This window comes from Phaethon aethereus (assembly GCF_964289735.1).
Source record: "Phaethon aethereus genome assembly, chromosome: 3".
Classification (NCBI taxonomy): Eukaryota; Metazoa; Chordata; class Aves; order Phaethontiformes; family Phaethontidae; genus Phaethon; species Phaethon aethereus.
In genome coordinates, this window is record NC_138576.1 from 774,225 (window position 1) to 915,169 (window position 140,945).

The window sequence follows — 140,945 nt, forward strand, 5'->3', positions numbered from 1 at the left end:
TCAGACATCCTTGCGGTTAACCGAGTCCCAGCAGCGCCCGCTCCCCGGCACCAGGGATTATCCCCTCATTAATTAATCAGGGTATTTGCTGCCATACGTTATCCCCTCATTAATTAATCAGGGTGTTTGCTGCCATACACAGGGCTGCCTGGTGCAAAGTCCTCTGTCTCCAGGAGGAGTTTTTTGGGGGGACAGTCCCCTCTCCATGGGCCCAGCCCCACCGCGGGATGAGGCCAGAGTGATGGAGGGCATGGAGGGGCTGGGGGTGCAGCAGGGAGTGGGGTGGGGGGACGAAGCGGGGTGGGGAGATGACGGAGAGGGTGGAGGGGCCGATGGGGGAATCGAGGGGGAACAGAGGAGAGAGGGAGGGGGTGATGGAGGGATGGAGGGGGGGATGGGGGGATGGAGAGGGTAGAGAATGGAGGGAGGGGATGATGGGGGGGCTATGGAGGGGGTGGCTGCTGGGTCCTGGGCTGCCCTGATCCCGGTCGGTCCCGGTGCTGGAGGATGAGGACACGGCACAGCAGGACTAGGGTTTACCCCGCAGCAGGCTGCAGAGTTGGGCTGGGCAGCACCGTGCCCCACGTTTGTGTCTGGGGGGTCCCACCAGGCTGTGATGCCACTTCTCCCCATGGGCACTCGGGGCACCCGTGCCCCTGGCTCCGCGCTCCCCCCTCGCCTCGGCTTCCGTCCGCAGCCAGCACTGCCCTACGGCACCGCCCCATGGCACCGCCGCAGCCTCCAGGACGATGTAGGGCAGGATGGGGCTCTGCACCAGGGCCACCTCCCCTCTCCTGCCTCTCCCAGAGATGGGTCTGTCCACGGGGCCCTGCAGAGGCCCCACGCCGTGGGCACGGCCGTTGGGCAGGGGTCAGCCCCTCCATGGGGTCCTGCTGCAGCCCCCACGTCCTTGCTCCCTCCCGAATCCCCGTGCCCCGGGGCAGGGACCCCGGTGCTGCCCAGCTCTGCCTGCACTGGCACAGCATCCCCAAGGCGAATGGGTTCAAGGTCACCATAGCCCCGCTCCCCCGGCAGCCCCCGGCGGCGGTGCCCCTGCCCCAGGCCCCCCGCAGGAGCGGGCTGCGGTGACGGGCAGGGGTGACGCGTAGGAAGGGGTTGATATTTAGGCAGGGCATGACGCAAGGGCAAAGTGACAGAGGGACAGTGTGACATGTCAGGAGGGGGTGACATGTAGGGACACGGTGACACAGGGATGCAGTGACATGGAGGGCAGAATGACAGGGAGGGACACGGCGCGGTGCAGGGCAGGGTGACATGCAGGGCAGGGTGCCATGTAGGGACGGCCCCTTGCCCACAGGTGTCAGCACCGGACCGGGGCCTGCTGCTGGTGGCCAGTGGCCTCTGGCCTGGCCTCAGGGCTCACCTTTAGGTCAGCCCAGGGCTGTCCTCGGTGGGGGAGCCGGGGAGGTCAGCAGACCCTCATTGTGCCCCTCCTGGGCCAGCCCACCTGCCCCACAGCAGCCCCCAAAGCAGCCATGGCAGAGCCCTGAGCCTCCCTCGGCCCCCCGCCCCGTGCTCCATGGGGGGATACAGTGCATTCGGGGGCCACACCGTGGGCCCAGGGGACGTCTGTCACTGGCTTTATCCCTTCCATCTGCAGGGAGGGGTCATGGGTTGGGGGACCCCTGGGCAGCCCTGGCCGGGAGCAGGACCCGGCATGGCCGCGGGTGCGGGACAGGGTGCGCGGGTGGCTGGGCGCCGGAGGGGGTGGATTGCCGGGCCCTGAGTCATGGGGTGGGGTGCAGGGTGAGTCTCAGGAGGGAGCCCTGTGGTGACCCATGGCCCCGCTGGCCCCCCTGTAGGGTCCCCGAGAGGGGCAAGGGGGGCACCACCCCACTCCCACCCAGACCCCAGGGTTTGAGGGTCTCTATGGCCCCCCAGGGATGCTGCCCCGGCCCCCGCTCGCTGCGGGTACTGCACTGGTGTCAGTGCCATGGCCAAAGTGGAGCCAAGCACCCCGGGGTGACACTGGGCTGGCTGGGACAGGGGACACGGTCGGGTGTCACATGGGGTGGAGTGCCATTCAAGGCCTAACTGTGGGCCTGGGTAAGTCCCAAAACAGTCCCCATGTCCCACGGCCACGCTGGGACATCGCAGCCATCCCTCGGGCATCGTGGCTGCTGTTGGGACAACACAGACACCCCTGAGAGGCTGTATCCATCCCTTGGAAGTCTGGGTTGCTTTGGGTACCACAGCCACCCCTGGAACGTCACAGCCATCTCTGGGACACCATGGCCACCCCTGAGACACCACTGCCAGCACCATGGTCACCCCTGGGCTACCAAGGCTGTCCCTGGTACGGCATAGTCACCTCTGGGACACTGCTCCCACCCTGGGGACACTGTGGCTGACCCTGGGACACTGTGGCCATCTTTGGGACACCACAGCTATCTCTGGGACACCTTGGCACCCTTGGGACACTGTGGCCACCCCTGGGACACCATACCATCCCTGGCCATCACTCGCCTTGCCCCATTCTGGCTGCCAGTTGTCCCTGGCCCCCTGGGGTGCTCAGTGGAGGAGTGCTGGGGGCAGGTCCCCCTTGGGTTTCTTCCCACCTCACTACTTACAGGCCCCCCCCGGCCCTGCCCATGCCAAGCCCCCGGTGCTGCTTTGGGGCAAGGCGGGGGCTGCCCATGTGGCAGGGACCCCAGCATGGGCGGCTGCTGCCCTGGCCGAGCCAAGGGGCCGTGCTGGCAGTTGGCACAGGATGGGGTGGGAAGGGGCTATGGGCTCCTGGAGCCCCCCACACTCCCATGGAAACACAGCCAAGCGCTCCAGGGAGACACTCTGTGCTGGAAAAAATGCTGGAAAATGCCAAATGAGCCAATTCCCAGCCCTTGGTGGGTGGCCCGAGGCGGGGAGCCGGGAGGAGGCTGTGGCCCCATATCCCCCCCAGCCGTTGGGACACCCAACACCTTCTGTCCTGGGGCACCCCCTGGTGTGAGGCATCTCCTGGGGCTGGGGGCTCTGGGGCTGCCCAGTCTTGGCAAAGCCATGGGCAGGAGCCGTTAAGGAATTAATGGGAGGAGGAAAGGGAAGCTCTGCCCAGTTGGGCAGGTTTCCGGCAGTGGCTCCAGCCAAATCATGCCAGCACCACTCGTAGTGCGGCCGAAGGCTGTGCCGATGAGGGTGGCAGTGATGGAGAGACCTCCAGCTCAACATCCATGGTGTGGTGACAGCGGGGCAGCAAGGATGGATGGGCAGCCGGGCCCTGCCTGCACCGGGTGCTGGCAGCGGGCCAGCAAGGAGACCTTGTGATGCCCTTCCCATGGTCTGCCCCGGCTTCTTGGGTTTCCCTGGCTGCCTGGCCCAGGCAGCAGCCTCAGCCAGAGCCCAGAGACATGGGAGGGAAGGGACGCCTGGTGCCGGCACTGGCAGTGATGCTTTGCCACCCGTGGGACAACGGTCTCCATGCCGGCAGCATTGGGTTGGCATTCCTTAGGCTTTTTCTTGAGGTTTGACTAACTGGTATTGGTGTTGTCCAGCCAGCCCTGGAGAAAAGCCCATCCTCCTTGCTGGGGAAAGGATACGTCCCTGTGTGCTGCTCTCCCCAGCTTGGGCAGCAGCTGAGGCTGGATCCTCTCGCTTGCCCCGCATCGATGGCCCTTCTCACTCTCAGCTTTCTTCTCTGGGCTTCTACAGGGGGAAAGGGACCCTGTGGGTCCAGCAGACATTTGGCTGCTTTCCCTCAAAACCTGCTCACCAGCATTCCCAGAGATCCAGCAGACTGATTTCTCCATTTCCCTCCTCTGCAGCAGTTTTGCAGTTCGGCCATATCGCTGTCTGCTTGTGGCATACCTCGTCAGCCACACGCTCCCGGCTTCCCTCGTGCCATCCCTGTTTCGATGTGCTGGGTCACTGGCGGGGGAGCTTGTGAAGCAGCAGAGTCTCTCTGGCTGCTCCTCTCTTCCCAGCACTGCCCGGGTCCGTGGAGGCTGCCCGAGGAGCTGCCCATCCCAAATCTGGGGTGAGCTGCCTCCCGGCGTCCCTGGCTGGGCCCCATCCTGCAGCCAAGCTGCCGGAGCTGGGGGGAGCTCGGCCGTTTGCCCAAGAGCTGCCTGATGCTTGGACCAGCTGATGTTTGCCCAGTCTTTTCCCCTCAGGACCTGGAGCTGCTCTGGCCGCCCACTGCAGCCCCTCCAAGAGCAAAGGCCACCCGCACAGGGATCCCCCTGCTGCCACCCCCAGCATGTCTCCCCTCTCGGCATGGGGCACCTTTCTATTTCTCTGTGACTTGAGAGATGTGTCCTACCACGCCGCTTCTGCAAAAGGTATCTGAGAATGAGGCTCCAGCTTCTGCTAAATCCTCCCGACCCACGCTGCAAACGCCGCCTCCTCTCCCCAGGCACCCCATACCCAGCAAGCCAGGTCCCCTGTAGAGGCCTTGGAGGAAGAAATGGCTCCTGGCTGTCCCCTCTGGATGCTGCAGGCAGGACCAGGCTGCCTCCACCTCCCGGCCACGACACCTACGGAAAGAGGCAGCGCAAGCAGCAAGGTCAGCGCAGGATGGGCTGGGGGAGCCAGGAGCAGGGGAAGGCCAGCTCTGCTGATGGAGACCGCAGGTGGCTGCCACGAGCATCCCTGGTGCTGACCAGCCGTGACTCCTTGGGCTGAGATCAGAGGTTTTCTGGCTTTTTTGGACTGCAACCTGAGCATTTGTAGAACAGCAGAGACCGCCTGGGTGTGGCACAGGAAGGCAGGGAAAGGGGAGCTCCCACAGCCAGCCAGGAAGGCAGCAAGGGAATCGCTCTGGTGCAAGATTCACCCCATATCGAAAGCGGGGGGAGCTGGAGGGGCAAGCGCAGCTCATACTAAGCCTGGATTTAGGATGGATCAGTTTGCCGGCAGCTGACTCCTCTATAATTAGATGGCAGCGGTGGTACGGGAGCCAGCACAGGGCACAGAGCTCTAACACCTTCCCATTCACAGGCGTGTCGTTAAAGGAAACTGCCTATTTTCCAAATGACCCCCAGACTCTTAAAACAGCCGGGTGAGTGATGAGCTACATCTCCTGATGAACGGGAGACGAGGAATAAAAGCTACTGCAAAGTGCTGCCTTTCCTGCAGGCCCTTAGGGCTGCCCTTGAGGAGACGACCCACTGACGCGGCCCCAGAAGATGAATCCTGTTGGGATGTGGGGCTGGATGGCTTGGCGGTATCTTGTGCCACTTCGCTGATCACTGACCCCCCCCCAATGGGGGGCTGAAAGGAGCTGCAGCCCTGCCCGGCTTCGGGGGCTGCAGGCTGGGAACCTACATGTGCCCGATGCCTCTTGGCTGTGGCCCCCACGCCGCGTCCCGGCTCTGCCCCAACTCCTGCATCACTTGGGGGAACTCTGCAGCCACTTGCCGAGGTCCCGCAGCCCCGGGCTGTGCCCCACCATCCCTCTTCCCATCTCTGCCGTTGTCCTACAGGAGCTGAGAGAGGGGGAAAAGGGGTGGCTGGCAACCATGTGGGAGGCTCCCGGCTTTTATCTTGGATCTGGGTTTTCAACAGATGTGGTGTGAGCAATGTCTGTAAGGCAACTAGATCAGCATCATTGCTCAGAGATTAAAGGATTTAATAATCTGCTGGCAAGATGTAATTGAAAGAGGCAGAGCGCTGGTTGTAGAGTGCTCAACAAATGCACTGAGGCATTCCCACGCTCCCGCTGAGATCCCTCCAAACCTTCCTCTAAGCAGAATAAATCCCCAGTGTGCATGGGGCGAGCCCTTTTCTACACGGATCCAGGGACCAATGCTTCGTCTTCCTTTTAGGCAACTACTTATTTATTGTTAACATGCTTCTACAGAGCCCTTCATCCAGTGACCTCTGTGCCAGGTACACAGCGAGTCCCTGGGCACCGGGGGGAAAGCGGTGCTGCCTCTTGCCGGAGGTCAAAGCATCATTCAGCAGCAGAGGCGAGCCGGCAATTATCGCTTCTCAGTCCCTTGTTCTAATCGCTGCTCTGCTCCCTGGTGAAAAACCTTAGAAAACAAGGCAGTGACTGGCTCTGCAAAGCACTGACGACAACAATGCGGATCCTTCTTCCCCTGCTCGCCAGCGGTGTGGGATCATGACCCAGAATAAGCAAGTGACGCTACAACTGGAGGGCAGAAACTTTTGGCAGCAGAACCTCTTGGAGGGGGGAGCTGTCCTGGGAGGGGGCAGAAGCATGGGAAGACCGAGGTCCTTAAGCATTAAATTTGGGGAAGGGGCCCCTGCGAGCGCATGGCTGAGGTCTGCCCCGTCACATGGCATGGGGCCAGACCGGGCAGCGGCAAGGGCAGAAAGCTCTTCAGACACGTCCAAGCGCGCTGCCCGCCGCTGGGCAGAGCCCTGCTGAGCTACCCGTGCTGGCACTGCCTCGCCAGAAGCCAAGCCGAGGTGACTGTGCAGAAATAAGAGACGTGCCCGGCACACCAAGCATTCTGCCAAAGGCGCTGGGCTCTGCGTGACCTTTGCATCCTCCCTGCTGCCTGGAAGTGCTGACCACGTACTTCTGCTCTCGACAGGGTGGTGCCAGCTGGAACAGAAAACAGGGAGAGGGTCCCTGTTTCAGGGACGTGGGGCTGACTTTCTTATTCCTCTTATTCTCTGGCTGTCCACTACAGCCCTGCCTGGGAGACAGATGGGAGGGATGTGGGATTCAAGGTGGTAAAAGTTCAGCGCCGCCAGCAGCGGTAGTAGGAGCTGCTCCAAACACCTGCCCATGGCCTTTTCAGAAGCTGCTCGGCCTGGCTGTGCGGATCAGCTGGAGCAGGAGGGTGGCTGGGAAGCATGGTGAGACCCAGTACCACATACACAAGCATCTGCAAAAAGAAAAGCAGTGCAGGGGACCCTCCTTGCATCACTTTTACTTTCCCTCCTCAGGAATTCATCTTTCTGACGAAGCTTATTTCTTACATTGGGTTCTCCACTTCTTCTCAAAAAATTCACACAGCTCCTGGGTATAGTTTGGTATTTATTTATCTAGAGTTCCCTGCCTTGATGACAACAGCAAAATCAAAAAGGCAGCTTGGTGCTGCATGTACCCACAGCCGGAGGGGTGGCTGGAGTTCAGAGTTGGAGAAAGCAAAGCTGCTTATTTGCTGCGATGGTGAGGCTGCTGGTGCCTCCTGGGTGACAAAGATCTCTTCCATCCCTGTGTACACCGAGGGCTGGGCCCTGCTTTGTGAGAGGATCTGAGTAACCAGAAAGCCTAGCATGTTGCCGCTCTCCTCAAGCAAACGTCCCCAAACTTAAATACTGTTGCACAACTCGCTTGTGATTCACTTTTCCCCTCCCCATGGCGAGATCTGGAGGGCATGCATGTGCGGCGCGGTGTTGCAACCCCAGCTGCTCAGCTGTTCCTGGCAAGCAGGCTCTGACAGCCGGGAAGAGGCTGCCGGGTGCTGCTGGCTCTCCCCTTCCACCGCATTCCTCCTAATTTGGTAATTACCCCTCATCACATCAGATCAAAGCCCTCTTGAGAACAGGACAGAAGATCCTTATGAAGATGTGGTGAGGAGAGCTGGGAGAACCATCCTGCCTCTTGCTGGACATCCCCAAATCTACTAGCTCTGCAGCGATGGTCTCCTGACCAGGACCCACGGAGCAACAAAGAGCAAGGGTGGCCTTGTCCTTGGTGGGGTGTCTCCCGCAGGACCGGCTCCCTCCACGGGTAACATTTAACATCAGGGCTAGTCTTAGATATCAGATGGAAAATACTTTGTCTTGTTTGCAGTGGGATATGCAAGACTTTGTATTGCTTCCTCTCTAGGATCCTACAAGATAAACTTCTTTGAAGTCCATTTAGAAACTCTCCAGGACAAAAGGTTATTGTAAACGTTGGTGCAAATATCTAGCGATGCGCTTCCGCTGATAAACCTTTGGGGACTGACTGGGTGTTGCCAGCCTGTGGGTCCCCAGTCGGTACCTGTGGCAGTGCCTTCACTGTGGAGCCCTCCATGAATACTGGCGTTTTCCTCCTTATCTGCTCGGTTGTAGGCAGGCAGCGTTTCATACGGTGTCCTTAAACTCATCTAGCAAAGCACTAAAAATAAACCTTCCTTGCGAAGCCGCAAACTGCTGCCCTATCTGCTGTGTCAGCTCCTGGAGATAACCTGCTGTGAGAGTTCAAAGTTTCTTGAGACAGACGCTTGTACCCCACTCGCCGCAGGCGAAGCGTGCCTGCAAGTGGGAGCCGTGCAGGCTGAGAAATCAAAATACAAAGGAAAGAAACCGGAGTGCCTGTCTTCAGAGCTGTACTTTGGGAGGGGCTGGGTGGGAGGGATACGACTCGTATTAAATCTTTTGAGGCAACTCATCCTTCAAACAGCGGGAAATTACTGATGGCAGAATACTTAATAATTAAGGCAGTGAATTGCAGTTGGCAGCGTGCTGGATGGCATGGTGAGGCAGCTTGGGTTTGAATGTGTGCGAGTGCTCACTTGTTTGGAAAGGGCTGCTCCTCCCCACGCTGAAGCGATGGGGTCTCTAGCAGCCCCTCGCGATGGTGACTCTGCAGCTTGGCTCTTACAGGAGGGTTTGCTCTCCAGTCTGGTAAGAGGGGGAGCTGTGATTGAATGCCCCGACTGCCCAGGTAGCAGCTACCAGGAATTATCTTCACTTCTGCTGATGGTTTGACCCAGTGCCTGCCATGGAGCCGCCTGGATCCACTGCAAACACACTGCGTGCAGGAGGCCCCTGGGCTCCCTGCGGAGGCCAAGTCCCTGAGTCCCCCCTTTCCAGCCCATCGGTTTGTCTGGTTTTCACTCCCCATTTCTGGCAGAGCCTGTACGAGGCTGCCCGGGACGTCCTGCGGCGCAGGGCCCAGCTCCCGGGAGCTGCCTGGCTGTTTGTGCTCAGGGCCCTGGCACGGCCTTCGTCCCCCGGCAGCGATGCCACGGCGGTGCCCGTCCCCAGCCAGTGCCGAGCTCAGACCGGCTCTCGGCAGGCGGGCAGCCGCTGTGGGGCTGGGCTTACCGCCCCTCGCCTTCCCCGGGAGGAGGAGCGGGGGGTCCAGGGCCCAGGCCCCGTGTGCTGGGCCCGGTGGCAGTGGCTCAAGCTGCAGGCGGCGCCAGCTGCAGGTGGCCTGGTGAGGCTCGGCTGGGGCAGGCGGGGCCCAGGCCAGGGAGGCCGCCGGCTGCAGCGGCGGGTCCCTGAGGGGGCTGGCAGGGCCCGGGAACACCGCGGTAGGGCTACCGGGCCCAGGGCCTGTCTCGGGGCAGAGGGGGGAGCACCGGAGCCGGGACGGGGTGCCCGTGAGGAACCGGCACCACCTCAACCCGCCCGCCGCCAGGGGGCGGCCTCCGCCCCGCCGCCCCCCGCCGAGGGTCGCGCTCGAGCCCTGCGCACCCCCCGCCCCCGTGATGTCACCCCGGGGGAGGAGGCGAGACTGGCAGGCGAGCGTCACCCAATGGGAGGCTCGGCGAGCAAGGCGGGGAGGCGGGACTTCCGCCGCCGGCCGGCCGGCGCAAGGGTGGGAAGGCGGGTCCGCCACCGCCCCCCTCAGGCCCCGCCCTGGCGCGCGGCCGGGAGCGCGGGTGGCGTCACCACGCCGGGGTTCTGCGGCGGGCCGCGGGCGCGCGCGCCGTCTGCCCTCCCTTGCAGCCCCGTTGCCGCCAGGGGCGCGCGCGCTGACGTCAAGGGCGTGCGCGCCCCCGCCTGGAGGCCTGCGCGGTTACCGAGCGGCGCGCGCAGCCTCGGCAGCGCCTGTGAAGGAGCCGCCGCCGTCCCGGAGAGCCGCGCCGGGCCGGGCCGGGCCGGGCCGAGCCGAGCCGAGCCGAGCTGAACCGCATCGTGGGGTTATGAGGCCGGGCGCCGCCGCCTCCCCGTGAGGAGCAGCGGGCCCGTGGCGGCGCGGGGAGCGCGCGAGGCGCCGGGGCCGCCCCGCGACAGGAAGCCATTTTGTGGGCCCCCTCCTCCTCACTCTCCACCTCCTTCGCCGCCGCCCTCGCGAGCGGCGCGGCCGGTGCTGCCGGCCGGGGTGGGCGGGCGGACCCGCGGCGGGGGCGCCCGGTGACCGAGGGCGGCGGCGGGGGGGGCGAGCAGGGGGCCAGAGCGGGCGGCGGCGGCCGCCGCGCCTCCCCATGGCGAAGAAAACCTACGACCTGCTCTTCAAGCTGCTCCTCATCGGGGACTCGGGCGTCGGCAAGACCTGCGTGCTCTTCCGCTTCTCCGACGATGCCTTCAACACCACCTTCATCTCCACCATCGGTCAGTGCCTGTCCCGCGGGTCCGGGCCCGCTCCGGCGGCTCCTGCAGCCCTCCCCGGGGGCTGCACCCCGGCTCTCTGCCTTGCCTCTCGCAGCTTTTGGTCGTGTTTGCTGCTCTTGTGTCAGCACCCGCCTCCCAGCGTCCCCGGGGACCCCCGCCTGTGTCCCCCACCCTGTGTCCCCCACCCTGCCGCCTCCTCGCTGTCGAGATGAAATCCGGGGAGAGCCGGCCGCCCTGGTCACACCCGGCACCCGCTTCGCCTCTGCTGCAGGTTTGGGAAACCAAACCATGGTTTGGTTTCTCTCTGCAGTTGATCGCGGCCGTTTTCTCCGCTGTCGGTGACTCTGAGCGACCCACTCTTTCCCTCCCTTGGGGCTTGTTGGCAGTTTGACCCCCACACCCTCTGCCAGCCACAGCGAGAGCCCACCCAGCTCTTTCCCTTGCTGCTTCGTCTCTCGCCCCTGCACAGGCGAGGAGGGTTGCCATCCCTGCACAGTATCTTCACCGCTATTGATGTGGCTTAGCAGGAATGATGACACTTGTGGGTGGGGTCTGTTTTCTCACCCAACAAAGCTGTCCTTCCCTGTCTGTGAGTGAGCCGCCGGGCCTCTGGCAAAGCTGACTTTAGCTCTTCGTTGGTGTGCAGCTCCTGACTAAGGTAGTTTCTTTGACGTCGTGAAGGAAGGCCATGTATTTTTCTAGGTTTTCCTTTCTCCATTTAATCTGTGCTGTGAGACTGGCCTTGTACCTAACATTCTTTCTCCCTAGCTCTGTCATAGTGGTTCGTTTGTCTTCTTCTGAAGATGGTCTTCTTCTGCAGATGAAGAGGTCAGGTCAGCAGCTTCAAACTTAGGTGACTGACTCTGGCAATTTAAGAGAATTCATGCTTCCATTCTTTCTTGCAGTACCCACTGGTGTAACGTGCAGATAACTTATCAAACATCTGGAAAAAAGAAGATACGGGGGGGGGGCTTTGAATTGGATCTGTCTCTGTGCTTGATATAAAACCCTTAAATGATTGGCCATACAGCTGTTCTCTGAGGGTAGGAGAACAGAGTATCAGTGTAAATCTTAGTACTAGGTGTAAGTATACTCCTGTATATTTCCTCATTGATGTCGAAACTTCACCCTAAAAATTTCAGCTCAGACTACAGATGTAAAAAGATGCTCTTAAGCAAGCCTTGGGTAATTTGAAGTGAAAGAAAGTATATTTGGGACAACTAAGTGTCAAGACACAGTTGTTGCCTAAAGGCTCTTTGGGCCTCAACTTGGGGTTTTGCTTAATTGTTTGGGGGGAGGGGTGCATGACAGTTGTTTAATCTTGTCTCTTAACATTGCATACCTTGACTATGGAAGGCAGTATTTATTTTGCTGCCGTGGCCATAGCGTAATTCTGTGCCACTTGGCAAATCCTCGCCTGGATCACATGGTGTTTGTTGCTTTCTGAGTTTGCTGGGAAGGTTTACTTCAATTCTCAAAGTTAAAAATAGTCAATGTCTTAGTTAAGAAGTCAGCGGATATATGGTGGCTCTTGCTCCAGAGAGCTTGTGCATTTAGTGATTAGAGATTTTAGTAATTAGTTCTTGGTCTGTATGACTGCAGTTTTTGAGCATTCAAGCAGAATACCAGCCGGTTTAGTAGCGAGTGTGCACGTGCAGAGTTTGGAAGCATTTCTCAATGGTCAAACCAATTTAGTAGGTATTTATTTCTGGAGTACATAAAAGAAACTGTTTGTAGTGCATGTACACCACAGAATCACTAGGTTGGAAAGGACCTTTAAGATCATCAAGTCCAACCATTAATCCAGAACCACCATGTCCCCTAAACCATGTCCTGAAGGCAAACAAGTTTTATTTCCTAAATTCTGATCTGATTGTCTAGTTATGGTAGCTGTGAACACCACTTGATGACTGGTTGGTGTGTCAGAGTGTGTCAGACCTGTGTCTTCATGGTGGGATTTATCAGACTTTGGGGGTACAAATAGGTTTTCCATGTGGTGCTGAATTCCAGGCGCTTAACTGTCCAAAGATGGCTTAAATGTATTGTTTCCTTAGTTCTTCTGTAAGTAATTGGTTAATGAGGAAACCTGGTGGGAAAGTGTCCTGTGCAAGCAGTGTCAGTTGAAAGGAAAACTACGTTAGTGCCTTTAAAAAGCAGCCCCTTCAGAAACATGAAGGAAAAAATCTTGAACTGGGTTAAAACACCTGTCTGCTTAGTTGTTCTCCGCATTATTACAACAAAGCAGTTGAGTAACCTGTCTGAAAATATTATCCCAAATTACCACTGGTAACTATGGTTTTTAGACTTTCTCAGGTTTTCCTCTGCCGCAGCAGTGACAGTAACAATGGCAATCCAGCGATGTAACACAGAGCCTGAAAAGGTGCTTTGCCTGGCGGTCCCTGCTGTGATAAATTCTGCCACAGTAGCAGCACAACTTGGTCTGGTTTTGCAGCTGGAAGAGGAGAGTTTCAGGAAAAACCTCAGATGGAGTCTTTGACCTGTAGCAACAAGGAAATACTATTTCCAAAGCACTTGTGTACACAGTAGATGACATTGAATGTGACTGGCTTATTGGCTGAATCTCTCCTTATATTTAAAAAAAATAGTAATACTTGGTAACTTGTTAGCTCTGATTCATGCTTTTGTGTTTACACTGAGCTCCACCAAGAACCTGAGGTAGTCAAGCCTCTAAAATGTACAGTAGTACTGTTGGCTGTAAGCAGGGACTGGTTCGGTCTCTCTAGTCTTTATAGGAAAAGATGGATCTCAAAGAATATTGAAACTAGCCCATGTATATAGCATACGAGGGGTGGGAAGTGTTTTAATTCTGTAAAACCAAAGGCTTGTCTACATATGTAAGTAGGTGAAGATACAATAATAATGTATTTCTACTTCACATTAGTAACTTACATTTGCTTACTTTCATCTTTACACATTTTAAGGACTGATTAAGTGTGATCTGTGATGGCAATTTGGATATCATTTACTAGAAGTGTAATTTGGTATACTCTCTTTAACGTTTGACTTTGAATCACTTCAATCTAATATTTCAAGCTAAAACAGCGGTTAAGCTTTTGGATGTGATGAGGTGCATGTGTGAATGATTTCATTACCCTGTCTAGAGGTACTATAAATAATCCAGATTGCTCTTCTGCAAGAATCCCTAAGTCACCGTAACCTCCCCAGAGAGAGCAGAGGCCTTGTCCTCAAATGCTGTGTTGCTGTTTTGAGGTAGAAAGGGAGTAAATTCTAGGAGACTTAATCTATCACAAACCATCCCTGTTTTTTAATAGCTCTTCAGTAATTCTGTGGCGCAAAAATCATTTTAATGGTATTTCTCTCTTTTTTTTGGGGGGGGGGTTTGGTTTTTTTGTTTTGTTTTAGAAATTTCAGTTGTGCCCTATGGATGCTCTACAGTTGGGTCAGGTCTGTCAGTGGTAGCTGTTCTGGGCAGTGGTGTTGCTCCCTGGTGCTCCTAAGCACTGAGTACTGGAGGCTTCTCTTAGACTGCTACCTGGTCTCCCCTCTCCCCAAATGTGACTCATTTTAGTGTTTTTTCTGCTGCCACTCATGCTACCGGCAGATTTCTTTATTTTTAATGTTAAAAATGTTAGTGTAAGTAACTTCAGTCAATGTGTACTTGAGATCTTAATTTTCTTTAGTAATTTTTTTATTGGCATTCAACGTGTCAAGCTGATGACAGTTTGACATGAAGCGTTGAAAAATGATCTGTTGGAGCTCTGCGGGCAGGCTTTGTGAAGCTGTTCGGGGTCAGCAGGTAAAGCGCTGGCCTTCGCTGCCTGGGCATAAGCGGGCGGAGAGGGCTGTTCTTGCAAGGATGGCTGTCTAAAATTTTGAATGTCGAAACTGAACTCAAGCATATAATTGCTATTGTTTGACTAAGTAAAATGCAAATTAAGATGAGTCACAAAAAATGTTTTCCCATGGAATCTGACTACCTCTAGTAATGTGCTCAAGAGAACAAAAGCGTGTGTGATCGTTGTGAGGTTCCCTCCAAATGCCACTGATGTAGGGAAAGCTTCCGTGGACTTAACTCATACTGAAGATGCAGTTGTGTTCTGTGTTTCTGGTCTTTACTTGTGCTGACTGCAACTTCACAAATCCAAAGGGGGGGGGGGAAAAAGCAGTATGATTTTTGAGGTTTGATCACCCCATATTTTATTCTGAACGCAGCAAGGTCTTGATGCCAAAGCTGTGCTAGGAGTGTGCAAAACGATATTCTTTTAAATGCAGAGGTATATGAAAACTACTTTCTGATGAAATCCTTTTTTTCCTCAGTTTTTTTATTTCTTTGGCCTTTATTGGAGGTGATCTTGAGTTGGTGAGCACTTGCTTTGGAATCATTGCTTATTGGTACATTTAAGCAGTGAAATATTTTTAAAAATATGTCCTCAGATATCAAAATTAGTAAATATAACAAGTTTCTTCATACCTCTCATGAAATTTTGTTTGCCCATGATTGTGATATATTAATATTGGGAAGGAAGGAGTCCCAGGAGAGAATGGGGAAAAATTTGGTCGATTGTGGGAAAACAAACTAGACGGAAATTATGTTTTGAATTGTGAAAATGCTTTCAAACGTATGGTGGTTGCAATGAAGCTGGAAAAACAAGTAGTTTCTGGGATCCAAAGAAAAAGTATTACTACAGCAGTTGAAAGTACTGGCTTGCTTTTTCCTGATATTCCTTTTTCTGTCTCATATCTATAGCTTGTTGGTGCAGCAAGCAACTTTGAATTTTGTTTATATTGTGCCCAGGCTGTGGGTTCAGTCTGTATCTGACTCCTGGCATGGAGCACGTGAATTAGAAAGAAAACAAAAACCCTAAAGAACAACAAATCACCCCCCTAACAAAAACGCCACCCCAGCTCCTGTTCAGTCATTTCCATGACATGGAAATCATCAGGCAGCAAGAGATGAAAAACCATTTCTACCTAGAGGTAATTGAGCTGTAAAACTTGCTGTCATGGGAAATTTTGGAGGGGAAAGTGCAGAATCACAGCAGGGTTTGGGTGGGAAGGGGCTGTTAGAGGCCATCTAGTCCCACCCCTGCAGTGAGCAGGGACATCTTCACCCAGAGCAGGTTGCTCAGAGCCCCGTCCAGCCTGACCTGGGCTGTTTCCAGGGATGGGGCATCCACCACCTCTCTGGGCAACCTGGGCCAGGGCTTCACCACCCTCGTTGCCAAAAATTTCTTCCTTAGATCTGGTCTAAATCTCCCCTCTTTTAGTTCAAAACTGTTACCCATATAAATGGGTTCAGAATGAAAGTAGAAAATTGAGGTGGATCCATCAGTGGCTGTGGGACGTGATGCTCCAGATACAGTCTTGAGCTTGGGAATCCCCTCAGCTCTTGGTTGCTGAAGGCTGAACAGATTCTCTTTGGCCTGGAGAGAGTGGTTCTCCTCATCTCTGCTGGGATGCCCAGGAGAAGGGTTACAGAGCAAATTGGACTTACGGTGTGATACAGTATGATTGAGGGTGTTTTGGTTTTTGTTAATCTAGGGCCATGGATAATGAGCAGCTGTTTTGCTTGTGTGTGCCTCATGGCGCTGGTGAGAAGCGTGTGGATGGTGAAGAGCTGAGGAACTGAGCTGGCTGGAAACTTTTTTTTTAACATAGCTATTTTTTCAGCTGAGCTGGATCAGTTGCCTGATCTGTCGTCTTATGTTACCGTATAAATCTGTACTGGCAGAGTGCATAGGGCATCTGGGGACATGGAAACACCGGAATAGGTGGCACTCGTACTGAAAATTCACTTTTAGGGTTGCAGTTCCATGGTACAAAGCGCTTGGCAGCAGCCCCTCCCTGCCCCCAGTATGAAACAAACCCTAAACTGGGCTTGCTCCTCTCCCTGTGCTGCTGCTGTCACTGCCTCAGGGCAAAACCGGTTAGTGAAGGGTGAGAATGCTCCTGAGCTCCCTCTCCAGGCACATACCTGTGCGGTGGCAGCACAGGACACGTAGCCCTGCTGCTCCTTTTTCTGTGTGTCCTTGCACTGACATGCTATTTATGTTCAACTGAAACTAATAGGCAGCTGTTGGCTGAATGTGCTAAGTATGATCAGAAGACATGGAGACGAATGGGAAGGAGTGTGTGGAGGTTGGCTGCTCCAGTTAAGCCAGTGCTGTGTCTGGGAGGAGACTGAACTGTCGCTTCAACAGTAAGTGGCAAAGATAAAGAGTGGATGAAGTTGCTAATGTTTTCTAGGGTAAAGTGTGTTTTGGATTCGGTGCATAGGTGCAGCCTTCATTTTAGGAAACCAAGGACTGGTTTTTAGTGCCTTGTTGAGTGATAAGCACAACTGGGCATGCAGAGAAGTGTTTTCATCTTGACTTCTTGATTTACCTCTTTCAAAAGAAAAATCTGTTACTCCTCTCTCATTATCCTGAGAAAATGCTTAACCTTTTCTACCTATCAGTAAAGTTAATACTGATATTTAAATAGAGAATCTGTTGATGAGAGTCTATTGGTAAATACTTCATCAGGGGATTGGAAAAAAAAATAATCCTAACTCAAAGGTGTTTTTTTAGGTTGTGTTGCAGATGTTGCTGCCTGTAGTCCAGCGGTGCTGCATGCGTGGGGTTTTGTCTTGGCAGGCCACGCTGACTGTACCTGCTCCTGGCAGCCCTCGGGAGCAGGGTGTGGGCTGCTTCCACCGTTCGGATGGCAACAGCTTGCTCTTGTCCTCCTCCTTTCTGGAGCTGAGGAAGGGCAGCATGTTCTTGCTTGTTAGCGGCGGCATGGAGGGAAGAGCAGGAGAATCTCGGGAAGGATGACAGCTGGGAGCGGGCTGCTCCTGCCAGGGAACTTCATCCCACCTGGGGATGAGAAATGCCTGGGAAAGATGTTGGATGAGAGCTGGTTGCACGGATTCTCCTGGCAGCGGCAGCCGGTGCCCGTTTTGCTACATGACCTTCTGATGACACGGGGAGAAGGATTTTGGGTAACCCTGGTGAGGAGGTAAGGTACTTCAGAAACGCTTTGTGAAGAATGGGCTTGTCACATTCCCAGTCCTTTGGGAATTCCGTGTCTGGCCCTGGGGAAATGAGAAGGGGACCAGAGCTGCTGCTGCAAGTCTTCTTGAATGTTTAGTGTTTTGGTACAGCTTAACTGTGTGGGTTTTTCTTTTCTGCGTAGGTTTAACTAGAAGTCTTGTGTGGGTTTAACTAGAAGTCTCTGCATGTTTTTCTTCTTTTCTGTAGCTAAAACAACTCGAGGCTTTCTTTCCCACTGGGATTGTGACTGTTTTATAATGCGTAACCTGGAGAAGTACCCATTTGTGTCTTGCATTTCCAAAATCTGACTTAATGCTCCCTGAGAGAGGCCTGCTTGTTTGATTGCCATTAAGCATGGAATACCTACACTGGCATACAGACCTGTACAGCTTTTTCCTCACGGATGCTTTTCAAACTGGTGTTCTTTCATATTCAGACTGATGATTAGCTCTACAGATAGCAGATACGCTGAAGCAGCTGTTGGACTGGGGGGAGTGCTGGCAACAGTCTCTTCCCGATAATGTGGGTCTGGTGTTGACGTACTGCTTTATGTACTGGGAGTCCCTTTAGTACCACAATCCGACAGGGCTGTGATCAGCATCATCCTCAGTGGGAGGCCATCTTGGCCCAAGATCTGAGCTTCAGAACCCTTAAAAGACGTGGTTATGAAGATGGGTAGTACTGTGATAACTTCATCTGTTTACCGTTTTATGTCAGGGTACGGTACTGCTTCCTTGCCTGTCCTTTGATTTATGAGGCTATCAGAAGGTTTGTTAAAGCTGGTCTTGTCAAGTTGTGTCATCTGTGGCTTATGAGATCAAACTCTTGTGACTGTTTTGTGGCAACATTCATGTCATCCCGAATAAAAAGTTATTCTGCCCTCTGAAATGGTTACGTCTTAACTTGGTCTCACCAGCATTTCAGTCTTCTAGAGTAAAGGTGATTTTACATTTTACTTCAGAAGTTCAGTTATTAACTTCAGGCATATGAATTTAACCTGTTGATACCTCATGTATTGATGGGCTAAGTGTCGTCTTGCCTGCCCTTCTAATTGTAGGCATGTTGCCTGGTCTTCCTCACCACCAAATCTCATGGGCAGCTGGCTTCCATGTAGGTAACCAACTTCATTGCGCTTCTTAAACTATTTTGCTATTGCAGATTTATAGTAAATGTCTAAACTGTGATAATTAAATATTGGTAGCAGTATCTAGATGCTACCAGTTCCTTAGGTAGCAATCTTAATTTCACACCTTCCAAAGGCTTGCTGCAGCCTGCCTCTTTCCTCTTCCCTTCTTTTCTGAAATGGGATTCCTCTAGCATAACTAGCTCGTTAAAAGCTGAACTGTCAGCATGGGCTAGCTATCTAGGCTCCTTCTGTAATTGGGGCGAAGGAAAATAAGAAACTCCATCTGTCTGAACATGGCAGTCCGTACGCGTGCTTCTCTGTCACTTTAGAAGAAGCCTAGATGTGTGGCTCAAATATAGCTGTCTAATTGTTGGTTAAATGAATCCCACTGACGCTTCTGCTTCATTAAATATGCTGTGAAATGCTTTCATCTCAACATAACTTTTTGATCTTGCCAGTAAACAACAAAATGATTTTTTTTTTCCCTAGCTACTCGAGTTTCTGGCAAAAAAATAGATACTTCTGGCTAGTTCTTTGGGTTTTGTACTTAATGATGGTATGTTTAGGACAGCTGGGACCAGAAATGTAAGTTCTCTGGAAAATCTGGTGCTTCTTATTCCTGCTTCAGTGAGCAGAAATGCTGGTGGTTTGCATGAAGGAGGCTCAGAAACTCCACCTGCGAGTGTTAGACTGCTAGTGTCTGCTCAGTCGTGGTGGCCATGTGCCACAGGGCATGTGCCCTGGCGTGCTTTAGACCTTGACCCAGCTGGAGAACCAGGAGGATGCAGCTGCCCAGGTTTGGGTCCCAGGCCTGAGGCCACTGCTGAGGGCAAGAAGCAGTGGACACAAGTGTCAACAGGGAAAATTCAACCTAGGTATTAGGAATCACAGAATCACTAGGTTGGAAAGGACCTTCAAGATCACCAAGTCCAACCATTAATCCAGCGCCACCATGTCCCCTAATCCATGTCCTGAAGCGCCACATCCACACGTTTTTTGAACACTTCCAGAGATGGTGATTCCACCACCTCCCTGGGCAGCCTGTTCCAATGCCTGACCAACCTCTCAGTGAAGAAATTTTTCCTAATATCCAATCTAAACCTCCCCTGGCGCAGCTTGAGGCCATTTCCTCTTGTCCTATCACTAGTTACTTGGGAGAAGAGACCGACACCCTCATCGCCACAACCCCCTTTCAGGTAGTTGTAGAGAGCAATAAGGTCTCCTCTCAGCCTCCTCTTCTTCAGACTAAACAGCCCCAGTTCCCTCAGCCGCTCCTCATAAGACTTGTGCTCCAGACCCCTCACCATCTTTGTTGCCCTTCTCTGGACACGCTCCAGCACCTCAACATCCTTCTTGTAGTGAGGGGCCCAAAACTGAACACAGTATTCAAGGTGTGGCCTCACCAGTGCCGAGTACAGGGGCACAATCACTTCCCTACTCCTGCTGGCCACACTATTCCTGATACAGGCCAGGAAAATATTGTCATGAGGGTGGTCTGTGACTGGACCAGAAATGCAGACAGCTAATGGGACTGCTGTCCTTGGGATAACGAAAATATTTCTAGAAGAGACCCCAAGCCAACGAGTTAGCATGGCCCTGCTGTGGCTCCATGCTCCATAGCCTGCCTTGGAATTATTGTTGGTCCTGGATGCCAGGACAGGACCTGCGTTGGGGATCTGAATTCCCCATGTCTGTTAGAGCCACTGCTGTATCAAAAGCACTACAGCCTGGAGAGATTCCTGCTGGAAGTCGTCTTTTGATCTTCAGAGCATTAGGTAATGGCCACCAGCTTTGTAAAGAGCTTCTAACAAAGTAGTTTCTTAAGAGGTAGAAGAAACAACTGATAAAGAAGGCATGTGATGTCTTGCTCAGAGCAAGTTCAGGTGCTCTTCATCTAGCTTGTGCAGGAGCTTCAGCAGTGCTGCCGAACGCGGAGCAGGTGACTCTCTGGTCAGAGTTGCTGTCAGCATTGTGGTTTCTCACCCTGCAGCACCGTAAAACTGTCCTTTAACCTCAGTTCTTTCCATGTAAATCCTGATGTCATTTTCTAGCACAGTCCCTTTCAAGAGCGTAGTTGGGTGCTTTGTTGCAGAATGGATGTGGGATACAGGGAGCTAGAGCAGGTCCTTTGCTGAGGCAGGATGGCTGACTGCGGCCGCTCCTGGCTCCCTTCAGTGCAAAGGGGAATGGGTTTATTCCATGAAAATTGAGACCGGCAGTCTCTGTTTGCCTTGCAAGTGAGCTTCTGTTCTCATCATCTTGAAGCACAGTGCCATTTCACTGGAGTTGAGAGCTGGCAAGCTGCTAGCTTGAGGCTTTTTCCCTCTTGTTGGGGGAAATGTATGCTAACCTTGTTGCAGCATACAGCAAACTAACGAATACAAACGAGTCGTATGGCCTCCGGTGCTGCCTTGGGAGAGGCCAATGTTTTGGGGTAGCAATAACTTTTGATTCTAGGTGTGTCGTGTGACATTCTTCCAGGTTTCTTCCACCCTTTCAAAAGTATGCAATTCCTATTTCTCAGGCTCTCTTTATGCATTCCATTTGAGTGTCACAGGATCAGTAACAGCTAAAAACTTGCTGACAAATGTGATGCTTCTGGGCAATATTGTAGCAATAGGCCTTTTTTTTTTTTACTTCATTTTTTTTACTTCAAACTTTTTTCCTGACAACACTGCCATTCATCTCACTGGCTGGAGAGCCTAGAGGTTGCGTGGAAACATCTGGGGTTACAATACTTGATCCCCTCCAAGAGCAGGGAGTTGGAGGAGCTTTCATCATCATGCTGTGCCGTATAGCTTGACGGGTGGCAGTTGTCTTACAGAGTCCTAGAATTTGGTTTAAACCAAGGATAAGTACCTGCTGCTGTGCTTTGACTCTGTGAAGTTTCTGTGCTGCTTGATGGTGAAGGGTTCATAAATTAAAACATTCTATGAAACTTGAGTATTGCAGTGTATGTGCAAGTTGATATTCAGTAACTGAAAACATCGTAAGTCATATGGCAACTGCTTCAGTTAAATACGTATTGAACTGTAGTGATGTAGTGCAAGCAATGGAGCTTCAAAGTTGAACATACTATATTTAACACGACACAATACCATCTTTTGGAGTCTGTGTAGGAAATAAGAGGTGTGTCCTTAACCAGCAATTCCGTATTGAAAACTTTACGCAGAAAGGGCTGGCTCACAGCTTATCTCCAACCCTCTTGTAAATGGGAATGTGCTTCCAGGCTGCAGTGCTCGGTGCATTAGTAGTGTCAGTGCATATCTAATGCTAACAATGCCAAAACTTCACTTGCGGCTGTAGTCTAGGTAGCTTGAGTTAGGGTACTTTCATAAATAAGGGTAATATTTTCTGTTTGTAAGGAAAGAAACTTGGTTTACCAGCAATAAGTAGTCACTGAAAAGCACGTGCCTTCTTTTCAGTGAGTTGGAAGAGGTGGCTGGTAGACTGTTTCACCAGAGAAAGCATTTAAAACTTCAAGTGCAGTAATTACCTGGGCCTCATGAAGCTGCACTGCCTTAAAATCTTTGAAAAACTTAAGATTTACTGTGAAGCACGTAAAGCATTACAAGCTTTCATTTCTCAAATACTGATAGTGCTGCATCATGGAAGCAAATGTCAAAATCTCTTTGGAAACGATTGGAGAATCACCGATTCCTCAGTTTTGCTGCTGTAAGTTTGAAATCCTTGTGTAGTACCTTTGGGGGTGTTTCAGTGTATTTTATCTTTCATCTGCTGGTGTGGCTGAAACTAATCAAATGTAGGTCAGTGGGTTCTGCTGAAAGTGCATGTTCCAGCAAGTTGTCTGGTTGGTGAATGTAAGTGATGGTCTCTCCTTGCTCTCTTCGGTAGTTATAGCAGTAAGGAGTTTTAATTCTTGAAACAAGAAGTAACTGGTCTGAGTTTCTGCACTGCAGTAAGTCGTAGTTACGGAAGTTGTGAAGGCTGAGAGGCTGCTGGGCACTTCTTGAGCTTCTAAGTATTTATAACAGGTTGACCGGCTGAATCTTTTTAATGACCTCCAAGACACTGTACCTGCCTCTTTGACAAAGCTAATGATTTTCCTGAATCAATCTACTTCCCTTTGCTTATGTATTATCTGTCTGGTCAATCTGATGGGTATAAATTAGCCAGGGTAAGTGTTAACTTGAATTTTATTTTTATATAACTTGAAGACAAAATTACTGTTACACCGAGTAGTGACAAATTTCTGTTTCATAGATAGAAGCCGTTTGTGTGGAAAGCAGATTCATGTACCATATTTATTTTCTAGCTAACAAATATAGCATAAGTAGGCTGACATGCATAAAAAATTATTTAATTGGCTGTGATTGAACTTGAACATACTTAGTGCGCATGCTTGGTGGTTTAGAGCAGAATTCCAATTAGTTGTGAATTTTTGCGTGGACTGTTGGCTTCCTGGAGTCCAGACCTTTCCCTGACATGATTTTGGGTATGGGACCTACCGAGCTACGCTGACAAAGGGGTTCACAGGGAGGTATGGCTGCTTCATGTGATGCCCTCTCTAAAAATACGTGCTGGTAAAGGTGGCTGGCAGAACTCTGCTACTTGGGCCAGAATTTTATTGAGTATATTAGAAAATGAAAGATGTAATGGCAGAGAATTAAATCATCCCTCAAACCTGGAATTAACCGACACTAAGCAGAGATTATTGCTGCATGGGAAGAACTCTGAAATGAGTACTGTTTCTTGCTTGAGCTTAATTTCCTTTTTTTTTTTTCCTTACTACCTTGTGAATAAAAACCTTATTGTCTCTTTTGTCTCTTGGTATGCATAAAACATCACTAAAATAGTTCCTTTGTTCATTTTCTTTTGTTTGTGGGAGCCTTGTGTAAGGTTTAGCGGCTGGAATAACAAAATGATAAAGTTTCTTTTTTCTGGAAGAAGTGACTGCTTGTGTTGAAACTGTATGTGGTCCCATAGACCTAAGTGGCAGTGTAGGTGGTGTCAACAGGAAGCTTTAGGTTTTTTTCTGAGCAGAGATTTTTTTTTTTTTACATGTGAATTTGAACTGTATTTTCACATAACTTCTGAAATTCCTTTCCTGGAAGGATATCTTGCTGGGAGGCTGTTACAGACCACCCAACCAGGACAAAGAGACAGATGAGACATTCTATAAGCGACTGGCGGAGGTCTCACATTTGCTGGCCCTTGTTCTTGTGAGGGACTTCAACCTACCGGACATCTGCTGGAAGTATAACACGGCAGAGAGGAAACAATCTGGGGGGTTTCTAGAGTGTGTGGAGGATAACTTCCTGACACAGCTGGTGAGTGAGCCCACCAGGGGAGGTGCCTTGCTGGACCTGCTGTTTACAAACAGAGAAGGACTGGTGAGAGATGTGGTGGTCGGAGGCCGTCTTGGGCTTAGCGACCACGACATGATAGAATTCTCAGTTGTGAGCGAAGTAAGGACAGGGGTCAGCAAAACTGCTATCATGGACTTCCGGAGGGCAGACTTTGGCCTGTTCAGGTCACTGGATGAGAGAGTCCCTTGGGAGACAGTCCTGAAAGACAAAGGGGTCCAGGAAGACTGGACAGTCTTCAAGAAGGAAATCTTAAAGGCGCAGGAGCAGGCGGTCCCCATGTGCCGTAAGAAGAGCTGGCGGGGAAGGCGACCGGCGTGGCTGAACAGGGAGATTTTGCTGGGACTCAGGGAAAAGAGGAGAGTTTATCACCTCTGGAAGAAGGGGCAGGCAACTCATGAAGAGTACAAGGATCTCGTTAGGGTCAAAAAAGCCCAGCTAGAGCTCAGTCTGGCTACAGTCATAAAGGATAATAAAAAATGCTTCTACAAATATATTAACAACAAAAAGAGAGGCAAGGAGAACCTCCATCCCCTACTGGATATGGCGGGGAACATTGTCTCCAAGGACGAGGACAAGGCTGAGGTACTTAATGCCGCCTTTGCCTCAGTCTTTAATAGCCAGTCCAGGTATCCACAGGGTTTTCAGCCCCCTGAGCTGGAAGATGGGGATGGACAGCACAAGAACACGCCCATAATCCAGGAGGAAGCAGTTAAGGACATGTTAAACCACCTGGACACACAGAAGTCTATGGGACCTGATGGGATCCACCCGAGAGTACTGAGGGAGCTGGCGGAGGAGCTTGCCAAGCCACTCTCCATCATTTACCAGCAGTCCTGGTTAAAAGGGGAGGTCCCAGAAGACTGCAGGCTTGCCAATGTGACGCCCGTCTACAAGAAAGGCCGGAAGGAGGATCCTGGGAACTACAGGCCTGACAGCCTGACCTCTGTACCAGGGAAGATCATGGAGCGGTTGGTCTTGAGAGTGCTCACAGGGCACGTGCAGGACAACCAAGGGATCAGGCCCAGCCAGCATGGGTTCATGAAAGGCAGGTCCTGCTTGACCAACCTGATCTCCTTCTATGACCAGGTGACCCGCCTAGTGGATGAGGGAAAGGCTGTGGACGTTGTCTACCTGGACTTCAGTAAAGCCTTTGACAGCATCTCCCACAGCATTCTCCTGGAGAAACTGGCGGCTCGTGGCTTAGACAGGTTTACTCTTCGCTGGGTGAGGAACTGGCTGGATGGCCGAGCCCAGAGAGTCGTGGTGAACGGCGTTAAATCCGGCTGGCGGCCAGTCACAAGCGGTGTTCCCCAGGGCTCGGTTCTGGGGCTGGTCTTGTTCAATATCTTTATTGATGATCTGGATGAGGGGATCGAGTGCTCTCTCAGTAAGTTTGCAGATGACACCAAGTTGGGTGGGAGTGTTGATCTGCTGGAGGGCAGGAGGGCTCTGCAGAAGGATCCAGACAGGCTGAATCGATGGGCTGAGGCCAACTGTATGAGGTTTAATAAGGCCAAGTGCCGGGTCCTGCACTTGAGTCACAACAACCCCACACAACGCTCCAGGCTTGTGGAGGAGTGGCTGGAGAGCTGCCCAGCGGAAAGGGACCTGGGGGTGCTGGTTGCCAGCCGGCTGAACATGAGCCGGCAGTGTGCCCAGGTGGCCAAGAAGGCCAACAGCGTCCTGGCTTGTATCAGGAATAGTGTGGTCAGCAGGAGCAGGGAAGTGATTGTGCCTCAGTGGTGAGGCTGCACCTTGAATCCTGTGTTCAGTGTTGGGCCCCTCACTACAGGAAGGACGTTGAGGTGCTGGAGCGTGTCCAGAGAAGGGCAACGGAGCTGGGGAGGGGTCTGGAGCACAAGTCTGATGAGCAGCGGCTGAGGGAACTGGGGTTGTTCAGTCTGGAGAAGAGGAGGCTGAGGGGAGCCCTCATCGCTCTCTACAACTGCCTGAAAGGGGGTTGTGGTGAGGTGGGGGTTGGTCTCTTCTCCCAAGTAACCAGCGATAGGACAAGAGGAAATGGCCTCAAGTTGCGCCAGGGGAGGTTTAGATTGGATATTAGGAAAAACTTCTTCACTGAGAGAGTGGTCAGGCATTGGCACAGGCTGCCCAGGGAGGTGGTGGAGTCACCATGCCTGGAGGTGTTCAAAAAACGTGTGGATGTGGCGCTTCAGGACATGGTTTGGTGATGATGGTGGCGCTGGATTAATGGTTGGACTTGATGATCTTGAAGGTCCTTTCCAACCTTAGTGATTCTGTGGTTCTGTGATATTGGTAAATGAAGAGAGATCCTGTGGGACCCTCACTGGTTGATGTGCCACACTGCTTTCTGTGGCCACCTCGGATCTTACCACACAGCGTGCTGCATCAAGGACTGTGTAACCCTGGGTGTTACAGGCTGTATATAGTTACACTTCACTAGACAAAAGTTGTATTAATGCTTATAAATGAGATGTAGGCAGCTCAGAAGGGGAGGAGAGGATGAGAAGGCTTTATAACTGGTTCTGGCCTGAGAAATGGCTTCTGTTCCTATTGTATGTGACAGGTTACTTGCACCAAAGTGAGACTCTGAACTTTTGTCGTTGTCTGGCATCTCCATTTTAGTCTACTTGGTGTGAATGTTGGACTCACTCCACCCAGAATTCATGGCAGCTGTGCTTTGAACACGTCTGCTGAATTGATGCTTAAGTTAAATGTGCCTGATTCTTAACTGTTGGAAATGGCTGTCACTTGATGTCCAGAACCTGGTGTCGCATCCATTTTATCAGGAAACGGTCCTTGCCCTTGTTATCTCCTGAACTTTGCCCAGGCCCTGATACGGAGAGTGCTGGCTCTGAAATCAAAACCATGAGATCAAAGCCGTGCCATGAATTCATAGCCCACTGGCTGACGTTCTGGTCCTGGGAGCTTCGCTTGCTGGCAGCTGACTTGCTGCTGGATGTGGCCATAGCGTGCTGCTCAGCCTTTAATACCCTGGAGGGTTCACGGGCATAGCTGCGGCAGTTCAAGCTCACCCGAAGTCCCCAACGCCATTGCTTTGGCAGAGGTAGAAAACCATGTTGTTCTTTTGTACTGCCTCAGCCATCTCTGTCAGTTTAAATCACCAGCGGTGCGTTTGTTAATCACCCAAAATTGTGGCTTGAATTGCTGAGGCATGAGTGCCTGTGCTGTTGTCAATCCCTTTGAACATGGAGGACATGATGCCTGAAGGAAAAGTTACTAGAAACCGGGTTGTTTTGAGCTGTTGTGGATTTAGCGTTAGTTCGCTAAGACACCTTTCCCAGCAGACCTCCGGTCAGGCACCGCTAGTGTTCTTAAGCTCACCTATCTTAGTTCCTCCCTGGGAGGAGTCATTATCTTCACTTTACAGAAAAGTTGTATTTTGTGCTAATCTTTGCAAATAAACTTTACTAGATTTTTGTTTGCAAGTTAGTATTTAAATGTATGCAGTAGATGGAGTAAGGGAGCTGGAACTTGAGAGATACATAAAATTCTTGGTAAGTCAGTGGCATGTCATTGTTGAATGAGGGGCAGTGTCGTTTTAAAATGCCTTCCGAGCAGGTACATGTGATGGGACCTCAACTACGTCTGTGTGCTGAATGGTAATGGTGCTTTTCTTTTGATTATTTGGGTTTGCTGTTTTAATTCCAGGTATGGGGATGAACAGCACTTCACATTGTAATGAGCTACTAAACATCTGAACGATGCCACTTGAGGAGAAGCAGCTTCATGGAATTCTTGACATGTTGATACCGTTTGCTTGCTTACAGCCTTGAGGCTTCTGAGACCTAACTGTGTGGACATAATCTGTATTAAAAAAAAAAAAAAGTCTTACTGCTCCAGCTAATATAAAGATTTACATCTGCAAGTATCCAGTGCATAATAGCAAGGTACTGGGCTTCTCTCTATTGGAGGGAGTAAAGTGGAGTGAAAGAGTTCTCAAGATTCGTTTCTGAAGATGATTAATTTTTTAAATATAGGTGATGAGTAGTGGAGGGGTGGAAGGTCACAGTTGCTATGTAGGTGCGGCAACCTGATATGTGAAGAACAGACAATTCACAACACCTCTGTCTCCTTGATTATTTGATTATTTTATTAATACTGTCCCCAAGTGCTCTTAAAGAATTTCTGGTAGCAATATTGAATTCTGTGATGATTTACTCCAGAATTAACATGTAGGTGTTGACTTGTGATTTTTAATATCAATCTCTGAAGAATGATCGTTGAGGAAGTTTCAAGTGAGGTTAGTAGTGAGAGAATTTTTGGTGCGCTAGGAGGCTGTGGTCTTGACCTAGATTTAATATGCATCCTTGAAATGAATTGATGAACAAAGGAAGCTTGCATGCTTACAACTTGTCTGCCGCTTTGAAGGGAAACAGGAACACTTCAAAAAGAATTTCAAGTTAGGAGAGTGTCCTTCACTCTTGTAGTTCTGAATCTTATGATTCTGAACATTGTTGTTCATCTCTGAACGGGCTGGTGGCTGTGGATGGAATATGAGGCAGGCTGCTCGGAGAGCTCAGGCAAGGTAACTGCGGATGGGGAGGCAGCAGTGCGGCATGAAGATCCCCGTTTCTGCAAACGGTGAAGATGTGCACGATTCACAGTATGTGGCCTTTCCCAACAAGAGGTCAGGCTGGATAACAATGGCCTTCTATTGTTCTGGGGGGATTAAGCCAGATATTTGGGAGGATATGAGCCAGAGTACTGGATTTGTCACCAAAATGAATATTCAGCTGAGTCCCCCATATCAGTTAGTCACTGTGGACTTGCCTAAATCTAATGTCCCTGCAACGCAGAGTGTTATTTGTTCGTGATGTGTGACAGCATTCGCCTGCATTTGTTGTGCTTTCATCTAGAATGGAAGAATGTAGGTCACACTAAGAAGCTGCCGTCTCACAGGACTGTCATCTGCTTCGTTAAGGATAGATTAGTTGGTAAGAGATGGTCTGGCAAGAGTGCTACTGTTCATGTCTCGCATTCTCCCTTAACATGACCAGCTCTGGAATTTATCTGTATTGATACAGTATTAGTGAAACTTGGCCTGTAAGGACAGTTTTATATGAAAAACTGAAGATTCAGAAAAGAGCCATGGGGATGGTTTGGAAGGACTGTTAGGACTTGGTCAGGCAATTGAAAAGGAAACACACTTTTTTTAAAAGAATCTCTAGTTTAATCTCTTGGGTTAAAAGCTAAAGGTAAGTTGATTTTAAGAATCTGCTGCATTCCTAAAAATAGATGCTATAAGGAAACAAGTGGGTTTTTAAGATACACACCGTCACACTAGCAGATATCACTGGTTAAGAATCTTTAACTTAACCACACCTCTGTCTCTGTAAAGTTATAATTACTTTTCTTGGTACTTGCTCTACAAAAACGTCACTTTTCAGGATACTTCAGGTACCGTACGTAGATCCCTAGCAGTCGAAGATACTCCCCTGGTAGTTTCTCTGCTTGTTACTGCGAATGCTCCTAAGGAGGAGAGTTCTGTGTAGCTGTTGCTACCAAGGTGGTGTGGATTGAGGCTGGTGACCTCAAGATAAAGGAGTGAATGTTTGCTCAAGTGATAGTTCATGAAGGTGCTAAAACAAAGTATGCAATGGGTTGTTCAGTGAATGGGTGACTATTAGAGCGCTTAGGAAAGGAGAGGCCTCTAGGGGATAGCCTCAGTCTGAGGGTGGGAGGACTGACACCAGTGACTGGATGTGTGGGAAAGGGCGGGGGGGGGGGGGGGGGAGTTAATACTAATCACGTCATCACAGAATCATTAAGGATGGAAAAAACCTTTAAGATCATCAAGTCCAACCATCAACCCAACACCACCACGCCCACTAAATCATGTCCCAAAGTGCCACGTCCACACGTTTTTTGAACACCTCCAGGCATGGTGACTCCACCACCTCCCTGGGCAGCCTGTGCCAATGCTTGACCACTCTCTCCGTAAAGAAATTTTTCCTGATATCCAGTCTAAACCTCCCCGGGCACCACTTGAGGCCATTTCCTCTCATTCTATTGCTGGTTACTTGGGAGAAGAGACCAACCCCCACCTCACCACAACCCCCTTTCAGGCAGTTGTAGAGAGCGATGAGGTCTCCCCTCAGCCTCCTCTTCTCCAGACTGAACAACCCCAGTTCCCTCAGCCGCTGCTCATCAGACTTGTGCTCCAGACCCCTCCCCAGCTCCGTTGCCCTTCTCTGGACATGCTCCAGCACCTCAATGTCCTTCTTGTCGTGAGGGGCCCAACACTGAACACAGGATTCGAGGTGCGGTCTCACCAGTGCCGAGTGCAGGGGCATCATTTGTGGCTGCTGGAATTAAAATAATTACATCACTTTTTTCTGTTACCATTGTTCTCCCATGCCCAGCTCAATCAAAACCAGGCTCTCAAACAGGACTCTTACTTTTGTGGATGTTTTATCTTGCCCAGTTGTGGAACTTTCTGGGACTACTAGAATTAACTAAGTGTACAGTCCCTAAGGTTTCATGTAAGGTATGTGTTACTTTATTTAGATGCAACTTCTGGTGCTCTGTGAATGCTGAATTGTCAGGACTTGAAACCTCGCAGAGCAGGAAGAGTGAGTTCTTGTTGCTGCTCTAGATTGCTCACTCTGCACTAGGAAAGGCTTTCTGCAAAGATAAAACTCTGAAATGCTTGAATCCATTGAATTTCTGGATTACTACTGCATAAATCCATAGTCTGCTCGTTTTTTGAGTACTTTGTTACACTCCTGGTCACTGAATGTCAAAAATCATGGAGTTAGAGGTTTAGAAGAGGACAGCAAAGACAACCAAGAAGCCATTTCAATGTCACCTGCTCTGTCATTCCTGATAACCCTCAGTGTTGGTCCTGGGGGGCTGCGGCTGGTTCTCCCTGTAGCCATCTCCACGGGGTGGCCCTGGGAGTCCTGCACTGCCTCGATTCCTTTTCTGGGGCCCCGTAGCTCCGACTGCTGAGGCTCTGCTCGCTGGTCCTGGCGCTGGGCTGCTGTGTCTGAACAAGTTCTGTAGGTGCTCCCTAGCCTGCAGTGGAATAGGAGTCCTGAGTCATTGTAACTTTGGAGGCTGCAAGGAAAGTCTCTTCATAAGTTTACATCATCATGAATGATTGCAGTGTTTTGGAGTTGGGTTGTTTGGTAAGTATTTATTTTAGGTCTGACCAATGCGATAGTAGCCACTAGTTAAAATGAATAGGAATCTGTACCATGGCCTAACGTAACTGCTAAGTGTTGTCTGTCATCTGTGTGCAATAGGTACCCCACGTTATTTATAACTTATTTTGTTTTGCAGCATTTTGCGTCGGGTTTCCTTAGGCTAACAGCAGCAATTGGGTTGCTTGGCTCCATGTACTCGGCTCAGTGCAAGAGATCTGTTTGCCGCCTCTGTTCTCCGTCCGCATCTGGCTGTGTTGCTTGATTACACTGCATAGCTTAAATTTTTGGAAAGCAACTTAAAAACTTCTTGCTGTGTTAGGATATACAATTTTGGTTTTGCAGAGGAACTAAAATTACCTTGAGGGCAGAACAATAACTCCATCGTTGACTGATGGTTGCTACCTGGTACAGTTTTCCTCTTTTGTCTTTCCATTCCCACCTCTTCCCCTCTGCTAACTAGAACAGGCAGGTTCAGAAACAGCTTGTTAGTTTTTGAAAAAAGTTCAACTAATAGATTAATTATTAAATTATTGTTTTCTTTTATATAGGTGCCTGTTTTTTTAATATAGGTGCCTTTTTGTTACAGCAGTGTTTGCTTGTAGTGGATGATGTCCCTTCAGCTTTTGGCGTTGCCTACAGTAATTGGTACACTTGCAGGTTTTAGTGTGAGGTCAAGAAAAACAAGACAAAAGGAAAAGTTTTGTTGGAGGGCGTAGCTTGTTCCAGGTGTCAGTCTCGAGCTGTTGTCTTAGCTGCTTTTATTGAAATGAAGATGATAGAATGGACTTGAGAGACGCAAGTAACTTGCTTTTGTAAGTAACCAGCTATTGTAAGGGGAGGAACTGCCGCTGGAGTTGTGGTTGTAACTACTGACCAGAACTTGTGTGTCTGTGTAGGGCTTTGCTTCTGGCCATGCAACTCCTTCCTTTCACCCCCCTCTTCCCCAGCTCCCCACCTGCAGGTGCAGAGCACAGCACGGGCAAGCACTGGGGTGAAACCTGAGGTACCTGGCTCCGAAATGAGGCACCTAATGGTAGTCCAGACCTGAGGCCTCCGTAGTCCCCGCGGGCTGGCTGACCTGATCTGCGTCCTGCAGTAGGTTAGCGTTGCAGTGGGTGATCCGTGACCGACTACAGCTCTGCAGGAGAGCTACCAAAGAGGTCGGCAGGGCTGGGACACTAAGGGGGCCCCAAAGACTTGTGTGATTCTGGCAGAACTTGCATTCAGTCATCGTGGTTTTCACCTTTCCAAAGGAAGAGGGGAGCTGTTTGTTTTACATGGAAGCTTGTGTTAAATCAGACTATTTTTTCAATTTCTTCAAAGAATTCATTGCCAGACGTAAGTGTAGGAAAGAGACATAGAAGTACGGATATACATATGAGTATGTATATATGGGAGGCTGGAAATACACCTGTGTTGATGTATGCATGTGTACACATACACAAAAGAAAATCAGCAGGTAAGCACGCATGTGCAGTGAGCTTCCTCCTGAAAGAGGAAGACTAGCTGTCTCATTTCCTTAGTTGCTATCATGTTTAGTAAGAGCTTAATGAAAACCACAACTCACATCTCTTGCCTGATATGCTTGTGTTGGACTTACTTGGGAAGGAGAAAGTATATATACATCCAAAGCTTTCTTACAAAATATATGATCTTATCTAATTCATTGATAACAAATGTTAATGTCTGCATATTCTTAGTAAATAATATGCTGAAGTATTAAAGCTTGTATGCAAGACTTGTGTGGACAACTAGAATTCTCAGTTGTGAGCAAAGTAAGGACAGGGGTCAGCAAAACTGCTATCATGTACTTCCGGAGGGCAGACTTTGGCCTGTTCAGGTCACTGGTTGAGAGAGTCCCTTGGGAGACAGTCCTGAAAGACAAAGGGGTCCAGGAAGGCTGGACAGTCTTCAAGAAGGAAATCTTAAAGGCGCAGGAGCAGGCGGTCCCTTATGTGCCATAAGAAGAGCTGGCGGGGAAGGCGACCGGCGTGGCTGAACAGGGAGATTTTGCTGGGACTCAGGGAAAAGAGGAGAGTTTATCATCTCTGGAAGAAGGGGCAGGCAACTCACGAAGAGTACAAGGATCTCGTTAGGTCAAGCAGGGACAAAATTAGAAAGGCAAAAGCCCAGCTAGAGCTCAGTCTGGCCACAGTCGTAAAGGATAATAAAAAATGTTTTTACAAATATATTAACAACAAAAAGAGAGGCAAGGAGAATCTCCATCCCCTACTGGATATGGCGGGGAACATTGTCTCCAAGGACGAAGACAAGGCTGAGGTACTTAATGCCGCCTTTGCCTCAGTCTTTAATAGCCAGTCCAGGTATCCACAGGGTATTCAGCCCCCTGAGCTGGAAGACGGGGATGGAGAGCACAATGTACTCCTCATAATCCAGGAGGAAGCAGTTAAGGACATGCTAAACCACCTGGACACCCACAAGTCTATGGGGCCTGATGGGATCCACCCAAGAGTACTGAGAGAGCTGGCGGAGGAGCTTGCCAAGCCACTCTCCATCATTTACCAGCAGTCCTGGTTAACAGGGGAGGTCCCAGAAGCCTGGAGGCTTGCCAATGTGACGCCCGTCTACAAGAAAGGCCGGAAGGAGGATCCTGGGAACTACAGGCCTGACAGCCTTACCTCTGTACCAGGGAAGATTATGGAGCAGTTGGTCTTGAGAGTGCCCACAGGGCACGTGCAGGACAACCAAGGGATCAGGCCCAGCCAGCATGGGTTCATGAAAGGCAGGTCCTGCTTGACCAACCTGATCGCCTTCTATGACCAGGTGACCCGCCTAGTGGATGAGGGAAAGACTGTGGACGTTGTCTACTTGGACTTTAGTAAAGCCTTTGACAGCGTCTCCCACAGCGTTCTCCTGGAGAAACTGGCGGCTCGTGGCTTAGACAGGTTTACTCATTGCTGGGTGAGGAACTGGCCGGATGGCCGAGCCCAGAGAGTCGTGGTGAACGGCGTTAAATCCGGCTGGCGGCCAGTCACAAGCGGTGTTCCCCAGGGCTCGGTTCTGGGGCCGGTCTTGTTCAATATCTTTATTGATGATCTGGATGAGGGGATCGAGTGCTCCCTCAGTAAGTTTGCAGATGACACCAAGTTGGGTGGGAGTGTTGATCTGCTGGAGGGCAGGAGGGCTCTGCAGAAGGATCCAGACAGGCTGGATCGATGGGCTGAGGCCAACTATATGACGTTTAATAAGGCCAAGTGCAGGGTCCTGCACTTTGGCCGCAACAACCCCAGGCAACGCTCCAGGCTTTTGGAGGAGTGGCTGGAGAGCAGCACGGCGGAAAGGGACCTGGGGGTGCTGGTTGACAGCCGGCTGAACATGAGCCGGCAGTGTGCCCAGGTGGCCAAGAAGGCCAACAGCGTCCTGGCCTGTATCAGGAATAGTGTGGCCAGCAGGAGTAGGGAAGTGATTGTGCCCCTGTACTCGGCACTGGTGAGGCTGCACCTTGAATCCTGTGTTCAGTGTTGGGCCACTCACTACAAGAAGGATGTTGAGGTGCTGGAGCGTGTCCAGAGAAGGGCAGCAGCGCTGGGGAGGGGTCTGGAGCACAAGTCTGATGAGGAGCGGCTGAGGGAACTGGGATTGTTTAGTCTGGAGAAGAGGAGGCTGAGAGGAGACCTCATCGCTCTCTACAACTGCCTGAAAGGGGGTTGTGGCGACGAGGGTGTCGGTCTCTTCTCCCAAGTAACTAGTGATAGGACAAGAGGAAATGGCCTCAAGTTGCGCCAGGGGAGGTTTAGATTGGATATTAGGAAAAACTTCTTCACTGAGAGAGTGGTCAGGCATTGGCACAGGCTGCCCAGGGAGGTGGTGGAGTCACCATCCCCTGGAAGTGTTCAAAAAACGTGTGGATGTGGCGCTTCAGGACATGGATTAGGGGACATGGTGGTGCTGGATTAATGGTTGGACTTGATGATCTTGAAGGTCCTTTCCAACCTAGTGATTCTGTGACTTTGTAGAGTTTGTAATTCTGGACTTGATAGGTTTGGAAAGATTACTGGGAGGGCTTAGAGGAATTACCTTTTTATTAGTGTTATGCTCTAGACATTAATAAACTTGATAAAACAGTATCTGGCTTAGGAGTTTTGGATTAAGATGTTAAAGTCTTACAATATTATAAATCTCTGTCAAGAATTGAGGGATCTCATAATCAGATAGTTGTATGAAAAGACTAGGCAAAGCTCTACAAAGGTCTGTAACAAAGTTAATTTTGTAATTTTAAAAGCTTCCAGGCCTAGTTACTGCTGTATTTTCCTGCTGCTGGTAAGTTTTCTTTTATTGCGTTTTTGCTTTTTTTTGACTGTTTATTGGGCCCTACTTTAAGCTGTAAACCCTTTTTCTCTGTGCTTCTGTGATGGTGTTCTTGTGCTACCTAGGTATGTTACAGTTTGTACTCTTTGTATGAATGTCATAAGTCATGAGGACATGTTCCTTCTTACTTTGTGAATTTGAAAGCTGTTAATTCAAAGAAAGATAGCAGATAGATTTCTTTCTGCCTGGTCAGTCTCTTTCTTCGCTTAGGCTGGAATTTCTAAAAAGTTAGGCAGTAAAGATTAGGTTTGTATCCTTTTGTGGCTATTAAAGCACTTGCAAGAGCTCCACCTTGCTTTGGTAGTTTGAAGTGGATCAGTGTGGGGCATGTTCAGGGGCACCTTTAAACCCTTGGAGGAAGTGCGGTGGCTCGGGCTGGGAACCTTACCTTCTGCGGGATTGCTGATGGCTGGGAGGGGTGCCGGCGACAGGGGCTATCCCGATGGCTCCCGGTGCTCATCAGAATATTTGAATGCGGCCCGAGTTCTGCTGTGTTAATTTGGGTGTCGATAGCTGTAGTTTAAGCGTGCTGTTAAGAAGAAACCTTGCTGCTGCCAGAGCCTGTAGCACAAAGGTGGGCAGCTTGGAGATACAAGACTTGAATACGAATTTGTGCACGTTTGCTTTTCTTTCCTGAGTTGAAAATACATAGTGCTGGTAAAGTATATTTGCAAAGCAATTACTGACAAGTGAATTACAAAATGCCCTTATTTATATGCTGCTTACGCTCTGCAGTTGACGGCAATTTGATGCGCAGGTTGACTGTCAGGCTCCTAGTGCGGCAGCATTGCCCCTCTCTTGCCCTACATTCCGCTTCCTACTGCCCAGCGTCCTCACTGAGCTGAATGGTGTCTTTGTTTGGAAAGAATGCAAACAAAATTCGTGCTGTCTGAAAAGGGCTAGCTCATCATTTGTAGCTCTGAAATGGACTGGAAAATAACTTTGTCTCCCTCCCTCTTGTACTGATGGCATTCTGTCTTTTGCTTTTTGAGAATAGTTGGTTTGTGATTCAGCGACAGAAGAATGATCTTTACAAAACCTTGGCAGGGGCTTGAGTAGCTGTAAAGTGATATATAACTGTTTGGACGCAGTGATAATGGATTTAAAACACACTGTTCCGCTGACACAAGTTCTGGGTCTTCGTTAAAGTCTTTCATCTGAGAGCGATGGAAATGCAAAACTGTTGAGCAAATTGTTCTGTAGGCACCAAGACATTCAGATATTTAAACTTACACAAATAAAACTGGAATGCTTTGTTGGGAGTCATTGGCGATAACCTCTGCTGACGTAGGGATGGAAGAGCTTGACTTCAGTGGCATGATGTACAAGTCTGACCTTCCAGCTTCTGAAACTCCTCTTGGTCTGCGTGTTTACAGTGACTAGGCAGAAGTGACTTTCAATATTTGTATAAGGGTAGGTCTTCCTTGCACATACCATGAGATGAACTAATGGTACTACTTGATACTCGAAGACCAGTAGCCTGAAGAACCCATAAATCGCTTCTGTCTTTTTTGAAGCCGTGAGTTTAGATTTTGGTCAGACCTGGGCCCATATATTGCTATAAACAACTGGTGGAAGACTTGAAATTGGAAGGAAACCCAGAAGTGAGCCAGAAACCTGGGATAATCTGCCTGTAAGGAGACTTATTAAACTGTGTGAGCTATACTGAAGAGTAATAAACACTTCCAAATTTTTAGTATATGGATAGTATACAGTATAGTATACTTTTAGTATAAGTGTTTAACAGGCTGGCAGTATACTTCCAGATTTTTTCCTGTGAATTCCAGTTTTCCCTGTTGAGGTTGATGAATATCTTGTTGACATTTAATGAGGGAGTAATTTCATGCTCATCTTTAATTCATTAGTTCTGTCATTATCCTCCTGTGATGGTAATACATCCATTCTGCATGCCATTCAATTTTTATACCCGTTACCCTCTTAAACTTCTTCCTGAACTTAATGTTACTGGAAACTCCCCATACCTGTAGTCTGTTCTCTCTGAAGCCTTTGTGTTTCTGCTAGTATAATGATGCCGGTGATTTCTTTGGAAAGACCTAGAACTGAATGGGCATTACAACGATGCAGAAGTTTAGTTTTTCCAGTCTGTTAAAACTACTTTGAAAGTATTCAGAGGCAAATAGTCATTGCTATTTATAACAGTCTTTCTGTTACGAAGGCTGAACTACTATTATATTGTAATTGTAGTGGAAGCTGAGTATAACATGGGATTAGAGATTTATTTTATCCCCAAATACTAGAGTTAGCTAAATCCCCCTCAGTGCAGAGAAGAGTTAATTTCCTTGGCTGGGTTAATAGCTTACTTTATCTTAACGCATAAAAAGAGGTTGTCAAACATCCTGCTTTATCTGGGCAGAACCTAAAAGTAAATGTCGCTGTATAAAATACTTTTATTTATGATCTTTTGGCAAATGCTGGGCTTATTTGTTCAATAGTGTTGCTGTGGAGCACTATATCGTAGCAAACAACTTGGGTTAAATGCTGCAAAACGTGGGGATAGTTACGTGTATTTGGGGCAGTTTTGTATGTTGGCTATTGATCATTCAGTGGGTTTATTTTTCAAACCACATACATATGCTGGCTCTGTTGATTAATAAATTTAACTTAACATGAATACTGCTTTGGCTAATTGGAAAAAAATGGAGCACTGACCTGAAACGGAGGTCTGAGGGTCCCAAGCTGGCATCCTAGAATTAGTGGACAACCTCAACCTTTAGTCACTGTACTGCTTTAAATCCTTAGAAATGGGGAATTTTGCCCCTGTTAACACTCTGGTTCGTGTTTGTGAAATACTTGGTAACGTAAGAGGCTCCCTGAGAAGCCACATTTGGTAGTCATTTAAGGGTTGTTCTCCATTTTCCTTTTTGGCTGCATATGAGGTAGGTGTCCATCTAGCAAGTGCCGTCCCCATTCCTGCCCCTGCACTACACAGGCCTGCGGGAAGGGGGGTTCTCATTCCGCCCCCCCCCCGCCTTTCCCCGAGGCTCTGGTATCCTGATTTTTATGTGAAAAGAATTTTAACACTGAAAAATTAAATTAGTAAAATAAGTAGTGTGTGCAGTGTATAGAGCTATAAAAGGAGCTGGACTTGGTGGAGTTTAAAGCAGGCTTCCCATGAAGATTTCTTACATAATAGTGTGTTTCATAAATTCTATTTAATCTTACTTGGTATAAAATGACCTTGTAGATTTAGGAGGGAAGTTTGTGATTGCAGCTGCTGCCTTTTAAAAAGTCTAAATATAAACAGATTTTTGGAAAGCATGAAAAATTATCAGCGGTCTTTCTCTGATCGGAATTGAAAGTCAGAACTCTGGCATCTAATTAGCGTCAGAGCATTTTGAGAAGATGGCCTGTAGTATTCCTGCTCTGATGAATGTAGTCTGTGCTAATAATTCTTGTAGGCAATTTTGGGAAGAGAAGGTTGAAACGACATGGTCCTCAAGTCTCTTCTGCTGTGAAGGAGCTGGCGGGAGGCATCCTCATCTTGGCTTGTCTTGCATGGCATCCATTTTGGTCTGAGCCCATCTCTTCTGGGGAAGAGTGGTTAGTTTGTACATGTTGCACAAATGAGGTTTCACCAAGGTCTTAAACAACGGTGTTCATATTTCCCTGCCTCGGATGGAAATTTCTCACCAGGCGCCTGCAAGACAGTATTTGCCTATTCTAGGGTTGCTTCTCCATTGGATTATAGTTACTCCGTGAAAGTAAAATGGTAATCTCGCAGTCTTCAGGCTTTCTTATTTGTCATGTGAAAACAGCTGCTGGTTCATGGAAGAAATTCTTAGGTAACAGGCATGTAATGTTGCATTTTGTACTGCTGACACCCATCCCTTGTTTTCATTCTGTCTTCACGTTTCTCAGTTTCTTATTTTAATTGGCCTATGTAGAGTCCTTCTCACTTCTATAAGCAGTAGACTTCAAATAGGACAATTTATTATACCAGAACTAATAATGGAAATATTAAATACTGGTTTCAGTACTGGTCTCAGCTAAGGATTTGTCTTCAGTTTGATAGTTTCTTCTTTCTGAAGTCTTCTCAGGATGGCTCTCCTTCATCTCCTCTTCAGTCAGTCCTTGCAAATCCTGTGGTTAACTAACTTCCTTGTGATACCATTTCAGCTTTGCCACAAATTAAGACACTAATTATTTTGTATTGGTTGGTATTAAGAGTAAAAACCTTACTCATGCTCTGTGACGATGGTCTCTACTTATTCTTGAGTTTTGAGAGTCGTGGTTACACACTTCTGTCAAGTCCCGACTTTGCTTGTACCATGTCGGAGGCTGGAGCAGGGATGGACCCTGGCAGAGAGATGTGATGGTTGGGTACCAACTTGCCTTTTATTGCTGGTTGAAAGCTTTGTGTTGCTTAATCCCTTCTGCTTATATTATTTAAGCTTGAGGCTGACTGTCTGTAAACCATGTATGTGTGTGTTTAGCTCAAGAGACAATTTAGGACTTCTGCCGCTTGTTTTCAGTGGTGTAAAAAGCAAGATGACTGTTTTTAATATTATGGAGTCTTGTTACATGCTCTGGTCTAGGCTCTCGCACAGACTGCTTTGAGTTATGTTTAATAGGTGACAAGCATTAGGATTTCTGTAGTTAATATTATTCTTACAGGTAGAGTACTTGAACAAGATTAATGGAAAGGAGAATCTTGGGGTGTAAAAGGCAGGGGTTTTTGAGCGGTTTCTGAAATTGTGGTATCACAAGGGTTAGGTACAAGTGTACCAAAAAAAAAAATCACCATAATATTTCACATAATTTTTCAGCATATGCAAAATATTGTGGTTTAATAATTTTGGGGGAAAGAACCTTTCTAAAAGAGAAGAAGAACCCTTGCTGTTTTGTTTAGGACGTTTAAATTTATACCCAAAGTCCCAAACAACTTCTTTTTGGAAATTCTCTAAAAAAATTGCAAAACCCTGATATTTTTCTTTCTTAAAAATAAGCAAGAAACTTAAAAGCTTTTTACAGGCTAGATCATCTTAATAATGTTAGCTGAAAGTGTTCATTGACTGATTCTAGACCCTTTGAGGACCTGTTTGCATTGGTCGGCACGCTCCTCTTGCATTGCAGCTTACTCAGACATCCTTGGTTTACCTGACAATTCGGTAAAAGAAGTAAAAAAAGCTGCTCTTCTGTCTGGAGCAGGTGTGAGTTGGTGTGCAATTGCTTTTTTTGTAAACAAAGACTAATTACTTATTTGTGTGTTTGTTTATTTTAGGGATAGACTTCAAGATTAAAACTGTTGAATTACAAGGAAAGAAGATCAAACTACAGATATGGTGAGTAATATACCCAAGAAGCTACATGATGGCATCCTTCTGCATGGCTTCTTGCAGAGGCAGGTTTTTGTGGGAAGAGTTTACTCTTTCTGAGATTACATTCAGGTTTCTAATTCTGTAACTACATTTTGTATTTTCAGTAGTGGTAAAGCTCCATGTGTATTCCCTTAAACACTTTTCAAGAAATGGGGAACAGATCTGTGTGTTGTGTTTATAACAACTGTTACTGACTGCTCCCTTGGACAGGCTGTTGGCAAATCTCCTGTTGGGGAGGACAGGATCCTCGCAGTCTGTGATTTAGTGGGAAGTGTTTTAAAACTGGAATTTTCAAATTAGGAGCTGCCTCGAATCTATGATTGCAAATTGACTAGTAGCCTTGTTTTGCATCAGCAAGAAAAGTATAATCCACGTCTGCACTTATTTTATGTTTTTCTGTAGTGAACTGTGGAGAGTTTCTCGGCTGACTGAAAACACAACTGCTTTTCTGTAGGAAAGTCTAACACGAGGCAAAACGTAAACTCTTTCCTTTTAGCTTGCTACACATGTCTAGAGATTTTTCTTCTGTTTTAATAGCCCTGTAACAAGTCAGGTCAGGAAAGCTAATGGCTTCTCCTAGCCCATTTTTGTTTAGACTCCCTCCTCAGCCATGTACACATATTGATGGTGCATTCTCCAGCTTTACTGAGAGTTTAGAGCTCGAATCTTTTCATTTTGTCCCCCACTAATAAAAATCTTACGGCTTGAGAATGTTGACATTTGTAGATGCAGGTGGGTGAGCTCCAGTTAGGAGGCACCCATCTTCCTCTGTCTGGGCAATTGTTCCAATGCTGTAGAACCGGCTGAATGATCATCCTTCCTAAGTAACGCCTTCCGAATCCTTCTTGTTACCACCACTCTGAGCGTGCACCTTGTCTCCCTTAGTTGTTTCTCATATCCCAGACCTGTGAGCACCTCCTTAGCATAAGTTGGCCAACTTAATTATTTTGTTTTGTGCCCTGCAAGGGAAAGAGTTGTTGAAGTTGATTTGTTGTATGAACTGCATAGTGGTTGATAAGGAAGCACTTGGATGATGAAGCAACTCAGCGTGCTGGAACGCTTCGGCAGGGAGCCACAAAGGGTAAACGTCTTTGTAAGAGCAGTGTTTTAGATGGAGCTGTCTGAGGAAGGATGGGTGTAGATCAGCTGGGAACCGAAAGCAGAACGGTGGGAAGGAAGGAACTGAGAGCATTAGCTAAAGAGGCATTCAGGTGTAATGCAGCTTCATTGATTGACTTGCTGGGCAGCTCTTGCTGCATGAGTTCACCAGACTGTCAACATTCAGATTTTCAACCCAGATCAAACCATAGCTTCTAACAGTCGTTATGTGTTGTATTTTTTGCCCCAACAGGGGAGGTGGGAATTACTGTGGGATAGAAAGGTAGAACAAAACATTGGAATGACTTGAAGTATTAGATTAAACTTAGGAAAAAGTCCCAATGAAATGTACAAACTGAACATACAGAGTACTGAGGACGTTTAATGTGCGTATAGACAAAGAAGCAAACCATGATGAAGCTGTACACATTGTGGGTTCTAGTGGCTTGAGGGAAATGAAGAGGGGGTTGGGTGAGCTGAGTTTTATGAAGTTGCAACTTTTAAACGTCACAAACTTGAGAGGTCATTGTCTGAAAGTGCTTCTTGTTCCTGCAGTTTAAAATTTCACATTTGAAATGAAACTTGGAAAGCAGAGAATGCAGTTCCTATGGCATGCACTGTTGATGGGGGTGGGGGAAATCTAGGCTTTGTCCTTTCCAACTTTTCCTGTACAAGGAGTTTTGCCCAGCAGTGATTTGGTGGCTAGAACAGTAGTGCCTTTTGGTGAAGATGTTTTGTGCATTGCATCTATATTTAACCACCGCTTCCTGTATCTAAACTCGCCCTGTACTTCTAGGAGTTGTGTAACATATTTCCAGAATTACACTTCACTCCCACTGCAGCAGTTTAGTAAGAAAGGGATGCATTTAGTGGAACATTTGCCTTGTAAACCTGAGGCTGTTCTCGTAGCTTTTCTTGCGTCCAGAGTATGGGTTGTGCTTTTATAACTGAAGTAAACGCACTGGAGCTACCATAGTTGAATCAACAAAACGTGTCCTCTGAGCTGTAGGTAGCACTTCCACTGGGACAGAGCTCCACACTTGATTAACCTGATCAGAAAATAATAAAAGACTGATGGTGAAGAGAAAACAGACTTTTGAGTTAAGGACAGGAGATAAAACCCTTGGCACTTGGGTGCTTTCAGTTAGTATTGCAGTGCAGGTGTGCTTGTATTTATGAAGCATATCCATGCTCAGAAGAGGAGGAATGACCGCTATTTCATTTGTGGGTTTGCCCCCTGATCTGAAACTATCATCCCATTTGTGAGATTGCCCCTCAGTTTGCTCTGATTCTTGTGCGCACGTCTGAGCTGCTTCTGGCTGCTTACAGAGGCAGGATACCGAGTGCAGTGACATCGGCCCAGTCCACGAGTGTTAAGTCCAGCCGTGGGTCTCCAAATCTTTGTCCAGCCTTTCATAATGCTGTTTTCTTGCTTCCTAACAGTCCCTTTTATTGTTAGCATCTTGGGAAGCAAAGGCAGTTTTGTCTTGTCATTGTTGCTGTTATCATCATCATCATCGTTGTTGTTGTAATTTATTTTTATTATTATTATTATTATTATTATTAGTGCTTATTCAGATTGAAACTGGCTTCCCCCCCCCCTTTGGAATAGTGACATTCAGCTGTTTGCAAAATGACAGATGGTGACAGAATTTTGTACCTTAAAGGACTCGGTATGTATTAGCCATTTCCCACATATGACGGAGTTTCTTTACATAGAGTTGCTCAATCTTTATGAAAGAGCTATGTTCAATGAGCCATCACTGCAAAAGTGATGGCTGAACAAACCTGTCACAGAAAAAGGTTTCTACATCAGTGGAAGTGATTAAGTATTTGATTATGTATCATATGTTATTTCTGTAGGTGAAAAGTGTATTTCTTTTCACATACAGAAAGCAATAGAAATAAACTGTCCCACAGTTTAAAATTAATGTATTGATGTGCCTCTTGCTGATCTGTATAATCCTCCATCACCCACATATTAAACCTTTCTCATGCTCTTGTCCTGGTATAGGAGCTGCTCTCTGCCTGCCTGCAAAGCTGTGTCACTGTGTCTGAGTGTGGCTAGTACTGGCTCTGGTACCCCTTGGGGTGGGGGTACGGTCTCAATGAGCAGTTAGTTTTACAGGAAACAGATAAAACCGGCATTTTCTAATACAGCTCTGCTCCTTCCTGCGCTGCAGGATAGCTACCTACCTCTCTTCCTGGATCAAGAGAATGGGCAGACGTGGCAGTATCCCAGTCATGCCTTGACCTCTAAAATGTATATATTTTTTCATATTGCTCCAAATGTAAATGTGCCTGTTGCAAAATGATGTTGAAATGAGGAGAGGAGAGGCTGGGACAAGAGAAAGTGGAGAATGGTGGGGCTGGGTAGCAAGTGGGAGAACGTCTGCACGCAGGGAGCTTCTGGAGAGCCTCAGCTAGGCTGGGCCAGCCCAGTGTGGTACATGGCCTGCAAGCAAGGAGGAGGATGGGATGCAGCTCTTGAGGCTGGCCTTCTGAAGGAATGAGCTTGTTCAGGGCAGATCCATCAGGAGGAGTACTGGTATGTCAAATTCTAGGTGGAGGCACGTAGAAGAATCAGTATCTTCTTGGTTAGGTTATTGTACTACTTGTCTGTTTAGAAAAATTGTTGATGTGATGGTATATGATATGATGCCATATGGAAAGTCACCGGTGGTGGGCTTAGTACAGGATTTTGGAGAAAGGAATTAGGGTAAAGATACGGGAGTAGAAGTACTTCTGAAGAGTGGGACCTGGGTAGGTTGACACTGATTAATGTCTTGAAAAATACTAATACAGTAATGCTTACAGTACAGAGAAGGGAGGGAGAATAAAAGAACCAAAATGAGAGATTACTGTTCCAGGAAAAGATGGTGTTATCATTGCGAAAGCAATTAAATGCTTTAGAGGAATAGAGTAGTAGAGCTAAAAATTCAGCCATGAAGAGTGCAATTTCATACGTGCCAGGAACTCAATAGAATTGCTTTGAAATGGAAACCGAAAGCCTTAGGCATCCTGCAATTCACTAAACTTATTGGCATAATGCAGCAATTGAAAAATTAAATGTGATTTTTGTGATACCGTGGGTGCGATCATTTCCGGTGGGCAGGGAAATGTCAGAATCTGACAAAATATATGATTTTGATTGGCATGGCCTAGAAAGAAAGCGGCAAGTAGGATGATCAGAGGGATGTAATAGCTATTTTAGGAAGAACAACTGGAAAGATTAGGATTCTTCAGGATGTCAGAGAAGTGACCAAAGCACATTTTTAAAATCAAGAGTATACCAGAAAAGGTAGGTACAGATTGATTTAATTCATTGCCTTTTCCAATACCAGTACATTAGTTCTAGTGTAAGGCTAGAAGGTGGCACATACAAAACACAAGGAAATGACGTCAAGCTGTGAAACTCATCACAAGATGTTGTGGTAGCTGCAGATGTGTGTGGGTTCACAAGGGAATTCACAAAGGAACAATGTGGTTTGGACTGTTAAATACACAGATGTGACCTCTGGCTCCAGAAGTCCTTGAATTACACAGAAGTGGAAGCTTGACCAGGTACAGCTCTTACATGCTTGTGAGAACGCACCGAAATCAGGTCTAGGTTTTTCATCCTTGTGAAGCAAAGGCTGAAAGGAAATACTACTGTCATCTAAAAAGTACATAGTGGTAGCAGACACAGAAGAAAAGGAAGGACTCTTAAGCTCAAGGACAGTGGAAGTCAAAGTTGCTGGAAATCCACCAGCAGGAGTAGGGGACTCTGGAAGAAGGTCTAGTTCAGTGTAATGGGGATGAAATAGAGAACGGGGAACGTGGAGGGAAAAAACCCCAAATTGGACAGGTATTTTGGAATAGAACTTGACAAATAAGAGGATCATGATGTATTCTGTTCTGCTATTGCAGAAGGACTTATGCCAGGAGCACTCTTCCCATTTACTCAAGAATATTCTGTGAAAATTGGGTGCAGAAAATACAACCGCTTTCTGGTCTCTCTGTTCAGACTCCACAGGCTGAGGAAACAACTAGGAACTCTAAGAGGTGACCCCAAAGGTGAATCTACAGGTGGTTGATACTGAGACAGTGAACCCAAGATGAAAAACCTTCAACACCCTGACACGGACTGTAGAATGCTGGAGGGATGGGGTAGGACAGAAAGCCGTTCAAGAAACAACGGCAGTATGTATGAATAGGTTTCTAGGGATTATGATCCCTAGAGTGGGGTTATGTGAACAGTGATTAGCCTTTTCAAGAGGCCTGTATTTGCTTTTCCAAGTCAGAGTAGTAAGTAATGCCAAGTATCCATAAACAGCCAGATGGTGTATACTATCTTAAACAGTCTTAAACTAGTCTTAAACTGATCTTAAGGAGTAACCAAAAATATATGGATAGAGTTGTATGAAGCGTTAGTTTTGCAGGGGTTCATGGGGACTAACAGTTGTTGATTCCTCACTTGTGGGGTTTCCATTTACCAGTTTTCATGCAGATTGCTTTCCTGGCAGCCTGTCAGTGGGCAGTGTGTATCATCAAGCCAGAACAAGGAACTCTGATAGACTGAGGTGAATGACAGTAGGTACAAGTTAGCAAAGTGCTTGATTCTTGCGCGCCTGGAACAGACTTGTTTGCAGAACTGCTGCCCCAGGAGCGTCTGTGCAGGCTGGTTGCAAGGCAGTGACTTGCATCACTAAGGCCAGAAAGTTGAGATCTAAAAGGCTAGAGCCTGAAGAGCTTCCAGAGCTGGGTAAGAGAAATGACCTGTTCCTCTTCAGTGGTGTATGAAACAATCACACTTGATAGTGTTGTATTAGTGTGGAAACAGTACGATGACAAAACTGCTTCGGTAGTAAACTGAAAAACAGTTAACTCATTCAAAGATAGCTAATTTTTTTTCTTTTTTTCCTACTTAGCTGCTACTCTGACCTCCTGTCTTTACATAAAATTTCTGTGTCAGCCTATTTTCCTACAGTTGTGTTGACTGATTCCAAATTTTAGAAACAAACTTTTTTTTTTTTTTAGTATGCAGGTCTTAACTGTGTAGAAGACCATAAAGTAACTTTTTTCTATCAGTGCATCTTTGCCGGGCACACTTTTACATGGCTGGGAAAGTGTCCTCGGAATTTTGTTTTTTCAGCAATGAGCTTGTTGCAAAAATAATCATCTGACCTGGAACACCTGTCCAGGTGAAAGAATTGTGCAGCAGCATAGCTATCTGAAATAGTTACATGTGTGGAAATTCCCTTTTATATGCAAGTTCTTGCATTTAGTAAGTATGGTGGTGTACAACCAAAGCTGCAGACAGCACCACTAACCAGGGTACGATCCGTCTCATTAATTTTTGCAATTACCCTAGGAATGTCTAAAGGTTAACTCTTGCTGCTGAGAGCTTTTGAGACCATTCACCATGTGCATGACTCAAGGTAGAATTTGGCATGTCAGTCTGACTTCCTATAAAACAATTAGATACCTCACTCATTATAGATTTTTTTTTTTTCTGGATGAATATTTGTTCAGAAAAGCTGAAATTTGCCAGTCATGAAGTATCTTACAGATGTTCCTTTGTGAAGGAAAGTCTTCGACCCAGTTGCTAAAGCTTCCAGACTGTGCCTGACAGCAGTACAGTTTCTTCAATGCAGTATTCTGCTTGCATAGTTTTAAAAATATTATAAGAAGAAACAGTAGGACAGTAATAAAATTCTTAGGATTATTTTGCTAGGAATTATTTGGTTTAATACATTGAAGACCTTTATTTTGAGCTATGTGGACTGGAAGGTTTGTCACAGATCATCAGATATAATCTCTTCTTGTTGCATCCGTATAAATCTTTCATAAACAAATCATAGTACATTTTAAGGTTTCATTAGTGTCTGCTAGGTCAACTGGAAAGCTGTCCCAGAAATTCCTTTCTCTGTTGGTTAAACCTCTAATATGATATAGCTTATGCATACTTTAATGTTGGCACGAGAATAATTTACATTTTTTTTTTTTCCCACTTTCCTTGTGCTTCTCCTTTCCCTAGTCTTACAGGACGACCTTCTTTGTCTTCATTTTGCAGCTAAACAAACCAAGTTCTCTCAGTTTTCTTTTATGCAGCAAGGTGTCATTTTCCTTGGCTATCTTCATAGTCCTTGTCTACATTTATTTTAGCTTGGAGAGCTAGCTAGCTTCCACAAATGTTTTTTGCCTACATCAAGGATTTATTGCACACCTGTAGCTTTGTAGCATATTCTCACATCCTAGAGGTTTGAACAAAAGCATAGAAAGCCAGGGCAGCAAATACGACATGCGGTCTCCAATTGTTTTGTGCCATTTGCTCAGGGTGGATTCATCAGTCGTAGGCAGTTTGAAAACCATAACTCATTTCCTCTGTTTGCTTCAGTCAGTTCCCTAATCTTGGACCCATTAAGAGTTATCTCTGAATAATGAATGCAGAATCCATTAAGAAGGGGAAAGGGCAAATATAGTACTTCTTTTAAAAAAAAAAAAAAAAAAAAAAAAAAAAAAAAAAAGGAGATATGCCAGGTTCTTTGCTTTTTCCTTCCCCAGCTTGCCTTTCATCCATTAGCTTAGCTTCAGTTGCCAGAAGAAACACTGGAGGAGTTAACTAAGCAAGTTAGCTGTAGGTACATAGGACGTGACAAGCAGTGAGTAACAACTAAGTGTTGCTAATGCCAAATTGTGTAAAATCAATCTAAATTCTTACTGTGGAGGCTACTGGCCTTGTCAGGAGGAGAGAAATTACAGATGAAGTATGTCTTGATGTCTTTGGTAAGGCTTTTCTGACACTGTCCTGCTTGATATGAACAAGTTAGGGGGAAATGACTTAGGTAAAGATGCTATCAAGTGGATACAAAACTCCTGGCGAGAGAAAATAAGTGATGTGTGAGTAAGTTCTGTTGAGATATTTTGCAGTAGTCTGTCCTGAGTTTCATGATAGGCAATGTTTTCTTTAATGGTTGGGATAAGGGAATAGAGAGCATGGTTACTGTATTTAAGCTAAGCAGGAAAAGATGAAGTTGCAAAGTATAAATTGTGTAGAGGACTAAATTATAATTCAGATTGGAAAGGGAGTGGGATGCATGAAGAGGCGTGCGCAAGGCTTCTGGAAAGTATTCTTGTATGAGGCTGGTAAGACTTCAGCTGGAGTAGTGTCCTGGTTTTTGCTTGGACATGGGCAAATTGGAGGGAGTCCAGAGACACTGATAGGTGAGGCAGCATATCTTAGACCTTTGGCCAGTGAGTAAGGTCTAAAGAACTTGAGGTGTCCTGAGAAAATTAAGGGCAGGTGCAAGAGCTGTGTTTATATATGTAAAAAATAATTGTAGAAAGAATGGAAATGGACTCCTCTTGTTATCTATGGAAAGTAAGGCAAGGATCGACAGCCTTAATTTGCACTAAGGAACACCCAAGTGTGCTATTAGGAGAGACTTCCAAATGGGACAGAAGGGGAATGAGAGAGGGGGATTCCAGCCAGCAGTCATCAGCGATCTCCAGGACCTCTGAGGAATAATGTGGGTATCTATCCCTCAACGCTTTGTAGGGCCAGGGAATGGACTAGATTGCCTCTCGAGGCTGCTGCCAGCGAGCCAGACCCCTGTGCAGCATGGCCTGTTAGAACACCTCTGAACAAAGTGGTGCTTGGGTTTAGGACCTGACCCTATTCCTCCTCCTCTGCTTTTTGCCCTCTTCCTGGTGTTTGTCATCTCCTAGGAGGAGGTAAAAGACTGGGAGTAATCAGCCTCTTGGGTGGCTATTCTGTGTGCTAAAACCTTAATCTGGGGTCCAAGTTGAACAGAGCCAATAAGACTCTTTGAGAAGAAACTTCGTAGAGCATTTCCCCTGCATCTCGCAAGCTTTTCCTCCATGGCGTTGTCAGATTTTGAGGCTTTTAATTTACTCCCTATTTACCAACTGATACTTGGCCAGAAATCTGACATGTGCTTAAATTGATTTGGCAGCTACAGTCAAGGCATTTGCTGTGACCTCAGGAATGGTTGAGAGGGGAATGAGTTGAGCTAGTTCAACTGCAGTCCATGATCTTTTCTGATCTGGTTTCTGAGCGAGGAAATGTAGGACTGTGGGCCAGGGAGGAACACTGTGCCTTTCTGAAGGCAGTTAGGGAATGTTTAATCTTGGTTTAGACCAGTTTAAATTTGGAGATGCCTTTGATTCTACCTTGTGTGAATAGTGTCACTGAAAACTGTCTGTAATCTGTTAAGTTTATGTCCTCTGAAAGGCACTTTAGAATATGCATATAGAATTCTCAACAGCATGTGAGTTTGTTTAACCAAATCTCGTGCATTCCACCAAAGATCTCAAAATGAGATGGGAAAATCCATGCCATCATTAATCTTGTATGATCAATTTTCAGCATCTTATAGGAGTCAATAATGTAATGTTACAGTTACAGTGCATCTTCTAGATTTACTTTTCATACACTTTGATCTAAAATTTCAGGAATATACATTAGTAAGATCAAGTTAAAGCTCTATAAAACTCATCTGAAAACAAAATTGTTCTCACTGTTAAGTCCGAGTTCCAGAAAATGTTGAGTGATTGTCTTTGGGACTGCTCAGCAGCTGCTGAAATGGCAAGGGATCTTCTCGGGCATCGTGGTGGTGTTGACCAGATAGCTGGGTCACGTCATTGCTGGTTGCAGTTCCAATCTCTCCTGCCTTTGACAGCAGCACTGCTAAACAACCTACACCACCTTGGGAACTTCGTACAGAAATTTGAGTACTGAGTCTGCTGGGTTTGTGCAGTGGCTAATTAGGCTGGCCAGTGGTTACAGTATTTAATTTAAAAATAATAGATGGGGGTTTAAAGTGGCTTATTTTTACATTCATTTGGGAAGAACTGGCCAGTAACAGAAGATAGTGTCTGGGACAACAATGTTTCTGGGGTAGTTTGGACAGTCCCGCTGCTGGAGCTCACAGTCCTGTCCAGGTGTTGGAAGAGCACTTTTTGAACTACTGGGTTCCACCAAGGCTCAGCAGTTTTTGAGACACTTCCCTGAGATGCGAGACTTGGCAATCAAAGTTTCTTCTTTTGGGTGCAAGTTTCAAGTTGCCAATAAAAATACAAAGTTCAAAATTAATAAATTTCTACCATGACTTGATACTGGTTTTATTTATTGTGGTAAGACGCTGGAAGACCTATTGCAGCTTACCGCTTTGCTGTTTAACAGATCGCTTCATCTTCTGCCGTCGTAGTCATTAAGTCCAGTTAAGCAGTCCAGTGTCTTTTGTCTCTGTCATAGTTGACTCTGAAACGTGTTTTTGGAAAAACAATCCCCTTCAAAGTAACATCCAAAAGATAAACTTCAAACCCTAAGTTTCTGTACCCTCGTGAGCCTGGCTTACTAAAGCTTGCCTTTTTTGTTCTCTGAGTGTTCAGCTCCGTCTGGGAGGGAATGGGCCTTCCTTGAAGCTGCTGCACGTTGGAGTGTGTCCGACCGCTCAAGACCATTGCACATCCCTCGGTAGTGGTGCCACAGAGCACGTACTGGGCCACGCACACTTGTCTAATAGAAACTGGGCTGGTTTCTTTAGAGCTTGCCTCTGATATGTACTCTTGTCTGTTTTCTGCAGGGACACAGCAGGGCAGGAACGATTTCACACCATCACCACCTCTTATTACAGAGGTGCCATGGGGATCATGCTAGTATATGACATCACCAATGCCAAGAGCTTTGAAAACATCAGCAAGTGGCTCAGAAACATAGATGAGGTGAGTAATGTCTGTAAGATCCCTGAATTGAGCTGTTTGTTGTGACCTGTAGAGCATGTGATCAGGCCCAGCAAACTCAGCTTCTGGATTGCAGTCTCTGCTTCTACCCTGGCAGAAGGTGTAGTGCATAAATTAACACAGGGGTTTGGGTGCTGTTCTTAGGCTGTCCTATGTTCCCTCCCTCAAATTCTCCCTTCAGCAGTGGCATGAAGAGTTGCAATACCACACAGGGGCCAGTGGGGTCCTTAAATGTCAAATTCATACATGAGCAAGCTTTGTTTCTGTGCTGGAGAATACTTACGGGTAAGGAATACATCTTTTAGTAACTGGGAGCTGCAGTTTTCGGGAGGAGCTGCCACCACAAGGTGGTGTGCAGAGGAGCAACACTAAGCCATAAGCTGTAGAGTAGCTATAGAACATGTCACTTCTAGTACTAACTTATTTTATAAGGACGACTATGCAAATCCTCAAAGATAATTAAGTACGATCACCTCCACTCCCTCAAAACTGATGTTGTGAAAGGCGTGCAAGTTTATTATGGCTGTTAGAGGTAGTATGGCAAACTGCTTGTTGCTGATTTTGTCCTCCTTAGAGGAGTGCACCAAACAAGGAGGTTGGTACAATTTCAAGTGAGGTCAAGTGAAGGAGAAGAAACTGATGTGGAAACATTCAGTGCCTGGACCCCAGGAGTTCATTCTCTGGAAGATCTGAGACGTTAGAGAACAGCACAACTGTTAGTTCATCCTTTTGTTACGCCGTTCCCAAATGGAACAAATGTTTGAATTTTTCCAACTTCATTATTTTCCTAGAAAGCATGAAGTTGGCCCTGTAGAGGTGAGCATCAGGCATTGCTAGTTGAAGCACTGAGGCTGGTGAAAGGTTCTTACAGAGCAAAAATGTAATATTGGGACTTTCCTAGCATGAGAAATGGGAGACTTATTCTGTTTATGGAAAGGTGTGTGTTCCGGTGGGTACAGAAGCGTGGGGGCGGGTAAGGCAGCACAGGAAGAGACTCAACAGCGAGTTGAATGTAAACTTGAAACCAAGGCCTTTAGATACTGCAGTTGCTTTGTTTAAAAAAAATTCAGTAGTATCCAGGAAGTTGAGTAATCTATGTCATTCATGCTATTGTGTCTGAGAAGCGAGTATTTTTGCTGACCTCATGTTTTCAAATCTGTGTCACACAAACCTCTGCAGCTGATTTCAGGTGCATGGTGAAGGCTGCACGGTTACTGCAGTTTTATGAGGGGTGTTTGACACCTTAGGAAGCTTTTTTTATTACGGAAGAAGCTCACTGATGGAGTGCATTTGCAGAAATGACGGGTGAAGTCATCCTCTGAGGTTCCAGATGCAGTGTTGAAGCTTCTCACTAAAATGTGTGGCAGGTGTTACCCACTCGTCTACAGGATTATTGCAAATGATAGTTGCGAATTAAGTAACTAAGTGCTTTGGTTTTACAAGGCATTAATATTGCCAAGGGTATCCTCTGAAGGAGGAGAGTTTTCAATAAGCAAGCTGCGGTTCTGAATTGCTATTCTGTGCAAGGAGCCTCTTCTACAGGATACATAAGCCTTAATTTAGAAATAGCCAGGAATCTTAGAGGTCTACACCTTCATCCTTGCCAAGTACTTAATTAAAGGTCACACATTCTGCAGATGTGTATTAGGATATGCACTTTTGCTTTGGGCTAGTAGGAATTAGTTGAGTTGCTCAAGTGCACAGTTTTATATGTTGGGGCTGGCTGTATTTGAAAGAAGTCTGTTGCTGTGTAAGCAGTTTTGTGCGTGTACATGAAAAGTTAACGTTTTTGGAGTCTTGTTCTACACGGTATCTTAGTCTGCCTTTGCAGTCTTGACTGCTCTTCTTCCTTGTGACCTGAAGGGAAAAAAACTGGGGGTGATTCTCCTGAGGAATGTGAAATGGTTTATTACTATAAGCGGGCGTACTGGGTACCTGGATCTCTTGTAAAGTAGTATTAAGACTGTTGGAGTGAAAGTAAATTCAGATTAGACTTTCCAAGAAGCTTCTCATGGGCAGGTTTCAAAGTACGTCCGTTATCCACTTAAGTGATGCTTTGTGCTGTGGCTGCTGGAACTCTTCCGCTAGTCTGGTGGATATCTTTGGCGTATTCTTTCCTTACTATGAAGGATATTGGCAGTACTTCAATAACTGAACAGCCAAGGAATTTTTGCTCAATCAGCATTCCTTGAGAAGCATTGGCACTCGCTTTTGACTTACAAAGATGATTCCCTGTGTATGTGGTCCAGCTTTTCTTTGGATCCTGAGCAGTAGCGTGGTGCTACCTGAAAGGGGGTTGTGGCAAGGTGAGTGTTGGTCTCTTCTCCCAAGTAACCAGCGATAGGACGAGAGGAAATGGCCTCAAGTTGTGCCAGGGGAGGTGTAGATTGGATATCAGGAAAAATTTCTTTACTGAGAAAGGTCAAGCTTTGGAACAGGTTGCCCAGGTTGGTGGTGGAGTCACCATCCCTGGAGGTGTTCAAAAAACATGTGGACGTGGCACTTTGGGATGTGGTTTAGTGGGCATGGGGGTGTTGGGTTGATTGTTGGACTTGATGATCTTAGAGGTTTTTTCCCACCTTAATGATTCTGTGCTCACTTCAGTTTTCCCTTTGCAGTGTCCTGGTTTATGTGCGCTTGGTATATAGTCCATGTGCTGTTTATCACTGCATGAGTTTTTCAACTTCTGTATGAAGTATTTAGCAGATAGAGCTAAAGCACAAAGCTGACATGCAGTCTTGCTCTGATGATTTTGACATCAGAAGAACAGCATGATGCTAGAGAGCTGTAATTTCCCTTTGTTAATCAACTCAGTAACTCCTTTAAAAATAAATTACAGGCAAAAGGGGTTTTTATTAACTTCCTGGTTATTTGGCTTTGTGGTGGTTGAAAGTGTGGTTGCAATTGTTAAGGAGACTTACCTGTCTACAATAAAACTATACAAAGGAACCCTTAAACACCAAAAAAGTACTAGTGTCAGCTGGTGCCATTCCAGCATGTGAAGCTTGATTTTTTGGGAGCTGTAGACTTGGGCTTGTTCTTGTCCCGTAATGTTTTATAGCATCATTTCTGTAATGTGCTTGTCTACTACACGTAAAACCTGACACCTCCAAGTGCCAGGCAGGAAGCTGATTCTTTTCCCCCACATCACTGGACGCAAACTGACAAAGATTTGGTACGCTGGTGTCATTAACTAGAAGGATCTGGGTTGCAGAACAGCACTTAGCTTTTTTCAGAAAGCAAGCCTTCATACTTAAACTATAAAAAAAGAAAGAAAGGGGGAAAATAACTAGCATTGGGATGATGACAGAGCTGTGTCAAACCTGTAGCCCTTTCCACTTCCAGGGTATATGAGCAATTTGGCCTAAAGGCACTGTCTGAAGAATGCTTTCAAGCTGTCTTTGTTGGGACTCAGGAAAGTGTAGGACACAGAGACCTGTAAACGTTAGCTTCAAACGGCCTGGAAATACAAAGGTGAAACAGATATTTACTGCTTGTTGGGCGAGATGTGTAAACTTGTCTCTTGTCTCATTTTAGCATGCCAATGAAGATGTGGAGAGAATGCTGTTAGGAAACAAGTGTGACATGGAAGATAAAAGAGTTGTCCCTAAAGCAAAAGGCGAACAGGTAAGTGTCGGACAAAAACTTGCTTATCAAAGTAAGCACATCAGTGCCAAGACTTCCTGCCATCTCCAGGTGGTTGAGGTGCCACAGCAGGATGTGCCAGGGAATGACCAAGGATACTGGATTTGCTGATGGTTTGTAAGTTTGTAAGGGAATGTTTTCTCAGAAGCTGCATTGCAGGCAGCTGCCATGAATGGAATGAGTTCAGCTGCAGTTTCTGCTTTCTGTGATAACTAAAAATTTTCAGACATCCTTTGTTACTTCCCACATGACAGGCTTGTATGGTATCTGTCATCTTATGCTCAGACATTGACTTGTGATTTAATACACTTTAATTGCTGTTTCTGGATCATTGAGTTCTGAATCTTCATTTGTGACACTTTGCCTACCTAGTACTTCTGATGCCTGCTACGGCTCAAATAATATTACATGCTTATAAATGCTGCTAATCCTGAAGTTATAGCAGCACCAGTTGAATAACTCCGAAGTAATGCTAACCACCTTCTTTCTTTTTTGGTTTAGATTGCTAGGGAGCATGGTATTAGGTTTTTCGAAACTAGTGCAAAAGCAAATATAAACATTGAGAAGGCATTCCTCACATTAGCAGAAGACATTCTTCGAAAGGTAGGTGCTTACAGGATTTGTTTGGGGCAAAAAAACCCCCTAAAATTTCAGCTCCTGTTGCTTTTGATGTTTACCTGAATTGTTGCAGCTCTCGACTTTGGCATGCTAAGAAAAACGAGTCCCTGAAGGAGGGCTGTTGTACATCTGAAGCTTCTAAAGCTTGTTTGATGTTTCATTATTGTAGGGGTACTAACTAGAGACAGTAGTATACATCAAAGAGCCATGGAATGTAAACTTATAGTTGTTGGGCCCTTAAACTTCTGGTTGTGTTGTGCATGGACTTGGAGTTAAAACATTTCAGTTGGCCTGGAAGAGAATTGTCCTTTCCCTGCAACCAGCTCCATCAATACGCAGTGTTGTCCAAAAACTCATAAGCACCTGTTGGGAAGAGTTTAGATGTGGTGGATAGAACAGATGAACAAGATCTGTCACTTCCTACCTTGTTTCCAATGATTAGCCCTCTCAGCTTCCGCTTTACATTGGTGGTTTTATTGGAAGATTGTTTTGCATCTGAGAGAAGAAAGTGGATCACCAGTTCTTCCTGCTCGTTGGCTCCCCTTCGCAAAACTTATGGTGTACCATAAAGATGGCTGCCTTTCCTGTGGCCTGTACACAAATCTTTGTATGCCCAGAGCTATGGGATGCTGCTAATACTTGTATCCCTGATGTCTTTCATGAGTGGAAAATGCATCGGCTTCCAATAGCTGCCCCTGTTTTGTTGCGGGATTGAGCTGGGTTGGATAGGTGGGTGGCTCCAGGTCTGGTTCCAGTTAGCTGGTGCTCTCCCACAGTCAAGGACTTGATTTACAGAGTAACCCCTGTGCTAGCGCATTCCTGCTTGTGATCAGGTCGTGCCTCTCCAGCACTAAAACTCTGTGGAGCTTGGATGGGTGTTGGCCAACTCTAGCGTATGTGCTTTGCTCCTAAACAAAAGACCCTACATGGCTTTTTTTCTGTGCTCCAGCTTAGTGGTAGGGACTGCCCTGTATTGGGACTGCCTTCATCACTGTCTTCCACCGTTCTCCTGCATGAATGTTATTGATAATTTCATCCAAGTTAATTTATTGGAAATTTAGTGCAAGGTCAATGCTGAATCTTAAAATCATAGAATCATTAAGGTTGGAGAAGACGTTTAAGGTCATCAGGTCCAACCACCAACCCAACACCACCATGCCCACTAAACCATGTCCTGAAGCGCCACATCCACATGTTTTTTGAACACCTCCAGGCATGGTGACTCCACCACCTCCCTGGGCAGCCTGTGCCAATGCCTGACCACCCTCTCAGTGAAGAAATTTTTCCCAATATCCAATCTAACCCTCCCCTGGCACAACTTGAGGCCATTTCCACTCGTCCTGTCGCTGGTTACTTGGGAGAAGAGACCAACCCCCACCTCACCACAACCCCCTTTCAGGCAGTTGTAGAGAGCGATGAGGGCTCCCCTCAGCCTCCTCTTCTCCAGACTGAACACCCCCAGTTCCCTCAGCCGCTCCTCATCAGACTTGTGCTCCAGACCCCTCCCCAGCGCCATTGCCCTTCTCTGGACACGCTCCAGCACCTCAACGTCCTTCCTGTAGGGAGGGGCCAATCTTTGTGCAACCCTTTTAAATATACATGTACTCAACAATGTCTGGTTCTCTGTTGTAGTTCTGAGTTGTTTCTTAATCTGTTTTTGACAAGTGTTACGTGAGAAACGGGACCAAAACCCCTGGCCTTTGGTAAATGGGAGGTCAGGCTAGCAAGCCTTCCTGACACTTTTTTGACCTTTAAATTTTTATTTTGGGCCTCAGTGTATCTGTCTGAAGAACAGGGAGGGTTGCTTGTGCAAGGCTGTGCCAAAGAGAATAAGAAAAGGAATATAGAGACAAAATTGCAGTATTCTCGTGAGTGTTTATGTTTGTTTCTAAACAGCAGAAAGTAGATGTTAGCATCTGATCAAAACCACTTGGCTTTGATTTTTTGCTTTGGTCTAACCAAGTTTACATCCCATGACGCAGGCGAGCCTGTTTTGTCCGCTGCCTCGGAAACTGGTGTCCCAGTTAACTGGAAGGCAGATGCTTTTGAACAACCCCTCTTTATCCATAAATTACTCTGTGGTTTTTTAAGGTCATTAGTTCACATAATTTAACTTCAGCTTGTGTTAGTTGTACGCTGTGATTTATTTACTCCACCAAAGTCCAAGTGTCAGTTTTAAGAGCAGGATCTAGAAATAGTTTCACTTTACTTTGGGGTGGTCCAAGTTCAAAAGTGTTTTTTTCCAGCTTTCTGGTTGTTGTTTATTTAAAACAAAACAAAACCTCACATAGGTTTTGCATACTTTTGCTGGAGAGGGGAGTCAGATTCCCTACTTATCTGGAGAGCTCTTTGTCCATAGTTTGTTCATAATATTATTGGGTGACGGCAGTCGTCTTGTAAGCTGCTGTCTCTTCAGCTCTGAATACTTCATTTCAGAATGTCTCAAGAGTCATCTAACTCTTTTTACTTGTTCCATTGCAGACCCCTGTAAAAGAGCCCAACAGTGAAAATGTAGATATCAGCAGTGGAGGTGGGGTGACAGGCTGGAAGAGCAAGTGTTGCTGAACGTTCTCCTATATCACCAATCGCCATCCACCGCCCCTTTTTTCTCGCTGCAAAACAAACCACTTTGCCCGTTTTTAACCTTAAACCAATGTTTTGTTCCTCATCTTAACAAGCTCCTGTCACCCGTTGTTTTTCTGTTTAGGACAGCTTGCGTACTATAATTTTCTCAATGACATGTATAGGAAAATCATCTCTGTGACTTCATTTTTTTCATGTACCTGCTCAACTTACCACTACGTTTTGGTTGTATTATAGTCCCGTTCTTCCTGACATTGAAACATATAGCAATCGTATTCAAGTCTCTTCTGCAAATTGTATAAGAATAAAAGTTAGAATTAACAATTTATTTTGTACAACAGTGGAATTTTCTGTCATGGATAATGTGCTCGAGTCACCATATTCTCTAGATGCATCAGCAAGAGAGCCAGGAAAACACTCATTTTCGCCTTGAGTCTGTGAATGGGGTTTATTTTGTCCTGTGCCTTATGTGGAAAGGAACTTTTGTTTTCATTTTTTCTTTTCTTCTGGTGGAAGCATGTGCAGGAGACATACCATCCATACTTGACCATTTTAAAATATTGAACTCTTTTGTGATTGCTTTCTGTAATTGTCGGTGTAATGCATCGAGGACAAAGGGTGGTGCAAAAAAAAAAAAAAAATTACATTTAATCTGCTGTGTCTCCTTTTTGGTGATCTAGCCATTCGGAACTGTTCCTGCTGCCATTTTTTTTTTTTTCTCACTTGCAGCTCTTTCCTTTTGCCTGCATGCTGCTTTTATTTGCATTTCTTCATGGTGTGATGTGTTAATTAAAAGGATGGCAACGTGGTATGTTTGCCAAAAATTTAATACAAAGCACTGATTTAGCTTTCAAGGTAAAAATGTTGAAGATACCTACTAATTTCCCTCTAGCCAATGTCAGTTCACTAGTATATCTTCTCTCTCCTCCTGCATAGCCGTTGGGTTTTATGATATGGAAGAGTTATTTGCATGCACTAGTTTTCTATGGAGGGTGATGTGGTTGTCTACTTTATGTGTATGAATATAACATGCAATTCCCAAACTGACAGCAGTTAACATGAATTTTGAAGTTCTCTCCTACTGTTAGCCGCTCCAACGAGTTGGTCGGTAGCCTAGCAAAAGGCTGAGTGAAACTAGATTTAAAAAAAAAAAGGAAAAAAAAAAAAAAGAAAGGAAAAAAAGAAAAGAAGTTGGCAGTTTAATTTATTACCTCCCTGAAAACCTTCCATTTCCCAGTGTTAAAAGCTGAGTTGTCGGTACTTGGGTCAGTCTCGCGCTCCTTCCCGTGCCGGGGGAGTGTGGCTGGTGATCCCAGCGGGGCTGCTGAGCCCCCCTGGGATTAACTTGCTTTTCCAGCTCGCCTTTGCGCTTCGCCCGGGCTCCGGTGTCACCGATGGCATGGCTTCCTCCTCTCTGAAAGGAAGGGGGTTATGGACTGCCAGTCTGACTTTGTCGACAGCTCCTGCCGCACCGGGCGTTCGGTCTGCAGGAGCCTTTGTACATTCACTTGCCTTGCATTTAAAATACCACGTAGGAGAGCTGCTCCAGCCAAGGACAAAAAGATATTTTAAATAGATGCTTCTTCCTCCCCAAGCCTCACGTTCTCCTTTAAAGTCGGACAAGCTTGTGCCTCGCTCTTGTCCGGTTGGGTTTTGGACTGTCTCCGGTAAATAAAGTAGTACATAACGCTGATTTAATTTTAATGAAATGACGGTGTTTTAACCTTGAACTTCTAGTTTTGAACGGCTTCCCATGTAGTAACTTGACTGAGGTGTCTCCCTTTTCCTCTGTATTTCGGCATTTTGTCTCCGTCTGTGTTAACCCTTCCCAGTTGAGTGGCTGCCGGGTCGGGTGGGAGGCCGGGACTGGCCGATATGTCGGCACCGTCGCATTTCTCGCGTCCCGCGCCTGCCGGTCAGCATTGTAAATAGAGTACAGCTACCTTTTGGTTAAATCTGCACTTTCTAACAAGATCAAAAAGGGAAAAATGGAGAAATATACATCAAGGTTTTTTTGTATAATCCTTGTTTTAAACGTGAGCTTTTTATTTGCTTCCAGGGGCTTGGCTCCCTCTGCGTAAATCCCTCGGGATCCTTTGTAGACGCTGTGTTCGTTGCAAGCCAACAGGTAGAGAACAGGCCACTCGCTGGTACTACTGGCTCCCACCTTGTTTCATATTCTCCTTACTGAGTTAATAAACTGAAATATTTCTAGACTGTCTACTTCTGTTGATATTAAAAAAAAAAACAAACAACAAAAACCACATGAATTTTAACCGTGGGGCTTGGCTTTGTTTTGTGTTGTGGAGTGTAAGGCCCAGCCGAGGAGGAGTGAGCAACAAGAATCAATGCAGATGCTTAGGAAAAAAAAAAAAAAAATCATGTTGGAGGAATTTGCCGTAACTTTTATTTCTGCCGGTATCTAAATTTCTTGCTAGCTAGCAAACTAACTGCTTGTGAAACCTCCACTTGGAAGACACCCCCATCCCCAGCCCTGTCTGTGGAATAAAGCCTAAGGCCAGCCTAGAAAAGGATGCGAAAGCAACTTTCCCCATGCCAGCCAGCCTGCCGCGGGCGCAGGGAGGGCTTTACCTGACCGGGCTGGCGGAGGAAGGCTCAGCGCTACCTTTTTGTCATGGCAAAAAAAAACCAGTAACTTGATTAAATCGGTCATGATAACCTAAAACCCGAGGTTCAATCTACCCTACACGTGTGTAACCGCTTTCTGTTCGGTGCTTCGGCGCTGCTGGGGCCGTGGCGGTGCGGGGCAGGGGTAAAAGCGGCGCTTTGTGCTCTCGGACTTGGATGGTAGAAAAACAGCATCAACTTGAGGTCTAGGATTAGTTCCCATGCCTACAATTTTTTACTTAATCTTTTAATATTTTTGCTACTCCACTCTGGCTTTTTATTTAAAACACATTCTTTTGTACCACTTACTGTATCAAATTGTATAAAAAGATCACTGTCCCATTCTTGGTCATACCAAGAGCAAATAAAAGCTTTTATAAACTTGCATTGGTTCCTTGCTGGGCCCCGTTAAATTTCCTCTCGCCAAGCCTTGCCTGGGGGCCGGGGGGAGAGGGCTGAGTGCCGGCCCCGCTTGCGGCTGCCCCTCGGAGGAGGTGGGCGCCGGGGTTGGGACAAGACCCTTCGGTCCGAGGGAGAGCTTTGCCTCGGGGCTGCGGCTGGTCTCGGACTGAGCAGTGGAGCCCGGGCTAAAGCCGGGGAAGCACGAGTCCGTCTCTGCTCCCGAGAAAGTGTTTGGCTGGGGGAAGAGTTGTTGCTTTCTGTCTTTTCTATAGAAAAGCTTCAGGCTGCAAGGGCAGGATGGTGCCCAGCGCAAGGGGCTGTCTGATGCTGCTGTGGAGCCTCCCGTGGGTGGGGGTGCGCCCGGCTGCTGGGAGATGGACCTTTGCTCCTGAGTCGGGGCAGCCCCCAGTATCAGCACAGACTGGGGGTGAAGGGATGGAGAGCAGCCCTGCTGACAAGGATTTGGGAGGGGTCCCTGTGGGTGCAAAGCTGGACAGGAGCCGGCAATGTGCGCTCGCAGCCCAGAAGCCACCCGTGTCCTGGGCTGCCCCCAAAGCCGCGTGGCCAGCAGGGCGAGGGAGGGGGTTCTGCCCCTCTGCCCTGCTCTGGGGAGACCCCCCTGCAGTGCTGCGTCCAGCTCTGGAGCCCTCGGCACAGGAGAGACACGGACCTGCTGGAGCGGGGCTAGAGGAGGCCCCAGCGATGCTCCGAGGGCTGGAACAGCTCTGCTGGGAGGACAGGCTGGGAGAGCTGGGGGGCTCAGCCTGGAGCAGAGAAGGCTCCGGGGGGCCCTTAGTGCAGCTGCCAGGGCTTGGAGGGGCTGAGGAGAAAGATGGGGACAGACTGTTCAGCAGGGCCTGTAGCCACAGGACAAGGGGTGACGGTTTTAAACTAAAAGAGGGGAGATTCAGACTAGACAGAAGGAAGAAATTTTTGACAGTGAGGGTGGTGAAGCCCTGGCCCAGGTTGCCCAGAGAGGTGGTGGATGCCCCATCCCTGGAAACAGCCCAGGTCAGGCTGGACGGGGCTCTGAGCAACCTGCTCTGGGTGAAGATGTCCCTGCTCACTGCAGGGGTGGGACGAGATGGCCTCTAACGGCCCCTTCCCACCCAAACCCTGCTGTGACTCTGCGACTCCGTGGTATGTGCAGTGGCTGTTCCAGCCCTTCCCTCTCCGGACCCCGGGGGTCCCAGCGTGGATGCCAGCTACGGGCAGGTTTTCCAGCTCCCCAAGAGCCCCCGCTGCCGTGCCAGCAGCCACCTGTGTTTCGGGCAGAGCTGATGTCCCTCCCCACCAAGCAGGATCCGTTCCCCCTTGCCGGTCCCCTCTCCACAAGCTCTCCTGCCCGCGGGGAGCGGGTGTCCCCGGGGTGCCCCGCAGCCTTCGGGCACGCCTGGGTCGGGGACGTCACCCCCCGAGTGAAAACTCAGCGAGGGGCCTGTCCCTGTCCCCATCCGCTGTGGCATGGGATGGCAGAGCAAGGACGTGCTGCTGCTTCCCTCCCGCTGCCATGGTGCCGGTAACCGGGAGAGGGTGTTTTTGTGCTGCTGTCGGTAAGCTGCCGCGGAGGCCGCGAGCGTGCGGCGGCTGCAGCCCCCGGGTCCCCCTCGCAGGGGGACAAGGCCGTGGGGAGCGGCTCGGCGGTCCTGAGGCCTCCCCGGGGACTCAGCAGCGTTTTGCAGCGGGAAGGGTCCCTCCCTGGCCCAGTCAGCTCGGCTCGGCGGCTGCTGCCGCGGGGAGCCGGGGCCTGGTGCCCCACGGCAGGGCCCGGGGGCTGACGGCGCGGCGGCCCGCAGCCATCACCGTTGCGGTGGTGTTTGTGCGAGGGGTTCCGGGGGGCTCGGGGACCTGGCAGGGACACCATTCGGTGGCTCTCAGGGTCCTGCTTGTCCGTGTCATCCCTGTCAAGTGAGTCCTGAGCCTTTCCCTGTCATCCTCCTGCCGCTGCCATCGTCCCTGCTCCATCCCTGTCCCTGTCCCATCCCCATCGCTGCTCCATCCCCATCCTGCTCCATCCCTGCTTATTCTGGCAAGTTTTTTGTGCCTTCCAACAAGGCTGGGCTTTGCCCCGGAGGACCCCGCTGCCGCTCCGATGGCATCTTTTGGTACACGTCTGTCCCCCCCGTCCCCGCCCCCCCCGCTAACCCACACCAGGACCCCACCCCTGCACAGCATCAGGCCCTTGAGGAGGGGTCAGGGTCTCCGGCACCCATCTCTGAGGGGCTCTGGCGGCAGCCCCCGTGCTCTGCCTGGGGGTGCTGGGGGTGGGGGGGGACGGCTGGGTGGCAGGGCCCAGCATGCGGTGGCATGTCTCCAGGGCTGGCACTGGCCCCGCAGGCACTTGCCCCTTTTCTTTGCTCCTTCATCCTCCTCATCCCAGGTCTCTGACCACCCTGGGGTGGTGGCTGGGGGTCTGTGCCCCCTGAGCCCACCAGTGCCCTCTGCTCCCCACTGCGGCACCGGTGGGGCTGGAGGAGGCCCTGAAGGCAGTGGGTGCAGGATGGTGCTGAGCTCGGCCGGGGCTTTAGAGCCTCGGGAGCTGTGAGTGAGCGTGTCCCTGGCGTGAGGGTGCAGGGACCCCCTGCGCCTGGTGTCCCCAGCTCAGGGTGGTCGTGAGCCCCTGGGCTGCGGGGTCCCTGCTCGGTGTGACGGCGATGTCCCGGGGGGGGTCCCCGTGGTACCGATGTCCCTGGGGGGGGGGGGGGGGGGGGGCGGGGGGTCCTAGTGGTGGTGATGTACGTGCGGGGGGGTCCCTGTGGCAGCGATGTCCCTGCTGGGAGGTCTCCGTGACAGCAATGTCCCTGGAGGGGGGTCCCCGTAGTGCCGATGTCCCTGGGGGGTCCCTGCTCCCTGTGCCGCTACCACTCGTGCGCCGGGTCCGTGTGGCGGTGCTGGGCCGGGGGGGCCCCGCGGGGGGGGTTACCGGGCTGCAGGCTCCCGGGAGGAGCTCAGCTCCCTTCCCTCGGCGGCCAAAGGGGGCTGAGCCCCCCGGTACCCCCGGAGGGACCCGGGGCGCTGGGCCTGAGCCCCCCCGGACTCCTGGGCGAGCGGCGGTTCCTCCGGAGCAGCTCCCACCTCCGGGGGGGTCCCGCCGAGGGGGGGGGGGGGCGTGCCCGGCCACGGGGGGGGTGCCCGGCCGAGAGGGGGTCCCCGCCCGCCGCCGCCTCCCCCCGCCCCCGGCCCGGGGGGGAGGGAGCGAGGGGGGGGTCCCGCCTGCCGGGGCGGGCGGGCAGGAGGGGCCGGGGGCGGGCGGGGGCGGCTCCCGGCTGCCCCCCTCCCCGCCGCCCCCCGGCCCCGGCCCCGGCGGCGCTGGAGCCCGGCGCGGCCGCCCCCCGCCGCGGCCCGGGGCCGGCCTGAGGCGCGATGCGATGGAGAAGCTGGCGGCGGGGCTGGGCCGGCTCCGGTGGAGCCCCGCGGCGCTGCCCCTCGACGCCATCGTCAGCCAGTGCCGGCTGCCCACCCTCGTGTGCCTGGGGCAGGGTGAGGGGCGCCGCGGCCGCGGGGAGGGAGGGTGAAGTGCGGGAGGGGAGATGGAGGCTGGAGGGACCGGGAGGAGGAGGGAGGGAGGGAGGGAGGCTGGAGTGATGGGGAGGAGGCAGGGAGGGAGGGAGGGAGGGAGGCTGGAGAGACGAAGAGGAGGGAGGAAGGCTGGAACGATGGCGAGGAGGGAGGGTGGAGGGACCAGAAGGGGGGAGGGAGGCTGGAGCGATGGGGAGGAGGAAGACTATAGGAACCAGGAGAAGGGAGAGAGGTTGGAGTGACGATGAGGAGGGAGGAAGGCTGGAGGGATGAAGACGAGGGAGGGAGGCTGGAGTGATGGGGAGCAGGGAGAGAGGATGGAGGGATGAAGAGGAGGGAAGGAGGAAGGAGAGGTGAGGAGGAGGGAAGGAGGGAGAAGGGAGAGGTGAGGAGGAGGAAGACAGGGAGCGAGGGAAGGAGGGAGGATGGAGGGACGAAGAGGAGGGAGGAAGGCTGGAACGATGGCGAGGAGGGAGGGTGGTGGGACCAGAAGGAGGGAGGGAGGCTGGAGTGATGAGGAGGAGGGAGGAGGAAGGAGGGAGGAGGAAGGAGGAAGGAGGAAGACTAGAGGAACCAGGAGAAGGGAGAGAGGTTGGAGTGATGATGAGGAGGGAGAAAGGCTGGAGGGAGGGGTGGATGGCAGAGGGATGGGTAGGAAAGTTTGAGAGGGAGGAGGACGAAGGAGGAAGGCTAGAGGGATGGAGAGGAGGGAGAAAAGGTAGAGGGAGGAGGGAGGGAGGCCAGAGGGATGGGAAGAGGAGGGAGGAAGGAGGAGGGCTAGAGGAACCAGGAGAAGGGAGGGAGGCTGGAGGGATGAAGAGAAGGAAGGGTGGAGGGACCAGAAGGAGGGAGGCTGGAGTGATGAGGAGGAGGAAGGAGGAAGACTAGAGGGACCAGGAGAAGGGAGGGAAGCTGGAGTGATGAGGAGGAGGGAGGAAGGCTGGAAGGAGGAGGAGGAGGGAGGGAGGAAGGCTGGAGGGCCAGGTGAGACACGACCAAGCTGCTGCCCCAGGTCCAGGCCAGCGCCTGTGGGTGTGAGTGTGGGGGGGTGTGGGGCGCAGGCTGCCCCCAGCCCCCCAGCCATGGGGCCGGGTACTGGTTGCCCTTGTCACCCTTGCCCGGTGCCACGCTGGAGGTGGTGGCACCAGGCTGGCCGGGGCTCGGAGCCACCGCGTGCCCCGGCTGCCCTCCTGGGGCCACGGCCTGGCTGGGGGGTGCCTGGCTGGGACCCCCAGGCAGATGCTGGCTGGGGAGCAGGGGGGTGCACTGCGGGGTGCGCAGCCATCGAGCCCCCAGGGCAGCTGAGCAGGTGGTGCCCCCCTCCGGAGCAGGATCCATCCCCCCCAAAGCGGGTGCCCCCCTCCGGAGCAGGATCCATCCCCCCCAAAGCGGGTGCCCCCCTCCGGAGCCGGGTGGGTGCTCGGGGCCGTGCCGGGCTGGGTGCTGGGGCCGTGGGGCGCAGCGGCGGTGGGGGCCCCTGTGCCGGCCCCATCTCAATAAACTTGTTGTTTGCTGCGGCTGCAGCTTTTCAGGGGGGACAAAGAAATTGTTTCCCGGGCAACTGGCGGCCCTTGGCAGCGGGCACCTGCTCATCCTCCGTCTGTCCGGCCGGCCGGCCGCCCCGCTGCCGGCCGCCGCCCTGGGGTGCCCGGGGGGGCGGGGGGTGTCCTGGGGATGGTGACAGCCCCGTCCCCCGGCAGGCGAGCGCGTGGAGGGGGTGAGCGCCCAGGACGTGCTGCTGGTCCACTCCTGCCGGCAGTGGACGACGGTGACGGCCCACAGCCTGGAGGAGGGACACTACGTCATCGGCCCCAAAATCGACATCCCGCTCCAGTACCCAGGTGGGGGCGGCCGGGGCGCGAGGGGCGAGGACGAGGGTGTCGGTGTCCCCTGGGGTGCTGGGGAAGGGACACCCCTTCCTCTCCAGTGGCCGAACTGGGGGTCTTCCAGTATGGCCCAGTCTGGGGAAGGAGCTGCTCTTGTTTGGGGGCTGCTCTCTGCCCCTCCTGCCCTCTCACCAGCACCCAGCCCAAAGCCGGCGATGGGGTTGAGGATGGGATGGGATAGGGACACAGGTGGGGATGGGATGGGGTGGGGTGGGATGCAGACAGAGATGGGGATGGGAATGGGAGAGGAACAGGGATGGGATGGGGAGAGGGACAGGGATGGGATGGGGAGAGACAGTGATGAGGATGGGATGGGAATAGGATGGGGATGGGATGGGATGGGATGGGATGGGATGGGATGGGATGGGGTGGGATGGATGGGATGGGACAGGGATGGGAACGGGGTTGGGGCTGGCGATGCAGAGGAAGGTGCTGAGATGCCGGCGGCCGCTGTAGCGAGAGCCCTAATGACGGCTCTAAGTGCTCGCCATGTCGGTAATGAGTCCTGCTAATAAATAAATAATGGGAAACGGAGCGGGGGAGGGGTTAATTGCCCGTCCCGAGGCGGGGACCAAGGGGGGAAGGCCGGGCAGCGTGTTAACCGGCTTCGGGGGCTCAGCTGTGCCCCAGCCGGTTGCCACAACATGTGGGGCTGCCCCCCAGCTCAGGCACTGCGGCTCCCGCCTCCATCGGCTCCCGTGTCCCCGGTGCCGTGGCCGTGGCCGGGTCCCTGCCCGGCGAGGGGCCGCCGGCCCCAGCACCGCTCGCCACGGGGTTGGCAGCGGCGGAGCCGGCTGGTGCGGGCGCGTCGGGGGATTAATATTCCCCTCAGGTCCGTCCCCGCCAAGCCGATGCCAATGGCGGCAGTTTCGTTGCCGGCCGCAGCCCGCCCCGCTCCCTGCTCCTGCCTCCGCCGCCCTCCCTGCTGCAAAGCCCCCCAGACCCCTCCCCAGGGGCTCTCCTGCCCGAGGCGTGGGGCAGAGGAGGGTCACGGGGCCCCGGCGGGGCTGGGTTTTGGGGGGCAACGGGGGCTCCCTGTGAGTTCGGCTGCTCCACTGGCCCTTCTCCAGGCGGGTTCCTCCGTCCACGGGGCGTTTCTGGGGCTGCTTTGGGGTGGTCCCCGCAGCTCCGGGGGGGCCGGAGCGGCATGGCCGAGACACCCCGCGTGCCTGAGGCTTTGCTTCAGGGGCACTTCGTCCCACCCAAGAGCCCCCCCGATGCTGCGTGCGTGGGGGGTGCTCCGGTGTCCCCTTGCAGCACTGGAACACACTGGGTGAGCCCCTCTGCCTGCACAGGTGCCCCCCCAAAACGTGACGGGGACCCCAGGCCAGTCTTGAGGGTGGCCACCCCCACGAAGGGCGTGCTAGCCCCAAGGTGGCTTGCAGCAGGTGCCTGTGGCCAGCCCTGGAGATGGGCTCCTCTCACCCCTGCGGGTCTGGCTGCCCCATGCAGGGAAGTTCAAGCTGCTGGACCAGGACCGGGACATCCGCGAGCCCGTGCAGTACTTCAACAGTGTGGAGGAGGTGGCCAGCATCTTCCCAGACCGCGTCTTCGTTATGGAGGCCATCACCTTCAGCGTGAAGGTCGGTATGGGGCCAGCAGGTGAATGTCAGGGAGCGGTGAGGAGGCAGCAGGGGTTGGTGGTAGGAATTGAGGGGTGGTGGTGGGACGTCAGGGGTAGGTCGTGGGACATCAGGGATAGGTCGTGGGACATCAGGGATAGTGGTGGGACACCAGGGTACGGTGGTGGGACAGCGGGGTATGGTGGTGGGAATCAAGGAGTGGTGGTGGGACACTGGGGGTCAGTGGTGGGACATCAGGAGAGAACCGTGGGACATCAGGGGTTGGTGGTGGCACGTTACAAGACGGCGGGGGGGATCTCAGGGGACAGTGCCGGGGCAGCAGGTCCCATGGCGGGGCTGTCCCGGGGCAGGTGGTGTCAGGCGAGTTCAGCGAGGACAGCGAGGTGTACAACTTCACGCTGCACGCGGGAGACGAGCTGACGCTGATGGGCCAAGCGGAGATCCTCTGCGCCAAGACGGTGAAGGAGAAGTCGCGCTTCAACACCATCCTGCGGAAGCTGGGCAAGGCGGCGCCGGCGGCGGGGGCCAGGCAGGTGAAGGGCAAGATGCCGTGCCTGATCTGCATGAACCACCGCACCAACGAGAGCCTCAGCCTGCCCTTCCAGTGCAAGGGCCGCTTCAGCACCCGCAGCCCCCTCGAGCTGCGGCTGCAGGAGGGCGAGCACACCATCCGCAGCATCATCGAGAAGGTGCGGCTGCCCGTCAACGTGGCCGTGCCCAGCCGTCCCGCGCGCAACCCCTACGACCTGCACGCCATCCGCGAGGGCCACTGCTACAAGCTGGTCAGCATCATCTCCAAGACGGTGGTGTTGTGCTGCATCCTCCGCCGGGACGAGCTGGTCCCCTTCCACTTCCTCCTGCTGACCGACATGCCCCGCTTCCAGCTGCCCGAGGGGCTGCTCGCCGGGGACCCCCAGCTGGAGAAGCTGCTGCGGGACAGCGCTGCGTACTGCCACGACCGCTTCAACCCCGACGAGTACTCGCGGGCCGTGCGGGAGGCCAAACCCGACTTTTCGGAGGAGTGCGCCAGCCCCCGGCGCCTGCGGCTCTGCCTGCCCGCCGGCGCCCGCGAGGAGCTCAGCCAGCCCCTCCAGCGCCTCTCCCTCTGCGCCTGCAGCGCGGGGGTCCCCCGGGAGCCCACTGCCCGCTGCCGGGGACCACGGGGCGTCGGCGGGGGCACCCCACGCCCGCCGCTGCCCGACTTCCCCGACCCCGACCGGGAGTACATGACGCCCGACTGGGCCGAGCCCGAGTTCAGGACTCAGGAGCCGCTGGAGATCCCCTACGAGGAGCTCTGGAGCAACCCCAGCCCGGAGGGCTGCTGCGAGCCGGGCAGCGGCGCCGGCCGGCAGCACCTCGTCTCCTTCGGGGCCGTCACCCCGCTGGGCTCCCCGCACCGCCCCGGTGTGCCCGGGGACGAGCCCCGTGGGGACACCCCACCCCCCGTGCCACCCAAGTCGGAGGCGGTAAGAGCCACGGTCCTGTCCCCAGGGATGGGGAGTGACACCCCGGGGTGCCGCCTGCTGCCAGCCGCCCTGGCCGGGGGCGATGCTCCGGGATAGCCGGGCAGCCGCGCGCCGTGGGCAGCGGCCGTGCAGCTCGGGCCGTGCTGTCAGCCCCGTGGCACGGCCAGCCAGACCCCGCCCGGGTGCTGTGGGGCTCTGGGCCCCTGTCCTCTGGCTCCGGTGTCCCTCCCCAGCTCTGTTCGGTCACCCAAATCCTCTGGGTTCCCTGGCACCGGTTCCCCAGGGCGCCTCTTCACCCGGGGGGGACCCAAATCCTCAGGACACCCTTGTACCATGGGGTACCTGCATCTCTTGGGCTTCTCAGCACCGTGGGGTACCCAAATCCTCTGGGCTCCCCTGCACCGGTGGGGTACCCAGATTCTTGGGGCTCCCTGCACCATGAAGTACCCAGTTCCCTGGGGTTCCCCGTTGGCACCCAGAGCCTCGTGGCTCGACTGGGGCTGGCTGCCTCTGTGCCCCATGGTCCCCTCCAGCCGTGGGGTCCCGGGGGCAGATCCCCCGGCACTGGCGATCAGGGTCCTGACGGCGCTCACCCCCCTGCTTCCAGGTGAAGGAGGAGTGCCGGCTGCTGAACGCACCCCCCGTGCCGCCCCGGGGCAGCCGCCCCCCGGCACCCTCCAGCCCCTCGGCACCCCTGCGCTGCCCGAAGCTGGCGCCCGCTCCCTCGCCCAGCCCCAGCCTCTCCTACTACTCCTCGGGACTCCACGACGGGTGAGCGGCTCTGGTGTGGCCGGGGACATCGGGATGCTGTGGTGGGGATAGGGTGGCGGGCTGGCGGGCTGGCACCCCCCGGGGTGGGATGTCCCCGGAGCATGGGGCTGGGGCCAGGAGAGGAGCGTGGGCGTGGGGTGATGGTGATGCCCCCCTTCCTCCAGCAGGTCGGTCCCGCGGAGTGGCAGCGGCTCGCCCTCGCCCGACGCCTACTCCCTGTACTGCTACCCCTGCACCTGGGGCGACTGCAAAGCCGGGGAGGCCCCCGGGCGCCCGCTGCCCCCCGCCGCCCAGCCCGCCCCCACCTCCTGGTCGGACCCCTGGGCGTACGCCGAGGCGGGCAGCGGCTGCTCGACCCCGCTGCCGGGGCCTGAGCCCCCCCTGAAGCCCTACCGCAGCTGCCCCCGCCTCAAGCCCCCGCCCCCCCAAAAACGCTTCACTCCCTTTGGGGCTCTCAACCCCTTCGCCGGCCCGGCCGAGTGGCCGGAGAACCTGGAGTGGCCCAAGCCACCTTCGGCCCCGGCCGCGCCCTCCTCCTCCTCACCAGAGCCCTTTGCCCCCATTGAGGAGCTGGCACCCCCTCCTCGCCCGCCCAAGGGCTTAGAGGGGGACAGCATCGTCATCCACGGGGCGGCCCCGCTCTCGCCCGCCGTCCTGCGCGGGGCCGAGGGCGGCGTCACCCGCGTCTACCTGGCGCAGGGCGTCATCGAGGTGCCACCAGCGGCACGGGGTGAAGGAGGGGCCCCACTGGCCACCCCCCGTCCCAGCGGGGACGGCTCGCCCTGGCTGCCCCCCGCCGACCTCTCGGCCCTCTCGCTGGAGGAGGTCTCCAAGTGCCTGCGTTTCATCGGCCTCTCCGAGGACGTGGTCAGCTTCTTCGCCCGCGAGCGCATCGACGGCAGCATCTTTGTGCAGCTCAGCGAGGAGATCCTGGCCGACGACTTCCACCTCACCAAGCTCCAGGTGAAGAAGATCATGCAGTTCATCAAGGGCTGGCGCCCCAAGATCTAGTTGCACGCCGGGGACCCCCTGGACTGCGGGGGTCCCCCAGCCGCCTGGACCACAGCTCTGGCTCTCCCTGCTCCCGTCCCCTGCCCCGCTCCAGGGGTGCCCCGATACGGCAGTGCCCACCGGCTGTGGGTTTTCCGTCTCCATGGCAGCTTGGCCCTATTGCCCAGCCCTCCCCCCTTTCCATTTTAACACTGGACAGTAATTTTGGCCCAAATGGGCTGGAAAATACTGGAGTTTGCGTTGACTGGTTTAACTTAATCCTTGTGGATTAGCATTAATAAATGTACGGGAGAAAAACAAGCCACCAGAGAAGCCCCTTGCTCAGGGAGGAGGGGGAAAAGGGCTCTTGGCAGGGACAGAGGCTCTGGGGGTCACTCCCATCCTGCCAGACCTCGGGGGACAGGGTTGGTGTCCTCCATCCAAGGGAAAGCGTTGCCCTCGGAGCTGCTCTGGGCTGCCCGCAGCCCAGGGTGCTTTCAGGGCCCTGGTAGGAAGCTCCTCTGCCTGATGGACATGGCTGACCCTGGGGAAGGGAAGCTGAGATCTGCCCTCAGGGCTGTACCCACCCCCCAAAGCACACGCCTCTCCCAGGGCCCACAGCGAGGTGCTCCAAGGACCCTCAAGCCCCACTGCGCAGAGCTGGATGGAGCCACAGCACGGGGACGAGACCCCCCCAGCCCCTCAGGCCCGGGGGGGGGAAGCAGGGCTGCCCCCAAACAAGGCTCAGACCCCGCAAAGGGGCAGGGGCCAGGGCCCAGGGGCTGCTGCATCCCCCCTGGGAGGGCTGAAGGCTGGTTACCGGCTCTGCAGGCAGCCTGCTGCCTCCCCCAGAGGCTGCAGCGGCAGGACGAGACGATGTCTCAGCCCAACTTTCTCCTCTTTGAAAAGCGCAGCATCACCCTGCTCCCACCCAAGCCCTGCCAGGGCCCAGGAAAACGGCAGGAGGCCAAGGAGGTGGAGGCCAGGCCAGCTCTGAAATTAGTGACAGGTGGACAGAGATTTAAAGCCTTTTAGTTTAAAGCAAGCTCGCCCCACAGGGCACCCTTCCGGCCTTTGGCTGCTTGATCTGCAATTACAGGCGGGTCCATCTGCCAGCATAACCCCAGCAGCAGCACTCGCGGCCAGACAAAAGAGCCGGTCTCCTCCCAGACCCCGACTGATGGCAGAGGTGACAGAGCCAGTCTTTGTTCTGCACTGCCGCCCTCCCCTGCCTTTCCCCATCCTCCGGCAACCACCAGCAGCCCTGTTGTGGGTCTCGCAGCCAGCAAGCAGAGAGAGGACCCCAGCGGATTGCCTGAACGCTTTATTTCCGACTCGAGTGGTTCCCTTCCTGGGTGCCGAGACGCTGCTGCGCCAGCCATACAGGAGGAGAAGTAGGCATGGAGTCCAAACCCAGGAGACGAGGATTTACTGTTGGAGGTTTACGGAAAGGCAAGGCGTCGGGGCCAGCTGCGTGCCGGATGGCGCCTGCCAGACCAGCGGCTCCGGAAGTCACAGCATGGAGGTGAACACAGAAGAAATTCTCTCTTCCAGGAAAGAGCCAGCAGGCCCACGCTGGCAGGGGATGGACGTGCCCAACACACAGTAGTTGATAAGGCACTTGACATGATTACAAGCCACGAGGCAATCCTCTGCCACCCTCCTTCCGTCCCTGCCTCCCCCGGGTGCTTTGCAGATTAACCTAGAGAATGGGATGTTGCTGGAGAGCCGGTGGCCCCAGCTCGAGCTCTTGGTGTGTCATGGGTGGGCGGCGTCAGGCCACGTTCACTGGTGGAATTTCTTGCTTGGGCTGTTGGCGTAATCCAGCAGCAGCTGGCACGGCGTGAACTGGTTGCCGTAGACGGCCTCGTACTTCCGCAGCTTGTCCACCAGCTGCTTGGCTCCGTACGAGTCTGCATACCTGAAGGGACCTGCCGGGGACAGGGAGCCACATCAGCGCCAGGGAAATGAGAAGCACCAAAGGTGCCAGGAAGGATGAGGGCACTGGATTTGGCAGATCTGGCCTTCTCCAAGAGAGCCCCAGCCTCTCGGCAGGGCAACGCAGGACCCCGCTCTCTGCCTGCCCACCTCTGCAGAGGCAGAGCAGATTGCTGGGGCCAAGCTGGGACACAGATAATTGGGACTACTCCCCTAACTTGAGCTTGCCTCGGCGACAGGAAGTGCTAGATACTCAGCAGAAGCATGCACCTCATGCCCAAGAGCACTTAGTATCCTTCAGTTGTGACCCAAACCTCAGCTCGTGCCTTGTCCGCTGCCCAAGCCATGGCCACGGCCACCCAGGCAGGTAGCAGACGGGTCTGGGAGAACTTTGCCCATGGTCCTGACTAGGCCCAGCAGGTATCTCAGCTTGAAAAGTGCTGCGCACCACAGCTGAAGTTATCAGCTCAGCTTTATCTGTACAGTGTGAGGGCATGGGGGGCATGGTGCATCCTTGGGCACCGTTTCTCAGCTCTGTGTGCGGCTCAGGATCAGGTTTGCAGAAGTGCTGCAAGATGCCTGCCTGCGCAGGCACGTAGCAGTGGCAAGAGATGCGATACCAGAGCCTCGTTTTTCACCGAGCACCATATGGCTGCACAAAAGCCAGGGACTTCTTAAAAATGCAGGGCCATTGCAAGTCTCCTAGCTCACCTACACCCCCACAACTATTAGGCACGGTGAGAGCTCTTCCTTTGGAGTTATAGGAAGTGCCAATGAGGCTAGGGCCAGCATGGCTCTGCCTTCTTATTCAAACCCAAAAGACACAGCAAATGGCCTGGTTAGAGTCCTTTGATCCTCACCAGCCACAGCTCTGTGAAACAGCAGTACCAGTGGAGGAACACCACAGGCAGAACTGTCTCACAGCAGCTCTCAGGCTCACTGCCACCTCTCATGGGGTGGGAACACTGGAGCAACCTCTCTGACTGAGGGTTTACGTGGGATAAGGACGCTCAGGCTTGTCAGACTGCAGCTCAAACGCGGCCTTAACAGCTGACTCACCTGTAGTGGCTAGAGCCCACTAGGCAAGCCCACTACAAAGCTTTCCAGCCAAGCCCTGCAGCCTAGCCCAAACCCCAGCTGAAACCACTTACCTCCCAGGCATGGGGGGAAGCCCAAGCCAAACACAGCACCAATATCTCCCTCCACAGGGGTGCTGAGGATCCCCTCCTGTAGGCACATGGCTGCCTCATTCACAAACCTCGTCACGAAGCGCATCTGGATGTCCTCATCAGTACAGCTGCAAGGAAAGAGTCTGTAAGGGCTGTGCAGGTAACACAGCAGCTGGAGGGAGGAGCACATGAAGCCAGCACAGACAGGGGACAGAGCCAGGCCTGAGGTAGGGGACAGAATAGTTTCTCACCGAGACTGTCCCTACTCCCATGAGGATAAGGACTAAGATGTGTCCTGAAGCAGGCACGTAAGAACGGCAAAAGCTCAATCAGGCCGGATGGGAACTGCTCCAGGAGATGTCCCAGAACCAGGCTGTACAACAGCTCCAACGTCAGGAAGGTCACAGCAGAGGCTGCACCAACCCGCCTGCCCTGGCAAGCCCCACCACAGGAAAGCTCTCTGCAAAGGTGCCCAAGCAAATGCTGATAAATTCGAGGATGCCCCATTCCTGCTAGCACAGGCTCTCCAGAGCCAACAGCCTGCACCCCTACACACGAGCTGGGAACAGCCAAATGGCATCTGGGGTAACTCCCTGCCCAGGGTTGAGAGCCAGCCCACACCACCGCTCAGCATGCGCAGCTACTTACACTTCAGGTTTGGCTGGCACCTTGAACCTCGCCAAGATCTCATCCATGCCAGAATTCACGCTCCTGTTCTTCACCCCCTCCTGGTAAACATAAAAGCCTTTCCCTGCCTTGCGACCTGATGGGGATAAAGAGAGACAGTCACATCCTGCCACGTGTCCTGTCTGCTCCAGACGCCTTCGCCTCTGATCCTCCCCTTAGCACAAGCAGATCCTCCCAGCACAGGCAGTGTGGTCCAAGTGCAGGTCACATCGATGCAAGCTGCTCCGTCCTGGTGTGCTCAGATGCACAGCTGCCTCTGGCACCCAGCGCCACCAGGGCACAGCTTCTGTCATGCAGACAGAGCCATAATCCTTCCTTGCACAGAGCTTCTAAACCTCAGCTCAGGGCTTATTTCACTTGAGCACATTTACTTCCTGCCATTTGCTCCCCATGTCCCGGGGCGCTTGTACAGGTTTCACGAAGGGGCCAGAAAGAGGTTCAAGAGATCTTGTCTGCTCTGCTGCCTTTGCTCTGGGCAGCATCTTTGTCTGCCGCTGCCATTTCTGCAAAGAAAGGTCTAGCTGCAGCCAGACATCTACCCAAGGGACAGCTGGGAGGGCTTCCTGACCCTCTCCCAGGGCTGTTCTCTGACTGCTTTCACCTGAGGCAGCACAGGCTAATGGATGCTAGTCCTCTTCCTTGAACAAAGGGGAAGCATGTTAGATTAAAACAGCCTAGCATCTCACCTAAGAAGCCTTTTTCCACCATGAGCTTGAACAACTCGATGCTGCCTCCTCCAAAGCGCTCGCCGAAGGCCTTGCCGAGGTCCTCAGCCACGTGCGCGGCCACATCCACACCCACCTCGTCAATCAACGTGGCAGCACCCACAGGAAAGCCAAAGGCTGTAGAGATGGCATCTATTTTCTTTGGGTCAATGCCCTCCTGCAGGAATAGAAGGGGAAGCAATGGTATCTCTGGGCAAGGGTCCTGGAAATCCAATGTGGGGGCAGAAAGACCTCGCTCATCTGGTGCCACAGACTGTGACCAGCCCCATTTGATTATGGGCAGGAGCAGGGTAATTGTGCCTGCATCGCTCCTGACTCTCCCCTGGTGCCATGCGAGGGGGAAAAGAGCCTCATCACTCTCTGCACGACATCTCATCAGACCACAGCTCAGCCAAGAGCAAGCTGGGGACAGCCATGGGCACCAGGGCTGGTTATCCACCTCCCTTCTTGGCCAGGGCTGGGGTCAGCCTGATTGGGGCAAGGAAGAAGCAGAGTCTACACGACTATTTGGCGGATGCTCGGTAGCTGATGGGATACACACCTGGAGTACTCGCACCACTTCTGCCAGCATCGGCCCCAGGCACCTAGTGGTGTAGAAGCCAGGCCCATCCTAGGGAAGAGGAGTGCAGCAAGAAAGCAGGTGAGTACAAACTGCAGGAACACAGCCTCCACTGGCAGCACAGGAACCATGTTTCGGAGCCCAGGCTGCATTTCAGGCACTGACATGCAGGACAGACACGCTAGAATAGCTTTTTCCTGTAGGGCTCAGTGGTGTCTGAAGACTTCCATGAACATACTCCCTAGAAGTGTTTTTATTTGGAATAGTGCCTGGAGGTCGCAAGCAGGCTGCAGAAGTCCCCTTGCTTCATCAAGCCCAACAGGCTGACAGGGGGAAAAGGGTGCTTAGCACAAGTGAAACGGGCATAAACCAGTTGTTTCATCTCTGACATTGCTCACAAAGTCAGGAAGCAACAAGTTAGCTGCAAGCTGCCATTCAGGGATGCTTCTGACATGGGGATGAGGGTTAGAGAAGCAGCACTGTATCTCTACTGGCCTTTAGAGATGCCTAGAGCACTTCTAGACAAGCCAGTTTTCCCAGCACCACAGGAGAGACCTGTCCAGCATTGCTGGCAACCTCACACATCAGTGAAAAGACCAATCCAAAAATACGCTCAAACAGCCCTGAGCCTATCGGCTGAACCTCCCCCACAGCTGAAACAGCATCACTGATGTTTTCTACCATGGAGCACGAGACCAGCTCCGTTTGGAGGGCCACGTGTTCAACAGCAGCCGTCAGCCTAACAAACCACGCAAAGCCCATGGCTTTTCTGAGGCTCTGCTGCCTCTTCCTACAGACCACAGAGGTTTGTTCTAAACTCCTGCCTCGCTGTGCTGTGCTCAGTCTTCTCCCTCTGCTTGGTATAGCTCTCCCCCTACACTTGCACGTGTATTTCTGCCCCCTCCCACACAAGACTGAAATCCAGAAAGAGGAGGGTTACTGCTCACAGACCTCTCTGTCCTCTTCTCTGTCTTGAAGTGGTGAGAGTCCTGATAGACTCTTGCTCCATCTCAGATGCCACTGCAGATTTCAGTCTCCTGGAAGTTATGTGGAACAGGACTGCCAGTGCCTCGTGCTGGCTGATCAGACTCTTGCTGCACCTTGTTCCAGAGGACACCCAGGAGATCACCTGGGCACCTGCCACCCTTCTAACCTCCGTTTTTACTTTGCAGCGTGAATAGCTAATGTCAGTGTATTCACAGCTGTGTTTCAGCCTCCTCTCAGTGCACAAGCCTGCCCTTTTATTTATCACCCCAGCTTATATTTTATGCAGCGTTCTCTCACCTTTACCACGATGACGACCTTGCCCTGTTTGAGGCCAACAGCAACAGCGGAAGCAGCCGTGTCCTGGGATGTTTTGTCTGTGGTGATTATTTCCAGCAGCTGCATTTTGTCAACAGGGGAGAAGTAGTGCATCCCGATCACCTAAGCAGAAGGAAGAGCTCAGGGTTAAGCCTGGTTAAGACAGACTTTGGCTCCCAGAGCAATCTGCTGGGCAAGGCAAGTGCCCAACAGCAGAGGGAAGCAGGCCAGCATGGGCTGCAAGACCCACCACCACAGTGCACCACCCGTTCAGTCACACGCTCCACTGCATCCCTCTCCAACTCCCTTTCTCTCCTTGGGTTTCCCAAGGACATAGCACATAGCACAGCTCCTGCCTCAGTGAAGATATAATGCTTACAGGACCAAGTGTGCTGCTCAGCTCCCTCTGTGCTTGTTAATCATCTAACAGCAAAACCAGTCTGGGAATCCTAGCTGAGCTCAGTCCCCAGGCAAATTACAGGCACTGCGTGATCTGCAGGTACTGAGCCGGCAGAGGAGCCACATGCCTGGGTGGTGCTTCTTCTGGACGTTGAGAGTGGAACAGCAGTCAGAGACAGATGCTGAGCTGAGTCTCTGTGTTCTGCTGGTGAATGTTTTGTTTAGATTCTTTTTTTTTTTGGATGATTAAGTGAATTTAAGGACAAGAAGGCATGTTTCCAGAAACTAATTACAGAGGTAAGTGCACGTTTCCTCTGGGAACAGTGTTCCAGTGGAGATTATTTGTCTGTGTGCCTCACTTTCTTAACACAACCATGTAATCAGCATGTTGCCCTCATGCCTCCTGGAAGCTACACTTGGCACTAAGACCTGTGTAAGTCAGAGGCACCTTGCAGTCACAGACTGCAAAACTAATTAGAGAAAATACACTAATTAGTTAACTGATTTCCTATTAGTTTCCCCATAAAGAGCCATTACACAGGCAATTTATACAGCAAGAGGATGTTATCTGGAAGTATGAACAAATCAGACTCAGTTTGAATTTCCGATACAACTAAGGTCCGATGGCAACACAGGAAGAGGCTCAGAAAGGTCACAGGAACCGAGAGCCTTTGCAGATGACCACAAAACTTTTGCAGGAAGATAAGCAGCAGAGTCAACATTCTGACCAGGGCAGTACTTGAAACCCTCGTAAGAGTTTAGGGAACCAGCCAAGGGTACCCATGCTTTTGCATTTGCATAACGCCAGCTGAGCTCCAGAGCTTCCCCCTCCTTCTGCCCAAGCTGCTATTGCCTCCCCATCCCACCCATTTTAGAGGGAGATCGGATTATCTCACAGAACTGCTTGCCCTTTCCTTCATTTTCATAGAATCACAGCAGGGTTTGGGTGGGAAGGGGCCATTAGAGGCCATCTTGTCCCACCCCCGCAGTGAGCAGGGACATCTTCACCCAGAGCAGGTTGCTCAGAGCCCCGTCCAGCCTGACCTGGGGTGTTTCCAGGGATGGGGCATCCACCATCTCTCTGGGCAACCTGGGCCAGCGGTTTCACCACCCTTGTTGCCAAAAATTTATTCCTTAGATCTAGTCTGAATCTCCCCTCTTTTAGTTTAAAACCTACCCCTTGTCCTGTCACTACAGGCCCTGCTAAAGAATCTGTTCCCATCTTTCTTACCAGCCCCCTTTAAGTACTGGAAGGCTGCAATTTTCTGCAGCACCAGGTAGGCAAAGCAGATTCCTCAAGTAAGGGGAAAGTGTCTAAGACTGATGCTTAGCCCTCGGGAGGTGACTCCACCTGGTCACAAAGATCCCTTGCGCTACTTCAGACGCTGCAGTGTCACGTCTGGTCTCCTGCTGCTGCTCCTCCCTGAAGGGTGCAGTCTCCTGCGGGACTTGCATCAGACCTGCCAGCCTCAGGCTAGCAAGTACCCTTGGCAGTCACAGATGGCAATGAAAAACAGCACGCAGCTGGCTCCTCCCAATCCAGCACACCCACACCCCTCGGAGGGTAACTCCGCCAGGCACGTCCCTCAGGGCAGGCTGCTCCACAAGCCCTACTCAGCTGTGCTTGCCCGGTCTAAGGGGTGAGGATGCAGTACTTTATATGGTGTTTAGACTTCAAGCAAAGGGATGAACCATAGAATCATTAAGGTTGGAAAGACATCTAAGATCATCAACCCAACACCACCATGCCCACTAAACCATGTCCTGAAGTGCCATGTCTACATGTTTTTTCAACACCTCCAGGGACAGTGACTCCAGCACCTCCCCGGGCAGCCTGTTCCAATGTTTGATCACTCTCTCCATAAAGAAATTTTTCCTAATATCCAATCTAAACCTCCCCTGGCACAACTTGAGGCCATTTCCTCTCATCCTATTGCTGGTTACTTGGGAGAAGAGACCAACACCCACCTCACCACAACCCCCTTTCAGGCAGTTGTAGAGAGCGATGAGGGCTCCCCTCAGCCTCCTCTTCTCCAGACTGAACACCCCCAGTTCCCTCAGCCGCTCCTCATCAGACTTGTGCTCCAGACCCCTCCCCAGCGCTGCTGCCCTTCTCTGGACACGCTCCAGCACCTCAACATCCTTCTTGTCGTGAGGGGCCCAACACAGAACACAGGATTCAAGGTGCAGCCTCACCAGTGCTGAGTACAGGGGCACAATCACATGAAGAAGTCCTCTGCTGCAAACCTCTGCCACGAGCTGCTGGGTTGCTTTTGGTATCCTGTTCACATGGATCATTTGGAGACAGAGAGAAAGCCACACCACCGCCTCAGGAGCTGGTCCCACGGCTGACCAAGGTCAGTTTCAGCACCTCTGAGTTCAGCTTCCAGCCACCAACTTTTCTTCCTTTTGTGCTGCTAGGTTAGTGCCTTCTCAAGGAGAAGGCATTTTCCCATCATGGCAAGTCACTCCTGCATCTAATCGGTTTATCAAAATAACTCAAGTCTTCCTGGCTGGAGTTCTCTCAGCTTGAGTCCCTCCATAGCTTCTCTGCCCCTCTGCGTGCATTAACATTCCCTGAAGCGCTCTCACCTCCCTACTGCGCCTTGCCTCGCCAATGTCACATTGGGGGTGAGTCCACCTTCATCCTCTTCCTACCTGTCCAAAGACCACAAGCTCTTTGTTCAAAGCTTGCACTGGGGGCAGAGGAGGAGCTGTTTCATGTTCTGAGGAGGAAGCAGAAGATCCCAGTGCTCACCTACAGCAAAGCCAGTTTTCCACTAACAGGCAGCTCAGCACAGAGCAGACTCATAGCAGGCATGTGGCACTGGGTACTCACCTTCTCCGGCCTCTTGCTAACAGCAGCAATTTGGCTGATTGGGAGGGCAGATGTGTTACTGGCAAAGATACAGTGAGCAGGGATCACCTGTGGCAGAGGGTGGAAGAGACAGTGTAAGTGCACAGGCTCCAGAGTCAGATCCAGAGCCCTGAGAGAACAGTACCGTACCTGCTAACCCTGACAAACAAGGCAAACTTGATTTTCTCTCTCCGGGCAGACAGTATTAGAAACTGATTCTAAAGCAGCAGCCCAAGTCAGCCAGATCTGACTTCCCCTGAACTCTCCCCAGGTCTGCAATATTAGTCTCAGAGCCCCCGTGTTTCTGCCTGGCTATTGCAACTACATTAGACACTGCAGGGAGGGACTTCAGAAACGTGCACAGACCAGATCCTTTACCATGCAGTTATTTCCCTGAGTGTGCTCTTGAACAGAAAAGCCCAGTGGCAGCAAGATAGAGACAGTAAAGGACTAAAGTTGTGGAGATACCAAAAGACATTACTGTCATATCAATATGCTCAGACAAACAAAGGGTTTTTTTGAGCAGCTCCCAGGGGTCAGGGAACATCAGAACTGCCCTGTTCAGCTAAGAACTACCGACTCCTTATTGAGCAGTGAATATCCCTAGTGAACAGGAAGGGTGCCATTGACACTCACTCATGTACTGACATAAATAACTCGCACTAAACTGCAGCACAATGAAGATGTGACAAACCCAATGGGATGGGACAGGACAGGACACCTTGAGTCTCCACCGTACAGGGGCCACATCTAGCACAAGCTGCTCAGAACTGATACTCACAGCCTCCACTTCCTTCAGCACTTTGTGCTTGATGTTAATGTCCTCAAACACAGCCTCGATCACCATGTCTGCCTTCTCAAAGCCCTTGTAGTCCAGCTGGCCCGTCAGGTTGCTGAGAATGGAATCCCTCTCAAACGATGTCAGACTCTTCTTCTTCACCTTGCCGTTCAGCCTAGGGAGGGGACAGCTCTGTCACAGCTCCTGGGCAGGGCAGGGCAGGGCAGGGCAGGGCAGGGCAGGGCAGGCCAGGCCAGGCCAGCCCAGCCTGCTGGAGGTACACCACAACACCAAGGGCATCCCTCCCTCACTCCTGGAGCTGGGACCCAAACCACCACCTCCAAACCAGCAGGACTGCCACTCTGCCTACTGGCCCCTCCTTCCATCTGGAAAAAGGAGAGCCCTGCTCACACAACTCAGCTGGTGCATTAGCTTGAAGGTCAATTGCTGACATTCCTGATGATGCACAGCTGAGCACTCTTACAGAGGAGCCAGGAAGACAGGGGAAACAAATCCAGCTTTTCAGAAGTCTGACCAGATGCCTTCCCTGACATGGGCCTCTAGGCAGCCAGGATTACTCCCTCCCACCTTAGCCCTATAAGCTATTGCTAAATCTAAAAGCTAAAGCAATCATCTGTTAGGTTTTCTACCTACCTAAGGAGCTAATGCTGAATACACTGGGCCTATTTCGTAGCAATATCCCAGCACACTGCATAGGGCAACCTTAAAAGAAAGCATTTCTGTGACATCTGATGGCAGAAGACTCCAAATGAACAGAGATGTCAGGAGTTCCTGACTGCCTGAAAGCAGAGCAGTATTTTGGCTAAAGGCAGCCCCATCCTGAGCAAATTCCTTTTAACTTACGTACCCCTTGAAGACTTGCTGCTGCCCTCTGTCCAAGCCTTGCTGTGCTGTGTCCTTCAGAATGGTCTTCAGTCCCTTATCCACTGAAACCTGGGCGATCCCAGCTCCCATGAGCCCCGCTCCCAGCACTGCCAGAGTCCTGCACAGAAAAGGATCAGGGGACACATTCAAAGCTAGAAATAGCTGAATTTCCATTGCTGTTGTCAGATTCATACAGATCCTGTCCACCCAAGCACTATTTTTAGTGAGGTCACGCAAGAAGATTTCACTTGTGGGTGAAACCTCTGAACTGCAGAGGATTAGCCTTCTGGAGGCTGGAAATATCTCTGCTCTGCTACACTGCTTTTCAGGACTCTAGCCTGCTCTGTCCCAAGAGCCTTTTAGCAGAGGTCCTCCAACTGCTCCTCAGGCAGCCCACGCTTGCACTTACTTGACCTCTCGCTGAGGTGTTCCAAACTTGTTCTTCTTGCAATGCACCTGCCCATGGTAAAGTCCAATCAGTGCCTTGGATTCCTTAGTCACTGCAAGTTGGCCAAAGCTCTGCAAGAAAGGGAAGAGGGAAGCGGAGAGTTTGGCATTGAATAGCTATCTCACTTCCAGCAAAACACAGCGAGGGGAGGGCACAGCCACCCTGCGCAACTGCAGACTGGTAACCTGGTTAGAAAAGGAAGAAGGGACAGGGCGTATGTCTCCTCTGCAGAGACACACCTTCTGCGATAAGCACAGCTCACTTTGCACCACTACCTCCCGTATGGGCTGCCAGAAAGCAGTAGAAGACTGCTTGATCAACATCCTTTCCCATAAACAATGTAATTTAAAGTGTCCGAAAGAGCATGTACCTCAAACTTGTGTCTGGAGGGGCAGGGGTTCTGCCAGGGAAGAAAAGCAGCCATAGTAGTTCCATGTCCATCTCCTTCCTATCCACCGAATCATTCACAGCTATTTGCACCCTCCCAGCACGGCTTTGGGAGGAGCACTCCCCAGCAGTTCATTGGAGTGATGGTAAGCCAGAAGCAACGCCGCTGCCTCGGCCAGCCAGCAGCTGCGGGGTCCTATGAGATCAATGCAGGAGCCACTCCTACTCCCCCAGGGGCAGGACTGTATTTCACTGCCATGGGACCTTTTCTCCCCCATGTGCACCCTGCACTACCTGGGGCCATTTCCCCAGAGGCTTCCAGGTAGATGGGCCCTGCCCTCAGATTTTGAGAAAAATCTTTAAAACGGGACAATCCTCAGTGACAGCAGTAGCCCGATAGTATTTTCAGAGGATCATGGACAGGCAACAAAATCTCCCAGCACTCAGCATGAAACGGGAAAGCAGTCAGGAAGACAAAAGACAACAAACTAACGTTGTCTAAGCCAAGTCAGCTAAGGAAAGCTGCCAACGCAACATAGTTCAGAGCAGGCTGTATACTCCTTCATCACCGTCCTGCGAGTTAGAGGCTTGCTAAAATATCAGAAACACAAAGCCTGGAAGAGAATCTGCAAGTTTCCTATCCTAGGGGAAAGAGGGAGGCATTAAAAAAAGACATGACACTGACACTTATTATTCTTTAGAGGGTTCTGGGAAGATCTCCATCCTGCTGCTATTCTCAGGAAAAAACATTCATTCTCTTCTGTAAGGAACAGAGTATCCCAAGCCTTTTATTCAGCACCAGACCAAACGTGGGTGGAATGCATAACCAGAACAGATGGGGTATACCCAGGAGGTCATTGTTAAGGTAGGAGGCAGACAGCTACATCTCAGACCATGACCTTGTCACCAGAAGACGAGAAAAGGAGCTACTAAGCACAGCAGGAAAGACTCTGGGATGCGACAGACAGCAGTGTGAAAAGGTGGTGAAAGTTACAGATAGTACTGCAGGAGACGGATGGATTTTACCAGAGGTTATGGGGCAACAACACTGAGAGATGACCAAAATGCCGAGATAACCAGGGTGTTAACTGGTGAGATAACCCACACCACAGGGAGTGTTGTGGGTCTTCTGCAGAGCCAGGTCTTGCAGAGCCAGCAGTGCCCAGGTAACCACACCAGTGACACTGCACAGCCAGAGTTACCTCTTCAGTATCAGAAGTAACAAATTTGAGCACAGATGTAGCAAAACTGGGACCAGTGAGGAAAAATTAACTAAGGGCAGGTTGTTTATCAGGGCAGAGACAAAGGCAGAGAAAGGGAGGGATCAAGATGGCTGGGGATGAACAAGCAGGGGAAAACAAAGACTCTGTGTGTGTGTGGGGAATAAAAGGGTCATGCATAAGCAAGCTGCTGGCAAGTACCCTTGCCTGCTCAAGCCCTGGACCTGCCCACCACAGTCTGTCCTACCTCCATATTAAATTCTATTCCTGTTTTCCCCGAGTGTGTCACTAGCAAACCTCAGGCAGGACTAGACAGCACTTAGGACACGAGGTCCGTATGCCAGCAGCTGGTCAAAGTGGGCCCTGTGGCCAACTAACTGACAGACAAAACACCTACAGCCAGCTACTAAGGGTGTGTGTGTACACACACATGCACTTACTGCTGCATGTGAACTTCAATTCTGAGCAGCCAGCCAGGAGGAAGAGCATCGATCACCCGCACTGGCCATGCCTGTGAGTGGTTTGTGTTTATGTGGGTGCCACCGGTAAAGGCACTGCGCTGTCTGTGCAACCAGCCATGTGTGTACTCTGTGTTTGTGAACGTATGTGTGCGTGCACCTACACCTCTGCCATAGGATACCTCTTCTATGAGTCCTATACATGCTCTGCCTCACCACTGGCTGGACCTGTGAAGGGGAAAAGCAGCAAGCAGAATAAGAGGTGAAGTATTCTGGGCTTTAAAGTGCAAAAGACTTGACTTCCCTTAACAGTCATTATTGGTGCTAAACAAAACCCACGTGCCAGGGACCTAAAGAACTGAAGGGAAAGGAAGAATGAAATAGAGGCTCATTTCACAGAATCACGGAATGGTTGAGGTTGGAAGAGACCTGTGGAGACTGTCTTCTCCCACCCCATCACTCAACGCAGAGTCAGCTACAGCAGGCTACCTAGGACTGTCCCTGATTGGATTTTGAATATTGCCACGGAAGGAGACTCCACAGCCTCTCCGGGCAATCTGTTCCAGCATTCAATCACCTTTACAGTAAAAAAAGTTGGTTTGCATATTTAAGTGGAATTTGCCGTTTCAGTTTGTGCCCATTACCTCCTATTCTGCCACTGGATACCACTGAGAAGAGTGTAGCTACGCCTTCTTTACTGCTTCCTACCAAGGTTATTTATACACATTCGTCAGATCCCTCCGAGTCTTCTCTTCTCCAGGCTGAACAGTCCCAGATCTCCCAGCCTCTCCTCATGTGCCAGATGCTCCAAGGCCTTTAATCATCCTTGTGGCCCTTTGCTGGATTCTCCCCGGCCAGCTGGCCCCCAGCCTGTACTAGTGCATGGGGTTATTCCTCCCCAGGGGCAGCACTTGGCATTTCCCTTTGCTGAACTTCACGAGGTTCCTGTGTCTGCCCAGTTCTCCTGGGACCTGCTGAGGTCTCCCCTGAATGGCCAATACTAGCCAGTAGGTTGAATGGAGTGGTTACTAAATAGGTAAGTTTGACCAAGGGATAAGGAGAGACAAGTCCTGTTCTGTGTGAGAAACCGCTACTGAAAAAACCCACCTAATTTTCAAAAGTATCTGAAGTTATCAATGGGTGAAAAAGGACCAGCACAAAGTATCTGGACTAGAAAACAGGACCAAAATAAGAGTAACAAAGAATCAGCACCCTGAACAAAGATGATCACAGAATGGTAGGGATTGGAAGGGACCTCTGAAGATCATCTGGTCCAATCCCCCTGTCCTGGTTTCAGCCAGGATAGAGCTGGTTTTCTTCACAGAAGCTAGTGTGAGACTGTGTTTTGGATTTGGGATGAGAAACTGTTGATAATGTGCTGATGTTTTGGGTTGCTGCTGAGCAGTCAAGGACAGCCCAGCTTCTCGTGCTGGCCTGCCAGCGAGCAGGCTGGGGGTGCACGGGGAGCTGGGAGGGGACACAGCCGGGACAGCTGACCCAGACTGGCCAAAGAGATATTCCCTACCATACGACGTCATGCCCAGTACATAAACTGGAGTTGGCCGGGGGGCGGAAATCGCTGCTCGGGGACGGGCTGTCGATCGCCGGGTGGTGAGCAATTGCTGTATTGGGCATCACTTGTTCTTGTACATTCCTTTGTTGGTATTATCATTGTTGTTTCCTTCTTTCTTTCTGTCCTATTAAACCGTGTTTATCTCAACCCACAAGGTTTTTTTCCTAATTCTCTCCCCCACCCTACTGTGGGAGGGGGAGTGAGCGAGCGGCTGCGTGGTGCTTAGTTGCCGGCTGGGGCTAAACCACGACACCCCCTGCCAATGCAGGGTCACCTAAGGCAGGGTGCACAGGAATGTGTCCAGTCGGGTTTTGAAGGTCTCCAGAGAAGGAGACTCCACAACTGCTCTGGACAGCCTGTTCCAGTCCTCCGAACAAAAGTGGTCAAAAAAGGTGACAGAGTAAATACAACACTAGTAAAAATGAAAGCTAATTCTTGGAAGAAATTACTTGCTTGCACCAATTTGCCTGGGAACACTGATGAGACTCAGAACACTACACCCGCACCTCTAGGTTACCTGTCCCTTGTGACGATCGGAAAACAAACAGTGCTCAGACACAAAGAGAAATCAAAGTCCTGTTATGTGAAACCTGGATCGGTGAACTCCAATCTGGTTATTCCCCACTCAAAAAGATAACCCAGACAGGAGTGAGAAGAGGCACAAAACTGTTTTTACAAATGAAGAACCTTGACAAACAGTTCTGTTGTTCAAGACAAGCTTTTTTCCCAGCCCCCCCTGCCAGAAGAAGGGGCAGGGAACAAGACACCAGTTTGACCATTCTGTGAGGAATAAAGGGGTTCCTTTGTGAGTGGTTAAATACAAATCCTCCCCCCTTCCCCCCAACCCCGCAACTTACCAATTACTACCGGGGATCTAACCTCCTACCTGGGATTCAGTGAGGTATCCAGCGTCACGCCCCTGATCAAGACCAGTCTTTACAACCTAGCCAAAGAAGAACAATAAAGATGCACTGCTATTAAGTCATGTCTGCCAACATCTACCCTTTAATGAGATTACTTGTTTAGCTGCACCTCCTGTTTTCAAAAGTGACCCCTCCCCAATACTCAAGGCACACTTCAGACTCTGGGTCCTGTCCATGCTGTTCAAAGCAGAGCTATGAATCACCTTGTCCTTCTAGCACAGAATAGCTACGACAGCAAGGACTTTTCCATCAGGTTAATTTTTACACATACCTTGTGGTTTCAGGAATTGTTTTCAGTAGGACTGTGCTCCTGTAATGTCATTGCTCTCAGAGTCAGAGGGGGGCATTCACAGGTTTTAGAGAAGTCTTGGCAACAACTTAAATAGTGAAAAGTAATTTTAAAAATAAGGATTCGACCATGGACAATGTCTGTAAGTAATACAATGCCTGTGTTACTCAGGGGACTAAGTTTTAAAGTACTGTGGGGTTAGTTCTATGAAAACAGCAATTTATGTTTTCCTGGCTTCAAACAGGTTAACCCATCGCTTTAGAAACCGTATAGGAAACCTGGAAAAACTGCAGCTGAAGGTTTCATGGACAAAGTATTCCAGCTAAGCCTTCCCTCAGCTGGAATTCTTGATCTTCCCCTTACTGGTACCAATACCACATAAACTGGTGATCATATTCTGGCAAGCTATTCTGAATTTTACTATGCTTGCTTGGTACACCATACAGCTAGCACTCATCAAGACTGATCTTCTATGAAGATCAGGATGCATGGCTTGACTCAGAGGAAGGAGCCTCCTTCCCTCTCTCTGTTGCCATATTACCCCACAGATCCACCTTCACTGTAGTTTCTTGGGCCTCGCAGCAGGGTTACCTCAATGATCTTTAGTGGAGCAGGGTAGAGTCCTTTGGTTTGCTTCTGAACTTTGCTTTCCACTGTCTTGTAGACTTGCTGCCTCACAAACGGAAGAGCCATAGCATAGTCTGTTATTTCTGCAAGATGGGACAAAACATGTCTCAGCATAGTGCTATATGCACAATCATCCTTTAAATGATTAACCTGAAAGTTAAAGAGTATAGACATGAATGTTGCATATCTGCAATAGCAACATGCACCTGAAACTCAGCCACAGGTAGCATGGTCTGCTCAGAAGGCTTTCTATGGCTCGTTCCACAGACAAGTCTCATTTAGGGCTAAAATATCCTCCTCATACAACTGGTGACAGACTGACCTCTGTGGAGTAGAACTCACACAGGGAAGTCACCATTTCAGGGCTCTGCCAACTGTAGAGTGCTGCTTAAAGAGGGTTAGTACAGAGCAGACCCATGTGCCTCTTCCCACTTGATTACACAACCTTGGTACAGAACTTGCTACTGAAATTTTGAAGATGGATAGTCCTCTGGAGGTAGCTGCTGCTTTCTCGCCGAGGCTTGGCTCCAGTCTAGTATACTTCAGGAGCCACCATGTGCAGCTCTGGCAATGCCACTTGAAGATCGGACTTCCAGAGCAATGTTTTCTCTACCAACCCATCTCTCTCAAGAGATGATTACAACATGAAATAACTTTGTTTTTAAAATGGAATTAAGTAGGAGCACGAACATATCCCTGAGAAGCAAAGCTAGATTAGACTCTCTACAGTCCCTTGGGATTTGGCTACGATGCCCACGGACTTACTCTGTATTAGCCCTTTTGATCTTTTGGAAGACACAGTCCTGTTGGCTAGTCCTCTGGCAAAGCCAATTGCTACCTCCTCCAAGTACTCAACTGTTCGTGCTTCTGGAGTCTTCACACCTGGGCCTGTGAATAAAACAAGATGTTTTGAGAAGTGCTTGAAATGCAGCACAAGTTATCACTGATGGAAGATGACACAGAAGAGCAAGGATGAGTCAGCAACATGATGTTCCTTTGAAGTGCTACCACTCTATTTCCCCCCCACCTGTTTGATTTTTCTTGACTATGAACAATGATGGAAAGGCTCAACAGGCAACTCTGTGAAGGCCCCAAGGCATTTAACACCCACAGCATTACACAGAAATGCCAAAATGCCAACTCCTAATGGGAGCACACAGCAGTATATCACTTAAACATCAATACTACTTTCACAGAGCCAGGGAATAGCTTTGGTTAGAAGGGGACGTGGGAGGCCATCAGGTCTGACCCGCTGCTCAAAGCGGGGCCAAGTTCAAAGTTAAATCCAACTCTGGAATTTGATCAGGTGGCTCAGGGCCATGTTCTGCCAGTCTTTGAACATCTCCAAGGATGGCGGTTCTATCACCTCTCTGGACTCCTGTTTCAGTACCTGACCATCTTGTTGCAAATTGGGCCCTTTAACTTTGCTTAACTGCAGGCATCCCCATACCTCAACAGAACTTAAGTGTTCTGCTTCCCCTCCCTCTTGTTGCACCTCTGCCTTCTTATGTGGTACAGTAAGTCTGCACAACTAAGTTGTACCAAGACTGTTGCTCTTAAACATTCAAACAACAGTTATGAAGCACTGTGTCCCTGAAAATTACCTGTGCTGGAACTGATGTCCAATGAAACCTCAACTTTTGATCTCAGGTGCAGGAAGTCTCTCACTTGCTTTAGCTAGTGCAACACACAGCAACACCTAGCCAGGCTCCAGGTGATGTGCCATCCATCTTGTGGCCTGCCTCTGCTAACTGAAAGCTGCCCCACAAACAGTGAAGCAAGCTACCACAAAACAAGTTTTAGCAATCTCTGAGGGTGGGTTGCACAACGTGCAAGCACAGGACTGGTACCATCAGTACACGAGGATAGAGTACAGGGCTGAAAAGGTAGTTGTGTAAAGTTGGAGGCAAACACAATGAGTCATTAATAAAAGAGTAATGCCCAGTGATTCTGCACAGAGCTAACATAAGGAGCCTGCAGCTAAACATGCAGGCCTTGGGCTGCCTCTGAATTAGCAGAACAAACCTGATGAGGTTACAACTCTGTATCCTTACCGCTGGCTGACCTCATTAACCTTCACTATAAACTGCCCCAAGCACACCCAGATGCTGCACAGAGCCCTCAGATCTAAGAAAACACCACAGCAGACAACTACTGCCTGACACAGGAGACAGTTAAAGAACAAAAACAAGCCAAAACCCCCCTGCTCTTTCACCTCCCACCTCTCTCCCTCCACCAAACGCTGAGGTCTTCAACTTTAAGGTTTCACCTCTTTTTGCATAAAAACTTAAGAGCATATCCCCAGATGCTGCTGTCTGCTGGAGGGTCTCTTAGCAAGAAGCAAATAAAAGAGCATGTAGATTTTGACCAGATCATGAAAGCTCACTGTTAGGAAGTCTCACTCATACCCTGGCAGTATGTCAGGGCCAGTCTAGAGGAAAACAGTCCAAACAAAACAACGTATTTCATTTTACAGGCCGCTCAGAAAACTTAACCCAGAGCTGCTGCGTAATCTACATTTCAGCAATGCCCACTGGATTTTAGAGAATTTATTGGAAATTTGAGAGCATCTGGAATTTCTGAGCTCAAACCTTACCAGCTTCCAAATTCTCCTCCCACTACTTCAAGGCAACATGTCTGAGACCTTCAACTTTAGTGACCTGATGTGCTGCAGGATGCAAATACCCCATTTCCCCTTTCCATCTGAGTGTTCGACACCAGCAAGTGCTGGACTTTGATACTACAGCTGAAGAAGAGAGCTGCTTATTTATAAGTCTGAGCTCAAAGAACTATTTAGGCAAGGTGGTCAAACCCACATATGTGGGTTTATTTTACTTGTGGTTACCTTTCAACATTTTGTAGTGTCCTAACCCAGGAGCTCCAAGATGTCGACTCGTATCTGTTTTCTTGTACAAAAGGCACGTGCCAGAATTAGATCTAGGCATAGTGGTGAACAGATCAAAAGAATGCTGTAGAGCCCCCGACTGAGGGAGAACTGATTGCACCCCATGAAATTGCATCCTGATTAATGCCGTCTTCTCTCCTTCAGAGCTTTCTATAATCAGTTAAAACATCACCCCAGTTAAAGCTGCTTTTGCCCAGAAATTGAGCACGAACATGAGAATACTCAGCAGAAAGCCTTCTGGCACTGGCTGCTATTTGAATGAACAAGGAATGCCTCTAATGCTTGCATATAATTTGTTTCTTGTGTTCCTCCTACATGCTTATCTGGTCTGAGCTAGGATTCCAAACAGCTCTTCAGAAAGTTCAGGTTTCTTTTAAGCAAGCCAGTGTAATCACTACTATAAAAAGCTGTTTTTGCTGGCTCTTAAAAGGCAATTCACATTTAAACCAGTATACTGTGGTAAAGTTTATTCAGCCAATTTTAACTCAAGCCTGGGTACCTGTGATCCATTTTACAAGCAAGAAGACAGCTAAGGACATGTCCATGCAGCTGAACACTGGCATCTGAGACAGAACAGGCACAGGCCCTTCCCTTGCATTTCTCAGGGTAGGCAGCATTTCTTTTTGGGTTTTTTTTGGTGGTGGTTTGTTTTGGTTTTGTGTTTGTTTTTTTGTTTTGGTGGTTTTGTTTTCTTCAACTTCAGGAGCTATGGGCCACCAGGGTACTCTGGCCATGTCCTGCCTGGGGAAAGAAAGCTCAGCACAGTACAACTGCGTGGCAGTACCAGCTAGCACAGTGCTTTCCATTCTAACTCCTGGCTGCAGCTGCTCAGCCCTTTCAGAGGAGGCTGTGGAGGGTTTGCCCCTCCATTTAGTCCCCTTCCAAGAAAGCCCCCCTTGTGAATGGAACAGCAGAGCAAGAAATTATTCACTAGGCTCACTCAGCACTTGGAAGTGCAATTTGGTCTGCAGTTTCCAAGGGATTTCTGCATCCAACTTAGTCAGTTGGCAATTCAGAGCACCTAAGCTGTGGGGGTTGGCTTCTTCTCAAGACCTTGTCACAGAGATTAACATCTGCAGGCTGCATAAATGTAGGCATCGGTCATCTATTCTCCTTTCATTATGGGTTGCAATCTGTCTCTCTGACATGATAAACCAGGAATGCAGGTTCTTATCTGTATAATTAGCTTCTGCAAGAGAGCCAGCAGGCCTGCCCTCTATGCTAACCTTTCCCTATTCGCTTAGCTTTAGCAGGAGCCTGACATTTCAAGGGCTCCATGCACATGCTTCTAAGGTGGGAAGGGAAATTACACTGCAGAGCATGGTAGGGACTTTGCAGTCCATATGCTCTACCCCCACTAGACTGATGGCTTCTCCACTAATTTCAGTAAGGAGGAGAGGTTAACTGACAGGCAGCAGATCAAGAAACTTGAGAGGCATTACGTCTGACCTAGTGGGTCCACCAGCTGGTCAACCAGACCCATCTTCTTTGCCCTGTCAGCACGGATGTTCCTTCCAGTCAGCATCATATCAAAGGCAGCAGGAAGTCCCACCTGGAAGGGCAGAAAGGGGATTTCAGAATGGGAGCACGCCCTGCAGCAGAAGGGGCTATCAAGTAAAGTTTCTCTCTCACTTACCATCTTTGGCAGCCTCTGAGTACCCCCTGCCCCTGGCAGGAGACCCAGTAACACTTCAGGTGTTCCCAAGATTGTTTTCTTGTCCTTTGTTGCTATTCTGTAGTGACAGGCAATGGCAACCTTACAAAAAGAAGAGAAAACTAAAGGTTTCCCTGTGCAAGACCAGAGAAGAACTGGGCATCCATAACAAAGGTCTCTTCTACACATTGCCTCAGCTTTCTTCTTGTCCCTACCCCAGTTCCCCATTTCAACTGCCCAAATTCCCTCTGTGCTCAACTGATGGCTTCTTCCAGCAAGAGAAGCACATGCAGGGCAGATGATAACAAAACATGAACGTGAAACTACCAAACTGAGCCACGCTATTTTGAAATCTCATCTAGACCATCACGGGCTAAATTCATTTACTACACTGAGAGCATGGTCCCATATACAGATCAGCCATGATACTGGGTTTATCACTGGATCACCAAGTCCTGATCTATAACCACAGTGCTTGTAAAAAGCTGCAACTGCCTGAGAAATCAACACATAACCGAAGAGACCCTGTTGCCAACAAGGTTATTCTGTTTTAGTAACAACTTTGCTCCAGGAATTACCACAGAGTCTTTCAGTTTACATCATCCTAAATGGAGATTACGAAGCAAATACTGCATCCAGCTGAAGCGGTGAGCGACTGTGCAGAGTACACAGGCCAGGGTGGAGCCTGGCCAGGTTCCCCACACTCATCCCTCTCACAACAACCTTTAACAGAACAGAAGTTGCTGGGTTACGAGACTCTGTTCATCTGAAAAGCAGCAATTTCCAGCCTGGGCTCTGCCAGCAGCATTTATCCAGATCCAATGCCTGCCGGAAACAGCCGGTTTTCCCTGGGACGCTCTCCATCTAAATATTAGCCTGGCCCACACAGATTCATGTTTGATTAGCTGTCTTTCAACAGAAGCAGAAAAATTAGCATGGCAGAGCCCTCAAGCACCACCAAGCCATTAAACTTGCCACAAACTCATCTGAATGGATGTAATGAACCCATGTCAGGTCTCAAATCCCTCTCGCACTCTCTCACAGTAAGTAGTCCTGCAGGCATTGTTTGGATAGTTTAGAGACCCAGTGCTATCAACTCCCACTCTTGCTTGTCAGGCCCAGAATTGTTCCATACCTCCAGCCCTCCTCCCAGGCAGGAACCACTGATGGCAGCAACTATGGGCTTGGGAGACTGTTCAATTTTTTCTAGCATCTTCTGTCCTTCCTGAGAGAGCTGAGTCACTTCCTGAGAAGTCTTGCAGGCTTCAATCATGCTGCAGCGAGGCAGAAAGGCTGATGAGGATTGGAAAAACACTGAGGAAACCGCAGTAAAATGAGAGTGCTTCAAGGAGTATGTTCCCCTTTTCCCACAAAGCTTCAGTGACTGACGGACAGGCAAGAGCTATTTAGCCCTCCAGTCTTAGATTAACAGACAACACAGGAAGACTACTAAATTCAGTGGGTTAAGTCACTGCATGCTGACACTGGTCTGCGCCTGCAGACAGTGAATGAGTTTCCTTGTGTCAGAGCTTTGAAAGCCTTTGGGGGAGAGGAGGAAGGGTCGTAGGAAGCCTCAAAGCACTTGCCAGGAAGGGTGGAGGGGAGAGCCCAGGATCACTTTTTAAGAGGAGCAGATGGCCAGTGCTCTGATGTTGCACTCTGCCAATTAGAGACTCCCTGTGCCAATTAATTCTCACGGAGGCTAGCAGCATTTGCCAGGCAGGCGCAGTTCAGGAGGCTCGCAGTGTTGAGACCAGCGGACACCTCTTAAAACACAGACTGTCTTTTTGCTCTGCTTACCAGCTCCCACTACTGCCTCCTTCCCACCACAACATATATCAAGTCTCCGCCCCTGAATAAAGCCAGCCAAAAAGATAATAAGTTTTTAGAGCGCCTATTTGTAATTCACCTTCATTCCCAAAAGCTTTCTGTTTTTTAATGTTTTTAAGCAACTGTTCTTTCCCACCTGATGTCAGGACTAGGAGCCAAGGGCACTCCAGGTCCCAGCGAGAACACCCACACAGGTTGTCCCACACCCTGCAAAAGTTACCCATGCTGAATCGCCTGGGAGGCTGCTCAGATACTCCATGTGGCAGAGCACCAAATCCTGCCTAATCAAGGGGCCACGCTGGCAGACTGCCACACACTCAAACTCAGCTTAAATGAAGTCCTGCATGTAAATTATCTGCTCTTGTTGGGTCCCAGACCAAAGGACAATGCTCACCCTCGAGCCAGGAAGGAGGCTGCACCCTTGGCTGCACCCCAGCATGCAGGAAGGAGCGACCAAGTGTTACAGCCAACTGGGGTTTAATGACTAGCCATGTTCCTCTTTATCAAGGTCCTGACTTCATTTGAGCAAGTTCAGCATCCTGTGCCCACAGATTTCATTCCTGGCCTCTGCCTCACCCCTGGGGAGATGTCAGGGACAAGCGGCTCAAACTTCACAGCACACCAGACCACCGGCCCTGGACGCTGGACTTCAGAGAAAGCTCCATCAGCGTAACTTCTAAGGCCCCCATACTTACTCGATATCTGCTCCAGCAATGAAAGAGCCTGGTTTTGAAGAGATGAGGACGGCGCTTTTAACAGCTTCATTGGCCCAGATCTCATTCATTACATCAGTAAACTCGGAGTTCAGTTGTCTGGATAGAGTGTTCACCTGAAGGCAGCAAACAAGCACTGTAGATGGGGAGCCCAGCAGACAGTGGAGTTTAACCTCAGATTATGTCCTGGACTCAACCATCACATCATCAGAAAACCTGCACAGAAGACAGACTGACAACAAAAAGCTATAAACCAATAGCAGGTCTAAATAGATATTCCAAGCCAGTCAGAACAGCAACTCTACAGCCTTTCAAGATTTGCCTTCTGAAAAGTAAAGGACTAGACCATCCAGGAATTCGCCCAACTGCTGGACCATTGCTTGGCACAATTATAACGCTTCTGGGGTGCCCAAATTGAGCCCAGATTTGTTATCAAAAGTTAGTTCATCTTGTGTCATAATACAGCAAGAAAGAAACCTCCAAGATTAATGTACTTCTAGGCTTTTTTTTCTATATAATGGACACTCTCCTTAACCAACCTGAATCCAAGAACTTAATAAGATTCAGCGTTATCTTGTGCCAGAGAGAGAGACAAGTTAGCTCGGTATATGCAAAATATTTCCATGAGGCATTTTCAGATGTCTCATTAAACACCCAAATACTCGTTTTCCTATTTCTACTTTGCTCACAAATTTGAAAGGCTGCAGGTTAGGAAAGTTCTTAGTCTTAAATTAGACTTTTCAATGCCTTCTCCCTATGACTGCTATTCCTGCCGTTTCCACTGATACACCTATTAACCACAGCCAGCTCAAACAGTACCTTTGAATTTGGTGTGTTGAAGCGTACAACAGCAACGTCTCCTTTGATATCATAGCTAACATGGGTTCTAGCTGGAAACAAACAGAAATGTGTTATCAGCTTACGCTCGGTGGATTTTAAGAAAGAAGATGAACTCTCAAAGAAAAGCTTTACACTTACTCTGAAGAGCAGTGGAGGTGGAGATGTTACGGCAAGCATAACCTAAAGAAAAGATGTTGCAGATGTTAAAGGAATTCTCAGTAGTCACAGCTTAACTGTCCTTTATCAATGCGTCCTCCCATCTCCCCTCATCTGCTGAGTATAGCGTTTCAGAAAATCCTGAGTATGAGGCAGTTCCTTCTCTTATGGCTTGACCTGTGCCACCACCAGAGTTCAGCAGACTCCACGCTATTGAAGTGACCTTCACAGCACAGATTCCACACTGCAGCTTCCAACACCAGCAGTGCCAAATCGAGGGCATAAAAAAAAGGAAATCAAAGCCATCTCCCCAAAAAGCTAACAAAAGATGAAGAGGGTGGCACACAGAGGTGTTTTGCCTTTAGTATGCACAGTTCAACACTTCCTCACATGCTAAACCAGAGACTTTGCTGCACTCTGGAGAGTTTCAAGCCTGCAGGTGAACTTCTTTGTAAATCAAACATAACCGCCCCAGATATTTCTGCAAAAACACACTCCTGTGCCAGCAAATGGTGCCACCCCAAATATTACTTCACATCTCAGGGTGTGCATCTGGTGAGCCACAAAAAGAGCAGACAAAATATTTATCCTTGCCTCCATCTATCAACAAAATACTTGATCCACCTCTACTAATTACATATGGAAGCACCTAGACAAACTTGTCTTGTTTCAAAGCACTCCTAAAACTCAGACCATGGTATGAACAAGTTCTGTCCACAAGTGAAAGGCCACTTTTCTGACTCATAAATCCCAGATCTCCTTTTCCTGCTGAGAAACTGTATTTGACCTGATGAATGAATCTACACGAATGAATCTCAGTTCTATTTAAGTGACCTTGATCTTGACCGAGAGGATCCTCTAACGCAGATCTAGGCCGAATCACTGCCAAAGCTGCTTTAAGTCTGAAAGCTAGTAAAAGCATTACTTCTTAAGCACCGTATACACGTCTATCAGTTGGAACAGAGCCATTTAGCTAGGGGAGGTTTACTGCCCAGCACTGATAAAATGTTCAGGAATGAAACATTCCCATTCCCAGCAAGAAGAAGGCACAAAAGCCAGTAGAGGGAAAAAACAAGGTTAAAACCTCAGCCTACACCTCACCAACACATGTGTCCCCGGGCGCGCAACCCCGTGACAGGGGCTCAGGGCTGGAGCCCTGCTGCACTTTGGCCCTCTTTCCACTCTTTTTTTTTTTCCACTTTGTCTCCGGCACTGGCAGCAGGGACTGACCTTTGCGCTCCATTCCCCGAGCCCAGGAGACACGGTGCGACGCTGTGAGGATGGAAATTCAGTGTCAGTCTGTCCCAGCAGACAGGTCTGTGCGTGTGTGTGTGTCATGTGCCCAACACCACCAATTTATAAACAAAGAGCAAACTGGTTTCCACTCAAAAGCTACTTATAAAGTACTTTTGGACTAGGATAATACCCAGGCTGTGATTGCTGTAGCCAACTTTAATTTCCCTAAACTTTTTGTGCGCTGAAGTCAGGTACTCCTGAAACTAAACGCCAATGCTCATTTCCCACTAAACTAAGCGTGGTCTGACAACAATTTCTCTGCTGACAGATGCTGCTCAACAGCATATCACGTGCTTTCAATGGAAGTATTTTAACTCGATAAAAGCCACACAGCTCCGCTACTTTAGACAGAAGGCAAGGACTAAACTATCTTACTGAATTAATTCACTTCAATTCTGTATTGCTGCACATGGCTAGGCCCAGCAGGAAGGAGAATTAGACCAAACAAGTCTCAGCTGTGAGGCAAGTGATAATGTTTTCCTTCCACACCCTCAGTCCCGCGTCTGCTAAGGCTGGGATGTGGGAAGGTAAGCAGCACATCTCTCCAACACTTAGCAAAAGCTAAACACTGACTATGTAGTAAAAACCAAGTTGCACGCAAAACACACAATCTCAATTAAAAATAAAAAGTGAATGGAGTAATTAACTTGTTTCTCTTTCTATGATCTAACATGCTTTTCTCTTTCACATCGGTTCCCAAACAGGCTGCTTCCATGAAAACCGTAAACTCTGAATTCCACTTAGCCTTTCAGTTCTAGCAAAACAAAAGATATTGAAGTAGGAGAAAAAAAATATCAAGGGCACGACTCAACAAATCTCACTACATTTTAATATAAATTCTTTCGGGAAAGACACTGTCTTAGAGCAACAGCTGCTTAATATTTGAGTGAGGTTTCTTTAGCCTGACAGCATTTTGGGTTAGAGCCCCAGAATACTTGTGGAAAACATGTGTAAAACTAAAAGCACATTTACTTGGTCACAGTTACAGCACATCTGCTTTAGGAGTGGATTCATTCAGTAGTATGACAGTAACTTGCCAAGATCGGAGCCAGAAGAAAATCCTCCTTCAAAATGCTGAAGGAAGCAGCAGCAGGCCAGATGTACACTGACGCCATTTCACTAGCATTCACTCTAGAATTAAAAGCCTTGAATATCGATTCCATTTGTACTACTACTTCACTCACTCCAATTAAAAGACCATCTAGAGACAGAGACACCAACACTTCAGACAGTTGCTCTCAGGACTTTGGCAGAGAACGGAGAACACCCCTTTCACACAGACCAGCCAAGACCTGTTTCTTCCCACTTTCTCTTTTCTGTGTCATTTCCTCGGCTGCTTCCCTGTCCAGCACTTCCCCTTCCCACCTTCCACTCACCCGGATGCGGCAGGCCACTTGAAGTGGGAACAGCATCCATGGATGGTTCAGGAGGAAAGCCTTCTTGCAGTCCTGGACTCCAAGCACCAGCGGAGCGAACGAGCTGAAGCTCAGGATGACAACCTCCCACGCTTTCAGCATGTACCTGCGAGCTGATGGCACAGACTGCCGAACTGCGAGCCGGGAAACTTTTGACAAACTGAGCTTTCCTGTCCCCTCTGGGAACCTGCTAGCACACGGCATGTGGCTCAGCAGGTACGGCCAGCTCTCGAGCTCACAACATCTTCTGCCTGCTTGCTGCCTTCTCTATGCTTTTTGGCCTGCCCTGGCGAAGTCTGCATCCAATCTGAGAAACGCTTTGTTAGGGCAGAACAACACTGTTAATTACAGTGAGTGACAGTGTCCTCACAACAGCTCCAGGACTTTTTGCAATGAAGAATATTGCCAGTTGCAACAAGAAGTCCAATCAATGACAGCCTGAGCACTCGCTGGAGTTACCACAGGTTAGCGATGGCAGCGCCCTGCTCCTGGAGCAACTGGCTCACATATAAACTCACTCCAACACGGCACGTTAAGACAGGTATTAGGGTTAAACGAAACGCTGCTAGATTTTAGGTCAACATCGATACCAGACCTTTCAAAGTACAGAAGTAAGAACCAGTTTCCAATGCCTCTGAGCCTGGTCCTTCGGCCTTCCTAGGGCCACCTGGTGACTCCTGGCTTTAACACCTCTGTGAGGAAGTCCCACAACGCAGCACTGCAAACAGGCAGGAGCATGCTGAGGTGCTGCCTGGGTGGGCAGATCGCAAGGGAGCATTAGTCAACGGCTGAAGACACTTGCATACCAAAATAAAAACAAATCATGGGCACCCAGAGATGCTAACAGGCCTGGGGGAATTCACCCCACCCATGCGGGGACATCCCTTTCACCTGCATGCCTGGAGGACAGCCCTAGGATCCAGACATCCAAGGACATGGGAACAACCCCCCCAGGCACGGACCTACAGGCATCGGCGACATGCACACATGTAAGGAGACAAGGACACCCTCTCCCTGTGGATCAGCTCACGTGCCGAGGCCGGGCCTGCCTGCAGGGTCCGTCCCCTCGTGCAGGGTCACAGGGACCCCCCTCGAGCCATACATGGATTCCCCAAATGTGCCCATGTGCAAGGACACACGGACTGTGATGTGGCACGCAAAGGCTACTGGTGTGGGAGCATCTCCCCCGTGGGGGCACACCCACACCCACAAACCCCGTGGCCCCCCAGGGCATGGAGGCACAGACCCCTGCTCTTGGGAAACCTTGGGGCAGGGGGAGAGATAGAGGCATGGCAGGGATCCCTCTGCGTGATTCACAGGTCATGGGGACAACACTCTCGCGCGGGACACAAATACACGCAGGGAGAGGCTCCACCTCACAGCTCCCCCCAGGGGACCCGCAGACCACGAACGGCCCTCGCCCCGCTTCTGAGAGACCCTTCCCCGGTTGCACCCTGCTCCTCACAGCCCCCGCGCTAACACCCTCCCCCACACACCCCACCAACACCCTCACGCGTGGGCACACCGCTGGCTGCCCCTCACAGCCCCCCCGCCAAGTGCCATCCTCACGCTTGCCCCTCTCCCGCTCGCCTCAGTGCCGCCCCGTCCCTCGCCCGCCCACCCCACCTCCCAGTGCCACCCTCACGCGTGGGCACAGCGCCCGGGACACGCTTACGCGAGGATCCCCGACCCCGAGCGACCGCGCCCATTCCCCTGCCACCGCGCCTGCCTCCCATTCCCTCTCCCCCCCGGCGCAGGAGGCAGCAACCGCCGCCCCGGAGGCTCCGGCTCACCCGCGGGCGGCGGGCGGCAGGACGGGCTGTACTTGGCAGCGGCCGTGAAGCGCCCCAGGCTGCCGATAGCGCGCACCGCGGCCGCCATCTTTGCTGCGCGCGAGGTCGAATGAGGGAGAGGCCGCCCAGGGGCTTGGCCGCTCTGGCCCCGCCCGCCCCGCCCCGCCCCGCCCGTGGCTGCCCACAGTTCTGCCTGTTCATCCACCGCCACCACCTCCCGCCTGCCTCGCTTCTTTCCGCTCAGCGCGGGGAGTCAGACGTTTCTGATCCATACTGTGCGGGAAGAACGGGAGGGAAAGCGGGAGAGCCCGGGTAGGAGCTGCGAGGCGGGCGGCGTCCCTCAGGCGGAAGATTGGGCAGCCCGGCTGGGCGGAGCAGGCGCGGCGTCCTTCCTGAGTGGCGGCGCGGCGGGCGGCGGAGGAGGAGATACACGGGCGGAGGTACGCGGGCGGCTTGGGGGGGTCGGTGGGGTGGTCGGTCCGTCCTGGGTGGAAGCGGAAGGGTGACGGGAGGCAGTGAGTTGTGGTGTACGTGAGGGGTGTGTGCGTGGGGATGGCGTGTGTTGATAAATATTTTTTTGGGGGGAGGGATGTCTGGTGGGATGCGTGCGGCCCCATGAGTGCGTACCTGAGGGGGGGGGGGGGTTGCCCACATGCGTGGCGTGTGTGCGGCCGAGGGATGGGTGTGTAGTGGTTTTGGGCTGTGCGTGGGGTGAGAGGAGCGGGTGTGGGGGGTGTGTGGGGGTGAGAGAAGCCGGTGTGGGGGGTGTAGCTCGTGTAGTACACGGGGTGTGGAGCCTGTGAGTGCGTGTTTGGAAGGTGTTGTGGTGTGTGCAAGGGTCAGGGCTGTGGCGTGTGGAGAGAGGAAGGGGGGTAGGGGCTGTTGTGCTAGTGGGGCAGATGCTGCAGGAGCTTTGGCCAGGTCGATGGGTGTGCGTAAGGCTGGCTCGTTGGGGTGCCGGCGGAGCAGATGACTACTGAAAATGTGGGGGATAGTGTATGTTGGGGGGGAGGAGGTCGGTGGGTAACGTTGTGAGGAGAGCGTCTGTGCAGCATGCAGGCGTGGGTCTGGTTTGGGTACCTGGAGAGGAACTGTTTTGTCAGTTGGGCAGGAAAGATTTGGGGAAAAGTTTCAGTCAGGTGTGGGGAGGGAGCTTGGCACAGATGAAGAGCCCTTTTGCAGAGAGACAACACAGAGAAGGATGCTGGGGAGGAGGAGGTCTGTTTTCTGGACCTTTACCAACGTGAGGACCCTGGATTTGGTTTGTGGGATGCCAGCATAGCCGGAACGGGCCGGTGAATGAGGAACGCTGCATGGCATGTCACAGATGCGGAGCTGTGGGGTGCGAGATGTAAACGTGGAAGGGAGTGGCTGGCACCTTGTGCTGAGTTTTGAGAAGCTGTAGAGAGCTGCAGTACCTGAGCGGGCTGGGCTTGGGACTGCAGGTGTTTCTCTAACCCTCTAAAGAAAGTGTGTGTATTTGGGAGAGAAAGTGCTGTTACTCTGAACGCTAAAAGCGTGACAGGGTGAGGTGAATGCTGCTGTGAAGCAGCCAAAGAGCTGGAGCTGCTGGGACCCTTTGTTTTACCCAGGGCAATAAAAACTGCAGATGAGGATTTGCTTGTAGGGAAACCCTGTTTTCAAATGAGCTTATGGAAAGCTACAGAGGAGGTTTTTGGGCTAGCGGATGCCGTCTTGTTCTGCCCATGAGGTTACGCAAGGGAAGTTACTCAGGTCAGCATCAACAGTTAAAAAGAGGGATAGTGGCATGAAATTGTGCCAAGGAGAATGTATCAGGAGAGTCACGCTGGCAGCAAGATTGTCTGGGCGCCGGGACAATTTTCCAGTGGGGAAGTGGTGGAAGAGTTGTTGGGAGGGGAATTGAAAACTGCGCTGGCTGCTGTTAGTACAGCGCTGGGTCACTCGGGAGATGAGTATTCATTTACAGGAACGTTTGTAGGCCACAATCATAAGCCAGACTCCTCGTGTGTTAGATGCTGTTCAAAAAGTGTCATAGGAAGTAATTCTCTGTGCTGCCGCTCTTGGAGCGTCTTCTGTTTCTTCGCTTTTTTTGGCTCTGTGTGAAGCAGGTAGATCACTTACCTTGAAATTGTTCTGAATAGACCAGATTGGACTAATATTAGTCTTTCTGCACCTACCTAGATATCAAAATGAGTTCCATGCTGACCCATGCCATCAGAAACATCCCTGCTTCCTCAGCATGGGCTGCCAGGGTCTGTAAGTATCTTTACATTTATTAAAATCTTGAATTGGTAGGTCCTGAAGTTCTGTTTTAAGTGTTGGGTTTGGAATGGATGCTTGTGTCTGAATCTGTTCCATTGTCATCTAAAAAAGATTTCTTTTAAATAACTAATTCCACTGTTGCCATATTTGTCCCTTCCTACATCAGATGTGGGAGGAATCTCATGTTAACGGGTAATATGAACTGTGTCATTCAAAATGTTTTTAACATTTTAGGTTTGACAGACTGTATTTTTTTGTTTCTTGTTTTTTAGTTGCTCGATCGCTCAGCTGCTCTTCGCAGTTACAAGCCGCAGGTAAAGTAAAAACACCAGGAATCTCAGTAGTCTGTGCTATTGAAGACCATTTTTGAAGCTGCCTCCCTTTTCCAGAGTCTCATTGGACAGAAATCTCGGAAACGCAGTGCAGACAGCTTTAGTTTTCGAGTGCCCCTCAGAAGTTTGTGAACAAGTAAAACTATGGGCAAACCACTGTTTGCAGCAGAGTCCTTTCAACCTCTGCATGCCCCTCGCTCCCAGCAGCTATGCCCAATCCAGAGCTCACGTGTGCTCCATCGTCACCTGATAGACTGCTATTTCTAGAATCTAAACAGAGAGGCTGAGCTCAGGGTTTATAATCTGTCCGAGCATAACCAGATCACTTGCCCAGAGGGGAGGGGATTGTCCCTGACAAGGAGAAGCTTGTGGTATTAGCTCTGAAGTCCAGTGACACCAGTAAGAGGCTCAGGTCTTGGTGGAGCTGCTGAGCCTGTGCAGTTACATGGGTTTTTAGCTGTGGCCCTTACTGAGCGGTTGGGGTGATCTGGTGTTCTGGGATTTGTTGGGGGGAGTTGCTCAGGTGACTGTAATGCTCTGAGCTGCCTGGGTTTTGGAAACTGGCCTAGACAGCAGCTCCCCCTCGTCTCCTTGGCTTTGCGCAGAGCGCCTTGTATAACCCAAAAGCAGTGCTGGAGTTTGATCCTGCAACTTGCTTGAGCACAGTATTTAGCTAGATTTAATCTGCTTTTATGAGTCTTTGTCCTTTTCTGGCTTGTAAAGGAAGCTGCCCTGTGCTGCTGCATATGCTCGTTAAGATTTGCTGGCCTGATTGCATTAGGAAATTCTCATCACTCCAGAAGAGCTCTGACAGCAGCCTGTTGAATGACACTGTATTGTGACATGCTTTGTCTTGAACCTGAGATGCTCTGACATCTTACAGAGAAGTAGCAAATCACCCACAGTAACTATATGCCAGGTTGGACACGGCTTTGAGCAACCTGCTGTGGTGGAAGGTGTCCCTGCCCATGGTAGGGGGGTTGGAACTAGATGATCTTTAAGGTCTCTTCCAACCCAAACCATTCCGTGATTCTATGATACGCACTCTTTTTGCTGCTGCTTTCCTGTGGGAGTGCAAGTTACCTGGCTTCTTGAACTGTGTTTTGATTTACTCTGAATTGTCTCACCTTTACTGCGCAGTAAGAGCACATACATAGGCAGTTGGGTGGAAGGTGGGTTGCTGTTTGCAGTCCTTGCTGCTCCCCAAGTGAGAGACCGTATGAGATCTTCCTCAGGCTTTGAATTTGCTCTGCCTCATTCATATTCTAAGCTGTGCAGCAGTTTTAGAGGTGTCTCTTCCTTCAGTGTTCTTGTCAGTGGTAGCAGGGACTGGGAATTATGTGGCTTTATTCTCAGCTGTGCTGTCACCTCAGTGGAGCTGTAGATGAATCTCTGCTAATGGGAGAAGTACAGAGTTGTTAAATCATTTTTCACAGATCACATAATTAACCAAACAGAGACAAGATTACAGTCCAGGTGTCCTACCTACTCTGCTTTTGACTTAGGCCCCAAAACAGAACAATTTTTTTAGTTTTCTAGCACTTTTAACAGAATTTTACTTTAAGCTTGCTGGTATTTTTGTTAATAGTCACTCCTCTCTTAGCAGTCCAGCCTAAGAGTAAGAAGACCTTAGCCAAAAGTGGTGTGAAGAATATCGTTGTGGTAGAGGGCGTCCGTATTCCATTTTTGCAGTCTGGCACCTCGTAAGTATAAAATAACAAAAAAATACATGCTGACTTGATTAATAGAATCTTTCTGTGAACAGAAAGTTGTCTTACTTGTTCCTCTTAATGTAGTTATTCTGATGCCTAAAAGTACTGAAATGGCCAGGAGTTAGACTGCTACAGTTATTCCAGCTTACCTAATGAAAAAATGTGGTTTGAAGAAGATTGCCCGTGTATATGAATTCTGGGAAGAATGAGGATTTATGCTGCACATCTAGAGGAAGCTCTTGGTGAATGTATAGCAGATAAAGCAAAGAGTTTCACAAACTAGCAGGACAGGTGCAGAGAATCTGCTGTAGACTCTTCTTGCTAGCACCAAATTCACAGCTGAATTAGGACCAGAGCTAACTCTCAGCATGGGTAGGGGATTTTTTATTCTGTAACTGCTGCTTTTCAGTGTTTTCAGTACAAGGGTTGTGTGCTGACCTATACACAGATAGTCTTCACAGCCTGGGGTATGAAATGTTTGCTGATAAATGCAGCAGAGCATTTCTGGTATGTCACCAGTTCTTTGTTGCCGATGTGTTCTTACAGCAGTGAAGTGGACATCTGTATTGGTTTCTGACACTCCTAAGATTCTGCCTCTCTTCTTTAACTTCCAGGTATGCGGATCTCATGCCACATGACTTAGCAAGAGCAGCACTGCAGTAAGTAAACTGAATACTAAAGGGCCCAGAAAACTCATTGAACTGCTGAGTGTTGGTATGGTGGCTTCAACAGATTTGAAAGCCAAGGCTCTAGCTTTGTCTCTGAACGATACGATCCAGGTGCTTCATTTTTCATGGTCTGCCACCACCTTAGTAGGTGGCTTTAGCAGTTGGATTGTTACAAAGAGGTGGCATACTCGTACTGCTTGACAAATTTTAGTCAACAAAAACTGATATTTGGTTAAAACAAATTTTAGTTTAATCAAAACTACTGACTGTAGTTTTCTAAATACAGACATGGTAGCTACCGGTGAGGTGTGCTTACAATTCATGGGGGAAAAACAATCTGGGCAATACAGAGAAAACTATGTGGCAACAAGAATAGCAAGCTAATTCTGTCATCTTGCCTGTCCCTTCTGTTCTGCGGTGATTTGACAAAAGCTGGAGGTCATTAGCAGTGTGTTTGTTTTGCTGAGAAGCAGGGCAAAGTGCTGTTGAAAAGAGAGGCTTTACTGGGGGGGAAGGAGATTTCAAGGCTCGAGGAAAGGTTGTGAGGTTGAGTACAGTCATGCCAAAACTGAATACCATGTTTAGCCGAAACAGGCTAATTTGGTTGTCAGGTGGTGTGTTAGTGGTGCGTGAGGGCTGTGTCCTGGATGGGGAGGGGGTTTTAGTGTGCTGCGGAAGAGAAGTTCTGGATTGAGGTGCCTTTAGTTTCATTTTTATTTGGTGCTTTGTAGTGCATGGAACTACATTTGAACCCCAGTGGCCTTAATCACTGCCTGCAATGGGATTTGCTCTGGTGGCCTGATGTTTTCTAATGAACTGTCAAAACACAGTGCTGCTGTTCTGTGTGTCTTTCTTAAAGTTTTACACGTTCCTACACTGAAGGTAATTGGCTTTGTTATCTCTTAAGGCCCTCTTCCTTTAATTTTGATGTCAGAATACTCCAAATTGGGGAAGAGACTAACAACCGTTTCGGGGGGTGAGGTGTGTGTGGGGATGTCAAGTAGTTGCTTCCATGAAACTATGTAATAATTTATAGTGGTATGATCGCCATGATTATTTGCAGCCCGTAGTCAATGACACTTTTCATTAAGTATGTGAATGCACACAAGATTTCTTCTGAACTAGGAGCGGAAGGTGTGGCTCCATTGGTGCCTTGTTCTCCAGCCAAGCTGGTAGAAAGAGGATGTTTGAGGACTGTCACAAGGTTATTGCTTACATGGTGCAAATTCTGTTTGTTTTGATCTTCTCCTTAGGGGGTTGCTGAACCGGACCAGTGTCCCCAGGGATGTTGTCGATTACATTGTTTATGGCACAGTTATCCAGGAGGTGAAAACGAGTAATGTCGCCAGAGAGGTAGGTTGCGTGCAGCATTTCCCCTCTGAGTCTGATTTCTGCAACTAGTATGAAGATGACAAACACTTGCAAAATAAATAAAAAATTCCAGTATTATGGTTCATTTAAACGTGGTTTGAGAGTATGAACTAGTTGTGCTGTATTGTCTGTAAAATAACTGTATGGGATTCTGCCTCCTGTTGAAATCTGCCATAGATCAAGTGCATTTTAATGCTGTGGAGCCTCTGCTTGATTCTTTCCTGAAAGGGAAGCTTTTATCACTCAGCTCTTGACTACCAGTTGGCCTTACATGCTGGCTTGTCCGAAGTACTTGAGAGGACCAGAGTATGCTGTGATAGAGTGCTTTACTGTGGTATTTATTTATTTTAGTTGGCTTTTGAATGATTTTAATTGGAGTAGCTTAGCTGCCCTTTTTTCTGGCAGTCAGAAAACACAATACCGTATTATACACAGAAAGAAGCTGGTCCACTGCAGTAGTGTTACAGAGGTGGCAGGAGAATTTCTGTAACCTGGACCCTCTGGCTGCTGTTCTCTGCAACTGGGCAGAACCATGACGTAACCTGGGCTGGAAAGACTGGAGAGGTTATGAGGCTCTCCAGTTCCATCGGCAGTTTTAGCCTTGTATATGCAAATACTTGCTTTGGTCACCTGCCAGTCAGATGAGGCTGTGGTATAATTTTAACTTGGGAACAGCTGTTGAACTTTAAACTAGTTGGCCACGTCTCAACTAGGGAAGGTCTTGCTGTGAGCTGTTCTCCCGCGATGGGAGGCCGTCCTCTCAGCTGGGTCAAATGAGACGCTGCTTTCTGAAACTGCAGGAAATGTTTTCTGTTCTGTGTAAAGCAAGTCGCAGTGCCTTGTACTGAGGGGTTTCAATTCCTTTCACATGCTGCCTTTGCAATTAAGGTGAAGCAAAGATGATGCCAAGTAGTTGGAAGCTCTTTTGAAATTTTGAGGTGTGTGATTAGTTTGTCCCTTTATTGATGGGGCACCAGTGACTGTCTGCATAACCCGATTGAGCGCCCTGGCAGCTGGGCAGCTGCCTGCTCCTCCTGTTCCCAGAGTCTGGGAAGGAGAAGAGCTGCTGCAGTAATAGGCTCAATGAAAACTCGATGTACTTGTTTTCAGCTTGGTTTGCAAAGGTATGTTGCTGGGCAGAAGGTAGCTCAGACCCCGTGGAGCAAAAGGTATAGGTTTTAACAGTCATTCTTTCTTGCTCATAGGCTGCCTTGGGAGCAGGTTTCTCTGACAAAACTCCAGCCCATACAGTCACCATGGCTTGCATTTCTTCAAACCAGGCTATGACCACAGGTATGTTGGCTGGAAGAACAAGCTGTGGGTTTGAGACTGAGCTTAGCAACTCTTCTACATCCCTCGTCTAACTTGCACTGCTTAGTGAATACTAGTAAGCATCTGAAGAAGTTCTGGAATGGAAGGGAAGTTTTTGAACCAAGAAAACATAATACGAATCGAGTGTCTGCTGTAGACCTGCCAGCAGCTGGACACCCTGTGCATTTAGCGGTAGTCTCTGCTCAGTGTCCATGTTAGCTTGGGAGGTAAAGACTACATCTTCATACGGATGTTGCTGCCTTTCAGGCTATTTTCATCTTTGACATAGCCCAAAAAGAGCAAAAAAAAGTCAAGACCCAGTTACTGTCCTGAATCACTGGGGATATTCTCCCAACTGTTGTGTGTGGCAAAGAGAGGTGGAAGCAAAGTTACAAAACTAGTATGATTCAGAAAACGTCTGTTCAACCTGCTCAGTCCCTGTTAAGCAGGTGTTGTATAACTCGGGCAAAGCCAGAGGCTGGAGAAGGAAATAAAATGTAGTCGTATCCAAGGCACGGATGGGGTAAGTGTCGTGTCTCCCCGCAGCTCTCACAGGGAAACTCTGTCTCGTTCTGCAGGCGTGGGTATGATTGCGGCTGGACAGTGCGATGTCGTCGTAGCTGGGGGTGTGGAGTTAATGTCAGATGTTCCCATTCGTCACAGTAGGAAGATGAGGAAGACTATGCTGACTCTTAACCGAGCCAAGACCTTGGGCCAAAAGCTCTCCCTGATTTCCAAAATTCGCCCTGACTACTTTACTCCCGAGGTAATTTTTTCCCAAGCATTTAGATATTTAAGCTAAACTGTTTTATAAGGAGGTGTAAAACAAGTTGGCTTAGGTAATTTTCTTGGCCTCCATGGAGACAATTTAAAAGGGGAGAGCTGGCTCCTTGTGGCTCACCTTTATTGGATCCCTGTCCCGTGCTTTCAGTTAAAACTCTAGTTGATTCATGCCTGTTGTGGTATTCGTGACTCTCTGCTTTGTTTTCTTACATGTTGGTCTTCAGTAAATCTAACTTATTTCAAAACGTCTCTTTCCTTCTGCAACTGTGCTGGAGACTACAAAGTAGAATTTTTTTATTCCATCAGTATAAAACTTACACAAGGGTCCTAAAGGGTCAAAAGAATTTTTGTTCCTTACATAATAGAAGTAAGGTGCTTAATATCAGAGAGGAGCATCCTCAGTATATTAATGTAATCATTGTTTGATTAATGCATCTTAAATTTGCCTTGTGATTACTGCTGCTGGCCAAATCCTGCCAGGTGCTGAACATGTTCAGCTCCCATGTTTGGGCCCTGGTGACAATCGGCAATCTGCTGGTTAATGTCAGGAGTCTGCCGTAGAGAGAGCCACTCCTCTGTCCTGGAGGTCTCCAATTTTTTTAAAAATCTTTGCAAGTGATGCTTCCTCTAATATGTTTGACCAAGTCACTTCTGGTATGGTTACCATGTGTGAATCACATAGCTCTGCTGTTAACTGCGCTACTTAATACACGGAAAGGCCTCACCGGCTGACTGCGCAGGGCTTAACCAACTTCTGAACTTTTTGTAACTGCCCAGGGACAGGGATTTATGTGTGCTGACTTCGTTTTTCTGTTTTGTAGCTCCCAGCCGTGGCAGAGTTCTCCACCAGCGAGACTATGGGGCACTCTGCCGATCGCTTGGCTGCTGCCTTTGCAGTTTCCCGTTTGGAGCAAGATGAGTATGCCCTCCGCTCACACACACTAGCCAAGAAAGCCCAGGACGGAGGCTTGCTACTCGATGTGGTACCCTTCAAAGTTCCAGGTAAAAGTGCATGTGTTTCTTTGAATGTTTTCTTTGAAATGCCATCTGTTTCTCCCTGGAGAACTCCTGACAGAGGAACATGTTTCTAAACATGCATATCTTAAATATCTAAACATATCCTTACATATCTATTGTTGTACCCACCTCATATCCTTGCTAGTGTGGTGACAGAGCAAGGAAAATCAGGACAGTTGGACCAAGGATCCCTCTGTTCTTTCAGTCTGGGAAGAGAACCCATCTTTATACCCCAAGCTATTAACAACAAATAGAAAGCCTAACAAAATCCCGGTCTGATAGATCAGGAAGAGCTGAAATGTGTTCCATTTGGCAGACTCCAGTCATTGCTCAGAAATGAAGCAGTTTGGGGAGAAACGTTAAGCTGTCCTTTCTGTGGCCTGATTTCCACCCCCATCAGCCCATGGGCACGCTTTGGTGTAATACCTATTCATCTGGGGGACTTTTACTCTGTAGTTTCCTAGAGAGACTTTACTTTTGTAGATCCATGGTTACATATGGTCTTTGTACTAAAATTGGTACTTTTTGTTAACTGGCTTATTGAAGCAGTTGGTATAGTTGAAGATGCATATATTTGGCTCTTCCCAGTGCTCTTACTTCCTCAAAACTTGACACATAAATGTATACTGATTCAGGCCCAGTTCTCCAATTTATGCTTTATAGTCTGAATTTAAATTTTTTTACCAACTGGGTTTTCCATGTGGTAATTTTTTCTTAAAATAAATAGATTGTGGCTCTTCATCTTTGCAGTCTTCAGAGAGGAAGGGAGTTGGTTCAATTTTGAAGTGCTATTTTTCAGCTGTGTTAAATATCCTGATGCCATGAATGGCTTTTCCCTTTTTTCCTCCTCTCACTTGTCATAAAAAGCACAGTTTTCTCATCTCTGCCCCGCCCCCCCCGGACTCCTGATGTGCAAATTCATGTATGTTGCTGACTTCCGTAGTTTAAATATGCTTTTTTCATCAACAGGCAAAGATACAGTTACCAAAGATAATGGGATCCGTCCTTCCTCAATGGAGCAGATGGGCAAGCTGAAGCCCGCTTTTGTCAAGCCGTACGGAACTGTCACAGCTGCCAACTCCTCCTTCCTGGTAATGCACGTTCCCAGCACTGTGTGAGCCAGAGGGAAAGACTGCCCAGTTTACCCTCTGCCTCCCATAGGCGTGTAAATCATAGACTCACAGCAGGGTTTGGGTGGGAAGGGGCCGTCAGAGGCCATCTAGTCCCACCCCTGCAGTGAGCAGGGACATCTTCACCCCGAGCAGGTTGCTCAGAGCCCCGTCCAGCCTGACCTGGGCTGTTTCCAGGGATGGGGCATCCACCACCTCTCTGGGCAACCTGGGCCAGGGCTTCACCACCCTCCTTGTCAAAAATGTCTTCCTTGGATCCAGTCTGAATCTCCCCTCTTTTAGTTTAAAACCGTCACCCCTTGTCCTGTGGCTACAGGCCCTGCTGAACAGTCTGTCTCCATCTTTCTCCTCAGCCCCTCCAAGCCCTGGCAGCTGCACTAAGGTCTCCCCGGAGCCTTCTCTGCTCCAGGCTGAGACCCCCAGCTCTCCCAGCCTGTCCTCCCAGCAGAGCTGTTCCAGCCCTCGGAGCATCGCTGGGGCCTCCTCTGGCCCCGCTCCAGCAGGTCCATGTCTCTCCTGTGCCGAGGGCTCCAGAGCTGGACGCAGCACTGCAGGGGGGTCTCCCCAGAGCAGGGCAGAGGGGCAGAATCCCCTCCCTCGCCCTGCTGGCCACGCGGCTTTGGGGCCAGCCCGGGACACGGGTGGCTTCTGGGCTGCGAGCGCACATTGCCGGCTCCTGTCCAGCTTTTCACCCACCGGGACCCCCAAGTCCTTCTCCATGGGGCTGGTCTCCATCCCTTCACCCCCAGCCTGTGGTGATACTGGGGACTGCCCCGACCCAGGGGCAGGACCCTGCACTTGGCCTTGTGGAACCTCATGAGGTTCACATGGCCCCATTCCTCAAGCTTGTCCAGGTCAGGCAGTCTGGTATAATCTGTGGGAATGAGTTGTCTCCTTTGTGATACCACCTGCTTTTGGATTTTCCAAGGGTAACTTTGGACTGTATTATCTGGTCAGCCTGGGTACTGGATTGTTTAATTTTTAAAATGAGAGCTAAACCCCTAAAGATTTGGTCTGTCATACCAGTGTGCTCTTCAAGAGGCAGCAACAGAGAAGCACAGAGGGTTGATCATTCAAAGGCACGTGTAGAAATTCTGTCCCGGGATGGGATTGATCACGTTGTAAATCTAGAAGTTAGGACTAAAACTACTAACTTGTCACTTTAAGGTTTACCCTGTAATCCACAGGGGGGGAAGGAGAGATTTCTCTAGCACATCTACGAGGAGCTGTCTTCTGCATGTGCTCCTTTTTCTCTCTCGGTGCTTTTAAAGGAAGGGTTTTTTTTAGATGCTGAAGTCTAAGGTAGTTGTGTAAATCAGGTGAGGTGTATCTGAACCGCAGTTCCTGAGGCTCAGTAGAAGGTGATTGTCACTGAAAGTCTCCTGCAGAGGGCTCGAGGTGACTGTCATGTTGCTGCATGGAGCCCTGACAGGGCTTGTGTGTTTAAAAGGCTGTTTCACAGTTTGTGACAAGCACTTCAAAGGAGGCAAGTAATTACTGCTGGGGCTCTTTCAGCAGCAATGATATTTACTCCTTAGCATTTTTGGGGACTTACAAAGCCTGGTCATGCCACAGCTGTGGTGTTAGGAACAGTTGAAACCCTGCTGGTAGGCTGTCTGCTGCAGATCTGTAGGCCAGCTTGTGCTATTATCCAAGAAATAAGTGATGATGTGGCAGGGCCATGATGTTCATTTTTGCAGTGTGGTGAGCCTGTGGCTTGTCATCCCAGAATTATAATCAGTTTTGGGATGGAGTTGAGCGGATGGGTGAGTGTTTGGGGTAACCAGCTTGTCCTCAGGACTGGCAGGGCAGTTAGGCGCCTCTGTCCTGTTTGAAAGCAGAGGGAGTGGTGGGTCTGGACTGTAAGGACGTTCTTCAGCAGTGTGTGTGCTAACGTTGTCGTTCGGAGATCATCCATCCATCAGCTCAGTCATGCAGACTTGTTCTTTGTCCAATGTCATGGGTGCGGGGGAATGTCCTAGAAGCTGTGGTTATATTTGGGTCCTCTCTGACCAGCCGCTCTGCAGGGGGGCTGCCAGGCTGGTTTTGTGGGCAGGGTGCGCCTGCTCTTCAGGCAGTGCCCTCACTGGGTTCGTCTGCCCGTTTCAGACAGATGGTGCTTCGGCAATTCTGCTCATGTCGGAGGAGAAGGCTCTGGCCATGGGATACAAACCGAAGGCTTACCTGAGGTAAAAAGGGACTGCTGTACGTGGCCTCTGAAGTCTGCTCTCGCTTCCTTCTTCTCTTTCTGTTACTAATAGCATTTCTCCTGTGCAGGGACTTTGTGTATGTGTCCCAGGATCCAAAGGACCAACTGCTACTGGGGTAGGTGGCGATGATCAGGAGCATCCCCCACAGTCCGTAATAGCACAGCAGCCTTGACTTGCCATTACATGTTTTGGTTTTTTAGGAAGTATCTCATGAGATATTACATCTCTTCAGGCCTTCTCGCAAAGGTGCGAGAGCCAGTGTGAGGTGTGACTCAGCACAGGGAGGTGGCTAATGTGGGAGAGCAGCTGGGGCAGAAATACCCTGATTTTCTGGGGGGCATCTCGGTGTGTTGGTACTAGCAGTAGCTACTTGGGGTTATGTTTCAGCTGGAGTGGGACAGGCAGAGAGCTGTGCCGCGCACCCTAGAGAGAAGGAGCACTGTAGAAAAAGGGGATGATGATGTGAGGAAACGTATTCATGCAAGACTTCTGTTTCTTAACTTTTCTTCAGTCCAACGTATGCTACTCCCAAAGTGCTCGAGAAGGCTGGTCTGACCATGGCTGATATCGATGTGTTTGAGTTCCATGAAGCTTTTGCTGTAAGTACTCTGAACACTAAGGATGCCTCTAACTGTAAAATGCCATTCTGTAGCAGTCTTGTTTTTGTGTTGCTGAAAGCTCTTTGTTAAGACCTTCACTCAATGTAGATAGGTGTAATTCTACATCTGTGTCTAAATATAAGTACTGTATATATTTTAAATATAACATTTTTACATTGACACAATCGATGCTCAGAGTGGCTTATGTTGCTTGAAGTCACCAAAGGAATACAGATTCTTCTAAAATAATACATTAAAAAATAATCTTGGTTTCCCAAGACCTCTGCACATCATTTACTAATTGGGTTGGGGTTATGTGTTGCTATGGTGAGGTGGCCTGTTAATTGGACAGCACCTTTTTCTAGCTAAGGTTGAGCTAATGTTGATTAACAGGGCTGATCCTGTAAAACTCCTTTTTCAGTTAGAATCACAGAAGGGTTTGGGTGGGAAGGGGCTGTTAGAGGCCATCCAGTCCAACCCCCTGCAGTGAGGAGGGACATCTTCAGCGAGAGCAGGTTGCTCAGAGCCCCGTCCAGCCTGACCTGGGCTGTTTCCAGGGATGGGGCATCCACCACCTCTCTGGGCAACCTGGGCCAGGGGTTCACCACCCTTGTGGTGAAACATTTCTTCCTTGTATGTGGCCTAAATCTCCCCTCTTTTAGTTTAAAACCATTACCCCTTGTCATAGAATCCTAGAATCATTAAGGTTGAAAAAAACCTCTAAGATCACCAGGTTCAAGCATTAACCCAACATCCCCATGCCCACTAAATCATGTCCCAAAGTGCCATGTCTACATGTTTTTTGAACACCTCCAGGGACGGTGACTCCACCACCTCCCTGGGCAGCGTGTTCCAATGCGTGACCACTCTCTTAGGACAGAAATTTTTCCTAATCTCCAATCTAACCCTCCCCTGGCACAACTTGAGGCCATTTCCTCTCGTCCTATCGCTGGTTACTTGGGAGAAGAGACCAACACCCATCTCACCACAATCCACTTTCAGGCAGTTGTAGACGAGCGATAAGGTCTCTCCTCAGACTGTCCTATTGCAACAAGCCCTGCTAAATACAGTTGGCTGTAGCTGGTCTCAAGATATCTCTTGTTTGCCAGCGGCGTCCGTAGGCTTTCCTTGAAGTCTTGCGTTATCCTTGCTAACATCGCCCTCCCCACCTTTGCAGGGGCAGATACTGGCTAACTTGAAAGCTATGGATTCAGACTGGTTTGCACAAAACTACATGGGCAGAAAGTCAAAGGTAAGACACAGTCAGGACGCTTTTATCTTTAGTTGAACTTCAGGATGGATTGAATTCCTCGTTGCAGCAGGGCATGCAGGTGCTGCAAAGCAGGATTTCTGTTACATTCTGTAAGGAGAAGCAATGTTTCTTGAACTCTGGGTCAGCAAATCCCAGTATGAGCAGTTTCTTTGGGAACGATGGCACTCCCGTTGTCAGCAGGAGGTGGAGATGTAGAGCCATAACAGTAATTGTTGGAGAGGAAGGAATTAAAAACAGTGGGAGGGGTTCAGTCCTCCTGCATGCCTTCTGTCAACTCAGGGTATCGCTGTCTAGCTGCAGGGGAAGCGGTAAAGCCTTTGGCAGAGTTCTGTGCTGTCATCAGGCACTTGTACGTGCCAAAGAACGCTTTACAGCGGTCTAGGCTGGCCACGTAGGTTTGGTGGTATGGTCAGGCCAGTATCCTTCCAGACGGGTGACTCTGTGTGTTCTTGCAGGTCGGAGCCCCTCCTCTGGAGAAGTTCAATAACTGGGGCGGCTCCCTCTCGCTGGGACATCCTTTCGGTGCCACTGGCTGCCGTCTAGTAATTACTGCTGCCCACAGATTGAAGAAGGAGGGAGGACAATATGGCCTGGTTGCTGCGTGTGCTGCAGGAGGGCAGGTAATGATGCTGTATGGCTCTGGAGAGGGGCAGTAATTACATTTCTGCTCCTGTTGGTGCTATCAAATCCTGCCCAGTTACATCAGGTGTGAGGGCACCGCTGACGTCCCGTGGCACTGGGTGTTGAGAACACCTTCCGGCTCGGCTGGCTGCCTCCTTATCGCAGCTCAGTTCAGCGAGCTCCCTCTGCCCCGTCCGCTTTAGAGACTCCCCAGCCTGTCTCCGAATCATCCCTGGGCAATGGTGACCGAAGCCCGTTGCTGCCTAAATGATACAAAAGAGGAGGAGAGATTTCTGCCATGTTCCAAGGGTTTCATTTGGTGACTCAAAGACTTCCCAAATTGTGGTTTGTGAGCATCATTCTTCTAATCTTGGGAAGAAAGATCTTTACAAGAAAAGTGGCGGGGAGACTCTTCCTACAACTCTTGAGGCTGTGGATGGGAGCCCTGGTTCAGGTTGCAGTGACTGGTGGCAGCTCTGTGGGGACCTGGCATGGTTGGCCCTCTCTAACCTGAGGGCACTGGCCCTAGTGCTGCCTCCACCCTGAATTCCTAGTTTATCCCTCAGGAGAGCCTGATGGGTTGGTCAGGGTGGACGCTGGTGCCTTGGCCAACTTGAAGCCCATCCGTGCTGTCCCGAAGCCACCAAACCACTGTCTGCAGAACCCTCTTGCTGAATCATCTCTGGATTTTCATCTCCCCATTTATTTTAAGACTGTCAGGAGATGGGCAGCCCTTACTGACTGCGTGTCTGTAATAATTGGACCTTTTGGTGATGGTTCTCTCTCTCTTTTTCTCTCCTTCAGGGGCACGCGATGATAGTGGAACTTTACCCTCAGTAACGGGACACGGGACTGCTGAGTGGATATTCGGATGTCCTGTCCCTGGCAATGCCATTTCAATGCACTAATAAAAACATACATACAATCCTTCTCAGAAGGGATTTTTGGTGGCCTTTGTAAATACCTTTTAGCAACTCAGCTGGTAATATTCAACTAATGAACGTGTTCTAAGAAATATTCCAATTCCAGGAGAGTAAAAGTTCATGTGGCTCTTGGTCTCTCCAAGATCCTTGTAACCCATCTGATTTCTACCGTACCTCTGCAATAAGTAAGGTTTCTCCCCACCCAGTGGAGAAGAATGATTCCAGAGCTATGTACAGAGAATTAGGTTTGGAGAGAAGGAGAACGTAAAGTACTTGGAGGTCGGTGGGCTGAGATGTGAGTTCATGTGTCCTTGTAAGGAGTAACAACCATTTTCAGAAACGGGTTCAAATTGAGCTGGCTGACCTGGTTTATGAGGAGGAAGTTGGCTGCTCAATGTCCAAAGAGCATTGGAATTAGCAAATTGCTTCTGACAAATGAGTGTCGCTGATGTTGGCCACAATAAATCAGGTAAAAAAAAAAAAAAGTCTGGCTTTTTTCTTTCCCTCCCCTCACCTGAAATACGCTTGGGACGGTTTCTGTGGTGTAGAGGCTGCATGCTCTGAGGTGGCACCGGGTGTCTGAAATGGGAGACCGCTGATCTGAAGTCTGCCCAGAACCCACCTTGAGCGCCAGAGCCCCAGTGAATCATCAAAACGCATTCTTTTGAGACTATTTTGGTAACTCCCGCTTCTCTGTGGCACCTCAATCACACACTTTCAGTGTTTGGCATTTTGAAAATTCAGAAATGGTGGCAGGGTAATGTTTACTTGGAATCAAGGTGCTGATAAACTTCAGGTGTGCAGACTTGTCTTTCTCCCAAGATTTTGGGAAGACAGTTGTTCTTGCTCTTGTGGTTAATGTTCTGGGTTATTTTCTTCACTTGTCTCTTTGGGGTTTTGTTATGCCGGGGACAGCTGGTGTTACTTACCAGGGAATAGAGATTCTTCTAAAACAACCTGCAAGAACCTTCGAGTCCTTTGTATGGAAGAAACAGCTTCTGCCACCCGGCAGCTGTATGCTGGGAGGCAAACCTGAGATAAGGGACGGGTGCGGCACCGGGAGGTTCTTGTTTATTCTTGGTAGGGAATCTTGCGCAACGCCGCTACTCTGCGGCGATGGGAACGTGGCGCAGGGAGGCGGCCACTCGTGCGAGTGGGAACCGCCGGGGTGAGGGGAGAAGGGGCCTGTTTGGTTTTGTGTGCAAGCACCCCTTGTGTTTCCTGCTCAAACACGTGTGGGAACGCGCTCAGTGTCCTGCTTCCCGGCAGGTGGGAATCCTGGAGAGCTCAGCAAACTTAAGTGGTGCCGCTGGGGTTCCCGTTGTTCCCATGGCCGTGTCGGCGTGGTGACTTTGTGTGATCCTGCTTTGCAGGATGTGGCGAGTTAAAATGATCTTTCACAACAAAAATCTGTAGCTGCTTGCTTTGTTGGAGAGGCTACGCCTCATCCGTGCCTGCGTGGGCAGGGACCTTTCTGCAGTGATGGATGGATGGGTGGGGGCACGAGCACCCCGACCGCCCCGCCATCAGCCCGGGGGGCCATTGTGGCTGTGCTGGGCGCAAAGCTGTGGATGGGGCGTGCTGCCGGGACCACAGGGAGCTGGAGCACGTATGCTGCTCGGTACTGGCGTGTTTGGGGCTGGGAAGAAGCTGTGCTCTGTCCGGGAGGTGAGCTAATAGGGTGTGAAATATTTCCACAGCTCTGGTGCAAACGTGTTGCCGGTGTCCTGGGGCAGCCCTTGCAGCCCCGAGGCCCTCTTGGACCTCTCTGGCCCGCCTGTTCCATGGTGGATCATTTCCACAGTTATCTGGGGGATTTCATCCCCCTCCAGGGTCTCGGGGGGCAGAGCAGTGCAGGGGACGGCCGGGTCCCTACACGCTCGGTGGGGCAGGGCCGCAGCCCGTGGGGATGTGACTCATCCTCGAGGCTCACCCCGCTCCTCCCGCCTGCTCTGCCGGTGCCTCGGCCGCGTCCCCGCCGCCTGCCGGGACCCTCGCTGTCGTAGGCGAAGCTGCTGCGGTGAGTCCCGTGCCGCTCAGTGCGGGGAAGGTGCTTGGGGCAAATGGGGTGGTGGGTTGGCTGCAGCGAACCGGGAGGGGAGATGGAGGAGCCTTTGCAGAGCTCCTCCACCAGCTGTCGGCACGGACGGAGCCCGGCGCTGCTCTCCTCTGACCCGGCCTGGCCCTGACCCGCTCCCCGAAGCGGCGGGGAGTCCCTCGCAGCCTGGCAGTGCTCGTTGCCGGGGAAGCCGGGCTGTCGGGGCGCGCACGGGGCTGTGCCCGCGGCGGCAGGGCCGGGCCAAAGGTTTACGGTTGGACTCGATCTTAAACGTCTTTTCCAACCTAAACGATTCTGTGATTCTTTTCCTCTCTCGGCGTTTGGCACCGACCTGGGGCAGAGGTGTGGGGAGGAGGGGGTCAGGGGTCCCGGCCGGGCTGGGGGAGCCGTGCCGGTGTCCCCCCGGGGCTCACGGAGGCGGCTGGCACGGGCAAGCTGGGGCTGATCTCACTTCCCGGGTGTGCCGGGCTCCGTACGCCTCGCTGCGGCCCCCGGCCTCATGCCCCAGTGAGCAGCCCCCTTCTGCTGTGGGGCCAGGGGGCGCAGACTGGGCGGCAGCGGGGAGGACGGCCACCCCCACCCGCATCCCCCTGGGGAGGCGGCGGCGGGCAAGGATGGTGGGATGGGGTGCTTTGCTGCGGCGGGGGGCTGGGAGGTTATTTGGGTGACAGGACACGGCGGGTGGTCTGGGGGCAAGCCGCAGGACCCCTGGCTGATGAAGCCCCGTTTGCAGGGAGCCTGAGCATGGACGCCCGGGTGCAGGATGGGGCCGAGGCACCGCCGGAGGGTTGCCCAAGGGCCGAGGTGAGCGTGGGCAGGTGCTCAGGAGCTGGAGACACCCCACAGATAACCAGGGCTGGGGGACCCCCACAGGTAGAGGATGGGGACACGGGTGGAGCCAGCAGCATCTGTGCAGGGGTGGGACAGAGAGCCACGTTCAGGCTCGGGAGGGGGGACGGGGACGTGGAGGAGCCAGCTTGAGCCTGTAGCTGCCGTGGGGCTGGGGGACGAGGGGCCGTCCCAGCTCACCCCTTTCCTCCGGGCGCAGGTGTCGCAGGGCGCCCGGTGGGAGCAGCGCCCGGCGGGGCAGTGGACGGTGGCGGAGGTGGGCGCCTGGCTGGCCGCGCGGCGCGGGGCCGGGGGGCTGGCGGAGCTGGCGTGCGAGCACGCCGTCTCGGGCCGGGCCCTGCTGCGGCTGACGGAGGGGACCCTGCGGCGCATGGGGGTGACCCCACGGAGCCGACGCCGGGAGCTGCTGCGGGAGCTGCTGCGGCTGCGGCTGCAGCAGGAGCTCGAGGAGCTGCTGAGCATCGTTGGGGGTGAGCATCCCCCACGCCGGGGCCACGGGTGGGCACCGGCTGTGACCGTGCCGGGGGGTGCGTGGGCTGGCCCCCAGGTGCTCACCGTTACCTCTCTCCCCAGAGTGAAGACGATGTCCCTGCGGGTGTCCCTGCGGGTGTCCCGGAGCCCCCAGACGGAGAGCTGACGCCACGGGAGGACGAAGCAGCAGCTGGAATTGAGCGCCTGAGGCAGGAGCGGTGCCGGAGGGAGCCTCGGCGTCACCATGTCCCCGCCAAAGAAGCCCAAACCTGGCCGGTGCCGGCAGGCAAGGCAGAGGGAGGTGGCCGCCGGGCCCCGGGTGGCACAAGTTGAGGGTGGCTGCCCCTCACGCCATCCCATTTGGCTGGCCCACGGTCTCCTGTGGGGTCCCACCGCCTCTGGCAAGCTGGGGGGAGCCTTACTGGCCCCACAAGGCCCCCGGGATCCTGCTGCAACTGTGGGGCAGCCCAGCCCCAGGAATGACCCTCCAGCGACGGGGCACAGCAGTGTCCATCTGTCTGTCTGCCCGTCCATGGGGCAGAGGGGCCGGCACGGGGGAGCGAGGTCCCGAATTGCTGCGCGGGGCGAGTCTGTCGCCGCGGTGCCCGGGGCTGGCAGGAGCAGAGCGCAGAGCAGAGCCGGCCTCAATAAACACCGTCCCGGTCATGACGGAGGGGTCCCCGCTCCCAAATTTCAGTCAGGGCTGAAAGCCCAGGCCCCTGCCCAGCAGCGGGGGGGGCTGCAGACTCCTCTCCTCTGCTATTTTCCCGGCCCTGAACTTCTGGGGCGGTGGGAAGGTGGCCAGTGCCCGCCGGTGCTGCCGGCACCGGGGAGCCTGCCCGGGCAGCTGTGGGCTGTGGGGGCAGGACCTGTCCCCGGGACCCTGTTCCCCACGGAGGAAGGGGGGGCGAGTGCTCCCTGCCCCTGCTATACCCCCCTGTGGCACCCCGAGTCTTGTGTGATCCGAGGGGTCTGGGGGCTGCAGCCAGATCCTGGGAACCCCCTAAACAGGGAGGGGGTCTGGGAGGTGCTGGGTAGTGCACAAGCAGGTCTGGGGGCAGCTGGTTTGGGGGGCCCCTGGGTGTGGGGCTGTGGTTGGGGGGGGTGATGCCTATGAGGTGCCATTGGGATCTCCCTGAGGCAGCTCCGGATCAGCTCCCCGAGGTGCAGAGGTGACCATGGCGGGGGGCTGGGGACGCAGCGTCACCCCCAGGGGCTGGAGCCGCGCTGTGCTTTACCCCGGTGCCCGCTTTTTCTCAGCGAAAGGGACATCGTGGCTGCAGGGACAGGGCTGGAAAGGCCCTTGGGGTGCACCCTGGGGTGGGGGCAGCCATGGACCCTGGCGTGGCTGATGTGTGGGGAGCGGGGCATAAGCGCCATCGCCCTGCTTCGAGCGCGGTGCTTCATTCGGTGCCTCAAGCCAGGTTTTGGTGTTTCTTGTTCCTGTTGCCGGCCGGCCACGACGGGAGATCCCGGCTCTTCCCCGCCCCAAGCTGGTGACTGAGCGCGTTTTTGCTGTGAGCTTCTTCGTGGTGACATGGGGGATTAGATGAGCAACAGCCTCCATCCTCGCCTCTGGATGTCCGTGTGCCTCCTCTCCCGCCTCCAAAACACGGCTGAGCACCCAAACCGTGCGCCAGTGCTGTTGCGAGGCCGGTTTGCGCGGGGGGGACGTGCAGGAAGTGACCGTGCCCCTGGACTCGGCACTGGTGAGGCCGCACCTCGGATCCTGTGTTCAGTGTTGGGCCCCTCACTACAAGAAGGATGCTGAGGTGCTGGAGCGTGTCCAGAGAAGGGCAGCGGAGCTGGGGAGGGGTCTGGAGCACAAGTCTGATGAGGAGCGGCTGAGGGAACTGGGGGGTTCAGTCTGGAGAAGAGGAGGCTGAGGGGAGCCCTCATCGCTCTCTGCAACTGCCTGAAAGGGGGTTGTGGTGAGGTGGGGATTGGTCTCTTCTCCCAAGTAACCAGCTATAGGACGAGTGGAAATGACCTCAAGTTGTGCCCGGGGAGGGTTAGTTTGGGTATCGGGAAAAATTTCTTTCCTGAGAGAGTGGCCAAGCACTGGCACAGGCTGCCCAGGGAGGTGGTGGGGTCACCGTCCCTGGAGGTGTTCAAAAAACATGTGGACGTGGCACTTCGGGACGTGGTTTAGTGGGCGTGGGGGTGTTGGGGTGATGGTTGATGATCTTAAAGGTCTTTTCTAATCTTAATGATTCTGTGCCCTGTGTCCCCTGGCAGCGCGGGCATCGCCTGTGTCCTGCCCAGCCCTTGCTCCTGCGGTGGTTGGGGCAGTGGAGGGCAGGACCCGGCATCTCCTTCCCAGCACTGGCCGACGTGCCCGGCCCCAGCCCGCTGCAGGGAGCGGTTGTCCTGGATCCGGGCGGTTTATGTGTCAGTCGTGGGCGTATTTTGGTAGCGTCGGGGTGCTGAGGGCTGGAGGGGGCGATTCAGGGCTGAGCCCTGGCCTGCAGCCCCATCTCAGCCTCTGGGATGCCGGATGGAGACGGTGTTTTGGGAAGCAGAGGGTCAATAGCCCGTGCTGGTCCTGGGGCCAAGGGCTGGTGCTTTAGTGACGTGAAAGCACAGAGCGCCGTCCGCTCGGCAGAGGGGTCAGAGGGGAGCCGCCGCGGTGGCCTGCTGGGTGACATCCATCCCCCCGACCCCCCGGCTCTGCCCACCCCCAGGGCAGCTCACGGGAGCGGCCGTAAAGATCAAATCAAGAGCGAGCGGCTGGGGGATTGTGTTTTACCCACGTGCTTTGCCTCGGCTCCCTGCGTGATTCCATTCAAACCAGTCGCTTCGCCCCTGGCCCCTTCCCTGCTGCCCGGGGCAGGGGGAGGACGGGCATGGCTGTGGGGTGCCGTGTCGTGTCACGCGTGGCCGGGGACACGGGACGGTGCAGTGCTCCATCTCCCGGTGCGGGCCGGGGCTGGGGAGGCGATGAGCACAACGCGGGGTTGGAGGCACCGTCCTTGGGGCCGGGCAGTCCCGGAGGAGACTGGGGAGAAGCGTCTGGCCCTTGTCCTGTCTCCCAGGAGCCTTCCCCCTTCTCCCAGTGCTGGGGACGGGACCCTCCCGAGCCGCCTCTCCGGCTGGCCGCTCTCGGCAGCTGCTGTGTCATCGTCAGCCCAAGCGACCTTTCCTCCAGCGTTGCCCCACGAGCCAAATCTCCCGTCCCCAGGTGCCGGGGGTCCCGCTCCCTGCTGCAGCCCCCAGCGCTGCTCAGCTCTGCTCCGACCTGCCCCTACAAGCTCCTGCTCTGGTGGTGCTGGTCCCCAAACCCGGGCCGGCCCCGGGGTGCCAGGCAGGACTGGGGTGCAGCGCCCACCCCCGAGAGCGCCCGGGAGCGGAGCCCAGCCAGGGCTTTGAGGGGGTGTGCGTGTGTGTACACGCACGTGTGTGTGCCTCTGTGCACGTGTGTACATACACCTGTGTGCCTCTGTGCACGTGCCTGTGTGTATATGCACGTGTGTGCCAGTGCACATACCCATACGTATGTGTATGCCTGTGTGCGTATGCGTGGTGTGCATGTGTGCGCATGTGTGTTTGTGCATGTGTGCGCATATGCGTGCGTGGGCGTTTGAGTGCATGCAGCGTATGCGTGTGCATGTGCAGACGCATGTGCATGTGCGTCTCTGCACACCTGCGTTCATGTGTGCGTATGCGTGTGTGTGCATATGCATGTGCACCCATGCATGCGCACGCGTGTGCCTTGGTGCATCCACGTGTGTGTGCGTCTGTGTGCGTGCATGTATGTGCGTTTGCATGCGTGTGCACGCGTGCGCATACATATGCGTGTCTGCGTGCGTGCGCGCATGGTCGCGCGTGTGCCCACGCTTGCGCGTGCACGGGGGGCGTGCACCGCCCCGCTGCGCGCCGCCGGCTGCGCCCTCGGACGCTCGGCGTGAGCACCCTTCCCAGCCGCGCTCGGCAGAGCCACCCCGGCTGCGCTTTCTCCCCTCGCCCTCCCCCGGGGGCTGGTAAAGCGATCGCCCGATGATTCCCTCGCCTGGCTCCGGCTCTGGAGGCTGTGCCGGGGGGCCGCGATCCGCTTCCCGGCCTGCCCGGGCTCTCGGGGACCGTGGCTAATGGTTTTGGAGGTTGTCTCCAACGTCCCTGGCTTGTTGAAGGGACCTTGCTGATTTGAGCGTGGCCGACGAGCGGCCCTTCCCTCGCCGGCTCCATCCCCTATACCTGGGCTGTAGGTCTGGCTGCCCTATACCCTTCCCCTCAGAGGCAGGAGGAGGCTCCGAGCGTCTCCGTCCCTCCTGCGGGACCTGCTCTCTGCTCCCTCCCCCGCCCCTCGCTGCGGCCCCGCGGCCCCCTCCCCTTCGGGGTGTCCCTGGGGCTCCCCTTGCGCACTTCCAGCCGCAGAGGAGGGAGCTGGCCGACCCCCCGCGGGGCCGGGGGAAAGGTCGGTGCACGTTTGGAGAAAGGCTTCAAGAGCCCCCTCGTCATGTTGATGACCCCGCTCCCTATTAATTGCCTCGGGGGCAGGTGAAGCAGCGGTTTGCCCTCCGCTCCCTCGGGCTGCAGCTCCTTGCACGGACGCTGAGTGGGTTCAAAGGGCAATTTTGATTTTTCCTCCTGGCTTTTACCCGGCCCGGGGGCTGCCATTCCTCTTCTCAGAAATCAGGCAGCCCATGGAACTGAAACTGCTCCTCAGGCTCATGTGCTTTCAAGTAAAAAGCCTCATTTCTCTCCTCTTATGCCAAGAGTTTATCTTCCAACCCCTCCCAAGGCCGGAGGATGCCAAGAGGGGCCGATTTGGCAGAGCTCCCTGCAGGAACCCCCCAGCCCCTGGGACCAGCGCCTGTGGGGCTGGACCATCTCCCGAGGGGCAGCCGGAGGGATGCAGCAAAGCACCCGCTGCCACCAGGGCCTGAACCACGCTCAGCCAAGCCTGGAGCAAGAGGCAGCTTGCCCCGGGGCAAGTGGCCAGAGCCACACTCCCACAAGGGCAGAGGGACCCCTCTCCACTGCAGAGATCTCGCCCTGCGGGAGCTGAGCCCCCCAGGTTGCCCCGAGTGGCTGCACTGCAAAACCTGCACAAAACACAGGGAGTGAAGGGGACACGGGCTGGTCAGCATGAGGATGAATAAATCCTGTGAGGCTTTTGGAATGGCAGATGCCAAGGGGGGCTCTGAGGAGAGGGCACTGGTGATGCAAGGATGGGGGAATGAGGATTTGGGGTGGATTTGATGGATGGACTATTGGACAGATGAGGAATTGGTAGGATGGTCACACCCAGAGGGTAGTGGTCAATGGCTCAATGTCCAGATGGAGATCGGTGATGAGCGGTGACCCTCAGGGATCCATGCTGGGACCAGTACTCCTTAGTAACTTCATCAAAGACACAGACAGTGGGATCGAGGGCACCCTCAGCCAGTTTGCAGGTGACACCAAGCTGAGTGGTGCAGTTGGCACACCTGAAGGACGGGATGCCATCCAGAGGGACCTGGACAAGCTTGAGGAATGGGTCTGTGTGACCCTCATGAGGTTCCACAAGGCCAAGTGCAGGGTTCTGCACCTGGGTTGGGGCACCCCCGGTATCAACACAAGCTGGGGGTGAAGGGATGGAGAGCAGCCCCATGGAGAAGGACTTAGGGGTCCCGGTGGGTGAAAAGCTGGACAGGAGCCAGCAATGTGCGCTCGCAGCCCAGAAGCCACCCGTGTCCTGGGCTGCCCCCAAAGCCGCGTGGCCAGCAGGGCGAGGGAGGGGGTTCTGCCCCTCTGCCCCGCTCTGGGGAGACCCCCCTGCAGGGCTGCGTCCAGCTCTGGAGCCCTCGGCACAGGAGAGACACGGACCTGCTGGAGCGGGGCCAGAGGAGGCCCCAGCGATGCTCCGAGGGCTGGAACAGCTCTGCTGGGAGGACAGGCTGGGAGAGCTGGGGGGGCTCAGCCTGGAGCAGAGAAGGCTCCGGGGAGACCTTAGTGCAGCTGCCAGGGCTTGGAGGGGCTGAGGAGAAAGATGGGGACAGACTGTTCAGCAGGGCCTGGAGCCACAGGACAAGGGGTGACGGTTTTAAACTAAAAGAGGGGAGATTCAGACTGGATGTAAGAAGAAATTTTTCCCAGTGAGGGTGGTGAAGCCCTGGCCCAGGTTGCCCAGAGAGGTGGTGGATGCCCCATCCCTGGAAACAGCCGAGGTCAGGCTGGACGGGGCTCTGAGCAACCTGCTCGGGGTGAAGATGTCCCTGCTCACTGCAGGGGTGGGACTAGATGGCCTCTGATGGCCCCTTCCCACCCAAACCCTGCTGTGATTCTGTGACTTGGGGGTAAGAGGAGCAGGTTGGGGAGGTTTCCAGCCAAGACCCCCAAGCACTGCCCATGCTGCCTTTCGCCCCGACTGCAGGCAGCAGCTTTGCCAGCAGCCTGCCAGCGCTGACCGGGTGCACCGGGCACCCCTGTGCAGAGCCCAGGACACGATTTGGGAGCCCGTTGTGTGAGTGCCCGGGGCTGCTGCTGCTTTCTGAGCTGCCTGGCTCAGCTCCAGCGCAGGCAGCATCTGCCAGGTTTCATTTTCACACTGTTGCCGGCAATGGCCTGATTTCCAGGAATGCAGAAGCCATCCGTGCTGCTCTTGTCAACAGGAAGCAGCCACTCGCCTAAGAGACCGGAGCCTATATAGAGGGTTTAGGCTGTGTTTACACCAGCCTGGGAGCTGCCGAGTGCCGGAGGGAGATGGTAGGACCTCACCTTGCGGTAAGCTCTGGGGCTGGGAGCTGGGGCTCAGCGTGGAGCAGGGGTCTTGTTTATCTTCTGCCTCGTATTTCATGTATTTTCCCATCCCTTGAGAGATGCCAGGGAAGGAAAGAAGGGGTTTTAGGGTATTGTCCCTAAATCAGGGTTATTTCACCCGATGTGCAAAACGCCCATCAACACACTGAGTCGAGATATTTGTCTTTATTGCCAGTTTGCAGAGTGGGGTGCTGGGCATTTAAAACCGGCCAGCACACCTCTTAGGAGCACACAGGGTCTTTTATACAAAATGACAACAAAGAAGAAATAGTTGATTGGTCACTTACACAAAAGTTCATCTGCACATGTCCTAATTTCAGTTTTGCTCATTATACTAAGGTGGACTGATATTTGCATCTAAAATCTCCTCCTAGAGGTGTGTTTTTTAGTATTAAAATCACCATAGGTTATGTAGTGGACACCTTGTATTTTTGATCTGTCTCTGGTTTATGTAAAGAAGCTATAACGAGGCATTATCTGCAAGGGTTGACAGAATTTTACTGTCTTCAGATATTGCTCTTAATTACTGTGTCTTGTTTCTGGTTATATGAACCTCTGAGGTCATTCCGTCCTTTAATCTTAGGGGCCTTCCATTTTTGTTATCCTGGTTTCACACCTGTTCATTATATGCTTAGTCAGCCTGAAAGTTTTTACCTGCAAGGTTCTTTTTAACTCCATCCTTCTGACATCAAGGGCAGCAGGTGAATTGTCTCTGCTCGGAGCGTGGGATGGAGGAAGCAGCCTTTGCTCTCCAGCCTCTTTCAGGAAGCTCTGGCGACCTGTGTGTGCTACAAGGGTTGAACTGGGGGGGTAAGAAAGAATCACAGAATCATTAAGGTTGGAAAAGACCTTTAAGATCATCAAGTCCAACCATCAACCCAAAACCCCCATGCCCACTAAACCATGTCCTGAAGTGCCACGTCCACACGTTTTTTCAACACTTCCAGTGACAGTGACTCCACCACCTCCCTGGGCAGCCTGTGCCAGTGCTTGGCCACTCTCTCAGGAAAGAAATTTTTCGCAATATCCAAACTAAACCTCACCTGGCACAACTCGAGGCCATTTCCTCTCATCCTGTCGCTGGTTACTTGGGAGAAGAGACCAACCCCCACCCCACCACAACCCCCTTTCAGGCAGTTGTAGAGAGCGATGAGGGCTCCCCTCAGCCTCCTCTTCTCCAGACTGAACACCCCCAGTTCCCTCAGCCGCTCCTCATCAGACTTGTGCTCCAGACCCCTCCCCAGCTCCGTTGCCCTTCTCTGGACACGCTCCAGCACCTCAACGTCCTTCTCGTCCTGAGGGGCCCAACACTGAACACAGGATTCGAGGTGCGGCCTCACCAGTGCCGAGTCCAGGGGCACGATCCCTGCCCTGCTCCTGCTGGCCACACTAGTGCTGATACAGGCCAGGACGCTGTTGGCCTTCTTGGCCACCTGGGCACACTGTCGGCTCATATTCAGCTGGCTGTTGACCAGCACCCCCAGGTCCTTTTCCACCGGGCAGCTCTCCAGCCGCTCCTCCCCAAGCCTGGAGCGTTGCGTGGGGTTGTTGTAACCCAAGTGCAGGACTTATTGAACCTAAAGGAGGCAGGGGTGTCAGAGCGGGAGCACAGATGTTATCTCCAGATGTGTATCTCGAGCTGGGACTTTTCCGCAGGTCTCCAGGCTCTGCTCTCACAGATCAGCCTGCTCTCCATCCTTCCACATCTTCTCCCCTTGAGAAAGCAGGCGTGAATCCTGCACCCTCCCTTGCTGGTGGCTGCACGGTCGTGGCAGGAGGGCCAGTATTTGAGAGTGCAGCAGGTACTTGGGTCCAGGGGAGGATCCCTATACTGGGGGATCCTTTTTAAATCACAGTCAGATTGAGCTTGGACTTCATGGCCAGGCTTGGTCTTCCTCCCTGTGATGCCGCTATGGTGTACAGGCATTCAGCCCTGTCCTGAGGTGCCTTTTGCTGTGTGCAGAAGAGACTCGGAAAGCAGGAGAACCATACTTTGCAAACTGTCCCTGGGCTACCATACACAATGGGTATGTGGATTTAGGTCCCAGGCGAAACTCTACTCTGGTCACCACCACAGAAAGGCCCTGATGAGTCTTTGCTGGCTGGGCAATCATCACTGGTAGAGAGGGGATGGCCTGCACCACCCCCTGGAATGAATCCTTTGCGTTGATGGGTTGCCATCTCCTAACCGTCTGGTCTTCTCCTTTAGGATTTTGGGCCTTTCGTTGCCGGTGTTTTTCCTCCTGAATTGTTGAGGTGGTCCCCATCTTCTTAACAACCCAACCTTGTCTACCAGGCCTGCTGTGTGATGGTGTCCTGTCTCAGCTGAGCTGGGGACCTTGGCTACCTGTGTCCTCTGGAAAGTCAAGCATCTGACCAAGAGGAGCATCTGCTGTGAGGTGAGATGAATCAGACCCCACATACATTGAGCATATTGCCTAAATCTTCACTACTTTAAAGGAAAAGCTGACACTAAAGTCTCTGAAAGGGTCCAAGAGCCGAGTCACAAACACCTCGGATCAATACCTGTGTTGGTAAGAGCTCTGTGTCCTTGGTGGGACAAGAGCTGAATGCACAGGAAGGTTTTGTGTGCTGAATAAACCTCTTCAACATCCAACTGAATTGAAACAAGTACTAGGTTTGTATGGCAGTATGAAAAAAAAAAAGGTGTATAGGGGAGGTTTAGATTGGATATTAGGAAAAATTTCTTCACCGTGAGAGTGGTCAGGCATTGGAACAGGCTGCCCAGGGAGGTGGTGGAGTCGCCATCTCTGGAAGTGTTCAAAAAACGCGTGGATGTGGCGCTTCAGGACATGGTTTAGGGGACATGGTGGCGCTGGATTAATGGTTGGACTTGATGATCTTGAAGGTCCTTTCCAACCTAGTCATTCTGTGATTCTGTGTCCAGAGAAGGGCAACGAAGCTGGTGAGGGGTCTGGAGCACAAGTCTGACGAGGAGTGGCTGAGGGAACTGGGGTTGTTTAGTCTGGAGAAGAGGAGGCTGAGGAGAGGAGAAGAGGAGACCTCATCGCTCTCCACAACTACCTGAAAGGGGGTTGTGGTGAGGTGGGGATTGGTCTCTTCTCCCAAGTAACCAGTGACAGGACAAGAGGAAATGGCCTCGAGTTGTGCCAGGGGAGGTTTAGGTTGGATATCAGGAGAAATTTCCTTATGGAGAAAGTGGTCAAGCACTGGAACAGGTGGCCCAGGGAGGTGGTGGAAGTATTCAAAAAGCATGTGGATGTGGCACTTCGGGACATGGTTTAGTGGGCATGGTGGTGTTGGGTTGATGGTTGGACATCATGATCTTAGAGGTGTTTTCCAACCTTAATGATTCTGTGATTCTGTGATTCTGTGACTTGTGCATGTTCAGGTTCCTCAGGTGGTCTTGAACCTGATCTTATCTTACAGCGGGAAGGACTTTGCTCCTCCACTCCCCGCCTTGCAGGCTAGCCCCTCCAGAGGTGTGGGCAGAGACACTGCCAGGGAACTCTGAGGCCAAGCAGTCACTGAATATCTCAGCTGTCTCCTCACCCCTTGTTACCAGTCTGCCAGCCTCGCTCATCAGCGGGGGACACTTTCTCTGACCTTCCTTTTCTGGCTGACGTACCTGTAGAAGCTCATCTGATTATTCTTTGCCTCCCTCGCCAAGCTCAGCTCCAGCCGCACCTTGGCCCTCCTGACCCCATCCTGACACAACCAGGCAGCGTCCCTGTACTCATCCCAGGATCCCTGTCCCTGCTTCCCGTGCCTGGGCATTTCCTTCTTGCCCTCTAGTTTGCCCAGCAGGTCTGCACTCAGCCATGCTGGTCTCCTGCCCTCCTTTCCCTATTTCTTACACCTGGGGATCAAGAACTCTTGTGCTCTGTGGAAAGTGTCCTTAAAGATCTGCCAGCTCAGTACGTATGCATTTATGAGTCCTGTTGGGTATATGTGGGCACTGTTGAAGGCAGCACCTTGTCTATGGCAGGTGGTGTGACCAAGCCAGAGTGTGTGTGCGTGTTGTCGTCTCTGGGATACACATGCAGCTTCAGGGTTGAACCTGCAAATAGGAAAGCAGCAGGGACACCCCGGGGTCCTGGGGTGTCCCAGGCTGGGCTCCAGCAGCCAGGTAGGAGGAATCCCTGGGCCTGCAGCTGCTGGAGAGCCCTTTTATAAGAGGCCATGGCCTCTTATAACATACCTTAAAGAAATTCTGTTTTCCTCTTCCGCAGCCATGAGTTCACAGAAGGACATACTAGAGGATGATGAAAAGGCACAACTTGCTAAAAAACTACTGGCAGAAGCATGTGAGAAAGAAGGACTGGATGGTGGATACTGGCTCCCCAAACTGTTGGAGATACTGGGAGTCAAGTCCAGAGAAGCCCTGAAACATCTGCAATATGAAGACTACCTTAAGCTGGAGTGCGAAGTACAGTACCCCTGGGAAAAAAAGGCACTCCGGAAACTCCTGGAGCTAACAGACAACAAAGCATCTTTTGAGGAGCTGCAGAAGGAGCGCTTGGAGATGACAAAGAAGAGACAAGAAGCGGCCAAGCTAGTCCTCAAGGAGCTGAAAGAAATGCACAACAGCCGCAGCCACAGCAAGGATGTTATAAGACAGAAAGAGGAGGCTCTGTGGCAAGCCTTGGAGGTTCCCCAAGAGTACTGGGCACCACCAGAGAAGTCATTGGCGGATGTGCTGGAGAGCATCCAGAAGCAGCTGGAGCAGCAGGAGTTGTCAATGGGGAGGGCTGAGAACATCTCTGACATGGAGGTCCTGAGGCGGGCATCAGGGGGACTGGCCCTGCGGGGCATTTACAGAACCAGCAGCCTGGAAGATGTGCTGGCAAAGCGAGACCAACTCATTAGGGTTCCTGACGGATTCAAGCTTGCCGGTCCAGAGCAAGGGTCTCTGCTTGAGAGGAAGGAGTTCTCCTCCTCTGCAGCAGAAGCAACTTTCACCAAGTCCATGGAGCAGCTGGGATTCAGCATCAGTGTTTCTGCCAAAGCCGGGTTCTGGGGGTTTAATGTTGAAGCTGGTGTAGATTACAGCAGCTCCTTGCAGTCAGAGGATACCCACCAGTCCTGCTCTGAGAGGAGCTACATTTGCACCACCAAGTACCAGTACATCCCTCTGGCCTCCTGTTACTTCCAAAAGCATCAGCTTCAGCTCTCGGGTGCAGCCCTGCGGGAGCTGCAAGACATCGAGCATCTTTTGAGCATCACTGAGAAAGCAGACAGGCCCAACATGCTGAAGAGCAGGTGTGCAAGCTTCTTCAGAAGGTTTGGGTCTCATGTAAACCAGGGTCCCCTCCACTTTGGGGGGATATTCTGGTGGAAGGCATCTACAGAAGGATTCAGAGCTGAGCAGCGGGAAGAGGTGAAGCGACAAGCATCTGAAGCACTGAACTGCTACGTGGGGGCCAGCTACAGCGGCTTCAGTGTCAGCGTGGGAGTGGACGTGGATGTTTCGAAATCCAGCTCACAGGCTTCTTTTCAGGGAAGAGATGGAAGGAGTGCCCACACAGCGGTTCAGCTCTACGTGACCAACACAGGGGGCCCATCAGAGACAGATTCTCTTCCTCAGTGGAAACTGGGGCTTGTAACTAATAACACAACCTGGTGTGTTATCGACCGAGGGTTTCAGCTGATCCCAGTGTGGGATATAATCCTGTTTAATCACAGCAGTGATTTTAAGTCCATCTATCGAATGAGCAGCAGCCTCAGGGCTGCATATGAAGCACTAACAAATCACAGTGTTGGTACCATGTTTGGAGAGGAACTGGTCAGTGCAGTGGAAGAGGCCAAAGCTTTCCTAGAGTGTGTGAAGGCCTGGGAGATGACGGTGGATGAAAGGAAACTGCTCACGCTGATAGAGTTCAAACAGAACCTGAATGAAAAAACAAAAAATCATAGTGTCTGGATCAATGTATGCCTGTCGGACAAAGCACTGCAGGAGTTCCTGGTGAATACCGTTCTGTTTTGCAAGAAGTCACCTCCAGAAAACACCACCTATATCAAGTATCTGTTGAGGTGCCTCTTGGATCCTCATGTCTATTCTGTCAAGGACTTCCCCAGGTCTTCCTTCATTATGCAATGGATCTTCCATACTGAGCACATGCTTCCCAAAACTCCCAATGTTTCTGAGTTTGAAGATCTCACCAAGACACTGCTGCAAATGAAGGACTACATCCAGGAAGTCACCTATGCACCAGAAACCTCTGCATCTGCCATTCATGAGGCAAAGATAAAAGCCACCTTGACTGCAAGCCTAGCTGTTTATTCTTTACTCCAGTTTCTCCAGGAAAGGGCACAGAAAGACATAGAACTGTTGGTGCTCTTAATTACGAGCAGCACGGGATACCAGGTGGAAGGGAGCACTTTTCAGTACCTCCTTGGATGTCCAGAAATTAACTTCATGATAAATGAAATGCAAACGGGACATAAGGAGTATCTGAGTCTGAAGGAGCAAGATGTTTACAGAGCCCAGGCCTTCCTGCTGCTCACGGGTCTAACCATAACATCTGAATATAAGGAGGTGTCCCCTGAGCAGAAGAAGGAGCGTTTAGTTTTCATGGAAGATCGAATGAAGAACTTATGGTCCACAGAGATAAAAACTCTCCTCAAAAAGCACAGTGCATTCAAAGACTGGGAGATGCTGGAAAGTGACTTGCATTCCTTCATCAGTGGGCACTTGGATGACACATGTGACGATCTGAAGAAACGCAATATAATCAAAGACATGGAAGACACTTTTCAAAAGATAGAGCCTTCCAGTCAGTCCAAATCCAAATCAGATGGCAGCGAATCCAAAACAAATCAAGCCATTGCAAACCAAGAGTTCCTCCACTTACTTAAGCGCCTTGGACTAGAAAGTCACTATCCGAGAAAAATGGGAACAGAAGACTTCCACATAATATACAAGACATCTTTACATGACAGCCAGCCCAGCAACGACAATGAACTACCATTTTACTTCTTGCAAAAGCTATTAACTGTGGATTATCGAGTGAGGTACCTGACTTGCAAGAATGAGAGCAACCCAGGACTCACACCAGTACCAAAAATCACAGAGCAAGAGCATGAACCCTCAGATTCCTTTGATGACTTTTTCACTGATTTGGAGGAAGAAGCCCCTGAACCTGCAACCAGTGAGAGTTGTGTGCACCCCATGGACCTCCAGATGGCAATTTTTCATTGCGCTGATGATTTCATGAGACAGTACATTTCCACAAAGCTTGCTTTCTGTCAGTTTGCACTACCTCTCCTGGTACCAAACCCGTGCACTTCACAGATAGAGTTCCCCCTCTGGTCCCTCAGCCAAATCAAAAGGAGCTGGAAAGGGGCTGAGAAGTCGGGAAAGCAGGCCAGAATTAACAATTACAAAAACAAACTAATTTATCAGGCAGAGACACCCATCGTGTCCTTCATACGGATTGGCAGTTCTCCCTCCTCTTCCAAGTCTCAGCTCCTGAATGCTCTGCTGAGCAAACAAAAGCATGACACTTTTTTCCACCGACATTGCAAAGGCAGCACCAAAGACTGTTTGCTGATGAAAGGTGTTGTGGAGATCTCCTGGTACTGCCCCCGGGGTAGTGACGATGACAGCTTTGACTGCTGTGTTGCTTTCTGTAACCTACATGGAGATGCAAGGGATCATGAAGAACAGCTTCAGTTTTTACAGGAGATATCTGCTGTGAATGTGGTGCTCATATCCGAGTCTGATCAGAGTGACAAGAAAGGGATGAAAATTTTACATGACCTGTGGCAGTCGCAAAGGCCTTTGGTTTGTCTTTTCACTGAAAAAGAGAATGTTGCAGCCAGCCGATCTAGCCAAAACATAAGAATAGGTATCAAGAACAGAAACGAAGCAGAATTAATGTGCGAATTGACAAAAACAATCAGGGATCTCCTGGAAGAGTCTAACACACTTTTCAGCCTTGATGCCTGCCAGGACAAAGCTCGCAAGCATGGGTTCTTAGTTGATGAAGATACAGAGGCATGCGTGACAGCCAAAGAAAAGGCAAAGGCACTGGTGAAGCTTCTGAAGAAAGAGAAGTTGTTTGAGATAAAATCTCAGCTACTGCCTCTTCAAGGAAAACTGTGGTACACCTGGTGCAAAAAGGACAAAGAACTCACTCGCTTGCAGGAAAAGAGGAACAAGAGCATAGAGCATCATCGGAGCCAAATTGAATCAGAGAAGTCGGCAATAAGAAGAAAGCAACTAAAGAAAGCATTCCCCCTCAATCAGCTGATGAGATCTGTTCTTGGCTTTCTGCAGTCCCAGCCAGCAGATACCAAGAAATACTTCCTGCAGTGGATGAAGGTCTTTATGGATGACCTGTCCTCCGATCGCCTTGACGAGCTGAAGAGACAATATCACCAGTTATGGTCTCAAATCCTGGCAATAAAGAAAACCAATGAAAAAAACAATCTGAAACCTCTGTTGCTGAGTGAGTTAGATGCCCTGTCCAATGAAATCAATGATTCGTCCATTGGCCTTGAGCATATTTTGAGAGAGGTAGGTCAGATTTATGAAGCTCTGGAATCAATGAACTCAAAGGACAAATGTTTTGTCAAACTACCTGAAATTGCAGCTGATCTGATGGTTTCAGGGTATCCCGTCGAGCTGATGGATGGTGATGCTTCTTACGTTCCATTACGATGGGTTGGAGCAATCTTTGACAGATTAATTGAGAAGTTAGGGGACAAACGAGTGTTTGTTCTTTCAGTGCTTGGCATCCAGAGCACAGGGAAGTCAACCCTGCTGAATGCCATGTTTGGTCTTCAGTTTAATGTCAGTGCAGGGAGATGCACCCGGGGGGCGTTTATGCAGCTAATTAAAATGGACAAGAAGCTGCAACAAGATTTGGACTTTGATTACATGCTAGTTGTTGACACAGAGGGACTTCGTGCTATAGAGATGGCCAATAAACAATCCCTTAATCATGACAACGAGCTGGCTACCTTTGTCATTGGCATTGGCAACATGACTCTGATCAATATCTTTGGAGAAAATCCTTCAGAAATGCAAGATGTCCTTCAGATCGCTGTGCAGGCTTTTCTGAGGATGAAGCAAGTAAATCTTTCCCCAAGCTGCCTGTTTGTACACCAAAATGTGGGAGAAATAACTGCCAAGGAACAGAACATGGAAGGACAAAGACGTCTGCAGGAAAAGCTGGATGAAATGACTGTGACAGCCGCCCAGCAGGAATTCTGTGATGTCTCCTGCTTCAGCGACGTCATCCGCTTTGACGTGAACACCCATATTCATTACTTTGCTCACCTGTGGGAAGGAAACCCCCCAATGGCACCGCCCAATCCCACCTACAGCCAGAATGTCCAGGAATTAAAGAGCAAAATTCTCCAAGCTGCCAAGAAGGAGTCACAGGGCAGCGTTCTGAGGCTCTCAAGCTTGAAAGTTCGTATTAGTGACCTCTGGAATGCTTTGCTGAATGAAAACTTCATTTTCAGCTTCAAGAATTCAGTGGAGATTGCTGCGTACAAGAAACTGGAAACCGCATTTAGTCAGTGGACCTGGCAGCTGAGGAGTCACATCCTAGACTTGCAAATGAAATTGGACAATAAAGTTCGGAACGGGGACTTGCAGAAGATCACCACCGAATACCTTGAAAAACTAGTGCAAGGGACAAGTGATGCCATCATGAAAGACATGGACAAGTATTTCAGTGAAGACAGAGACTGTGAGATACTGGTCCAGTGGAAAGGCAGCACGGAACTGAAGCTAAAAGAACTAAAAGAATCTCTTCTTCTTGAAACTAGAAAGAAGTGTGAGAATCTAATTGAACTAAAGAAGAACCAGTGTAAACTGGATGAAAGGAAGTCAGAATATGAAAACGAGCTCCTGAAAAGGAGTAGGGAGTTGGCTCTGTCTCTAAAAGGCCAGGAACTAAGTGAAAGAGAACTGAGAGACAATTTTATTTCTCTCTGGGCAATCTGGATTGCTGAAGTCTCCTCTGTTGCTCCCCCTCCAGAACAGATTGATATTGATGTGGAAATAGAAGATGTCCTTCTAGAACACATTAAGGAGCCTAATTTACATGAACGAATCAGGACATTTCCCAAACACAGAGTATTTTCTGTTGACCTGGAGAAACATGTTGCTAAGAAAAAACGTTGGGTCATCTGGACTGCGAATTTTGATGATGCTGATGTGAGCAACATGCACCGCATTACAGATAACATCATAGCGTGTGTGAAGGCAAACATTGATAAGAAGGAAAAGGAGAAAAGGGATTACAGTCGAAGTTTTATCCATGAAATACTAAATGAAGTACAGAAAGGTATGAACTCCATCCCTAGCAATGCAAAATACAGTTTTAATAAAGATTACAGAATAGATTTATCTATTTATCTGTGCAGAATGGCAGCAGAAAGGTTTAAAGCCATGCATGTGGCATTCAAAAAAGCAAATGATCCAGCCATCTACCTGGAGAGCAAGAGAGAAGATTTCTTCAAATGTTTCCAGATTTCCTGCCAAGGAGCCACTTGTATCACAACATTTGCTGTTTTCCTGTGTGACAAGATTGCCCCAGCTCTTCACCAGGCAGTCTACGAGAGGACAGCTCTTGCCATAGCTCGAGACATGAAGGGTAAAATCCCAGATTTCAATGGCAATAGATCCTCTCTGGAAGCTTGCATACTGAGATACCTGGCACAAGAAGAAAATTTTAAGAATTTCAAGGAGTACCTTAATTGCCCAGAAGACTTTTTAGAGAGTTACATTGAGACACGTGTTGAGACGTACTGTTTAGATAAGAACAGGAGGCTGGAGAAATTTTTAGATGACTCCCTTACTTACTACTATGAAAGCATACAGTCAGCTGTTTTCACATCAACCAACATTGTCAAAGACAGAAAAGACAGAGATGACAAAATCTCTCTTTGGCTGGATGAATTTTGCAGCACGCTTGGAGAGGTGCTAAGCTTGCCCAGAAGGGACCTGAAGGGAATTGAGCATCAGGAGATAACAGATATAGAGTTCCTGAATAATGCCATGGCAGAAGCACTGGCTCCCCTGAAAGACCATCTCAGGGAAGAGTTTGCCAGTGCTGATATGAGCTCATTTGAAAGGCAACCTCACACAATCCTGGCTGAGCAGTTTGCAGGGTGCTGGGAGCAGTGTCCCTTTTGTGGGGCTGTTTGCACAAACACCATGCCGAATCATGATGGAGATCATCAGCTTGTCTTCCATCGTCCCCAAGTTTTGAAAGGATACAGGTGGCATAAAACAGACAATCTGGTCATTGATATTTGTTCTAGTAGTGTTGCAAGTGACTGCTTATTCAGGATTGGTGAAGACATGTGGATCCCCTACAAGAGATACCGGGCTGCAGGACCTCCTTATTCCACTTGGAACATTCCTTCTGATCCATCCATGCAAGCATACTGGAAATGGTTTGTGTCTCATTTCAGGACAGAGCTAGAAAAACAGTACAATGGGAAATTTCATGGCAAAGGAGAAATCCCTGCTTCATGGCAGCAAATTACAAAGCAGAAAGCACTTGAAGAACTGGAGAAGCTTTAGGCCACATCGATATGAAGGAAAAACCGCAACTGCTTTGCATTTTAGAACATAGTAGGAATCTATCCACAAAATACTATTATAATGACTATGACCTCAAGCCACATGAAGAAAACGATACCTAATTGCTCACAAAGTTGGGTGAAATAAGGTGTGCTGCTCCTGCCATTGATCAGAAATTCCCTTGCTTCATGATAAAGTCAGAATCCTTTTCCCTTCTTGCCATAAATATTTACATCTGCTGTGTCTTAGCGCAAAAAAGAAAAATTGCAGCGAGCAGTCCTATGGCCAAGATTAAGACCAAGTGCCAGATGAAGAACAAAGGCAGCATTAGAAAGTACCAATTTTATCAGCTGCTATGAGAAAGTGACACTGGCAAAAAAAGTTTTCCTTCAGCAAGTACCTGTCACGCTTAAAGAAAGGGCTGCGGGATCTGAGAGCAGCTCAACACTGACTGCAAGCTGTGCCGTTTTGCTTTTCAGGATTATCATTTCCTTATCAATTGTATCTTTGCAGCTTCCTCAGCAGCCATCGGCAGTGTGTGACATTAGCGTTTGTGCTGTCAAGGCAGGCTGGTGGCAATGGAGCCACGGTCTGGAGAACATGTAACCAGCTGGGACTGCACCAGTGAGGTGGTTGGCAGTTTTTGTTGCGCAGTTCCTGCAGTCCTGCTGGAAACCCAACAAGCTTTCCTGGAGTGTTGGCCAAAGTGGTGATTGTAGCCTTTGCTAATAAACTAATCGAGTTGGACTGGCCTGGCCTCTGTACCCTTTATTTTCAGGTGAGCCACAGTTGTGTGCGACTTCAGCATTTGTGCTGTGAAGACAGGCAGGTGGCAACTGGGCGATGGTCTGTGTAAGGGTGTGTGGAAGGAGAGCATCTGCTCCTTTCAAGGTGTCTGTTCAAGGACCTTCTTCAATGTCTCAAAGGGATAATAAGAAGGGGAGGAAGCCATAAGCCAGAACATCCAGTTAAACAAATCTGACCGACAAATGATAAGGATTGGTCATTTGTCTGATGGACAAATGATAAACCAAGCCTGGTCAGTCACAATAATTGATGAGTAAAAGGGTGAGAAGGTTTGTTCCAGTGAGGTTATCTATCAAGGAGCTGGCCAGTTGGGAAGCTAAGGGAAAGAAGGGGAACCAAACCCAAAATACGCCAAGACACAGACCTGACAAAACAGATACGGAGAAAATGACGGGAAACAAACCTCACCAGCGTGAGTGTGTGCGGCAAGGACTAAGTGGATTTACTGGTGAGACCTGCGTGTGTGTGAATGGATTTGGGGCCAGCTACTGGAGTCAGACTGAGGGGTTGGATGCCCCTGGCCCCTCGTGTTAGCTATTGCAGTGAGTGGGATCCCAGTGCAGCTACTGGAGCAAGTGGGGGTCCTTCAACTCCAGCCACTGGGGTGGGAATGGTGTGTGTCCTGAAAACGAACTGCCTGGAGGGACTGGTGTCAATGAGGTGAGTGAAGGGCCGAGCAGCAGCAGCTGGAGCAGGACCATGGGTCACAGCCCACGTGCCTGGTGCCGGCTGCTGGGCAGGCAGCAAATGTCTGTATCCCCAAACCGGGTGCGCGCGGGGCGCACGTGTGAACTTGCCAGCAAACGTCAAGCTGGACTAGCCGGCGAGTAGGGTGGCCTTGGGTCCGGGCCGGGGTACCAGGCGGATGGAGGGTCCGTGCCGGCACTCTGGCCTTGCCATGTGCCTGAAGCACCCTTTCAGGGCTTTTTTCTCCCACGTGTACTGTGCGCTGCTTGGAAGCCATAGGTAATCTTCATCTTTCAGATGTCTCAAGGCCCGTGTGCCAGTAACTCCCAGCTCCTTCTCCGGTACAGGGAG

At 50.8% G+C, this 140,945-nt stretch overlaps 5 protein-coding genes across 6 annotated transcripts; 4 read left to right on the forward strand and 1 right to left on the reverse strand.

Moving 5' to 3' along the window:
* Window positions 1-10,076: 10,076 nt before the first annotated feature.
* On the forward strand, window positions 10,077-58,167 carry RAB10 (RAB10, member RAS oncogene family; the record flags this gene model as incomplete). Its single annotated transcript, XM_081997402.1, has 6 exons — window positions 10,077-10,203; window positions 40,398-40,458; window positions 51,183-51,321; window positions 54,877-54,966; window positions 55,486-55,587; window positions 58,084-58,167. The coding sequence occupies 6 exons, from the start codon at window positions 10,077-10,079 to the stop codon at window positions 58,165-58,167; spliced, it is 603 nt and encodes a 200-aa protein (XP_081853528.1).
* A 6,416-nt stretch (window positions 58,168-64,583) lies between these two features.
* GAREM2 (GRB2 associated regulator of MAPK1 subtype 2) lies at window positions 64,584-71,572 on the forward strand (the record flags this gene model as incomplete). The annotated part of the gene is made up of 7 exons (XM_081997327.1): window positions 64,584-64,695; window positions 66,435-66,575; window positions 67,077-67,115; window positions 68,073-68,203; window positions 68,554-69,669; window positions 70,277-70,440; window positions 70,608-71,572. The coding sequence occupies 7 exons, from the start codon at window positions 64,584-64,586 to the stop codon at window positions 71,449-71,451; spliced, it is 2,547 nt and encodes an 848-aa protein (XP_081853453.1). The 3' UTR covers window positions 71,452-71,572.
* Window positions 71,573-73,107: 1,535 nt separating this feature from the next.
* Window positions 73,108-101,344, reverse strand: HADHA (hydroxyacyl-CoA dehydrogenase trifunctional multienzyme complex subunit alpha; the record flags this gene model as incomplete). Its single annotated transcript, XM_081997234.1, has 20 exons — window positions 73,108-73,361; window positions 74,520-74,665; window positions 75,186-75,300; window positions 75,911-76,106; window positions 76,491-76,559; window positions 77,793-77,933; window positions 81,049-81,135; window positions 81,848-82,019; window positions 82,713-82,847; window positions 83,139-83,248; window positions 87,702-87,758; window positions 88,619-88,737; window positions 89,420-89,542; window positions 93,009-93,111; window positions 93,196-93,315; window positions 94,349-94,487; window positions 95,739-95,872; window positions 96,576-96,646; window positions 96,735-96,776; window positions 101,257-101,344. 20 exons carry the CDS (start codon window positions 101,342-101,344, stop codon window positions 73,216-73,218), a joined length of 2,313 nt encoding a protein of 770 aa, XP_081853360.1. The 3' UTR covers window positions 73,108-73,215.
* Window positions 101,345-103,427: 2,083 nt separating this feature from the next.
* Window positions 103,428-117,367, forward strand: HADHB (hydroxyacyl-CoA dehydrogenase trifunctional multienzyme complex subunit beta; the record flags this gene model as incomplete). 2 transcript variants are annotated; one of them, XM_081997855.1, is made up of 15 exons in its annotated part: window positions 103,428-103,494; window positions 103,773-103,814; window positions 105,436-105,535; window positions 106,159-106,203; window positions 107,466-107,565; window positions 108,789-108,876; window positions 109,473-109,660; window positions 110,499-110,679; window positions 111,664-111,785; window positions 113,934-114,013; window positions 114,102-114,149; window positions 114,546-114,633; window positions 115,811-115,885; window positions 116,362-116,526; window positions 117,332-117,367. In XM_081997855.1, 15 exons carry the CDS (start codon window positions 103,428-103,430, stop codon window positions 117,365-117,367), a joined length of 1,425 nt encoding a protein of 474 aa, XP_081853981.1. The 2 variants fall into 2 exon arrangements, with proteins under 2 accessions (XP_081853981.1, XP_081853982.1); XM_081997856.1 differs by having other exon boundaries at window positions 105,439-105,535.
* A 14,419-nt stretch (window positions 117,368-131,786) lies between these two features.
* On the forward strand, window positions 131,787-139,100 carry LOC309403530 (interferon-induced very large GTPase 1-like; the record flags this gene model as incomplete). Its single annotated transcript, XM_081997690.1, has 1 exon — window positions 131,787-139,100. One exon carries the CDS (start codon window positions 131,787-131,789, stop codon window positions 139,098-139,100), a length of 7,314 nt encoding a protein of 2,437 aa, XP_081853816.1.
* Between the last annotated feature and the right edge of the window lie 1,845 nt (window positions 139,101-140,945).